The following is a 144179-nucleotide window of genomic DNA, read 5'->3' as shown; positions in this document are numbered from 1 at the left end:
TCATATATTTATGAAATATCAGAACTGGAAGTGAACCTAGAGATCACAAAGTCCAACCTTCTCATTCTAAAGAATTTTTGCAGGAAAATTAGGTCTCACTGGTGGATAAGAAAAGGTCTAGAATCTATGCCTTTATATTCTTACCCGTTTTCTCCTCCTTACTCTTACTGCTATTTCCCTAACCTCTCCTGTCATTATAAGCTTAAATTTTTTGGTCTGTTTTGCTCTTTACAAAACATTAATCAATTTGATTTCCAGGATAGTTTTTTAAACTATTTTGTTATGTTTCCTGAATATGAGCACAATTTTAAAATGTTAGCTAGTACAAAATAGATTATAAAGACTATGTGTGATACCATGATGATAACACAATCATTATGAGAAGTATTTGGAGGCTATAGTTCAGGCATTTATTATAATCCTATATTTTTCCTTCATAATTGGAATCACTTCACAACATGTTAACTTAGTTTTTCAATTTACTAAAATATTTAGGCTTTTAAAAAGCCAATATATGTAGATTGTTTTCATTATATTAGTAATTATAAAGTATTATTTGAAGGATTTTACAATTTGTATGACTAAAACTCCTTGCTTGGCACTGATTCTGTTAGTAAGTTATTGCTACTTTATTCACCATGACAATAAAATCTTTTTACAGTTACTTCCTTATTTTTTCAAGAAAGATGTTAAATGGCTAGTCAAAGGGCATATATATATATATATGTACAAATACATATGTACATATACACTACATATGTATATGTACATACATACACTAGCTTCTTGGCCTTTTGGCTAAGATCAGTTGAAACATATATAAATATATATATATATATAAAAATATATATAAATATATATATGAATGAACTGGTGATATATAATAATAATTACCATCAAGAATTATTGTAACAATCTACTTCTGCATCAATGCTGTATATCTTAGGGAGTTAGGTGATAAATATCAACCCCTAGAAATAAAAAGGAAAGTAGGACTGTTTAGGCATAAGCTTGTTCACATACGTCCCACACTCAATCTCACTGATTTGGAGGTTTTGAAATTTTATTAGTACAAGTCTGCAGGGCACATTTATATTCATCTAAGGGAGGCCACACATGTACAGAACACATCTGAATTCTGTTTACTTCCCTTCCTTGCCCCTCCTCCATCTCTTGCTCCCTTTCCCATTTGCAATAATTCTGTTTCCCTATTTCCTATTCTATCTTTGTTGAACATGCATTTTAAGACTATTATAAAGTTTAATTTTGTTCTTCTATAAGCACTGGATATATAACAACTTTCAAATATAATTATTGTAATTTCCTAATGACCATATTATACCTTACACATTTTCCTAGATTGTTTTAAATGCTTTTCATTATTTGTAAAAGTACTTTATATAACAAAGATATCCCCCTTTGTCAAATACATATAGATTACAATCAATACAAATTTTAATAAAGTGTCAATTTAAATTTCAATTATATTCTATTCACTTTTACGCTCTTTATTTATTGAAGATATTTGAGTTAAACTGCTTAATTTTTACCCTTTGTATGCAAATATTTGAATTAAGTAGAGTATACCAACACTGAAGTCAAAGTTGTTGGAGATAGCCATGATTTTCAAAAGCTTTACAGTAAACTCCTAATCTTGGGCAAATATCATGTTGAGGTCATTCCTGTGCTTCTTAGAAAGATGATTGTTACTCACTATAATGAAACCCATGATAGAATGAAACCCCATAGCTTAAGTTAGTTCCTTCAAATATGTCAGTAGCATGTGAGCTTACAAATAATGGTATTTTAAAAATGAATACCAATGAGGAAAAAGTTTCTAAGTTTATCAGGTTGTTAAAACTAGAAGAAAAATAAAAATGTATCTGAGGTTATCAAAAGCATATAATTTCTCTGGTCACATATTTACAAACAGCAAAGCTAACCACTTTGAATAATTACCAGAGCGAATTACAAAGTTTTCATCTCAATAGGACTTTGGATTGTGGGAAAAAAAGAAAGCTTTGTCCAAAATGAAATCTATATGTTGAAGTTTGTCTTTCTCTGCATTTAAGAAATATATATAGTTCTTATATTATGAACTATATATATATAAAGAAATTATATAAGGTATTATATATCTTTGATAATGAGGAATAGTTCTGTCATCTCCTAATAAGTATGCATAAATGTTATATACTGGCAAATCTGAATACATGTGCTATTAAAAGCACAAGTGTGCCCCCTTCTGAATAAATGAAATATTGAGTCCTATATTTGTACTTAAAATAGTAATTTCCTTCCTTTCTAGACCAAATTGAATAAATTTGAGCAAATAACTGCATAAAGTTACTCTTTTCTAGAAACATTATAACTAGAGACTTTTTAAAAAAATGAGATGATATCTGCTATGTCTTTCTATACTTGTCTTTCTCTGCAGTTAGAATTTTCTAAAATAAGGCAACCCAGATAAAACTTTGATCATATTTTGGACAAAGAATCAGAATCCAGGAGCTTTATAATATGAAATAAAGTAGAGAGAGTTGAGTAGAAAATTGTCAACTGCTTCAGAAACTGAGATAATATAAAAGATATAAGGAAGAATTGAAGTAACATTCCACTAAGACAGTTCACTTCTATTTTAAAAGACAGTGGCTAAGTATTTGTGTTGACTTCAACCTCTATTTTGTTTTTTCAGTTCTATTGGTGAGGAAATAGATGCCAGGATAAGTGGGTTTGGGGAAATTAGTAACAATCCACACATACTATCCATCAAGTGCTTTACCTATAGTAAAACATAATGGTACAAATTAACTCTTCTGATGGTTTAATGCATATATGATAAGTTCTCTTGTAAAAATCATTCATTTCAATCAAGATTGCATTTTTATGGCTCCTTCTACAAATTTAGAACCCAAATTAGCTTTGAACCAAAATATAGCATCACATCATGTGAGTTTTCCTGAGCAGTGTATGCTTGACTATTGTAAAGCGCCATGGAAATGAAATGTTGGTGGTGAAGGTGGCAATGACAACACCAAGATATTACAATGAGAACCGCAATGCACTTTAACTCGTAACATTATAGAAATTGACAGTCAAATGATAGCTTTAATCACCTAAATTACCTGAATGAATATGAATGAATTTAAGCTTAAATTCTTCAATTCATAGATAGGCTGTACAGTCCAGTCTTTTATCTCTTATCTACTGTTATGTAGACAGAAATTGCTTGACTACTTTCAGATACAGAGGTGGGTTGATTAAGCCTTCAGTTGTCTTGACAAACTTTAGTGGATGGATAGCCAAATCACGTGTATTTTCTTTCCCAAATCCCAAATTTCAATGAATTTAAAAAAACAAATACTGATGAAACCTGTATATTTAGTTTTCTATGTATAAATCTATACCTGCTATGTAAATCATTTTTTGTATATTTTTCCAGTAGATTTCCAGAAAACATTACCTACTATCATAACTTTGAATGAAACACAGATCATTGAATCAAATAAATGTAGTCTTTCACAATTTAAATTATTTTAATATTATTCTGGATTTTATAAAGATTCTAAATAGAATTATTCTATGTCATATTTACTAATGAATAGTCTTCTATAGAGTACTGTATCAAAAAAAACTATAGTGTTGAATCGTTAAATTGTCCTCAGTGGATAAAACTGACTGGTAAAGCATATTTATAAATGTCAGTTACCATATGGCTTAAACTTTTGCTAATGATTAATCCCAGATTAAATCAATCATTGGAGGAATAGCATATGAAATAGTGAAATGTATATATTAACTTTCTTCTTCACCCCCAAGTCACAAAATTGTGCCAAAATAGGTATGACTTGTAACCCATAGTTACTTCTCCCTATAGAAAGATTCAAATTCATCAATAGCATTTTAAGTGGCAATCTATTACTTGGCCAATGTACTCCTTTTCAAAGAACGTTTATTTAATTAATGTGTATAAAAAACACTTTGATTGAATTAACAGGCATTGTATATTCATTGCCAAAAATATGTTCTGTACTAAAACATACGCTATCAACTCAGAGTCATTGCTGATTATTCATAATTGTGCAATGAACCATCTTGTAGAATAAACAACCTCTATACTTCTTATTTAGAGAAACTTTAAAACATTCAGACTAGTAATTACATTGAATAATAGCTTACTTTAAATTGTAAAAGACCTCTAGTGGATTATTTATTTTATCTTCACTGTGTGATGTTTCACACAGATAGGAGCTATACATACTCATGAATCAATGTGAACAATAAATAATTAATATGGAAAATAAGTGTATTTTATTGTACATTTCTTCAAGTTGTATAAATTGAGACCTGTATTTCCATTGCTACTTATTCCAGTCTCCAGTAACACCTCGCTTCTCCTTGACCATTGATATTTATTACACGTTTTTCACCTGAGGGTACTTTTAAAATGATCATTCTAATATCATAATTTCTCAGGAGATACTTTAACATTTTGTGGCTACTTCATTTGTTTATCTCTATGGCTTCCAATTATTTTTCTTATATAAGGTCAAATGACTTTTCACTTGTGAATATGGTATCTGTAATTAACTAACATCATGGCTCCTGCTTGTTGGAAAGGTGAGGGATGAGATTGGATTGTTTGATAAATTCCTTCCCCTTGAGCAACAGTTTGGTTCGAGGATGGACACCAGTTAAAACTAGATGAATCTCTTTGGGATATGGAAAACTAAAAAAAAAAAAAAAAAAAAAAAAAATGAGGTACTACCATATATTTATGAGAATAGCTAAAATAGCTATAATTATAACAAAAATTATCATGAACATTGACAACAACAAATGATGGCCAAGTTGTGAAGCAACAGGAATTCATTAATCCTGGTGGGAATGAAATGGTGGGGCCATTTAGGGGAAACCTTAAACCTTTCAGTTGTAGCAAACAGAATGCATTCATGTCAGATTGAGTTGTATTTCTGCTACTTCTAAGCAAAAGACTAGGATAACAGTTCTATAGGTAAAACTCAACAATGCAGTACAAGCTTTAGAGTATGAACTAGAATCACAGATTACTTTTATAGTGGAGAAGGAAACATTTCAAAATAATACTGATAACAGACTTCCAGAAATCCAGTGAAAGACAATAAAATAGATTTTAACCTAAGTAGTGCTTTGACGTATGGGTATGGCAGAATACAAAATAGTCAATGAAATTCCCTCAGAGACTATGGTGGACCAATGCAGGGAGCTGGGTGTAGGCTGTGAATAGGCCAGGCTCCTGATCTCAACAAGTTTTTTGTGACATTTATTAGGCATCTTTGTATGGATTTTGTGAAACAAATGTTCAGTAAACACAAAATTTGAAAGGTACTATATTTAGAACACAAGTAACTCCCAAGCTCAGGCCAATCTCCATTATAGGGAAAGCCTCCAAATGAATGACTGAGTGGGATTTGAAACACAGAAAAATAGCCTGAATATGAATCTAGTGGGAGCTTATTGTTTCAACAGATAAACTAGCTGGGTGAGAATAACCTGCCAACTTTCTCAGAAGAAACAGCATCTGCAGGGGTAGGGGGAGATTGCCACCTTGGTAGATATAATATATAAAGGGAGAAAATATGTCTATGCAGAAATTTAAAAGAGCAAGGACCAAGTGACACTCATCTCAATATATTACTTGGATACCAGGGGTCTTGTTTTATGAAGAATTTCTCAAATTAGTGCTTTTGTCTAGCACCTTGTATTCTATAGCATCTTATGGAATAAATGCATGAAAGAATTGTGGTCTCTGGAGTTGTTCAGGGGCCCTGCTGCTGTCAAACTAAAGTGCCTCTGATTAAATGTTACCAGCTATGACAGGTGAGTCTTCTGGTTCTCTATCCTAATGTTAAAATCACCCCCTGCCAATGCCCTGCTCACTATCATCTTGGATCCACTCAGAATTCCAGATCATCCTTCCAAGGTAGCTCCAAGTCATCATTTCCTAACGCACATTTCCTGTAGGAAACATCTGAGAAGTTTAATTTAATTCAATGCTTTATACTAGGGTTCATTACTGTTTAAATAAACTCTGACTTTCTGTCAAACTTTATTTTGTCTGTTGAAAGAGATCTTTATGGCTACAATAATGTAAAAGTAATGGTGATGATAAATACAATAATAAGAACATTATTACCCCACAATATAAAAGCAAAGATGATAAACATAATAATAATTTAATGTTGTATCATTTTGTGCTTCTTAAAGACTTTGAAATATATCATCCCATTCTAAGAGCTTCTAATGTCTAAAGAAAACATTGACTGACTTCTCTTAAGTGTCATGAGGATTTTTTGCGCAAATAAACTGTCTACTTGACAGGTACAATCAGCAATTATGCCAAATGGAATCCCTGCTGCTAATGTGGTTTCCCATATTGTTGTGTGGGAAGCAATCGTGACATCAGCTTCGGAATCAACCATGGAAATAGCAAATCTCACATACACCTACTCTCCACAAATTATGGACAGTTTCCCTCTCTCATATTTGTAAAAAGGGGGAGCAGATGATTTGTGTTACTTGAGGGGGTGGAGATAAAAATTCTCCAGCTATTTCTTGCACATCACAGCCATGGAAAAGGTTTCAAGAAAGATTTGAAGCAGAAATGAATAATTTTGGACTCAGATAGTGCCTCTACTGCTCTTTCAGGAAGGGTGCATAATAAGAATACTTCTTCTTTTCATCTCACAGTTCTACCAATGTGTCAAGTAAATGAGGATTAATCTAATTTCTGAAAAACTGCTTTTAGTTATAAGAAACATGGAAAGCAATTTTTATGAGTATTCTGAGTGATTTTTATGTCAATAGTTTTGGAGATGGAAAAACAGCAAGTTAAAGCTCACTTTCATTTTAATTAGTTATATTCGAAGTCTGATATAGTTTTTATAGCATTATCTGTACTTTGATAAATGTACAACCTTCAACAGTTTCTGACAGACTGAATTGTGTAAGAATTTTCCTTCAGAATCTCTTCCTCACTGAGCACTTTAATGTGATTTTTCAGCATGCTCATTCTACATATGCCTAAAAAATAATCAAAATTAGAGTCTACTTTTAATCATTAAGATTTTGGCTTTTAACATGATCATTTTCAAGATAAATAAGATCTTACAGAAGCCTCAAAAAGAAATTGTAAGCATTCTGTTCTGGGTGTAAATACCTATACACACAAATTATATGTAAGTTCATATACATTTTTTTACAGATAGAAACTAACACTTTCATTGCTAGATGCAAAAAATATGACATTCATAAGAAAATACCTAGATTGGGACAAAGTTAAATGAGGTACAAGACTGCCACTTTATGGAAGAGGAATATGTTCATGTTGATGTAAAATAAATCGAGGATAATCATGAAGCAAGATACATATTTTAAAGAATTTTTTATACAGCAGTTTTAGCATTACAGCAAAATTGGATCTTGAAAAATGTATAATGGCATGTGTCCATCTTTATGGTATCACAGATTATTTTCACTACCTTAAAATTCTCTGTGTTGCATGTATTCATCTTCCCTTGCTTCCCTAGGTGTGTCAACCCCTGATGGTTTTACTTCTTCCCCAGTGTGCCAGTCATTTCTTCTCACCAGTGAAAGTAGCTCCCACACATGAAAGAGAAAGCCAGATTCCAGTGGACTTGACACACAAGTTTTTGAATGATAGGATTTTATTTTTCAGGTGAGAGATTTTTCCTTATTCAAATATTGTACATAAAATGAGGGTATTTTGATCTACAGTATTTAAACTACATACTATTTCAAGTTTGCTAGTTCAATCTATGAAAATGGGGCTACATCACAATTCAGATCAGGGTGTCCAGCATAGAGAATCCCTCTCACAAGATAAATCTGGTCTTTTGTGGTAGCTGCCCTCACTCATCTTCTGTAACACTAATTTCTTTGCATACTTTATGAAGGAGGATGAAAACAGTTTATAGTAGAATAAGGTCTATGAATTTACCTGGCACCTACTATGATATATTTAATTTATCCTTTGACATCAAGTAAACTATGTGAGACCCACAGCAGAGCAAACATATAGTTTTATTCTTGTTCTTCTAAAGCCCATCTACAAAAGCAGCTCTTTATACTTTGTGTTTCACATCATTGCATCAAGAATGACTGTCCTTCTGTGCATTAGAACCTATCTAGTCAGGAGAATGATTCAAAATGACTTTTTCCTTTGGAGCATTTCTGAACTAGCAAGAAAAGATGCAAAAGTTACAGAATCTAGTCCATTCAACTTTACAAGTGGAGACACTGAAGCCCAAAGAAATAGGCTTGATTTTCCCCAAATTGATAATTTTACAGACTGTATTCCCATGTACTGAATCCTTAATTCCACATAATTTTCATAGTATGTGTAGTTTTTCTGACATATTTATTGAAGTCACTGCCTGGGGCTCAATGAGGGATACAGTAGACAAAGGACAGGCTCATTTCCCATTGTTTCTAATTAAGATCTTCAGATCTGGAATCCCAATACCTAGGATTTGTAATTTACCATGTATCTATTTCCTTATTTATAAAATGAGAAATGTACTACCAACCTCTAGGACTCACTACAGATGAATTGCATAGTGTAGAGTGCTCAATAAACCTTACCCATCATGATTATCTTACCAGCACCACTTCAGTTCATATCTAAATAAATAGTCCATAGTACAAAATTCTTTAGAATATTTTCAACCCTTTGTTCAAAATACAGTACTGCATTTCTTTTTCTTTTATCTTCTAAATGAAAATATAGTCGAAAAAGAATTGTAACACATGTCTAAACTGCATGAGCCCAAACAGTACATTTCTCCAAGGAACATGTACAGGGACTTAATTATACAACATCCAATAAAAGCCATGTAAGGGAAATAAGTATTTAATGTAATCAGGGAAATGTAGCCAGAAAGAGATTAGCAAAAATTTTCCCTCACTACTTGATATTGACTTTTATCACCTAGACTCTGATTTACCTAGGAAATTTCTGTATTAATGACTCCAAATTTCCCTTTCTCATGAAATACTATACAAATTCTATAAAAAGAAAGGACAAAATCATTGTTTACCGTTCTGAAAAATCTGGTATTGGAACCCTCTAGGGAGACCATTTTCTGCTGAAAATGATGTTTTCTTGAAACTCTAAAGCAAAGATTCAGTTAATAAAATGCATATCTCTGTAAAAGTAGTCTATTAAATGTGAATTTGCTGTTAACCAACTGATATCTGCAAAGAGAAATGTGAATAATTGTCAAGCTGTATTCTCTGTGTGGTATAAAATCTCTCTGGGTCACAACAAAGAAAATTTAATGAGCATAATGTTACTTTTCCCACACTTAAGCCCCATATCTCAAATCATAGCATATGCAATATAGACAGTGAAACACATACATGTTAAAATAAGAAAGGTGCTGGATTTACTGTTTCTTATTTTTATTGTTACTATTGTTTGTTTTAATTAAAAGCCATGTCTATATTGAAGAACTGCCTTGCACAGTGTACAAAAATAGTGGAAGAAAATGAATCAAAGTAATGGATAGTTATCAGCTAGATAAATGTGCGTTATTAGCATCACCTCTCTTAAAATGTAGAGAGACTTCTAACCAAGTAACTTGGAGCATGCCTGTAATCCCAGCACTCAGAAGGCTGAGGCAGAAGGATCACCCAGAGTTCTAGGACAGCCTGGGCCACATAATGAGTTCAAGATCAGCCTAAACTACACAGTGAGACCTTGTCTCACAAAAGAAAAAAGAAAAAAATTTAAAAATACTCTAATTTCTCTTCAGGTTGCATAAATCTTTCACTTTTTACCAAGTAACTTATTTTCATCTCTCATACATATTTTAGAATGAAGATATAGAACATAGAGTTTCTGGTTTGGGCTCTAGATTATATTCTAGTTCAACTATTTTTTGTATTTAAGCCTCAATTTTTCCGAGTTTAAAGTGAGTTCAAAAATAAAAAGTTTAACATAAATTCCTAGGATAACATAAACATGCACATATATACACATATAATGTACACAGATGTGTGTGTGTATATATATATACATATATTAGCTAAAATTCTCATGCTTATAAGGTATCTCTATGTACATATATACATAAATACACACATATATATTTATACACACATACTTTTTTGAATTTTCTAGGTAGTACTGAAATGGCATTTGCTATCCAAAAAACAGTTACTATAAAATTAACTCCAAATAATAATTTTTTTCTGAGACCCAATGTCTTTGGCTTTGTAAATTTTGAGACAAGTGCAAGTTTAACAAATGTATATTCAAATTATTTTGACTACTTCCTTATTCCAACACTGAGAATAAGCTTATGTATCTCTTTCTACTTGTATGCTTGTTTCCTGTTACCCATTTAAATCTTGTACCTTGCCTCCTTTACTAGAGCTACTGTAATACAAGGTTTCTCCGTCCCTGCACCACTGATATTTGGTGCTGATAATTCTTTGTTGTTAGTGTTGTCCTGTGCATTGTAAGATGTTTAGCAGCATCTCCAGCCTCTATTTACTAGCTTCCAATAGCATCCTCTTGGGATAACAAATAATACCTCTCCACATTACTTAACATCCCCTGAGAAAGTCACTCAGGTTGAGAACTAGTGTTGGAACATATTGGTGGATACATGTACTCAGAGTTAGAAAGCCATAGATTTAAACCTTGACTTACTCCTTTTTCTGACCAGGCATTTGATTATATTTTATTAAATAAAAGCATAAGACTACAAAAATCACTTAACCTCTTCAATCCTTAATTTCCTAATCTAAAATATGGGAATAATAAAGAACCCATTTTAGTCATTTTAATCAGCTCCAATGGAAATTAAATGACATTACACATTTCATCTACTATGTTAATTTGCATACCTGAAGTAGACATAAAGATGGCATTGATTGTGTAAGGATTTCATTATGGAAATGCCTATACGAGAGATAACAGGAAAGGACTTAAGAAAGCAGGGGAGAGCATAGACATCAGAACATGAAGCAAGTCTGACTGTGTGGGATGACAGAGAGGAGGAAGTTTGGGTTGAAAAATTCTGAGCTGTGGTGCAAATTAAAGAGAAATTTCAGTGAGGCTGGTGGGGAATCCTGAAGCCACAATCAACCACTGAGTTCCAGAGGTCTGAGAATCCCTCCTGTGCCTACACCTCCCATGGTGATGGGGCTTTGGTGCAAACACAGCAATGGATTGTAGCACACAAAAGCTGGGCTCCTTAACAATGCTGCTTATTGAAGGGAAGGTTGGCTAGGAGGAGCACAGTCCTGGCTAAAAGCTGCTTTGCATTGCCCTTAAAATACAGAGACATTGTTATTTATGTTAGTTACTCTCTTTATTATGATTCCCAGTCTCATTCATATGCAAACCTTACCTTGCAGCAAACCATGACCCATACTCCCAGTCCTCTTCTGAAATCCCATGGTGCATGTTGTCTACATTGCTTTCTGGACATTAAGCATCTGTATTTGGACACCTATATGAATCCCCAAATGAATATGTCTAAACAACACATTCTTGATGTTCCTTATCCTGACCCATTTTACTTCCCAGTCATCACCACCTCAATGATAGTGCTCATCTTCCACCAATTAATCATAACAATACCCCTGGGGTCATATCTGACTACTCTTTCTCAGATCGAATCTGACCCACAAGCAAATCTTGAAACTTGGCCTTTAAAATACACCTTCAATCCAACTACTTCTGTTTTCCCCACGTTCTGTCATTCATTCCAACTGCAAAGACCATTTCTCTCCCTTTCCCCTCCAGAGTACAGTATTCATCAAGAAATAGTAATGATTAAATTGCTGGAACTTGAAGCCTAATATTATTGCCTGAGACACAAGCTGGCACACTTTTCCCTAAAGGTCTAGAAATAATAAATACGCTAAGTTTTGCCAGGCAAGGACCCACACGAAAAGTATTATTTGGGTACATATACAGCCATTTAAAAATGTAAAAACCACTTATATCTCTCAGGGAGGAAAACAGCAGGCAGCGATCTAGATTTGATCATAGGCTATAGTTTGCCTGGACTCCTACCTCTCAACAATCAGGTCAACGTTTTATTTCTTATTTTCCTACACCATTCTATAATGAGAGTCAGAATGATTCTTCTAAAATGTAAATACTATTATATCACAACATCTTACTCAAAATTTCTAGAGTTTTCCATAATATCTTTTGTAAAATTCAGTATCTTTAACTTGACCTATAAGGCTAAATATAATGTGTGTCCCACCTTGCTCTTTCTTATTCTTTTCATTTCCCACATTTTACCTATTGATTTTCATCTGAATTTTTAGAGACCCTTCAAATGCTTTTAACACCTCCTGCCACAGGACCTTAACACTAGCCTTTTCCTCTGTGCTTTCTGAGCACATCATCTGGATGCTCTCATTTCATAATTCTCTGCTAAAATCTCATCTACTTAGAAAAGCCTCAGGTTAAGGCCCTAAAACATTAATGTTCAGTCACCTGTGGGTTCTCACTCCTCTATAATACTTTTTAGTGTCAGATATAGAAACTGTCTCATTTGCTGAGAGTTTGTCTTCTCCTTAGACAAGGAGCTGCAAAATACACATGGATTTAATAATTTAGAAGACATCTCCATGCCAAGAAAAGTCCCTATTACTTATGACAGAGGATTCTCATATTTTTTAAATAAATAATGTTTATGTCATTTATTGCATTGTTTAGATTAATACAAACCACCTTAAATTTTGAATTCTAACTTTCATCTCTTTCTATTCTCTCTTATTCTTATACATATTTACAACCATTACGTATATTTGCAACATGTCTCAAAGTTATCTCCCTTCTCAATAAAACAGATTTCTCTTTTAGTCAACAGAAAAACAAATTCCTGTTGTTTTCTACTTATAATATGAACTAATATACATGACAAATAAAACCTACAGAAAAAATATATATATAAATTACAGATTTCCTAACACCTCAGGTCCAAGAGATGAATCAGTGAATGAATTGGTATATTCATTAGTTCTTTTCAATATACTATATTCTACCTTTTTAATAAAAATATGATCATATTCTTCTGATGCTTTAATTTTTGTTTCATTTAACACTAGGTCATTAGTATCTTTCTATGCCAATAATTTATAATTTGAAATTTTACTTTAAGAAAATCATGAAGAAATATTGAAGTGTCCCCAATTAGCACTTTTAATTGAAATCATTGCAGAAGAAAAAATACAGGATTTTTAATGAGGAAGGACAGACATTGTTTGGGAGCCTATATTGGTAGATGTTTATGTCTAGATGGAATTGAGAGAAATATGTCATTTCTAAGTTATTAGACTACCTGAGAGGCAGATTAACAATCTGAATTGCACAAGAGTAAGAATGAGATCAAGCAGTATAATGAAGGAAGAAGGAGCAAAAGTAAAACAGAGCAAGTAAATGGATATGCTTTTTGGCAATAGATGCAAAAGGTCTTGTCATGAGAAAATAGAAGCAGCTAGTGGCTGCCATACAAAGACAAAAATAAATGAAATTAAATTCCTCAAGTTATAGCATGATGATTTCTATAACCATCTGGAAAAAGAATTGAGGAAAATTTAAAGATAGATATTTTAAGTGCAAAATTAATGTTAGAAAACTTATTTTCTGGTTAACGGGAAGATAGATATTTCAATTGCAATGTTATTGCATTTTATAACCTAATTATTATTACAAGTATTATCTTTTATCCAAGATACTTGCTATAGTTATAGATGCCAAACATTTTTTCCTTGATAGGAGTGATATATTAAGGAAATAAAATAATATAAAAACATTTTTTTCTCTTTTAAAGGACAGGGTATTCATACAGAACTGTTTTCTGCTCATACTGGATTCTTAGGTTTTGTACTGACTAATCTTAAGAGTATTTATTAACTTTAAACTTTCTATTGTTTGATACTCAGATGTTGAGTTTCTACCTCGCTTCTATCTCTGTGCAATTATGTGCTGAATGACTTTAGTGTAATCCTTGGAACCAAATGCTACTGCAGCTAACATATATCAGAGAAGATGCCTATATTCCCTTTTTGGCGTGTGGGTATTTTGCTTTTTTCCCCTTGGCTGTTAGAGCTGTTCTGAAATATTCTGAGACAATGTGAATGTAAGGAATGCTTAGTGAGCTTGGAATTATATCTGAATCTTTAGCACAGATTATCAAAGGTGTTTTCATGCTTTTATATGAGACATCATAAAGAAGCTAGTCACTTACATGTGTTCAGTATGTCTACCTTGAAGTGAAAAAAAAAAAAAGATGTGTAATCTAAATGATTTGGAGGGTAAAATAAAGAAGAAATAGTAGCTTAACATTCATATATCCAAAGTATTTTTGTACTATATTCCTTATATTTCTCAGTGGTGATCATTACTTTTGTGGGTATGTATGTGTGTGTGTTATCCTCTGAATTTTGCCAATCTAATTTATATGGAATCTGACTTTTAGTAGGACTCTCATTTGTAGTCTTATATAACTATTGTTATTTACATTTATTCTGTGCTTGATGGCAGTGTTTTAAATACTTGCATGCACTTATTCAGTCCTCAGAACACACATACGTATGTATAATCTCCATTTTCAGGTGATGACAGTGAGGCTCAGAGAAATTAAGCAGCTCGCCCAAAGCCACCTAGGTGGTAAATGGCAGATCTGGGAAATGAATCAAACAATCTGACTCTACAGTACATTCTATTAATCATTATGCTCTATTAGCTTTTATTAAATTAATTGATCTAACTGGCTATTGAATCTCTGCAGCTGCTGCACAATTCTTCATGTAAGACTAACAAAAGATTAATATACAACAAAGGGAAAACAAAGATTGGTCTAACCCCCTGTTCAAGGTTCCAAATATTAGAATCTTAAAGTAATAGTCATATTTCAATGTTCTTATTGGTGATGGCCCATGAGAGGGACTTAATTGAAAAATTTGAATTTATTTATTCAAAAAAGATGTAGTACATCTTTTAGTGTATTATATTGAAGCATAAGGGGATAAGATGCTACCAATTTGAAAATAGGTAACCCAAGCACAGGATGCCCTTCCTTTGAGGATTTGCTATTCCAGTGAGACAAAATCAACAGGAAACACTTCACCAAGTAAAATCACATTGTGTTTAGCTATACAGATGAAATCAACATAGTGATATGTTTAATAGGTCTGGATGCGATTTAAAAGAGAGTTCTCAGAAATGCCTCTTTACAGGAGATGACATTTGAGCAAATGTGTAAAGAATTTAGAACCAGTTCTAGAAAAGTAGAGGAACAAGACTGCAGGCTTTCATGAGAGAAATGAATTAAAAACTTGATAAAAGGAATGAACAACTAATCTAAACATGAAGATCCACTCAACAATGGTAATATGCCCTTTTTAGAAGGACATCATATGAACAATTAATACTCCCTTTTTCACCTGGTCTTTATTTCTAAGCATCTATAGTTCATGTAAAAGTTTACTTTTTACCCTTCACCAAATATTCTATGCTTATTTTCTTTTATTCCAGCTAAACCATGAAGAAAACCATTCTTTTATCACCAAAGGATAACATGGGGTGTTACAGAAGATAATAAGTAGGAAAGTACTTTGCCTGCAAAATACATTGAATAAAATTTTAAAAGTAATAATTCTTCTCACTTTTTAGACTTCTCAAATTGTCCCTTGCCAGTTTTATTCCCAATATAAGTGAAAATATGGTTCAGAAGAACATGATTTATAAAGTTAATGTGATTCCTAAAAAGTTGGTGATCCTGATAATCAGCAATGATAAGAATAAATGCTTTCCTAGCATTGTGGAAAAGAAGTCACTTAGAGACTGATTTCATTTTATATTGTCACTTAGACTCTCATTAGTATGTCCCTTTATCCATCAACTTCCTTGATATGCCATGACAACAGAATAATTTACAGCAACCCTTTGTTTGAATCACAATGAATTCAAATGCACTAGAGGCATTTCATTCAATACTCTTGTCAAAATGATTCTGGAAACACAGCTATCTCCACTGAGTCCCCAAATTTGTAAATCCCATTATTTTAATGGCTTTTTATATCTGTAAATGCCTTAAAACTTTGCAGAGCACTTGCGGATTCATTGATTTATCTATTTGCCTCAATAGCAGCAGCCTATGTGCAAAACACAAAACCGGGGTGGGAGATACATTACAGTGTGTTCCTGCCCAACAGGCAGCTCACCAGTAGACCTGAGCCAGAACTTCAAAGGAGTAGTATTGACAATGATTTTCCAAGTGTGCTCATCAGACCAGAAACATCACTATCACATGAAACTTAGAAATGTGTTAGAAAGATAAAGTCTTGGATGCCAACCTTGACTGTCCCAATCAAAAACTTGTGAAAGTGTGGTGAAAGTTACAGGGATTTGTGTTTTAACATGCTCTGCAGCTATCTCTAATCCATATACAATTTGTAAAACATTGAGTTATAGTAAAAATATTTTTCTAAGTGAAGGCTGAAACAATTTGCTCAGATATAGGCTCACTTTGAAAATGCGGAATGTAATCATAATGGCTACAAGAGCAGTTGCATTCAGTGGAGGCAACTGTACTCTTAAGGACACTTTGACAACACCTGGGAGATGCTTTTAATTGTTAGGAATAGGGGATCAAGTGCTACTGAATTCAAGAAGGAGAGGTCAGAAACACTATTAAATTGCCCACAATGCACAGAATAGCCCCAAACACCAGAAATCCTCTGGCCCAAAATGTTAAGAATGCCAAAGCTAAGAAATCCTAAAACAGAAGAAAAAGGGACTGCGCGAGAAGCAAAGGAAGGGATAACTAATTCATAAAGGAGTGATACACGAACTTAAGAAGAAATCAGAGGGAAATAGTCTTTAGACTGAAGCACAAACGACCAGAAGATTTCTGAGCAGGATAGTGAATGTGGTAGAAGGTGAACAGCGAAGAGCAGATGAATGAGTAGCTGGGACTGGAATTGTAAGATGAAAAAAATCATCAAAGTAAAGCAAGGAAAATGGTTTGTGGATGTGAATTCAACTTGGTTAGCCAATCATACCTCATCACTTCACTCCTGAACACGTATCTTGAAGTACTTTTTCTCTTCTGCCCATGCGGAAAATCTAATTCCTGAATTTCTCTGGACTTCCCATGGCAACTCTTCTTTTATTTTTCTTAAAGACTCATTGCAGGCATCTAATTCTGCCTATCATTTTGTTATATTTCCAAGTATTTATATATTTTATCTTACTTGAGGGCAAACTATAAGATATTAGTTTAGGTATATGAGATCTGGGTTCAAAATCAGATTCATCTCTGGTTTGATTTACAGCTCTATTTAACTTGGGAATAATAAGATTTATGGTGAAGATCAAATAAGATCATCCCTACAAAGAAACAAGAAATTGACAAGCACCTAATTAAGAGCTTCATAACTGTTCATTGCTATTAATAAAATAAATTTCACATCAATGCTATTAGGGAAGTAATGGCTTTTCCTATTTTACTGAAGCCATGAGAGAGTAAGAGCTAATTCTGGATGCCAAAACAGATTTTTGTGGTACTGGAACCTAAGTTTCTTGTTAGCCTGTGACTTTGAATTCAAACATATAACTAGGCACAAACACTCATTCATTATGCAAGGAAGCCTGAGATTATATTATTTATCCTCAAGGAATTTATAGTCTAGTTTAATGTGATAAATCCCATTTACATAGCATCCTGTGGAAATCCATAAATGGGTCATCTAACTTGCCTGAAAATTATTGAGTTGCTCAGAATAGCATTCCCAGAGAGTTACTGTTCAGCTGGGAAAGGACTAATAACATGAAAAAGTGGTGTGGAGTCTAGGAAAATATTCTGTCTTTGATATTTGTCCATCTATTTCACAAAGATGCACCAATGGAGAATATAGGACAAATCCCCACACAGTCTGGATACTTCCTACAACATCCATAAGTTAAAAGGTAGACCAGCAACCCTAGTGGACAAATTTATTTGAACATTTAGAATGTGTCTGCATCAATACCAGCAGTTTTTGTTATATGCTCTGATTTTTTGTTCATTTGTACAAGTTTGTAAAGTGAAATACATTTATTTCATTTTATTAAGCAAATATTCACAGTGAATATCTTTTACTAATCACTAAATAACATAGGTAGCATGAGGTATTTTATGGTTGCATTCAATTTTGTTTTTCACATAGAAGCAACAAAATGCCCAGGACAATGTTATGAGGAAATTCTAGTTCAACATCTATAAAGAACTTTGTATCCATGTGTCAATAACTTCCTGTTTGGAGTCCCAGGGTCACCTTTCATAATAAGAATTTAAGACTTTTTCAGCAATATAGTACTTTATATGACAAAGTGTGTAGCAGTTAACAATCCCATAAACAAAGTTGATTCTTTTTTTCCTTTTCTTCTTTTTATCTCCATTCCTTCTGTCTTAGTTACTTTTCTCATTGCTGAGCCAAAATACTCAACACCCAAAGTTAAAAGAGGAAAGGTTTATTATGGCTCATATTTTACAGAGGTTTCCGTCCATAATTGCCTGGCCCCAGGGCAGAGTGGCATGCCAGGGGGCGTCACGGAATAGAAACAGTTCATGGCTGGAAGAAGGCAGCAAAGTAACGAAGAAGAAAAAGTGATAAGTGGCAAGCACAGACCTCTATCTGCCCCTCATATTCTGTCCAGGATGGTCAGGCAGCACTCATACTGGGGGGAGGGGATGTCCTTAATCCTACCCAGAACTATGCCAGACCAATCAGTGGATTAATTTAGTAATCACACACCCTTGATTTCAGCATCACACACTTAATCCCAGCATCATATGCTCTAGACCTAGCCATCTCTGAAAAACCTAACCTATGACCACATGAGGCTTTGGGGGGACATCTAAACACAAACCATGATAGCTCCTTTCCTAAATAAAATCCTCCAAGTTTATGCATTTTGTATAATGCTTTAGGAAAAAAATATTAAGTATATGGCAGTTATTACTAGGATTCTCAATATTTGAATTTTTTAAAAAGCTTTTATCATAAAATGTTTACTTTAAAATCTATTTTGTTCTTTTTAAAGTGCAAGGATGTAAGTTTCACCTCTTAGTAGGTGAAGAGTAGGAAAGCACATAGATGTTATGTTTCTGTAATGTACACATATGGGCACATATAAATATTATTTTTACACATGCATCACAGCTGGCTGTTGAACTAGATAAAAGGCAACAGACATTTTCTACACTATGGATAATTGTCACTATTATAGTGATTGTAAAAGACAATACAGCATCTTCTGAGTAGCAAATCAGCTCCTGTCAATGTAAATTTGTTTTTATATAAAAGGCAAATGGGAATCAAGATAAAATATTTGAACAAAACTTAATGTTTTCAAAAAACCTTTTAAACAATAGTTTAACCTTATCCTCTATTTCAGCTCTTACCCTCTATTTCTGTTTGGGGTTTGTTTAGCTTGTAAGGCTGAACATGGAAGAAAAAAGGCCCATGGAAAGGAAGAAAAACTAGTTCTTGATTCTTAAATGTTGAACAAATTTTAAAATTATATCCCACATCTTCTTCACCTTTATATCTTCCCAGAAGGGTACTGGATTTGAAGAGAATGACAGACACGAAAGGGGTTAAATGGTACTTTTTTTCATAATGTCAGTGTTCAGGTGAGCAAGGCGCTATATAGTGCAATATAAATCCGCTGTTGGTGTGAGTTATGGTAGGGAGCTAGTCTTGTTTATATTTCTTAAATATCAACAAACTTGTCAAAAGAAGGCAACCAAAGTCAACATTACAGTGATAATATACTTGCCATAATCTCCTATCTCCTCTCCAACCCCATACTATATGCTTACCTTTTCACAAAGCCAAATAAGAAAAATGAATCACAAATAAAAACTCTGAAGTGATAATTTTTCATATTTCTCCCCTCCCCAGCCATCAATTCTTCCCCTAATGCTTTGATGGGCACTGGAAAGACATCAGGGACCTAGCAAAGGGAGCAGGAAGAGTTTTTAACATTTAAGTAGACAATTATAGAATCATCACCAATGTTGAAACAGTTTTCATTTAAGACAGGCCAGCCTCAGGAAAAGAAAAATCCCTACTTTGGTTTTCACAGAAGCTTGCATCACAGTGAAGAGAGAGGAAAAATGAAAGACATGGGAAGAGAAAGCAAGTATATGTCTTGGAAACCTTGCCTGACTCCTCCAGGCTATTTTAACAGGGTAGAAATTGTGGCTGAGAACTAAGGACTACTCACCATACAGTAATAAATACTGGAAAACTGCCCAGAACTGTGTGCCCAATCTTAGATTTACTGGAGGCACTTTCTTGATTTTTGACTTATTTATGTACCATCTATTTTTTTATTTCTTTTAACTTTTTTTTTTTTTGGTACCGGGGATTGAACTCAGGACCTTGCACTTTTGAGGTAGGCAGCAGAACCACTGAGCAGCCCTATTTTTTTTATTTCTTAACTGAGCCCATCCTTTTTATTGAATTGATTTAAATAAATATATTCCTAAGAAAAACATTTCATATAATCATAGTAGAGCAAAACCAAAACACCTAACAAAAATTAAAGATAACGCTAAAAGTAAAATGAATGAAAGGAAAATAATGTTAAGAGGGAGTACCACATACAGAAAAATCAGAACCTTTAAAAAAGAGATTATTATAGATAACAGAAGTGTTGAAGACCCACATAATAGAAACAAATTGAAACCATCTCACTTCAGCAACAATATGAGGTCAATTAATCCCCCCACATACAGTGGAAAATGACTTGTAGCATTTATTCTAATTTCTGTGGTGTAAAACTTTCTCCCACAGCCAATTTCAAGCTACCAAGTTAACATCACTGAACATGAATGGGAGGAGATTCAGGTAGTGGCAGTGAACATCCAAGCAGTGGCCCTCAAAATACAATGGCCTTTATGTAATTAGCAGCACTTAAAGATAATAATTAACATGTAAAGCTTTCTTTACTATATGTTTCCATCGGACTTAATTCCATTTAGCATTATACACAAAATCATACTAACTTATTACTGGTGTTATTTATCTTCCACTTCAGAAAGTATAAGTCTTAGATAACTTTCTGCTATGGTTTGGATGTGGGTTTATGGCAAAGCTTCATGAACTGGAAGCCTGGATGCCAGTGTGGCAAGATTAACTAGTTGGGAGAGCTGGAATGTAGCTCAGAAGTACAGTGCAAGAACAAAGCCTCTGGGTTCAATCTCCAGAGTGAGAATAAAACAAAACAAAACAACAAAAAAAAATAAGAATGTCGTTTTAAATTGGGGCCTAGTGAGAAGTTGGTAGATCATTGATGCTGTGATTTCCAAAGGAATTAAATTAGTTTTCATGGATTCCTGAATTAATTCTAACGAACAAGACTGGCTTCTTCTGCCCTTTAGCTTCCTGTAATGCTCTGTGACCCTTCCCTTTTACACATGCTCCTGCATTATGATCCCACCTACCATGAGGTCTTCACCATTGTCATGTGGAAACTAGCACCCTGCCCTTACCTCCAAGACTGTGAGGTTCAAAAACCTCTTTTCTTTAAAATGTACCCAACCAGAGATATGTCATTATAGCAATGGGAAGACTAATATATCTTCCAAATTCTCTTCTACATTGAGGTAATTTAACACATGAGATCACAGTATGTGAATGATAACATTTTTTTGTTTTAAAAACTGATTTCTCTGCAGCAATTGTATATGATCCTTGGTAAACTTGATGTATCTGTAAAATATATATAAAGGATGAAAATACAAATGTTTTAAGAATAAACATTCATTTCAACTTTCTGAAATACAAAGTAAAAAAACTGAAAGAGAAAACTAGTGTGACATCTTTAATATAATCTCTTCTTGTATGGGAGGAAACTATGGGTTTGTTCTCTGAATTTCTTAGAAATTTTCAAAACATTAGCATAAAACAAAGTTTTTGGAAGAAAAAGTATGTACTTATTTATTTTCTTTCTATTCCCCCACTTACATTATGCATTCTCTTTAGATATCTTTGCAATCTTCCAGCTACTTTTTCTATTGTTCTCAAACAGAAAGTAAATTTTAAGCCAGTTTTGTTTATTTTGATAAATCCTGATGGCATTTTCAAGCAGCCAAGATACAGGCACCAAATGACACAGCTGAGAATAATGAAGCTCTTACATTAAATCAAAAAGCTCATGATTTCATCTCAGTAATGCAGATTCAGCAACTAAGACCTAGAAAAGATCTATATGGAATACAAATGTGTAAAACCAGAGATGGAAAATGTCTCAAATCTCTTTAGAATGCCAAAGCAAATCAAATAAGAAGAAAATTACTAGATTTTAAAGACTCTGATGTTCTTTAAATGGATAAAGATTCAATGGCATCAAGAAATGAGATGTGAGCATTCAGAATATAGTAGGGTGAAACTTGGTCCTGTCACTTCATTTTACGAATTTATGTAGAGATTAAATTATTATAGCCTGCTTCAGCTCCTAACCAGTACCTCAGGAATAGAGAAGAAATTTAAGGGTGATTTAAGGGAGCATTTACATCGACAGAAAGAAGGTATAATTTGTCAGGAGAGACTCTTATGCTTCCTTATGTTGTGTAATGCTCAACTGAGCTGACATTTTAGCAAGTTGAAAGGCTGAACTGATTAAAGAAAGGGCCTGGAGCTCAAAAAAGTAGGAGAGGGGTTGTGAATAATGTAACTTGGCATGCTCTCTCCTTTGCTGATAACAATAAAAATTCCATTTTAAACTGGAATGCGTGAGACCCATGGTTTCCCCTTATCCCTCTACAATATACAGTCAATTGCCCAGTTTGAATTGATAATATTTCCTATTAGATTAAACTTCCTGCTTCCTTCCTATTCTCAAATATCATTTCTCTAGTTCAGACCTGAATTTTTTCCTGGCTTAAATCAGTTCACTACTTTGCAGCTCCAATCGTATCCACTGCAGACTTCTAGAGTGATAGGTCTTAAAGGCAAGTATGGCCATGCTAATTTACTGCATAGAAAACTCCCACATTGGGAGAACTTCCAAGTGTCTAAAGGTGGCATGAAGGATGCCATGATCCAGGCCATGCCTGCCTCTCGGCTTCATCTCTGGACAGAGCTGTTTCTCCTGCCTCTCTGTTGTTCTTTATGTCACTCTCTTGTCAGTAAGGTCTTTCCCTCCTTTACCTTTCTGCTCTAATTAATAATAAAAATAATAATAGCTTATATTTGTACTATATTGCTAAACTCCAAGTACTATTCTAATTATTTAATTTAAGCACTTTACAGTTTACCCTGAGCATCAGTCAGGCAGCACATTTGTTTACATACTGACTATCCCGAGCATCACTCTGGCCGGTATCATTTCAAGCAGTTAGTTCTTGTTTGTATGAGATAGACTTGTACGTCTGTTTATTTGTTATATATCAACTTTTTTGCACCTTATTTTTTTGCTTACAATATCATATTGACCTTAGATGTTTGTTTCTAGTGAAATTGGAAAATAAGTTCTGGTTATTTTCTTTTACTAATTCCTGTTTATATTATTTGTGAAAAATAACCTATAATTTTGTGCTACAATCTATCAAAACTCTTATTGCAAGTACATTAGATATAATTTTTATACTTCTCCAGAACTCAGCCAAATTGACATGTACTGGGACACTGAGACTGAATAGGAAGGAAGTGCCAAAAGATCTGCAAAAGAAAAAAAATTAAAAAGGGAGAAACATTAGCATATCAGAGAGAAAAAGTCTTTGTTATGTGATGGAAAGACAAAAAAGATATCTCCTCATTGTCAACTATTCATGATACAGAAATGATAAAACTTGAAAGAAGAAATAAAACAAAAAATTCTAGTAGTGGTCAATGATTATAATAATTCTATGGGTGGTGTTAACAGAGTTGACCAACATCTAACAAGCTATCCTGTGATCAAAAAGTGAGGAAAAATATTATTATAAGGTACTTATATACCTTGTGGACCAAACAATGTCAAACTCATTTGTTATTTATTCAAAACAAGACGGTTCAAAAGGGTATTTACAATTTAGATTAGGTCTAATAGACCAAATAATTGAAAAATACAAGATAGGGAGATGCCAACCAGGACATTCATCATCAATGTCTTCACCATTACATTTAGTGGGTAGACATATTGAAATTATACCACCTACAGAGAAAAAGGAAAGGCCAACATAACAGTGCAAATTGTGTTGCTGAAAGAAAGACAATAATGCAAAAAAAGAATCTGGAAGAGACTAGATATTACTGTCCAGATTATAGTATTGTGTTGTGTATCAAATGTCTTAAGATATACATACCCAGAAAATTATTGAATACATTTGATGAAATTGTCATTTTTATATTTTCTTTTCTTTCTTTTTTTTTTTTTGGTATCAGGATCGAACTCAGGTCCTTACGCTTGCACAGCAGGCGACAAAACCACTGAGCTAAATCCCCAGCCCCCAGATATGATTCTTTTTTTTGGTTCCTGGGATCGAACTCCGGACCTTGTGCTTGTAAGGCAGGCGGTGGAACTCTTTGAGCTAAATCTCTGGCCCTATATTTTCTGTTTAATATATAAAAATGAAAAACACACAATTTTTGGTCACCCTGTATTTAGATAACTGGACTGGTAAATGGTTAACCTTAAATCTGTACTGACTAGTAAAGACTACTCTTAGTATTACCATTTTAAACAGAGAGACTTAATAACTAGCCCATGACTATTAAGTATTAACTTCTGAAATTCAAAATAGCACTCATGGGTGGCATTCTCTGTTTATGTCCTGGTTAAATTCAACTGATCAGTTCACACTCAAACTCACCATCAGCAGCCACCCTTTCCTACTCTCTGATTTGGTTTTGTGATTTTTATCTTTGGTCATGTAGTCTTTCTATAAATTCATTTGCTACATTCTATTATAATTAATCCTTCATATATATCTCTGTACCCTACTACATTGTTAAGGTGTATTTTTTTATACACCAATGTGGGCCATTCAATAAGTGCAATTTGAATGTGAATGTATACATATATCTGGCTTCATATCAAAATATCAGGGTCCTACAAGGCAATAAAGAATATAATATTTCACATTATCTATTATGAAAGATAATGTGAAATAGGAAGAAAGGGGGCAAAGGGAAAGTGGGAAGGGTAGGGGAAAGAAAAGAAGGGAATGGAATTAATATGAGAAAATGAAAAAATGGAAACAAAGTCGTAAATGGGGAGGGATGGAGGGGTTGAAGGGAGGGCGGGGGAATGGGGAAAAAATAAGAACCAGGAGAGATTATGTAAAGGTGCATATTTCCAATGATGAAAGTCATTATAGTGTATACCTAAAATGTACCAATAAAATTAATTTTTAAAAACAAATATAATTATAACTGGTGATTCCCTCTTCTATTATCTTCTATACAAATATCCCAGACTTACATACATCTGGGATTAAGTCAATATTTGTTCAATGAACAAAAAGTTCCAGGATAAAATTTTAAGAGAAATCACTGCCTTTGTAGTAAACATTCAGAATGTTCTAAAATAAAGAAATAGAGTATCAAATCAAATCAAGAATGATCATAGCTTTTGGGTTAAATGTGTTGTAAGTACAAATTAAATATTTGAAAGATTTATTAACTGACCTATGCAAATGGACAGAGTTCAACAGTTCTACTTCAAATATAAATATATAAGTCTGCAGGGAATTCTGATGTGATAACTGCAGTTAGGAAAAATTTATTTTGATTTAATATCTCATTAAGCATTGAATGCCCACCAAGTTAACTGATTACTTTCTGTCATAATCTAATATTTTGGAAGCTTGTATAAAGTTAAGAAATTCCATATATATATATATATATATATATATATATATATATAATTAGCATCTATTCAATTAAATGAAACTATTCCAATATACAAATTAATGGGAAATGAACTTTTGAACTGCAATTCCATACTAAGTGTAAGTTAGAATAATTTATGAAACACTACAATCCTTTCATCCTTTATTATTTGTTTTTAATGAGTAATACATGCATAAGCTATACTGTCCAAAATTATAAATGCTCATATAAATAAAGACTCTTATGTTTGTTTTTCTATTTCTTTTTTTGTAAGCAAGATCTATTATCCATTTTGTGCAAATTCTTCAGGATATAATCTAAACCAGTGCATAAATGGTAACATAATCAAGCTATATCATAATACTGAATTCAGGTTTCTACCATTGAATATTTGGAGTATTTCTAATTACTGAAAACAATGTTTTTACTTACCCCTCCCCACCCTGGGTCTCTTGGTACCTTTCCCATTTGTCAGAGATCTATCACCTTATCTCCTTCAATGCATCCTTTATTGTGCTCTTTTTTTGTACTTTGCTTTATTCAAATGAGAATTACTATATGGTATTTAAACTTGTGTGTCTGATTTATTTCATACAAAATTATATTTTTCAGGGAGGAATAAGTACAAGAAAGATATGCCATGTATAGGAACCTAATAACCTCTAAGAATGTAACTGTTATATGTCATAAACATGAGGTAAGATTAATAATATCAACAAGAATGAAAATGAGGAAAAAGGATTTAGAGAAGAGGAGGTAGGTGGGAGGGAAGGGGAAGGGGATTTTTTTTAAAAATTGTACTATGTACATGTACCCACTCCCCAAGATAACTGTAGACTGCATGTACTTCAAAACATGTACTAATAAAAATAAAGAAAACAAGGTTTCACTATTTGTCCTCAGCTTGATGTATATCTATTAACTTTTAGAATGCATGCAGAAAAGAATACATGGAAGTAAATTTGACAAAAAGGTAGCTACCATTTAAAATTTTGGTACACATTGGCAAATTTGTCAAGCTGATTTCTGCAGAAGTTTTCAAATTTAAAGTGTAACAACAGTGAAGGAAAATATTTATTTTTCTATGTCCCCATTAATAAATGCAAACTTGTATATAAATATATTTATATATATGCTACAGATAGAGCAAAGCATTTTTTTAATATTTGAGAGACATTGATTTTATTTTATAATTCTTTTTCATTTTTGTAAACTTTGTTTATCCTATGCCTATTTTCCCCACTGGTTTGATTCTGATACATGAAAAGATACTGATATAGTAAAAATGAATACAAGTCATATTTATGGTATTTCTTGGAAATAACTTTTTCTGGTTTGTTTTGTTTTGTTTTAACATTTTTGTGGTCTTTTATCATGCAAAATATTTATGCAGTTGAATTTATAAAGTTTTGCTATGGGTCTATTACCTTAGCCATACTAGGAAAGATCTATGACACTCCAAAATAATAAAAATGTTTCCTGTTCTTTCAAGTACATTTGAGCTTTTATTTCTTTATGCTTTACCTAGTTTCCCCATAGCATTTACCCAATAATCTATCTTCTCTACCTGATATAAGTTTCACTTTTGATATATAATAAATCCCTTATGCATGTGAGTCTGGTTTTGGACTCTCTTCTGTTCCAACTGTGCATTTGCTACTTAATGACAGTACTTTATTTTGATAATATCTATAGTATGATTTATAGGCCAGATTCTCATTTCATCTGATCCTTTTTTAGATGACTTCTGTTATCATCACAGGGCTAGCTTATCAGATGATCTTTATAATCATATTATCTAAATTGAGAGAGAAAACATTCCATTTGGCATTTTTATTGGAAATGAATTAAATTTATTGGCTAATTTAGGGGCACAGTAAGTCTTCATTGTATAGAAGCTACCTGTTCAGGTTAGAGGGTCTTTTTCTCTAAATGTACTTTTGAAGGGTCTTAACAACTCCTTCCAATTTCTTTAATAAATATATCTTCAGTATTTTTTAGTTAATTAAAAGATATTTTTTTCTATTAGCAATATAGTTTTTCATTTATAGTAAGGTTGATTTTTGTATATCAGCTTTGTCCCCACTTATCTCATTATATTATTTGGTATAATAAATTGCCAGCAAATTGTCTTGTTATGTTTTCAGTAATATCACATATTCTATCATTAATGATAGTGTTATCCTCTTCTTTCCCATTTTTATATCACATTTATATTTATGATGGTGGCCATCCTTGTTTTCTTCCTAATTTAAATGGAAGGTTATATTTTTCCATTAGGTCAATATTACCATTGAAAAAATGCCCTTTCGTATACACATGTTAGTTTTCTATATTTTAAATTAAATATTCAAATCAGGGACTTGCATCATTACTGCTTACAATGTAAATAAAGTTATACATAATTCTCTGAGGATTCCTCAGCCGAACATATTTCATTATGTATATGTATGTGTGTGTGTGTGTGTGTGTGTATATATATATATATATATATATATATATTCTGAATTTTAAAAATTTCTTTGCTGATCAAAAATTAAGAAAGTGCATTCATTGTACCTGGTTGTAAAGTATGATTTCTCTTTCTTTCTTCCCTCCCTTCCTTCCTTCTTCTCTCTCTCTCTCTCTTTCTTTCTTTCTTTCTTTCCTTCTCTTTCTTTGTACTGTGGATAGAACCTAGGAGAACATACATGCTAGGCAAGCTCTGTAACACTGATCTATATCCAGAGCTGTTTTATTTTTAATTTGAGACACAGTCTCACTAGGTTATCTCGGCTAACCTTGGCAATTCTCTTACCTCAGACTCCTGAGTAGCTGGAACTACAGTTTTGTGCCATCATGCACAGCAATTATATCTAATTTTTTATAATTAATTTCTAGTTTCATTGTATCTGGATTATTGTCCATAACAGCTCTCTATTCTAGAGTTTATTGTTAAATAAATGCTCCATTAGCACAGGAAAATTATGTACATTCTCTTTCCAGGCATAGTTGTTGATCTACTTAAATTACAATTTTGTCAATTTCCTTTGTTATCTGCTGTGAATTTATCACTTGTACACTTGATCTTCCAAACCCTAAGAAAGAATAAACATTTCCTATGGTCATTATTTTTTTGTCTAATTTTTACTGGTTTACTGTACTTTTAGTTTATAAACAATAATTCGTATCTAATTAATATCCATTTAATACATATGAACTAATATAAATCAAAACATAGCTTTTAAAATATAAATTTGCATTAACTTTTCATTTAAAATTAATGTCAAATGAAATATTAATTGGAATTTTGTTTCCTTTCTGTATTAGTTTCTTAGGGCTACCATAACAAAGTATCACAAACTTGACTATTTAACACAACAAAAATTTATTGTTTTTAAGTTCTAGAGACCAAATATATAACATTAAGATGGAGACAAGGATATTTCTGTCCAAGATCTCTGGTGAGGATGCTTTGGTTCTTTTCTTAACTGCTGTCACTTGCTGGCAAACCTTGGTGTTCCTCTGCTGTGGCATCATAACTTCAACCAGTATCTTTCACATATTTGTCTTCCTTCTGTGTTGTTTTGTCCAAATTTTTCTTTTGAGAACTCTAGTCTTTGTATTAGAGTCCTTCTTAATCAGTATGAACTCATTTTAACTGGATTAATTCAAGTAAACCTCTGTAAGACTTCATTTCATCTATTATCAAACAAGGTCACATCTACAAGTACTGAGTGTTAAGAATTAAAGATGTTTCCTTAAAGGACACAATTCAACTCACATCTTCTTTATCATATTCAGTGCTTTGGGGCCTGATTTACCTTTGTCTATATAAATAGCACAAAGCTTGATTTTTATGTGCATATTCTATATGCTGTTACAACCCTTTCATATTTAATCTTTTTATTTTAGATTTAACACATAAATCAGAAACACTGGGATTTTTCTTCATAATATAATCAGAAACACATTTATTTTAGTAAATGTTCAGGACTGCCATCTTTACTACAGTTTCATATTCTGTTGTTTTTGTTAACTGTAAACAATCACAGTTCAAAAATATTAAATGGAAAATCTCAGAAGCAAACAATGCGTAAGTCTTAAATTATATACTATATTGAAGAGCCTGGTAAGACCTCACATTGCAAACAGGACAATAAATCATCTCTCAGTATAGCATGTGTACACTGTATATGCTATCCACCTGTTACTACGTATGGTACAATAACTTGAGAGTGACCACACTCAACAATGTTAATTACAGTATATTGTTATGATGGTTATTTATTATTATTATTCTCTTACTGTGCCTAATGTATAATTTAAGCTTTACCACAGATATGCATGTGTAGAAAAAATCATAGAATATATGAAGTTTGGTATTACTGAGGTTGCAGGTATCCATCCATTTAAGGTCTAAGATTATATCCTATACCCATAAGTGGAGACAATTCCATTTATATTAAAATGATATGATTTATATTAATTCTGGCATATTTTGTGCTATGTTTCCTCTTTTATTTTTCTGTGTTCTTCTTGTGTGAGGAAGTTACCTTATGTCTCAGAAATTTATATCCTGTTTTGGCTTGTTTCAGTGCTTAATTTTATACACACAACATAATTTAGTGTATATAATCACTTTTATTTATCAACTCATTATTTGTAAATTTTATTCATGCACTTTTGTAGCACATAATGATTATATTCATTGTAGTATATCTTTTTATAGACACTAATCCAGTTAAAGATTGATATTCTGATATTGATCTAATTAGTTTTGCCCACATGTTTTATTAGATTTTATGCAACTGTTAATCCTTCTAATACTCCATACTTTAAAATACACCCAAATCTCAGTTATTTGATGTCAGCTATCAGTGACACTTATAGACTTATGATTATAAAAGGTGAAATAATATGTTTCCACAACTCTAACTTTTTTCTTAACTCTTAGGAGTTAATACTTTCTCTATCATCATTCCATTCATATTATGTCTGAAACTGTGATTCCAACTGTTGTTTCTTTCTCACTTCTAAAAACTAAATGGATTTTAGGTTCAACTCTCTTAAGTACAACATCTCTGTTCAACATGTGTCTAACAGAGTTTTATCTTTTAACATTTTCTTCAAAGTAGAAAACTATTTTTTTATAGGTAATACAGTCAACTAGTGCTCACATGATCAAAAATGCCTGCTGTTGCTCTTCTATTTCAACAATTTGTCCAGGTATAACATTTTGCTCACACATTATTTTCTGGAGGATTGTGCAGTTATTCCTCCAATATTTTCTAATGATGTATATTTCAGTGCAATCTAAGGCCAGTGTGATACTTCTCTCCTGGAAATTATTTGATCTTTTTGCCTGGATGTACAAAAATTACATACATATCTTTAACATTCATAAGCTTTTTGTAGTTTATTTTAGTTTTAACCATACCTAACTGGTTTTCCATGAGGCATGATGTAGTTTCATTTTCTTTAAATTTCTAGAATGAATACTTGAAGAACATTTTTGAATGTAATAATACTCAGTTTTGAAAGGACATTTCAATGTTCAAGGATAGCAAATGTATATTAACATTTATCAGTTTTTGTTTATCGATTTTCTCTAGCTCTCTTAATTCATTATTAATGTATATGGTCAATTTCTCCAATCTGCCCCAATCTTCATATATTTATGCAAAATAGTCCCTGGATGTTTTTTGTTATTTCTATGTTTGGGGGAGTTTTTCCTACTATAGTCTTTAAGTTATGGTTTTATTTTTTCTTTTCCAGTTCTTTCTTGACATCTTTCCATTTTAAAAATTTCTCCAAAAAATATTACTTTTAAAAAATTTAGGATTGCCTCATTAGATTATTTGAATCCCATGTATTTGTTCAACATTCACCCATTTTTTGACAACTTTATTCTGATGCATGATCTTTTTTCCTTTTCACTTTTCTGCTACATTCCTTCTACTGTCTCTTTCTCTCTCTTGATATAGATATAGACAGATATATAAATATTAATCTGGTTCCTTTTTTAATAAAGTTTGCTTTGAATTAGATAAGGCCTTCCTGGCCCCATTATATTCTGGACTTTAAAATGTACAAAGGTTGGAGCTACAAAATGCATGTTTCAGAGTACAGTTCTTCATTATACAGGAAAGAGAGAGAGGAGAGAGGGAGGGAGGGAGAGAGAGAGGAGAGAGAGAGAAATGCAGGGAGAGAGTGAGTTTAGACTTTACTTGTTTCTAACTTTCAGAGACTTACAATCAAACTTTCTAAATCTTTCCTCTGGGTCTTGCCTCACAGGCAGACTACTCTCAGGAAAAATGACTTATGGTATCTAATTCAAAACACTCTCCTGCCTGAAATTCTTATGGTTCTATGATGCCAGACAAGGGCACTCTTAACTATGTGTACTAATGTTTTGTTTCAAAAAAGATAAGGTCCTGCTGTGATATAAACATATCTGTCAAAAGTTTGTATTAGAGACTTAATCCCCGTATTCCAAATTTGTATGCTGGTCTTAGTTGGAGGTGTGATCTCTGAGATTTAATTAGGATTAGTGAATGTTAGAAGTGTGTGACCCCGGGTAGCACTGGTGGTTTTACAAAAAGAGGAAGAGAGACTGGAGCTAATGTGCTTGCTCTCTTGCCATGTGAAACCTCTGCCATGTCAGGATACAGTGTGATATACCAGATATCAGCGCTTTAATGTTGGATTTCACAGGCTTCATAACTGAGAATAAATCTCTGTTCATTATAAGTTTCCATGTCCATGGTATTCTCCTATGGCAGCAAAAAACAGACCTAAAATGACCCCTTCATTTGCTCCTGGACTTTGGAGCTTGGCCCTGCCAGCTTCCCCATCTTCTGCTGCCTTAGTAATTCTCTGCTGAGTTTTGTTTTCCTTTTTTGTCTAATTTAGTTACTGAGTGGTTTTATTTTCTCAGAAGTTTCAAACAGAAAAAGACAGAGGTATTTGCACTCTTCCATCATATATGTTTTACTATAGATGCTCACGAGCCAATGACTAAAATGTTTATTGATTAACTTTCTATAAGCCAAGGATGGCTTTAACTGCTAGTCATAGAGCAGTGTGGAAAAATAAAAACAAGAATAACCATGACAGCAGACTCACATCTCTGCCCTCAGAAACTGCAAATTAATAATCAACATAATTTGCTTAATGAACTCTCTTTGCATTTTTCACTTCAAAAGACACTAATGAGGATTTTTATTTGTTTCTGTTTTTTATTAATTTTATTGGTGCATTTTAGGCATACAATATAATGACATTCATCATTGGAAATTTGCACCTTTACATAATCTCTCTGGGTTCTTATATTTTCCCCATTCCCCTGCCTTCCCTGCAACCCCTCCATCCCTCCCCATTTATAAAGACTTTTTTTCCATTTTTTCACTTTCTCATATTAATTCTATTCCCTTCTTTCATTTCCCCCAACCCCTCCAACTTTCCCTTCCCCTTTGCCCCTTTTCTTCCTATTTCACATTATCTATTATACCTTTTAGTTCTTATTTTGTTTCTTTTCTTTTGTTTTTGAAAGCTCTATAGCAGGAGTAACTTGAAATGCAATGAATTTCAACTAAAATTTGAAAGAAACTAGAAGGGATTTTTGACAGAAAATGATGCTATTTGAAATATATTCTGGAGGGTAGAAGACGACAGAGAATCCCCCACTCCAAATCAATGAATGGTATGACCTTCAAAATTGTGTGTAAATTGACTTGGAGGTAATATAAATCTTTGTCTATGCATGTGTATTATCATCATGGAAGGGTAATAATAATGCTGAAGACAAGCATTGGTTATTATTTCTATTCTTTATTTTATATTTACCTTTACTTTTTTCTTTTAATTTTATTCATACATTTTAGATATACATAATTATAATATCCAACAGGGAATTTGTACCTGTATATGATATATCTTGCTTCTTTTTTTCCCATTCTCTTCCCCTCCCTTCAACCCCTCTTCCCCTCTTTATTTACAAAAGCTTTGTTTCCATTTTTTTTCCTATTCCATTTTAAAAATTTTAAATAATTTGTTATTTTAAAGTGCTTACACTATGCCTAGACATTGTGCTATATACCATAGAAGCACTATTTCCTCTACCCTCCTAGTTGAAATAATTAGCCTCCTTTAGTAGATATGAAACTCAAGTTTCAGACTAAATAAATAACTTCTTCAAAATTATACAGTGACTAAGGGCAGAACCAGAGCTCAAATCCAAGTCTGTTAAATTTCCTTCCCTCCTATCACAGAAATCACATTTCACCCCTTTGTTTCAGGTTCCAGAGAGTCCAGGGCTCCTGACACAGAAAGCATGAGCACTAGGCATCTGTCTCTTCCTGATAATTCTCCTTTGCACCAAGTAATTCTCCTTTCAACCTACTGTTTTAAGAAATCTCTTTGTTAAAATAAAAATTACAATTTAAAATGTTGTGTTTTTCCCACTAATATTTTCCAAGTAAGTTCCATATATTCTACATAATATAAAATAAGAAAGAAAATCAGAAAAAATTATAATATGCATTTTCTTCATGGCTACTAGCCCAATATGGAGATTTTTCAATATTTTAATAGGTTTAGTCCTTTTTATGTATGAGTATATACCTATTTGCTTTGTTTTATTTTCTTTATTAAGCCATCTATAATAATATTCTATATAGAAGGTTATATCACAGTTTTTGTATATTTCATGTTCTATTATAAGTAGTTGTAATATTATGCTATTAGTCCTTACAGGGTCCTTACAGTCAGGAATCCCACTGCAAGTAAATAGAATCCCAACTCAAATTGGCTTTTGCAAAAAAACAAAATATTTTGGATAATATAACACACTGGAGAACAACAGAATGAAGCTGCATTTAGTGCCAAAACACTATATGGCTTTTATATCTTTCTGTTTCTGTCTTACTTTGTTTCTGTTCCTCACTGGCTCTTTTCTCTCTTCTCAATGTCTTTTGATTCCCATGTAGCTAGAACTGTAACTTTTCATCTAAAGAGTGCATTGCACACAGCAGAAATAAACTATGCTTATTCCAGGAAGAAAAATCCTTTGGGTATTTGTCCCAAGCCATGGGCTCATCCCCTGGAACAACTGCTATACCACTGAGGATGAAGGCTTATGACTGGCATAACTTTGACCCACTCCAGAGAGCAAGATACAGCATGCTATAGTTGCAATCCTTCCCAACAACAAAATAATTTAATATAGGTTATTTCATAATTCAAAACATGTATTTTGCCAGAAGTGAAATTGTTAATTCAAAGAAATTATGAGTTTAAGGATCCAATATCTTCCCTAGTTTTAAAAAATATTTGACCAATTTACATTACTACAGATGCTGTTTAAATGCACTGTTGTTAACCATATACCTACCATCATTGACTTCTTTTTTTATAGCTTAAAGTAAAACATATATATATGTATATATATACTGTAAAAGTAAATCTTAATTATAGGGCAGATTTACTGTAATCATTTAAAGACTACATAGCTTAGTTGATAGATCATTCCATGTGTAGTCTACCAGTTGGTTTCCATATATGAATGTTTGTCTGAACTCTAAAATATGATGCTTATCTATTAATATCATTATTTCATGGGCATGGGCCAGGGATTTAGCTTAGTGGTTCTGCCACCTGCCTTGCAAGCACAAACTCCCGAGTTTGATCCCCGGTACCAAAAAAAAAAAAAAAAAAAAAAAATCATTATTTCATGTACCTTAAATAACATGCAGTTGTGTTGTAGAAAAATCACTGTCTCTAAATATTTAAGTAATAATGTAATTATAGTACACATTTTGGTAAAAGTATGATTTATGTTGCATAATATATGTGGAGCACAAACATATTACACAAAGGAAAGAGAATTCAATTGCTTAGAAAAAGAGAAAAAGGACAGCAGGACTTAGCAAAGTTTAAATAAATTAAAAATATTTACAGCTCTTCATGCTGTCAAAACACACAAGAAATGTATTTTTCAGTTCTGTCATTAAATTTGTTAGACCTCTGTGTTACAATACAATAATCATACTTAAAACTAAGATTGAAACTGTATTCTAGCTAATAGGAGGAACTAAAGCTCTGGGAAACATTGAGAATGCAGGAAAATTTACTAATCAAATTGTGATTGTCAAATAAAGGGATTTTAAAATATACTGAAATGTGAGTAAAAGGACTAAGGAGTAAAAGGACAACTTCTAAAAGGCTTTCACTCTCCAAGTGTTTGCAATACAAAATATAAGCAAATAATAATTGTAATCAACTGAAATACAGCACTGTTGGTAAAAGCTATCATGGCAATACACAAAGGAGAAAACAATCTTAAATAGAACTTATACATGAGGTTCTGATAATAACACATAAATTGCAACCAAATTAAATTACTTTTACACACAATTTTTGTCAAAATTTAAGTTGGCTATCATAAATGCTGAAAAGAAACTCTAAATGATGTAAAAAATGCTGTTGAAACATCATAACCTTGATCATTTTAAATGAAACATTTATATTTGTTATATATTCACAAATGGAGCTATCTTAAAGCTAAGATTAAAGATGGTGGATAATAATTAATATAAACAGAGATGTCAGAATGAGATTTCAAAATTCATAAGAAAGCATTGCTGATCACAAAAGCCTTTTAAAAACAGCAATTTCTACTTATTCATGAGCAATATGTTCCAAGACTCCTGGTAGATGCCTGAAACCACACAAATCATACGGAACCCTATATATACTGTTTTTTTTTCGTGTACACATATTTCTATGATACAATTTATAAATTAGGCACAGTAAGAGACTTAAAATGATAAGTAATGATAAAATAAAATATAAATAACAACATACCAAATAAAAGTTGAGTAAACATGTCTCACTAAATATTTCCTACTGTACTGTACTCATACTGCTTTGAGAAGATGTGATGCCTACACGATGAAAAGAATTAAAACTCATGATGTAGTCATTGTGTAACCACTGTCATATCATACCAATCAAACTGACAACCTAGAGGGGTACTAAGTGACTATATATGGGTAGATATTCTGGACAAAGGAATGATTCACATCCTACTCAAGATAGGATGGGAGAGTAGGAGGACATGCTCAGGATGCTTAGAATAGCATTTGTTTAGGAATTATGAACTGATTCTAGAATGTGCCTTTTAATTTTTGCACCACAGTTGACTGAGGCTAAGTGAAACCTCAGAGAGCAAGTTCTGGGTAAAGAGGGAATAGTTGTGTTAAAGTTGGATATAGGCCATAGTACACTACCATCCAGTAACAACACTCAACTAGAGAGAAAGGAGAATAGGACACATATTACTCTGGCTACAGCTTAAACTACCCAAGCTCTGCATACTCTAAGCCTGGCTGCCCCCAAAGAACTTAAAAAAAAAAAAGACAGAAAGAAGAGGAGGAGAAATAAGAGGCAGAGGAGAAAGGAGGTGGAAGAGGAAAGGAAGAAGACATCATGTTTCATGTTGCAATTCTTAAAGTATTGAATCACATATTAATGCTCATTAAAGTATTAAAATATATTTACAAAGGTTAGGAAGAATTAAAAAGATTAAAAGTCATAGTACTGATCCTGAAAACTATATGTAATCATTTCCTGATCAAAGAAACATCTATAAGTTTATAGAATCTTTTGATATGGATAAAACAAAACATCTTATTTGTAATATAGAACTTCTACAATATGAAATATTAATAACATTTAAAATGAATCAGTTTCAATAGTCCAGAATTACAATGCAGAAATTACAAAAGTAAATTAGATATTTCTACTTATAAATTGCCATTGTGGGAACAGTGAGCTTAACTATTATAATTTCATCTGGACATTAAGCACTTTTACAATATATTTTATCAACCATGGTCATTTTAGTAGTTGAATTGAATCCCTGCAGAATGTTAACAGACAACAGTTATACATTATATAGAAAAACTGAAGGTCAAGAGCCACACATAGTATTTTAGCATGACAATCATGATGACATCTTTGTAACACTTACATTTCCATCTTAATATGGAATAGTCTTTCAGTCAAACACCTCCATCTGATCCCAAGATATTAAATGACATAAAGAAAACTCTTATTTGTTATCCTCTAGTAGGATGCCATCTAAAGAGAACATACATATTGGCCTATAAATGCACCTTAGGAGTTCATAATGTTTAGCCTCTAATTTTAGTGTGGCAGTTCCTAGCTACACCAGTAGCTGACCACAGTTATGGATCATTAGGAAAAAACTATGGTAAAATCTATAAGAGCTCAACTAGAGTTTTAAATTTCTTAGGGAGGTTTGTTCTTCAAATTGTCTCTTATCTTCTTATAGCTGAAACTAGAGAGATTTATAACAAAGTATCAGACTTAAACATAAACTTTATCAATGAAAGAATCTTAAGAGCCAGCAGGTTACAATCACTATTTCAATTTCTAGGTGCAACTTTGTCCCCAACCTGCCCTTCCATTCTAGAGTACTCATGCTTAGATTATACATGCTCTAATTTCTTAACAGTTTCATTTATTCTTGCCTAGAGGCTGCCAAACTCCAAGTCATCATACAAATGGAACCAATGACAAATTTGCTAGACTTCTTTTACCGAGATTCACCAGATCAACCTTATAAACAGCTCATAACTGCTATACTATACAATATGACTTCTATGTTGGATTCTGAAGTCCCCTGGACCTTCTCCTTATCCTCTTTGTGGGAGACTATTACTAGTTCCTCCCAGTGCAAACCTTTGTTGGCTATATTTATAGCAGTCCTGCTGACCTTATTATTTAGCCCATATATTTTTTTTTCCCCATTAAGTTTATTGGTACACTTTAGGTATAAAATACAGATACATTCATCTTTGGGATCTTGTACCATTACAAGAGTATCTTGGTTCTTATTTTCCCCTTTCACTGCCCTCCCTTCACCCCCTCCACCCTTCCCTATTTGAAAAGACTTTGTTTCCATTCTTTTTCTTTTCTCATATTTTTTCTTTTCCCTTCTTTCCTTTCCCCTACACTTCCCACTTCCCCTGCTCCTTTAGACCTTTTCTTCCTATTATACAATATCAATTATACATTTTTAAAATTACAGTATCAAGATCTAGGAGACATTACCACAGATTTTACAGATTTAAAAAGGATATAGAAAGCATATTACAAAAATCTGCTTTGAAATAAATTTCATAACTTGTAAGAAGTACCTTGGAAGACAAATTAATGAAACTAATTCTGATTCTGGAGGAAATATAAAATTTGAATAGCCTATTAAAGAAAGCATATTCCTAGCTTGAAAACCTACTTATATGACAACAACAGGCTCATATACATTTTAACTGATAAATTATATCAAACATTTAAAGCAGAAAAAGAAGGAACACTTCTCCCCCCTCATTTTAGGAAATCAACATTATGCTAATCCTAAAACTGGATAAAGTTAATAGAAGAAAAAAGTATGAACATAAAAAGAAATTTATTTAATAAAGCAAACAATTAGAAGTCAGATCTGCCAGTATGAAGTAAGTGGTTTTATTATAGGGATGACAGTGTTGGTTCAGCATTGGAAGATCCACCCCCAAAAGTCATCATTTTAACAGAGGAAAGGAAAAAGCCATATGATCCTGTTAGTAGTTGGAGAAAAAGTATTGGATTAAATTCTACAGCTGTTCATGGTAAAAGCTATCAGGAGCCTAGAAGTAGAACAGAACCTTCTCAACAGATCAAAGACATGTACCCCATGCTTCCAGCAAAAATGCCTCATATGAACGAAGAAGATACAATGCTTTCTCCCTAAGGTGGGGAATAAGGGCAGATATGCCTACTCTTCATCTGTCCATTAAATTTTGAAACATAGGCCCAAACCAAAATAGTCTGGTAGTAAAATGACACAATAAGGATAAGATTGGCAAGGTAGAACTAAAATCTTTATATGTAGGTGAAATGATCATCTACAGAGAAAATACTAAGAGATCTCTAGGAGCCCCTAGAACTTGTATTTGAATTTAACAGGATTCGAAAACACAAGATACATATAAAAATTCAGGTCTACGTATACGTGCTATAAATGAAGAATTGGATATTGAAATTGAAAAGTTATGTAGGAGTACAAAAGATCTAGAAAAGTAAAAAGAAAAAGAAAAAAAAAACAGTATTGAAAGACATTTATTACCTCATTTTAAAACTTCCTCTAAAGCTATAGTAATCAAGGCAGTGTTGGTATAAGGAAAGACATATAGATCATTGGAATAAAACAGAGACTCTAGAAATAGAGCCACACATATATGGTCCACTGAGTTTTGAAAGATTATTTAATATTAACATTTTATAGAACATAAACTCAATTAGAGAGTAAAGGAAAAGACAGTGTTTTCAGCAAATTAGCCCATATATTCTTATCTGTTTCTTTGACTTTGGTCTCCTTCAGACTCAAAGCTATATGGCTACCAAGATGACAATGCCTGGCACCTATCAAAGGCCTTTAGATAGACCCTCTGTAGAGTAGCTCTGACTGCTGATCACAACTACGACCCTCTTCAGCTGGAAGTAGCAAGAATGATCTTCACCCTTTGACCCCTCACAGCAGTTAGGGGTACTTCTTCAGAGGGTGGAATGTTGCAGATAGGTAAGTTAATTAGATATCTTGTGTGCAGTTAGACAGGACCAGCCCTCCAGCAGCCAACACAGTAAGGAGCCAACATAGTAAGGAGCCAACGTGGAGGACAATCAAGACATTCTCTGAAGGCCAGAATTATAAAAGAAGAGAAACTACACACTCTTGTTCTTCCCCTGGAGATAAATAGCAGTGATTGATATTCTAAATAGTTATCAATCACCTGGGTGGGGGGTCAAGGTCTTAACCCAGCTTCTCTAGGAAATATCCCTGACCCCCATCCTCACTGAAAAATCCTTGTATGCTTGCTAAATGACTTGCTCCCCCATATGACCCCCATTTAATCAATATTACCTAGGTATCTGTACTTGTAATCTTATTGGTTGGTCATGATTTTGCCCCACCTCATGCCCACCTTGTAAATTTCCATTGGGTCTTATAGTTTTGTCCTACTTTGTACCCGCCTCACCACATGGCTTTGCTGTATAAAACATTTTTGAAGAGTGGGCTGGCCGGGCAACCCACTTTCCAGTTCCCCTTCTGTCTCTCTTAGGCAGAAACTTTCTCTCAATCAATTTTTCCTACTCTTAAAAATAAAAATAAAAAAATAAATTGCCATTGTGATGAAACATTGTACATTGAAGTTATTTAACATTGTGTACTCTGGTCCTCTCTGAATTGTGACTGTAAAACTCAAGGAGTAAAAAAAAAATAAGCACCAGCTATACATTATAATTGTGGTTTTAATAAGTCAAAGTATCTTGACTCTGTTCTCAATTATGGGAAAAGGAAAGGGCAGCGTTGTTCTAGTTACAGTGATGGTGAACCAATGGGAAGCATGCAGCAGCAGGCTGTTTTTAACACTGAAACCTCTAAAAGGTTCACCATTACTGTCCTAGGAGATCTTTGGACAGAATTCCCTTAACAGAAATTTCCATGTCATACTTTTTATTGTTTTTAAAATGTCTCATTTATTTATTTTTAGTACATGTTTGTAGTATATAATGAATACATTTATCATGGGTTGAGAGATATAATACATAAATAAAATATATAATAATATATAATATATATGTCACATTCTAGTTCTTTTAACTTCTTTATAGTTTTTCTAATTACCTCAAACAATTATCTCAAGAAATATTCACTGACTTTTCAAATGTAGTGTCAGTAAAGCAAAGGAGCCAAATCTTAACTAGAGAGGACTGAAAAACAAGGAAATGTAGGTGAGAAGTAGAAGTAAAAAAAAGCAAGTGCAAATGTTTTTAAGGATTTCACTACATTTCTTTGTTATTCTTTTCTTCTTTCTTAGCAAAAAATGGGAATAAATTGGAAGGGATCAGTGGCCCCAGGATTGGGTTTTCTTTCTCCACATAGGAGTTAATTTTTTCCTATTTGTAAGTTGATGGGATTAGAAAAGAAATCTTTGGTAGGATAAGTACCAGAGACCATAGATATCCATGAATGAAAAATGGAACAGGTGTAATGAATGCCTGATGCCTGTACCTAGGAAGAAGAAGAAATCCATCCATTATAACGGAAAGCAAACAGGTGCTCTGGTACATTTGGTAAAAGTATGATGAAGAAGAATTGGAAGAAGACAGGCAGAGGATAGAATGACTGTTTCTTTATTGGCACAAGTGAGAAGAGGAGAAAAGAAAAATCTTAAGTTTATTTCAAAAAGCAGGAACTCACCAGAAAGACATAGTGAGATAGGTAAGGCACCAGTTAAAATTTCTGTGTGTGAATGTAAAAAGCACCAGTCAAATTATGAAGCTACATGCCCTGGTCAGTTGTAGACGCAATCTGTATAGCAATTTAGATGTAATACAAGTTCAATTATGCTATCCAAACTGAATAGAGAAAGAGAGGAAGAAAATGGAAAGTATATGTAAAAACAATGAAGCAAACAAAATTTTTATCCTGAAAAGTCATGAAATCTACACTGGAAGATGAGGGAAGTAAAACATGAGGCCCACCTATAAAAACCTTCAATGAAATGCTGTGAAGAATATATTGCAGTCACCGAGAAGTGGAGAAAGTGCTGGGTAACATTTTCCTAACCAAAGGAAGGGATGATGTACAGTTTGGTGTTTTGAAAGAAGAAAACAGGTTAGTCTACCACTGATGGACAATACTTCAAGCAAGGGTGGTATAAGGGACAAAAGTGTTCCAAGAGTAATGGAAGAATGAATCTGAAAAATGATATTGATAGTATATAGTGTACTAACTTTACAACAGATGCCATATCAAGAATTATTGTTTCTTAGCAGCAATAATATCTAGCATGCTATGACAGAGGACAGAGAATGTACTTAGTAGTAATGTTATATATATGATAAAATAAGAAATGATGAGATTTAAACTGACATTATAATTACACCAAATTGATTACTACCTGCTTAATTCATGAATCAAAATATTACATTTCCCTCATTAATATGTATATTATGTATCAATCTAAAATGTTTAAAAAGAAGGGGCCCAGAACAGCCAAAGCAATACTGGGCAACAAGAGAGAAACTACAGACATCACAATCCCAGATCTCAAGTTATATTACCAAACTACAGTGATAAAAACAGCATGATACTAACACACACAAAAAAATCTTGATCAATGGAACAGAATCAACATTACAAAGATAGCCTCAGAGATGAATATGATCTAATGTATACCAAAAATGTACCAATAAACAATGAATTTTTTTAAAATGAAATTTTTACTATTTATGTTTCTTCTCTGTGTTTGAATCTAATCCTCCCTTAAAAGAGGCTTCACCATGGAATCTTCTTGACTATGTTTAACATTGGTAGGATTTTTGAAACCCCTATGTATGTATAAATACAGCTATTAGTTAAAAAAATAACCTTAGGAACTTTCAGCAACTTTACCTTTGATAAATGGGTCAAAAACATGCTGAAGAAAAGTAAATTATTTTACAAATGATGCAAGGGCAACTGGTTATTCACATGCAAAAGAATGAATCTAGACTATATCTCTCACTCTGTGCTAAAATCAAATCAAAATGGATAAGAGTCCTAGATATTAAAACAGAAACACTGAATCTACAGGAAGATAAAACAGGTAAAACTCTTGATTACATAAACAAAGACAAGGACTTTCGGAAGAGAATCCAATTGCATAAGAAATAATACCAAGAATCAACAAAGGGATTACATCAAATTTAAAACATTCTACACAACCAAAGAAACAACCAACAGAGTGAAAAGACAACCTGAGAAATGAGGAAAAAAAAAATGTTTTGCCAGCTACTCCTGGAACAGAGTGATATTATCTAAAATAAAATAAACAAAACTAATAGATCCCAAAGAATAAAACACCTGATTTTAAAAATGGACAATTCAAATGAATACACTTCTCAGAAGTGGCCAATAAGTACATAAAAAAAAATGATTGGCATCTTTGGCCATTGGAGAAATGCAAATCAAAACAACATTGAGGTTTCATCTTACTCTAGTAAGAAAGGCTATCATCAAGATCTCAAAAAACAACAAATGCTGGCAAGATTGTGGGGGAAAAGGACTGTTGCTGATAATATAAATTAATAAAACAATTATGGAAATCACTATGAAGATTTCTCAAAAAACTAAAACTAAAAATTCTGTTTGACACAGTTATTCCCATATTAGTCTCAAAAGAGTTAAAGACTGCATATTACAATAATATATGAATACCCATTTTTATAGTAACACATTTTACAATAGGCAAACCCTGAAAGGGTCCTGTATGCCCAACAATAGATGTGCAGATAAAGAAAATATGGTGTATATATATATATATATATATATATTCACAATGGAGTACTACTCTGCTATAAGGGATGTATTTTGGTCATTTGTAGGTAAATGAATGCACCAGGAGACCATAATGCTAAGTAAAATTAATCCGAAAGAGGAGGTTAAATATCCCATGGTTTCTCTTATATGAGAAACCCAGAGTAGAAATAATTAAGAGCCAAATAAATGATAGATGATAAGAGAATTGGGGGTAGAATTTTGGAAATTGGAAAGGGATAGGGAGAGATGGGAGGGAATGGAAAGTAAAAATAATAGTTCGGTTTGCATGTGTAAAATTCCCCATGAAAAATATGTTCTTTTTGTATTGCAAACATGTACTAATAAAAACTGTGCACAATTTTTAAACATTTTAATTTTACTTTGTACAAAACATGAAGGGAAAGAGGATGAGCAAAGGAACTAAGATGTGTGTTACGTACATGTACCAACTTCCCACAAGGAATGTAAATGTTATGTACTACAAACATATAGTAATAAAAATAAAAGAATTAATCCTTTCAAGATTTCTAAGAGAACTCTAAGTTCATAAATGAGGCACTTCACTATGTATTGCATGCTCATATAAAAAGGGACATGCTGCTAGTAGTTGGCTTAAATGAACTAAAGATTACACATCATCATTACCCATGTCAACCCACAGTGTGTTTAAAAGATTCACATCCCTCTGCTCCCTAACACCATCACTGGCTGACACACCTCATTCCTTTTGGGCATAGAGATATTTCCATGTTATTGGATTGTGGGGGAAGAACCCCAGAAATCTTCCAGAAGGATGAAACAGATATCAATTTCAGTAGAAGACAATTTATACCATAGGACCTTTTATTGGTATCTTAGCCTTTTGTTTTCTGCCTTTCTTGTTTGTGTTTGGGGTATTTTTGTTTATTTATTTTGTATTTTGGTTGTTAACCAAGAAACGAAGCCTATTTTGGTAAACACTTATCAATGAGATTTTTTTTAATAGCATCTTACACTTGAAAGGTGGTGTGACTATGACAGAATGTAAGAAGTCCATTACCAAGCAAGGTGGGTGGTATTTTTGTAGCTCTAGGTGCCACACTCTGTAGCAGTCATGCCATGTGGCTGGAATGTGACAGCTATGTAGAGCTCAATAGTTCTCTGTAGGGATATCTGTCACTCTTGATTTTTGGAAAGTGTATAGTATACTTCTAAAACAGGAAAGAAATTGTTCCAAAATATTATAAAAACTAACTAAAATTCTCCCCTAACTCAACTTACCATTATACATTTTGTGCAGTATTTCATGAATGAAAAAAAATCTTTGCATAAAACTGTTTTTCTTATTTATCCCTAAATATAAATTTTCATATAAAAATTTCAAATTTTATTATGCTATATATTTTATTTCTTGACTTTTGTGCACCTTGTCATATATCATTTTGTACCTTCAAACTCCTAATTTTTAAGAACAATAGTGCTTACTGTAGAAAATCTATATATTACTAGTTTCCTGTTCTGGATATTTTCTCTGTTTCTAATGTGTTTGATACTTAAGAATAAAATAAACATATTTCTCAATATACTTTAAGTGTGCCCATGATTATTCCTTTAAGTTAAATCCCTAGAAACATGATTTTGAGGTCAATTAGAAAAAGGTCTGTGATGAATAAGATAGTTGCTTCCCAAGGTTTATCTAGTTTTAAAGTTCAGCATTGTTTTTAAAGTAAATGACTCTTACAACTCCACATGCTAGCTAGAAGACATCACCTGCACTGGCAATTGTTTCCACCAGGGCCTTAAAATATAACTATGAATACATCTATTAAATCTAAAAATAGCCCCATTTTACCAGTTCCTGTGCCTTGGAGGAGCTCTTGTTATGGCTCAGAGGATTGCAGAGGCTTGGGAGGAATATTGCTGTACCAAAATTAATAACTAAATAAACAAAAGTAAACATTAATTCAAATAAAAATCTAATTTCTATGGCTTTGATGAAAATGACCCCAACTAACATCAAAAATCATTTCTATTGGTACCTGAAACTTATCTTTTCCTTTTACCACAAAATGTTCCTTTAAGGACACAAATAAGATATTCCAATTCACTATTAAAGCAACCATTTACCCAGTGTTAGATAAGCCAGCCCCCATTTCAAAAGAAAATTAATGGCAAACTTCAATTTGATGCAAGTCAAAGCTACAAATATATTATGGAACTTCTTTCAAAAAATGACACAAAATTAAAATGAAATAGGCCCTAAAATTTAGGAATCAAATTGGGTAAAGTAAATCTTAGTTATAGGAGAAAATGAAACATTCTATAATAAGATCACAAATGATAAGGTGTAATAAAAACATGAAGTATGATACGTAAGGTCAGAAGGACTGATATAAAATATGAAATGAACACAAAAACTGCCTATTCCTAGTGACTCAAAGTATTTGGCTGTTACAAAAGAATTAAATCTCACATAAAGCTGAATAGTAAATGAGTTGAACTTGCAATACATCATACTTAAATCTCTCTAGGTGTTCCTAAAAAGTGTGTTACATTTTTTCCTAGAAATACGTAAGATCTAGGACAGAGTTAAATTAAAAAAAAAATAAGAACATGACATCATGAAATTTCAACAGTAGTATTCTATATATATAAAATGTGAAGATAAAGAGAAGTTATGGTTTGGGTAACAGTAAAATACAGTTAAAAATCCAGCAGAAAACCATTCTTGTAAAACACAGTGTGACTTACTTTTACCCTGAACCTTGAAATTACTAAGGCAAAGCCCACAGGAGGAGAAACTGCCAAAAGCATACTGACATTGAACCAGAGAGCAGTGTGACATTTATTCTGCACATGGATCTGATTTATTCACATTACCCTTTAACAAGAAATAAAACATCTTTAATTGTTTTCTGAAATCTATTTTTATGGCAGTACAAAGTTCCCAAGAAAAAGAAATACTTTTTCATTTCATCATAGTAGGGTTTCAACTCTGGTTTTGTTACTTGCTAGTTCATGATTAGGAACAGTTTCTGCAAGTCCTCTGAGCCTCTGTTTCCTCATCTGAGAAATGTAGATGAGACTTGTTATAAAAATTAACCAAGATGAAATTGAGAAAGTGATAAACACAATATGAATTACCCATCAACTCTCAAAAAACTTGGTTTCTTTTTTCCCTGCCATTCCTTAATCTCTAGTGGTAGCAAAAAATATGAGTTGATCTTAAGTGGACAGCTACTGTCTTTATACATGGTTAAAATCTGCCTCTATGAGATTGAATGAAAAAGAAGACGGGAACTAGAAATAACAGTGTAAGGATTTTTTTAAAAGTTTAGTTTTTCTTTTATACATTTCATAGCACCTGGCTTTCATCTTACTATAGAAGAAATACAAAATGGAAGACACTCTCTCTGACACCAAAATTCAGTAAGATAATAGCCTTGATAACTAGGCTATTGTCCTTCTAGGACTTTTACTAAATCATTAGCTTTATTCTTTTAACTTTACAGTACTGACTTATTTGGACTCATTGTAAAATGTCTCTACTGTGTAGAGATCAAGGCTTTCAAGTTGTACAGTACCAGGAGGTCTAGTCAATAGAATTCCACGATTTATCTTGGGATCCAACTACATGGAGTATAACCCAAATAATATGCAAAGAGATATTTCTGCCCCCATTAAAGATGGTTGGAGTCAAGCCAGTACCTGGAACTAGCCAGGGACTTTGTTGGTTGCACTGGCATTTGTTGTCCTGGTACCCTGCTTTCTCTCTCCTAGTTCTGTCTTTTAGTTTTATTTCTCAGACCTGCATCATATACTGGGCAGGGTACTGAAACCTAACTGTAGGGGTCTCCAATTGCTGGCACCTTGTGTCAGTTTCTAAATACATTGGTGACTCACCCCTGTGGGTCATTAGAAAAATTCTATGGTAAAATGTATAGACCTCAACAAGAGTTTGTAAATTGTTTAGCTAAAATTGTTTATTTAATTATTAAATTTTCAATTTTTTTTACAGCTAAAATTAAAAGCGAAATCATCACAAAATATCAGATCAATGGCTGGTCCAAAGGTAGTGAGTTATTTCAATTGATTGTTCACAGTCAGTTATAGATTGGACTCCGTGTTCTACTCTTTCCCCCTTCTCACTACTACACTTGACTAGTTCTAGTCTTGTTATGTATCTCTCTTTATCCTTCTAGCAAGACAAACATACAAAATCCTTTCATATCAAAGGTATATCTCTTTTACTTATAGCCTTCTTAATATTTTTCTTCCATTTCACTTACTATAAACAAATTTGTTATTCTATAACAAATTGGAAACCAACAAGCAAACATACATATTTTCTTGATAAATCACTCCCACACATCTTCTTGATGTACCTAGGCCAGTTGTAGGCACTTATTTTTATTGGCAATCAATTGGAGTAAAGGCAAGCTACATGTAGTTTCTATGGAAATTATTGTAAACAAGGCTCATAAAGGACAAGACAAAGCATTCTCAAATTAGGAACAGAATAGACAAGATATATGATTGCAATTAGAACATTGTCCTTCTAGTCAGGAGGTTTTAGTTGTGGGAATGGAATTGGGGTGCGAGTTACTTTGTCACATAGGCTTTAGCCAGACTCAGTTCTATAAACAATCCAATTGTGGGGTAAACTCTTTACAGCCTGCTTTAGGCATAATCAATATTACAGTCCTTTGCAGAAGGATGTATAATGGAAAGGAATTAAAACAATTTCAGTTGCCCACTAGAGTAGTGTAAAGGAGGAAAAAGTCAGAGAAAAGAAGCACGTAAAAGGAATACTTATGGGTATCCCAGTTGGGGAAGCATATTTTGGTAGTGGAATTCTTGTCTTCCAATTACATCTTAATCTGGGAGGATGCTGTCTTGGAGGTGAGGATGGAGGGGAGTTACATGAAAGCAGAGATTACATGTGCAGAAGCTGTTTTCTGGTTTTCCCCTGTGTCTGAAAAGGCAAAAGTATATCTCCAGCAAATGAACCATGGCTTGACTTGGATGTTCAGGTACAAAGGCTGTAGGATAAATGGGAATAAAAATCAGAGTGTAAGATGGCATTAACAAGATTTGGAATGATGCTGAGGTAACCAGAGAATGGGACACAGTTCTGCCCACACCAACACAAAAGATGTTAGTCCTAACTCTGGATGTCAGCAGGACTAAAAGCTCTGAACAAATGAGATTGCTCTGGGGTACAGAGTGAGAAGAGGCATAAATACTCCTTCCATTTTTAACCAGGCACGATCTTCATAAGAGGAGTAGCAATATTAGAGTACAGCAGTCATGGACAAAGTTTAGGGAATTGTATTCAAACAATCTGAACAATTTGACTATGTCCTTGATAAGATCTTAAGTTTTTATTGAAAACCTGCAGATAAGGTTGTAGGAAGGAAGTAGATAAAACCAATGCATGAAAGTATAATTTCTCTCTCCTTTATATCTAAGATGAGTAGGCATTCTATGAAAGACCCTGCAACTGACATCTGTATGACTAACAGCTTACAAAACATCTCCAAAAGAATTCTGGTTTTAAAACAAGGTTCTCAATCTGGAAGACACATGGACTTTTCCAGGAGGACTGGAACATCATAAAGTAAGAGAATCACAAAAAAAGATAAATATCCAAGGTGAGTTTTAACAATCTTGAAAGGCTAGAAAAATGACCAAGATCTTGCCTTCCTATATATGAAAACATATGACAAATCTACAAGAATCATAACAGTATAGTACTGAAGTAGAAAAGACAGATCTGTGAAACAGAACACCCTTCAAATAGACTTAGATAGATACAGATGGATATTTATATATTCATCAAATCTTTCCATCTCTATCTATATATCTATATACAATATGAATTTCTGATGTGAAAAATATACAGTTCAAAATAAAAAGTGGAGAATGAATAATTCAATAGAGTGGAAATCTGCAGATTACCATTTTGTAGGGGAAAATGTTAGATTCCTGTTTTGCATTCACTTGACATGCATGTATTTCCAAATGAACACATGATCAGAAGGTAGAAAATAAAACAAAATATTTATAAGATATGTATTTAGAGAATTTTACCTCTTCAGAAATAAAATAAAAATAAGTGATAGAAGAGTTACCATAATTATTTAATGAAAAGAACTTAAACTTATATATGTTAATAAACAATGCCAAGGTTCCACTGCTCCCAGCCCAGAGGGAGGGGCTTCAAGGCCAGCTTTCCACTGCTCCCAGCCCAGAGGAAGGGGCTTCTGAGCCACCATTCCACCACTTCCAGCACAGAGGAGGTGAGACACATGGGTGTTAACAGCACACACACACCCCAATCAAAATGAGAAGACACATAAACAAGTCTCAAAATCAGACTTCCAGACCACCTACACCAACCCCAAAGGGAAAGGAGATGGAACAATCTGATACTCAACCACCTGAATGCTTTCTACAGTGGTAATATTGGGAGTGTGAAAATGGACAAGAGAAATTTGTACTTTAATCTTGACTTCTTCATTAGTTTATTTTTCTTCCTCTTTTTTTAAAAAATGATATAAACTATAGAAAGGATTACTATTTATTTTAAAAGGTATTTAACAAAACTAGGATGTGAAATTATTTGTTGATTAGAATCACAACTTTAATTAGGAAATATTGGTTTATATGCCTAAAGATTTAATCTTGTTTGGGAGTAGGGATGGGGATAGTTTAACCAAGATGTGAAGAGTGGCTATAGGTAATTTACTAGGTAATTGATGTTATCTTATTTGTGCATTCTTTAAGCCCAACAATTATTATATGCTACCTTTTTTAAATCTAGAAAATCTCCATAAAATGGAAAAAAACTAAAAAAAACACTAACTAAATATGTATTTTAAAATATCTCTATTAGTCAGTCCTTACTAGAGAAACAGATATAATACAAGATATACAAATATATAAGAATTTATAAGATTGGCTTACAATGGTCATCTACAGAATCAGGTTTGGAAGGGTGCAAAAGGTCTGTCTGGCACTGGGGTTCCAAAGAATCAGGTCCAAGGGCTGCAGCTCTGCATAGTATCCTGTGGCGTTCCATACCAGGAGTACAAAGGGTCTGTGCTGGGAGCCAGGTGGTGGTGTCCAAAATGAAAGTGAAGACAGGAGTTTCTCTGAGGAAAACAAAAGCAATCCTTCCTTCTTCATTTCCCTTTATATTATTCTGGCAATAATCGTCCCTATGGTAGGTCTTTCACACCCAGAACTATGCTGAGACAATTCTGTTGGGTGTTACTTACTCAGGTTGACATAATCAATCAACTCTCACACTGTCTTTGAACTTACTACTTTCATAACTCTGAAATGAAGATCATTTATGTTTCATCAGGCAGGAAACAAGACTGTCTTTGGTTGTTCTCCTTGAAGTAGAACTTGAGATTTAGATTTTCATGGAGCAATTCATAACCAAAATTCTGTCAGGAGGGACCAGTAAAGGCATAGGGAATGCGAGGGGGGAGGAAATGTGAGAAACCAGTAAGGCTGTGATTTCAGGTATTGTCTCTCCAGGTCTCACTTGTCTCATTCCCACAGATGGCCTCTGGGCAGAGATTAATCCCAGCATTAGCCAATTTTAGGCAAAGCTGACTGAACTTCAATTTTTCATTGACTAAGGGTCTTCTGGAGGAAGGGGCTGGGCATGGCAGGAAGTGTGGTACTTTAGGTGGGTACACAGATTCCAGGAGCCAAGGGAAGCTCAGGTGTCAGCAAATAGCCAAAGCCAACACAAGTCAGGAGATGGAAGTGCCCACCAAGAAAAAGGAGTTGGAGGAGATCTGGACAAAGAACCAACAGTACCCACAGAAAGAGGAGTTAGATTTTATTTAATTTACATTTTTTTCTTTATTTAAAATATTGAGTTGAACAAATATCTTTTTCTTTTCTGGGACTATAGGAAAGAAAATCAACAATGACATATGAATGAAGTTGCCATAGTATCAGTTCTAGTGCAGAGTTTCTAAGAACTCTCAATAAAGTAAAATTTAAGAGCTTCAAATTTATACAGAAAAAATTCAAAGTTCCAATTATTTTACAGACTTAGACTTTTCTAAGATTAAAAGAGGGTTTCAGTTTCTGTTTCTATATTTCTTCAGGATCCATTTTCTTTTTCCAACTTGTGTTTTCTGGCATACATAGCAGAGATGCAATATTAATACTATTTTTTGTAGAACATTCTATATATTTCACAGAGATAATCCCATTATTTACTTCTAAATGATTTTAATGCATCCCTGGATACTAGAAAAATGAATGCTTTCAGAATTATTTTATACAAAATTTAAACTATAGTGCAAAGGAAATAACTCAAAATAAGACGTACCCAAAGACACAGATTAAGTAGTCATATACCCTACGGGCTGAGGTGTCACATACCACTGGCTGTATTTTCCCCACAGAATTCCCATACATTTACATACTTCTCCCCTGCAACTTTGGACAAATTCCTAAAACTGTCTTTGTCAGTCCTTATCAGTTTCCTAGTCAGGCTCAAGCACACAGTAGGTGCTGAGGAAATAGTTAGAATATATGAATCAATGAAGAACATGTCAGCCTTATTCTGACCTCTGTACTATAACTCATGTGGTTCTGTAGATCTAGGTTGTCTAGAATAGACTCATCTTTCTCTCCAGGTACAAATGCTTTTATATATTATTTTTTGTATTTTTTATATTGTTACCTGGCAAATAATCACAAATGAAGTGGTTTTAAACAATGCACATTTATCATCTCACCTTCTATGGGTCAGAGGTTCAGGCATAGCTTAGCCCATTCCTCTGCTTAGAGTCTCCACAGGGTTGTAATTAAGGAGTCATCTTGACAGCATTCCATTCTAGAGCTCAGGTTCCTCACACAAGCTCTTGCAGCTGTTGGAAGAATTCAGTTCTTTGTACCACAAAACCAAGTTTTCCATTTTTCTTATTGGCTGTTAGCTGGAGGCTCCTCTCAGCTCCTCCAGGCCCTGGCAGTCCTCTAACACAGGCCACCTAATAATATACCAGCTCACTTTAAATCCAGCAAGGAAGGGCCTCTCATCTTTCTAAACAGTGGTCAGAGTCATAAAGCAATAGCTATGGTCACTATGTTTACACCTGTATCTATGCTAGACCCCTCCTTATTTGAAGTTTTGCTAACAGTGGTTTGTTATTCACAGTCAACTGTAATCAAATAGAGTAAATGGAAAATCCAAGAAGTAAACAATTGAAAAATTATTTGTTTTATTTTCAATTTTTTTATTAGTACATGTTTACAATACATGCATTTTACAATCATCTTGAGAAGCTGGTGCATAATACAGGTCTCCAATCCCTCTCCCTCCTCTTCTAATTCCTTTTTCCCCCTTTTCAATCTGGTTGATATTATTAAACTTAGTTCATCTTTATGGTATATAATATTTATATTCATTCAGGTTATTAGGATCCTGTACATGACTTATCTTTGTTTTACTTATTTTCCCAACACCTCTCCCTCTCAAAAGTTTTAAACTGAGCACTGTTCTGAGTAATGTGATGAATTCTCATGTTATTCCTCTGTTCTGCCCAGGATGTGAATCAAGGTTTTGCCTCGCTTATCTACACTGCATATACTATATACCAATTAGTCACTTAGTAACTGTCTCAGTTGTCAGATCAATTGTGCAGGATCTTAGTGTTTGTGTTCAAATAACCTGTGTTTTACCTAATAATGGACCAAAAAATAAACAGATGCTGGCAATTTGGATATGCTAAAAAAAAGCCTGAAGTGTTTTCTTTAAATGAAAAGGTGAATCTACCAATGTAGAAAGTGTTGTCATATTTCTATCAAAGTTGAAGAAGCTAAATAATGATAAAAGATACCATTCAAAGCAAGTCTTTAGGGGCCAGGGATTTAGCTCAGTGGTTCTTCCACCTGCCTCGCAAGTACAAGGTCCCAAGTTCAATTCCTGGTACCAAATTAAAAAAAACAAACAAAAAAAGCAAGTCTTCCCTTGTGATGAAATTGGGATCTTCAGGAGGGCACCCAAGAAAATTTATATTTGTGAAATGGCAATGGAGAGAGAGAGAGAGAGAGAGAGAGAACATTCATGTAACTTGTATTACAATATATTGTTAAACTTTTCTATTTTATTAATGGTTATCTTAACTTCTTATTGTGCCTACTTTAGAAATTAAACTTTTATCACAGATATTTCTGTATATATAGGAAAAAACCCTGTAGTATATATAGGGCTCAGTATCATCTGCAGGATAGTTTCTGGCATTCACTAGAAATTTCAGACATTCACTGGAAGGCTTAGAACATGGAAAAGAGGATACAGAGTGACAGCCTATCCTTTTTGTCATATTCTGTGATTTGGAAGCAATGCACAGGCTCTGCTGATACTATAGAGAAAGGGATCACACAAATGTGACTCATTTTTTTTATGGTGACTTTGACACATTATACATATCCTATTGCTTTCAAAGTCAAGCTCAACTCACTGCCTAATCATTTGGTCTCCTAACAACAGATTCTAGAGACAATAGAAATAAGCATTTGCTTAGGTTGGTACTTTTCATCATTTCACATATCCTGTCACATATATATGCACACATGTAGGTTATGTGCTTAATAGGTACAGCTTGAGAGCCCCCAAAGCTATAATCTTAGAAATATCTATAGTCTTAATCTGTCTTTTGGCACATTATCCAAAAAATCAAAAAGTTATGATATATTTTCTGATGGTCACTCAGAATTCTCACTTCTTTGTCATTTATGGGCCTTCATTTTGGACCACAAAGATATCATATCTTTTTAAAAATTAATTTTGTTGGTATATTTTAGGTATACATTATGATCACATTCATCATTGAGAATTTGTACTTGTACATAATATATCTTAGTTCTTGTTTTTTCCTATTCCCCTTCATTCCCTTCGACCCCTCCCTATTTACAAAAGCTTTGTTTATGCTTTTTCTTTCTTTTCTCATATTTTTTCTTTCTGTTTTTTTCCTTTCCCCCACCCTACATACTTCCTTTTACCCTTTAACTTTTCCTTCCTATTTCATATGATCTATTTTGCATTTTGGTCCTCATTTATACTGTCTCTCTAGTGTAAGAAAGATACCGCATCTTAAGAAAGCCTCTGGGCTATGCTCCATGGTCCCTGACTTTGCAAACCCCACATCACCTGCACACTCTACTCCCCAGTCCTCTCACCTCACAGTTTTCTCCTACAATCCTCAGGGCACAAGCCAGGTATTTTCTTTACTTTAAATATTTTGAAAGTAATTAAATATTTCATATTTCTGAGTATATTTCTGGTAAATATGTCAGGCTAAAAATAATTTATCATTTTTGTTTAGGTAAGAAATGATTAAAATAACATTTCCAAAAATTCAAATAAAGCAAAATACAAAATGGGAAGCATGTATTAAATAAGGCAAACTATATTGATGATGAAGTAAAACAAGCATATACATTTTGTTTTAATATATATAAATAGTTCTGGTTTAAAATTATTTTTATATTAGTGTTAATTTTTCCCAACATGAATTTAAAAATAACTATAATTTTGTAGATAAATCTGTGGACCCCCAATGCTAAACATATTTGTTATCTACATTTAGCTTTCATTTCATAAACAGGTAAATGGTTCTACATGCTGTGTTAGTTTCTAAGGTACATAAAGTCTGACAAAATTCACATCATCCTTGATGCTAAAGAAGCTCACTCTAAACTCTGATGTTATGAAATACAAGAAATTTTATAATTGAAATATATGAGAGGGCAAAATCTCACGACAATAGGACCAGTGATGGTCAAGACCTATACAATTAGACGCAGTTAAAGGGACACCTCTTTTTGATTTACTGTTGTCTTTGAGAGCATCAAGATTTAATTATAAGTTTTTTAAACATGCACAAAATCTATGTGTTTATAGTTTCACAGATTTTTAAAATATGGGGTTATTCATTTATTAACTTCCCAGCATGAGGCTGTCTTGGTGTGTCGATGAATTTCAGAAAATCAAATAGTGATGTTTAGTATTCTGATGATTCCCAAACACTCGCTTTTACTGACTAGAGTTTATTTAAAGCTAAGAAAGATAAAGAGGTGAATTATGAACAAATTAGGATGCTTTGCCCAAGGAACTACATGGGATGAAATAATTGATTTTCTACCCTTCTATGGTTTATACAGTATTTCTTTTGTTAGAATCATTATTCAGTATTTCAAATTCTAACATTGTTCATGCTGTTTTAGAATGACTATATCAGTATTTTTTCCTCTATGAAAAAGAAAAAAATCTTCTAAATATGTTACAAAACTGCAGCTAAATATACCTGTATATTTGAGATGTTCTTTGATGATCAGGATTTAAATACATGTAGGTCAAAATGGTGGCATCAAATTGTGTATCTAAATAATTCCTTGTTTGTGTGTTTAGTCTGTTTTATTTAACACACTATGAGCAGTACTGATTCTGTACCACTGTAATTTAAAAGGCACACTCCCAATCAATGATTCATTTTAATGAAATATAATAAGGTTTTAAATGAAGCAGCCCAAATAGATACTTCTTTTGAATGGACCATTTATACAATGCCTAACAAATATATTGCCTGTGTTTCAATATCCAAGCCTCAACAAAAATCACCAATCATTTTTTCTAGTGTAATTGATTCAATAATTAAATTACTGAAATATCAAAAACACGAATGAGTCATGGTGTTCTCGGACATTATCACTTACCTACAGATGTCACCATTCTCATCTCAGTCACACAGATTTTAAGGAAAACTACATCCTCCTCATGACATAAGGGTAAGGGCATATTTTATACCTTGTGGCACAGTCAATCCTCAACTTCAGCTCAGAACAGAAGTGACAGTTAAAAAAAGATGAGCTGGATATAGACCAGCACCACCTACAAAAGTGAGACCGGCTGATCTGATCAGTATTGCAAGAATTCAAACTCAGAAATACAAAGAAATCAGGAAAATTAATAGTAAGAAAAGAGCATAAAGGAGAAGAGAGAATAGAAAATATTCATGGTCAAAGAAGGCAAAAAAAAAAAAAAAACCCAAATTAAAAATTCTGGAATAGGCAAAAGAAATAGGTAGTATGTCAAGATGGGGGGTTGTGAAAAACAACTTATTTTTCTGAAATTTCTACAGATTTTTATTATTCCCATCTATGTGAACTACACAATTTTTTGTTCTTTCTTTGAAATGTCTTCAATATTTCAGTTTCTAACTATAGATAAACAACAGTAGCAAAAATTATTTTGTTACAAAGAGCCTTGTGTGATACAGAAACTATTAAATAACTTGTACAATATAAACAGTGACCAAGCTGATTGTATAGTGAATGTAAAATCCAATAGTTGGATCCCAGTGGCCTACCTACAATAATCAGTTTTTATATTAGCTTTTCATTGATGGGACACAACATCTAACACCCACAATTTAAAAGAGATGTTTAATTTGACTCACAGTTTCAGAAGATTCAGTCCATGGCTAGCTAACTCCAAGGTGGGAAAATAACAGCAGAAGAGTGAGGCCAAACAAAGATGTTAGTTGATGGCAGCTGGGAAACAGAATAAGGAAATAGGGTCAGAAAAATATGGTCCAGGTACCAGATAGAGATCCCAAGGTAAATGCCTTCAAGAACAAGCCAGACAAACCCAGAACTATGCTTTACTAATTCCCCAGACAGCCCTTGAGCTAATCAAGTTGAAAATTTTATGATTAATTACCACAATCTGCTAGCACTGAGTAATGCATATACCTCTAATTCAGAGTAGGTGAAAATATGCCAATCAATCTGCATTGAACTTTGCCTTTGCTGACCAGCACAAGAAATGTGATCACAAAGTTCCAAAGTTGCAGGAGAATTCAAATATAGGTATTTTTAACTTGGTTAGAATTGGATGATAAAAATACGAGTTGATGGTATTTATTTATTATTTTTTTGGTACCGGGGATCAAACTTGGAACCTTACGCTTGTGAGACAGGTGCCGGAACCACTGAGTTAAATCCCTGGTGATATTTAATTTTTGATAGTATTTGTTGAGTGGTTTTACAGTACCTACCTCATCTTTTGTTAATTGTTACTTCAGATCTATAGCTGAAGCCAAGGAGCAGCTGTGTCACTAGGTATAAAACATGCCTCATGTCATTTTATTATACTATCCCCCACCATAAGATCAGTCATCCTTCTACATCCACAGATATTGCATCCATGGGTTCCACAGACAAAAGATAGAAGATAATTAGGAAACCAGTTGTCTCCACTGAATTTAGAGACAGAGAATGTCCAGAGATCATATCCAAATACTATGCCATCTCATATAAGATTTTTGTCTCCACAATGAGTCCTAGAGTCAATACTCTGCTGATCCCCAAGGATAACTGGGCTTCAGAAAGTCTTAGAGAAAGTAGCAATTTGTGATATCATCACTACTGTATGTACACAGAGCTTCCAAGAAAAGCTTTGTTTGTGTTATTTGTATGCTTTTCTTAGATCAGAAGCCAATATTAACAGCCAAGTGCATAGTGACTCTAGCTTGCACTGTGGCTTACTGTAGGCTAGGGCTAATGGACTGTGGGACATACTGTTAAGACATAATGTGATGAGAAATCACAGCTGCCACTGAGCAGTCTCATAAATGTGCATCTTTAGTAACCTTAAATCATCTAGAACACTTGAATCGTGAGTCCAGAGAGGGCAATAAGAAACATATGGCACAGAGTGAAGAGGCTGCAAGGGAACAGCCAACTATAAACAAAAGGCTGAACCTCTTTGTATTTACCATTATAAACATTTCATTTTCCAATATACTGTCCTTATGTTTTGATCAATTAATGTAGAAATTCTTCAACAATTAAGACAAATATTTGTAGAAGACAAGTATCTTTGATAATTTCTTCATTACTGACCAAATAATAGAAATTTACTCCAATGAATATGTAATGATGTTCCAGTGAATAATGTTACGTTTAAAGATTATTAAGGAAAAGGCCATAATTCTATTTTCCTTCCATTTTAATATTCCATAGTCACTGAACATGTTCAACCACATAAGATGAACTCTTACTATCTATACCAGAGTATATTAACTGCCTGCCACAAAACAGAAACAGCCATTTATACCATTTTTGGATCTAGAAACCTATATTTGACCCACTGTGACTATTCATTGCTGCCCTTATGTAGGCATAACAAATAGAACTTGCTCATTTATTAATTCTTTCAACAGTCAAGTGAGTCTTTGTACCACAAGTAACAATAGGTACCAATTTTTGAAGCAGTAAGAATTGACAGGTGAGTGAAATATATGGAAATCACACTGAAATATTTTGAGTCTACAATAAGATCTCTGCTTTCCTAAGCTATCCAACATGAGCATTCTACTAAATTAGAGGGATTTTATCAGGTTTTTAAGAAATAAATGTATTTGCTCTTTCATGTTAGGCAGCATGGTCCTCTGTAGATGTTGGTTTGACCAGACTACAGATGTCATGTACCAGTTATCTTTAGAGTCAATCACTGTAACAAAATCCCCAGGGTAATTAACTTATAAAGAGAAAAGGTTTATTTTACTACACAGTTTTGGAAGTTTCAGCCCATGATTAGTTGGTACTGTTGCTTTTGGCTCAAGGCAGCACATCATGGCAGGAAGAGAAAGAAGTTAAGAAGGGGTCAGGGTTTCATAATCACCTTCAAGGTCATACTGCTAGTGACCTAAGCTCACCTCTTAAAGTTTCCAGTACCTCCCAATAGTGCCATTCTTGGAATAGATCAAGCCTTGAACACACGGAGCTATGAGGAACAACCCAGGCCCCCAATACAGTAATGTATCTGGACTAATGAAGTTTGATAAGGGTGGTACAAGCAACAGCACCATTTCCCACAGTTAATGCCTAGAGTATCAGTAAAGCGGGGGTGTGTCAGAGGCAGAGGAACACTATCTGTCTGCAATGACTGCATTAATTTGACTTAGAGTCCTTTAGGTCAGGTTACATTTCCTTATGGAGTGATCTATTTCTTCATGCTGGGATAGATACAGTCCCATAATCTTGTTATTACTGCTCATATGATTTATTTCTACTTATATTATTCTAATCAAGTAGATCTCCCTATTGTGTCACTGAATATTCAGCAGGGACAGGCCAAACTTTTGCATGCACTTTGGCCTTTTCCCGGAAAGGACTCTGAATCTCATTCCCCAGTTAGAATTATTCTTTATGCTGCAGGCTTAAATACTACTTTTTGTTTGTTTGTTTGCTTTTTTGGTACCAGGGATCGAACTCTGGACATTGTGCTTGCAAGGCAGGCACCAGAATCATTGAGCTAACTCTCCGGCCCTTAAATACCACTTTTTAAAAAACTTCTCAAGTCACACTATGTTTAATCAATCCTGTATTTACTGAAATTTTACTGCATTACTTGTTCCTATAAACCATTTTAGACTTTCCATACATAAAGCTGCTTGTAGCATGCTATCATTTTTTTCCTATGCTTATGTTTTCATTAGATAACTGACTTACAAGTTACCAGAGAGCAAGGATTAAGTCTATTTCATCTATCCTTTTTTGTGTATAAGAATATACTTCTGTACCCACAGACACATGTCCATGCACAGGAGAAAACTGGGTCCACTATGCTAGTGTATAAATTCTTCATAATCTGGGAGAACATTGTAAAACTTTTCCATCACTTTAATAATCTACCTTTCTTCAGGTGGAAAATAAAAATTGTGATGATATTTCTATTTAGTTCTTCTTGCTAAGACTAATGTAATTTGTAGCTTTTTATCAATTAGTAGGAAATAGATCATGAGGCTCTTAAATATACTGTTAGGAGAAAATATCTTAGCAATTGGCTATGCAAGCAGAATAGTAATAATAATACCTGGATAAGAATGGGAAAAAATTTTAAGTTACATCAATTTTCCAAAATTAAATCCATCTTATTTTGGTTTAGTTTAGAAGACATTCTATAATCATTACATTACTGAGACAAAATACCCAACACCCAAAATTAAAGGGGAAAATGTTTATTTGGCTTGCAATTCATTGAAGTTTCAGTCCATAATCAGCTGGCTCCGAGACAAGGTGGCAAGGGGTAACAGTTCATGGTGGCCAAAGGTAGCAAAGAAACAAGAGACCTTAACAGCATCTTTCTGTCCCTTTTATCTTATTCAAACACTTAAAGGGAGTACCACTATGGCCCTTAATTCTAGTGCCCTCGGGCCTAGCCCCACCAAGAATCACACACTCCAGATTCAGCCACCTTTGAAAATGCAGGAGGGTTTGGAGGAACAGACAATCACAAGCTATAACAATGACTATTTTGACACTATGTTCCATGGGACCAGTTTAAATACAACTCTGTGCTCCTAACATAGACTCCATGCTTGCTTCTTACCACTTTCCAGATGATCGTGATGCCAGTTTTGCATCCAATTATTTCCCTGTGAATTCTACCCTGTGTTCTGCATACTGACCTGGAGCCTAAGACATAATAAACTAAGTCCAACAATGACTCCTAACAGTGGTTTCACTTGTTCTTTGAGTTGAAGTTGTCCTTTAGAATCAATGAATGATTTTCTGTCCTATCATAAATAAAACCATATTACAATAAATGATTGTAAATCAGTCTTGTCATGAATAAAGTAGTGATGTGGTAGACAAAGAACTTACAGAAAACATACAAAAATGATTAGAGGATAGAAACAAAATAAAATGCAATAGGGCTTGTATTGTAAAGACACTAGGAGAGCAATCAAAAATGAGACAGCTGGGCTCATATCACTACTGCCGACCAATAAAATATGAAGGAAAGAAGATTGTTGTGGTTTGATTTAATAATCCCCAAGTAGAGACTGGAGATGAAAAGATCCAGAGTGACCTGTAAGAAAAAGTCAATGCAACCTCCATAAGTGCCAAGCCAAAAATGATGCTAAGTGGAGTCTATTTTGAAGACTCACCCCCAAAACAAATGCTATCAAATATTGAATGTTTCCTTTGGAAATTATACAGCAGTTGTCAATTCCAATATGAAAAGGTGGAAGACAAGGAGCTGTGCAAAGCAGCTGTTTTATATTTGTGGATGGTTTGGGAATCTGAACAATTCAGGCCTAATGATGCTTTCATCATGGGCTCACTTTATCAGAAACTTATAATCTGAAATATGCCTACTTAATGGATTTATCGTGGTGAACTAGAGAGTCATTTTCAACTGGGCCAGAGAATCATTGTTATAAGCTTCAGGAATACAAGTGGATTTTACGGCATAGATTTATGACCAATTTAAAGAATAAATTTTCGAGAGGGAAGGGTGATAGTATTTCTTTCTGAGCAGTAATGACCGGGTGACTTAGTAACAAGGTCAAACCATGAAGCCACAGAGAGAAGCCTGTGCAAGTATAATAAAGGTCAAGATGATTTCCCCAGGCTAGAGTCAAAAGACAGAAGTCAAGAGAGGAGGAGGGGAAGCAGAGACAAAAAGAAGATGCCTCCCAGACCACTAGCACAGAAACAAGCATGTCTCAATCCCAACACATTCATGGTCACTGAGGGACAGACCAGAGAGCTGGTCTGCCTGAATCTTGAACTTTAATGATAAAGACATTCGTAGTTTCTCAGATTACAGATCATATTGATGATTTGTATTAACCACCCAAATAAAGACTTCTAAATGTACTATCATGTACCTAAGTGAGATCTCAAATATAGATGGTATTATTTCCAAATACCTTTAGAGTTTCATTTCTAGACATGGCTGATTACAATATGATATACGCTCTGTCAAAATCTCTCCTAAATTATGTTTACTTTTTCATATAAAGAGACTTTAAGCCTTTTTCATTTAATTATTATTACTTAAGAAAAATCTTAGGATTTGAAGAGAAATTAGTGTTTTACCATTCCTATTGTTATGAATTTATCCCAAGACTAATATGCCTCATTCTCTTCCTATAGTACACAGGTATGAGAGTTTCTAGTTCAGGTGCTCGTCAGTTTCAAATAGTATTTCGGCAAGATCATTATTGAACACAATTACTTGAGACTATTTTCCAATTCAGTGAAAATAAAGCATTATAAATAAACAGACAACGCTATTATAAATTCTTATTATAAATTATTATAAATAAATTCTTCTGTAGACCATGAGAAATCCTGTATGAAAAACTCCTGCCAAGATTTAAATTTCTGGTGTTCAAATCTGTCTATATATGCTGATTATAATCATTTTCCAAAATCTTAATGTACTACACTGTTTGGTTCAACAGTGTGTGATCCTGATAACTTTCATGGAAAATTATTTTCTGATCTCTTATTATACAGTAAGTGTCAGTATCTGGTTAAAATATGCATAAGAAGGGAGAAGAATAATTTGGGTGGAAAAGTTTTGAACTGGCTTTCATTGAAACATTTATCATTACCATCTGTAAATTAATACGTCTTTCTTGCTCTTTTTTCTTCATCTGAAACTGAGTAATAAGTCTCTGAAAAGAGAACATCTTTTGTTTTCTTGTTGACTGAGTATTGAGTTCATGGTTGAGAAAAATCCATTATTTTCAGAGGCATAATATCCAGGTTAAAGTTTTTCATACTCCTGGTGAGAAATTTCTAGCCTTTAGAAATTTATGCTCTATGATCAAAATGATTTAATTGTGTGTTCATGAATATGTATTAGAAGGGAGTACACAAAACTAGAAATAAATCATGTTAGAATGCTAAAATTAGTAAGAAGTATTTTTTCACTTTTCTCCAATAACTTGAAAAGTTTTGGGGATATTGACTTAAAAAGTAACTCAATTTGTAATATTCAATAATATTAATGAACAAAATAATAAAAATGATTCTATCTATAGCAATTTTCTTATAATGAATTATCATATATTAAAAGGAAATGAATTAAGTTTTATATTCCCAAATAAAATCAATTATTTTACTCTAATTCTCATAACAAAGTCATGAGCAAATAGTATAATTATTTGGATTTTATATATGAAGACTCCAAGGCTCAGAAATGTTAAACATCTTACACAAATCACGAACTTAGCAAGTTACAGAGTAGAATTTGAACCCAGACATTGTGACAAGGGAGGTTGCCCTCAAAAACACATTATTTCTCATATTAGCAATAGAATTGTGGAAAGTGCCTTCTATTCAGGAAAATGTGCATATGTCTTTCTAAAATTATTTGCGTTAAAAATAACGGCATAATGGCACAAGCTTTGATTATCTAGAAAACCCACATATGTGTTTACTCATTTCCTAATCAATGAACCACTGTTGTTAATCTCCACTTAGAGGTAATTTTTACTTCTAAGTTAAAATTCTACTAATGTTGAATAACATTAAATGATATCTTCAACAAAATGTAATTATAGTAGCCAGTATTTTTCTTTCTAGGCATACAAATTTCTTTAAAACTTTATCCACAAACACAATTACAGTTCTCTCAAGGGTTTTTAATGAAATCTAAATAGAGGTTCTTGTATTAGTTTGTAGTATGCTGAGTCAGAGACCAAGAGCAATTTAGACTTGGGAACTTTTCAAAGAGTAGTACAGTGGATTCACCTCAGGGTCATATCCTATCTGCTCGTTCTATATTATTGAACCATTTTAAAAGAAAATACAGGGAAATTTTTTCTTCTCAGCCATATTCAGGAACTAGTGATCATAAAAGCATGACTGTTTGGGGCTGTTGAGGATTTCTCAAGGATTAAAGCTTGTCAAAGCATATCTACGTGAGAAGCCAAAGCTGTTTGTGCGGCGGTATTTTGTTACAAGAGAGTGCCAAGGGGACCCATTAGTATAACTTTACTTATCTTGTTGAAGTTAATTTGCTTCAAACTTTACTGTACTGAATAGGTTATTCTATTTGCAAAAAATATTCTGCAAAATATTCTGACAAAACCAATTGGCTTATGACTGATCTGAGTACTGTATCTGCAATCAGTCAGCTTTCTTGACTTTGAAACACAACACCCAACACCCAAAATATAAAGGAGGAGAGATTTAATTTGGCTCATGGTTTCAGGGGATTCAGTTTATGGTAAGGATCCAAGGCAGAAACTTCATGGCGAAAGAGTGTGGTGGAGGACAGATGCTCAGTTCATGGCACTAAGAAGCAAAGCAAAGGAACATTGCCAGAGAGGAAGGAGAGAGGGGCTATATATAGTACTCAAGATCACTTTTCCCTGCCCCACTCAGATATAACCATAAGTATGCTTTACTTATTCCCTTGGCAGCTCCCACACCAATCAAGTTGACACATTTAAACTTAACCACCATTGTATATTAAAATAGAGTACTGGCAAAAAGGCTTTCCCTAACAAAGAAGAAAATAATTCACTCTCAGCAAAATCTACCAATCTTAGCATAGTAGAGAAGGCTGTGCAGCATCCTTTACTGCTGGAATGAAAACATCCATATCTATAGGATTCATAATTACATATGTCTTATTTCAGGGATTCAATATTCAATTGATTCAGTTACCCAAAACCAAAGAAAAAACAACAGAACTTGCCCTTTAAAAAGAATTCCACTAGAAAAAAGACAGCCTGTTCAAATAGAACTAGGAAAAGTGCGTATCTACATGAGAAGATTGAGACTTGATCCTTATCTCTCATTTTTAACAATATCAAATCAAAATGTAGCAAAGACCTCAATAGAAGACTGGAAACCTTGCAACTGCTGAAGAAGACGTAAGGAAACGCTGAAGCTATAGGCACAGGCAAAGACTTCTTAAATAGGACAACAATAACATAGAAAATAATATAAACAATAAAAGTGACTGCATCAAATTTAAAAGCTTCTGCACAGCAAAGGAAACAACAGAGTAAAGAGACAAACTGCATAATGGGAGAAAATATTTGCTAGGCTCTTCTGATAAAAGATAAATATCTAGAAATATAAGGAACTCAAAAAATTAACACCAAAATATAGTTCAATTACTAAATGGGAAGTAAATTGAACAGAAAATTAGGTGAAGAAAAAATACAAATTGCCAAGAAGTATACAAAAATGTTTAACATTATTAACTATCAGAGAAATTCAAATCAACATGACACTGAGATTCCATTTCACTCCAGGTAGAAAGGCCATTGTGAGGAATGTCAAAGAGAGGGAGTGAGAAAATGAGAGAGGGTGAGAAAGAGTGAGAGGGAGAATGAGAATACTGGTGAGGAAATAGGGAAAAGGACCCTTTCTACAATGTTGGTGAGAATGTAAATTAGTACAACCACTGTGAAAGTGGTATGGAATTTACTAAAAAAACCTGAAAATTGAAATTTTATTTGACCCAGTTATACCTCTACTGATTATATTACAGGAACTATTAAAGACATCCTACTATAATTATACATATATATCCATGCTATAGCAGCACAATTCACAATAACTAAGCTATCTGACTACCCTAGATGCCCATAAAAAGAGGAATTGATAAAGCAATTGTGGCATACATACACAATGAAGTACTATTCAGCCATAAAGAAGAATGAAATCACGTCATTGCAGGAAAATGTATGAAATTGTAGACCATGTTGAGTAAAATAAGCCAGTCTAGGAAAGTTAAAAATCACATGCTTTCTCTTATATAAGAAATCTTAAAATGAATAAAGATAAATACAAAAAGATATGAAAGATAACAGGCAACTAGTAAGTATTGTTTTAGTGAGGGAGAAGGGGATTAGAGAATGGGGGAGGGAAGACAGGGGGGATAGTGGGGGTGAAAATAATCAAGTTATTCTCTATGCATATGTACCAACATACCATCACAAATCTCATTATTCTGTACTACAAGTGTGCATGAATTTAAAATTCCCATCTACATGATGTGATAAAGGAGGAGGAACATTGAAGGGTATATATATAGTTAATAGATGTAAGTGTTAACATTTAAATAATTTTGAGCTCATAAACTGAGCTCACCTGTTTATTAGAAAGAGTTGCAAGTCTGAAATGTTTAGACTTGCTGCCATCACTGAAACTCATGTTGAGTTCCAGACATGATATCACTACCTGAATAGAAGATGCAGAACTCAGAAGAGTAAGTCTCTGATTTTTGGGGCCTCAGATACTTCCGATGCAAATTGAGGACCTTAAACTAGTTTGGTGGCTTAAATACTTTAACATCAGAAGTCTTTGTTTAAATGTGATCCTATAAACACACACACACACACACACACACACACACACACACTTGAATAAGCTAGAACTGCTTTGAATGAAGCAGAGTGAAGTTGGAAGCTCATTATTCTCCATTTTCTGCTAAATATCAAGGGAAGTTCCCAAGAAATATGTGACAGAGAAGAGAATCACTAGACTAGGTAATCTCAAAGGGTTATTATTCTGTTCCTTTGATTGCTGTCTGTAACATGGATCTGCTATAAAATCAGAGCAAAACTTGTACACACAATAACAACAAAACCAAACAGTTTATATATGTAACTTGTATAAGAAGTCACTTATTTCAATTGTCACTTTTGAAGGATCACAAATTTGAAGAGCTCTCTCTTTCCAAGGTATGTGATGCACTAATAAAGAGCTACATGAATTTTTAGTTGTTAATTGATATCAGACCATTTTAATAAATTTCAAATTTTTTACAAGAGTTTTCTCAAAGCATGTAAGTTTGGATTCAATGAAACTTTCATTCAAAATTACAAAGTCTTTCCTGACTACTTGTAAAAGAATCTATAAGGAGGGCTACCGATCTCTGGCCTGAAAAGCGGTATTTTGGATCTGTTGCAAAGAAAAAGTCATGCCATAGATTCTCTTCACTGATTAGCTTCAATCTGCATTAGATAATCATTACAACCACCTGGCTTCTTTTAGAACATACCAACACACACAGTCTCACACCAGACAAATTAAATCTGTTTCTGTATGTGTTACAGGGAATGGATGTTCTGTTTTTTATTTGCAAAAGTTTTAATTTTAGAATAATTATACTTGTACACATTGTTTCAAAGATAATTCAGAGAGATATCCAGTTTTCATTATTACTATATCTAATAATTTTGATTCCTATGTTATAACTACTGATCAAAACTGATCAATAATTACTAACTGAAGCCTATTTTTCATTCACATTACTTCAGTCTTTACACACACACACACACACACACACACACACACACACACACACATATTTATTTTTTTCTGTTCCAGGTTCTTATCCAGGATGCCAGATTGCATTTTATTGTCGTATTTTAGACTTTTGATTGAGGCAATTTTTCAGTTTGATTTTTTTAAATTACCTGGGCAGTTCTGACTGGACTGAGGGTTATAGGAAAAAGAACACACAGGTAAGCACTGTCCTATTCAATCACTTAATAACATGCTATTGCCATGGCATTATTGCTGATGTTGACCTCGATCACCTGGCTGAGGTAGCATATGTCAGGTTTCTCCACTGCTAAATAATCTTTCTTCTCCCTTTATACACATCTAATACCACATGAATCATTCTTTTGCTTTTCTGAACTTCCTGTTCCTGGCTCCTACCATACAGCATCTATTTACAAAATGATGCAAGCCCAGTATACGTGTAGAGTGGGTTCAGAATTGATGAATTATGATCTTTTAAGAAAGAAATACAGTGAAGAACTCACATATATTTACTATGGCCTTTAGTGTTTAGTCTTATCTCAATGCCTATGGGTTACTTAGGTCAGCTCCTTTTTCTTCTATCTTCTTTGGTGAGCCTATGAATACATGTGTAATACAGATAAATTATTTGGGCACAGTCTGTATTTCATTTCAGGACTTTCTAAACTTATGTTTTTGAAAATTTATATATATTAAAGTTCAATAATTAAGTTGTAAACTTATGTGGGTTTTTCCAAGTGCAGAATATCAAATGTCCACTAAAATGTTTCCTACAAAATATTTTCGTGACTCTAAAATGTAGAAAGGGTTCTTCTTTAAAACTCGCCATAAGATTCTAGCATGCACCCAGCTTTAGGACCAGTAGATTGTTCTGTAAAAACCAGGTTCTATTGTGTCTGAGCTCAGTACCTAGAGAAGTGGTTCCTCTTACTGAGTGAATTTGCCAAGTTAAAGAAGCTGATTTATTCAGGTAGCCTACTCCCAATTGGTATTCTAGTAACCTGCTTCAGATCCACTGGATGAACTAAATGGATCAATGAATCTAAAGGACAAAATGTTGTTAAAGAGTACTTAGTACTTAGGAAATGTTAGCCATGCTTACAGTGTTTGATGTTGCTTAGCTTCTTTTTTGTTTTTTTTTTTTGTGAGAGAGTAGACAGAGAGAAAGAAGAAGCAAGCTCTCTCATGTCACTTCTGATGAGAACGCTAATCCCATTTACAGGGGCTTCAGCCTTCTGACCTAATTATATTACAAAGGACCAACCTCTGTCTATTATCACATTGGGGATTAGAGTCCAACATATGAAATTTAAGGGAACATAAACACATAGTCCACAGAATATGTGCAGCTAAGTTTGAGAACCGCCAAACAGCAAAACAATTATATTCCACCTCCTCAAATTTCTCTAACTCAAGAGTTTGAGAAAGATTACAGAATATGAGTAAAAGGAGCAGCTTGGCTGAATGTGAACATGAGTCACCCCAAAATAATTTCATAGTCATGTTGAGCAATTTCCGCTGTGTTTCCCATCCAATTCTCAATGCTGTGTTCACTTGATTAGCTCAATACAGACAAGGTGAGGGCAGCTTAGAGTGCCTGTCTCCTTCAGTATTTCTAGATCAAATTTCTGACCTCTCTTCCTTGTCACTGTTTCCTATTCCAGGTAGTGGAGCTCCCTGTTCTGGATGACATCTGTTAATGACTTGACAATTACTGTGACAGTATTTCATTTGCTCCTTATTATTTTATCTGCCTGGTGATAATGCAAATACATTTTTGCTTCTTTTCCTTCCTTCCTTTTTTACTTTGTTCACTTTGGCATATCATGTATAATGTTCAAATAACATTTTAACTTGAGATTTAAAGAGTTTTTGAAAAAGGGTTACCTTATTCAAATAGCTTTTAGAAAATAGTTTATCTAATTTGTTGTGAAGGTGCATGCCTATAATTCCAGCATTCTGGGAAGATGAGGCAGGAGGACTGCAATTTTGAGTCCTGGGCAAATCAGTGAGAACCTGTCTCACAATTAAAAAATAAATTTAAAAAAGATGAGAATGTAGCTCATTCTGAAGACCTTGAAATCAATCCTCCATACTGCCAAAAAAATAAGACAAAGAAAGAAAAGAGAAATGGAAATAACTTATTCTCATTTCAACATATACAAAATATTAGTCTGAAAAGAATGACACACTATGATGATACAAATTGATTAGATTAAATGATCCATACACCCTGAGAAACATTATGAGGAGGTGGGAAAGATACAGATACTTTCAATAAATGCTCTGGTCTGGCTGTGGGAAGTGGCAAAAGCCTGTAGTCCTAGTGCTCAGTAGGCTGAAGCAGGAGGATTACCACTTTGAGGCCAGACTGAGCTGCATAGTGAGTTCAAGGCTAGCCTGAACTATGGAGCAAGATCAGAAAAGAAAAGTATAAAACCTTTCATTTGTGTTACAGTATAGGAAACAGTTATATAATTATGTGTATAAAATAAGTATACTCTTCTTCCCACTATGTCATACATTTCATTACCATATATGACATGAAACATATTTTTATACTCAAACCCTATTCCAACCTACTCTATAAGTTTTAGAATCATTTTATAATTTGGCAAATATAGTTTTCAATACACAGAGTATAGAGGCACTTTTGTATACATCAACTCATTGGCTAGTTATATCATTTATGTGGGAAATTACCTTCATATAAGGAGATGTTTAAAAAAGACTCAGAAAAATAAAAATATTTCTCTAAACCAGATTTTTCAACCTTGACACTATTGATATTTTGACCCAGATAATTCTTCATTGTGGAGGGCATTCTTGTACACGGTAGGATTTTTTAGCAGCATCCCTAGACTCTAGCTACCACATGTCAATAACCTACTCTTAACCTTTACCAACATTATGCTACCCACAATATCTCTGTATCTTGCCAAATGTTCTCTGTAGGGAAAAATACACCATCAGTTGAAAACCACTAGTCTAAACATCTACAGCAAATAAAATGTCAAATTTTCTATTTCTAGTTTTCTTTCTACACATTTACTTGACTCTCAAAGACAATGCCTTTAGGATTCAAACTATACCAAGTATGATTATTTTTTAAGGTCTTCCTAAAAAATGCCATTATCTTTATTGTATGATGCATTACAGTATATCTTACTAGTAAGCTGAACTAGTACAAATGATCTAAGTCTGTTCTGTATTCACATATAACTTGGCTTGGGCCATGCAAACAGAGTCTATGTGGTATTGGTATAAAGTGGAGTATCCAAATGAATTCCCACTGCTGATAAAACAGATGGCAGATCTGTAATAACATCTCTGGACATACACGGCAATGTTATTATTGGAGCACACAGTTCAATAATCTCCCAGTGTGTGCCATTTTCCAAATTGGCATCTACTTTCTTTAACACTGTTAAATCCTTTGCACAAAATGATAATGATTAGGTTTTTCTTTGCCTCTCTGGCATTTTATTTTCTAAATGTGAGCCAGATTTCTCATTCATAGATTCTGCTTTTTATCAATTCTGGGTCTTCTTTTGTTATTCTAACCTTATTTCAGGCCAATTTCCCTAATTTCCTTATCACTATCTTCAACTGTCTTTTAAAACTCTTGCATCTTCTTGGGAACTTAATGCCCATCTGTGGTACTAATTCCCATTCTTTTTCATGCACAGAGAATCCCAAGATTTATTTATTTATGCTTACAACTATTTGTTTTGTCAATAAATTACCTCTTTCTTGTCCATCTATCTGAATGCTTACCAATCATTCTCCCTCATCAGGTAATAACCCATATGTGTAAGCAGATGGAAGGAAGGAAAGAAGCAATAAAGAAGGAAGGAGGGAAAGAAAGGAAAAGAGAGAAAGAAAAAAAGAAAGAAAGAAAGAGAGAGAGAGAGGAAGGAAGGAAGGAAGGAAGGAAGGAAGGAAGGAAGGAAAGAAGGAAGATGTTTTAAAAAGAAACAAAAGATGGCTAGTCTTCCTGAATAAAGGTTGTAACTGAGTAAAGGACACTGAATTTCAGAAGACTCCAAAGATAAGGCCAGAGTCTTTGAGTTGACTATGATGTGTTTTGCCTCAAGGCTGAGTTGTGCCAAGGTCAGGAAATGAAAAGTAAAAACAACAGCCTCTCAGTTTTCCTCACAGAAGCTTTCCAGGAGGGCCAGAGGTGTTCTGCAGCCCTGGAGTCAAATTGCCTAAGGGTAAAAGAACTCTACTTGGCATACCAGCATACCAGAGGGCTTGGTTTTTTTTAACTTTCTTGCACACTTCACAGAGACTAGATATTCTTTCCTTTTATTTTAGCAGGGGATAAAAATTCTCAAAACTCCAAAAGTATCAACATAACTCTCATCCAGTCAGAAGAAGGTGATCTTTCATTATGTTTTTGAGAAGTTTTAAAAATCCACTACATCCTGTTTCTCCCTACTTTATACACAGCTTACAGAAGTCACCCTACTATCCATACTTGTTTTCTTAAAGACTAATTTCTTGTTTTAATGAGCACTCTATCTAAAAACCTCACAAGTAAGTGAAATATGTCTCATGGGACCATCTTTAAGCAGTCATTATTTAGTGCTTTAAAGTAATATTTCCTAAAACTTTACCTTAAAAACGTAGTTACTTTAGGGGAAGAAGTTCTTTCTTAAACCACTGAAAATAAACGTTTAACCTTCTCCATTCCAGACTTGTGCTGAAAGAATTTCTAGTAGGCTTTCTCCATTCCCAAGGATCTGTGTATTGAGAAAAACAATCCTCTAATAGTTTGAAATATATAACCATATGTGAGATTTAATGTGTTAGAAGAGTCCATGGCTGGAGTCAAAACTCTGGACCACAGAACAGAGCTCAGGGACTATTAGTCCACAGGAGATACTGCATTTTGCAGATCTATGCACTTGCTAATACTGTGCAGCTGCATAATTGGCCATCAAATGAATATCTGTGGAATAAAAGAACAATTATACTGGCATAATACTATCACCAGCAACAGAAGCATATATAATTTAGATTAAGATATAAGAGTTTGAACATTATTTTATGATGTTCTATACTTTCATCTTATACTATAAACAAACTGAGGATCTAAGAGGTTTTATCACTCAAAAGTATTGTTTAATCAAGATTGTCTCTGAAATGTATGCCCTTAATGACTATATTATTTCTCTGTTTCCAATCTTGTCTTCCTTCCACCAGTATCTATTGATTGTCTATGTATCAGAAAGTGTTCTATGTGGTGAAGATAAAGAAAAAACCAGACAAATAGTGAGTGTCTTGTAGAAATTAAAACTATGTGAAGAGATAGAAAATTCCTGTTAAATATAAATATTATCATGTGCTACGTTAGAAGATAGTAATTATTAGTAAGTTCTATAAGTAAAAGGAGTGCAGGGAAGAATAATAAGGAATGTGTGAACAGAGTCCACCATTGCAAATGAATTGCTCACTGTAGGTTTATATATTTTATTTAGAGTGGACCCTTGGCTTACAAACCTAATTCATTTTAGAGAGCAGGTTGTAACTCAGATTGGTCTATTGAAGGCTCAGTCTCCTCTACACAGCCTTCAAAGTCTCTCTCCTGTACACAGGCAGATTTCAGTGTCCTTAGAGCGACACTGGCCCAAGATTTCTCAATTAACCCCACACAGGAAAGGATGATGAAATGTTCATTACGGAAATCTTTAAGGGTTGAATCTGTATCTGAGACCATCTGGAAACACAAGCAGCCAGCATTTGCGTCAAGCCTCAAGACTTTGTTCATAAGTTAAAACTAAAATTCTGGTCATAACCCAAGTTGTTCGTATGTCAGGCCAGTCATAACTCAAGGGTTCACTGTATTTTTTAATTGTTGTTTGATGCCCTTGTAACATTAGTGTAATGATAGCAGAAGTTTCTGTCCATTCCATTCAACCTTATCTACAAAACAGAAAATTGTCTAACATGTATTAAATTCTCAACAAATACTGTTGAATAAGTAAATCTCAAACAAAATAGATGACAATTTCAAATATAACTTGAACATTTACTTTGGGAATGAGTTCATTGTCTCAAAAGGTATGCCATTCCAATGTTGCCCCATTACAAAAAGAGCCAAACTTACACCACCTCAAAAAAGTAGGTAAGAAGTGATTTGCTCAAGTCAGTACAAAATACAGCTATAATCCTCTGCACATGCTATCTAATTTATTAGTGCAATAGTGTCTTTTGTTATTGAGTACATTCCTCACTGTCCCCATTTTGCTGAGCAGAACCCTCAGGCAGTTACCAGGAAACTAGAAGCCAAAGAGATGAACAATCAGGGTATGAGCTCACTAAGAGCCAGATTTGGAGAGTATGTTCTAGCTGAACAAAAAAGCTCAAGAAAAACATGGGAAAAATGAGATCAACAAACTCTCCATTTGCCTACTGTTAGGGACACATTTGACATCCCCTAGCTTTACAAAATTAACATTCATTTCTAGTTACATAAACATAGTTGTGGAATAGATGTTATTGTTTCACCCCGAAAATGTTTTTCTAACACCTCCTTCTCATCTGTAAAATAACAGAATAGATGACTCTTTCTCAACATCCATCGCCCCAATTCTTTCAGAACTATGAATTTCCATTGTAGGGAATCCAAGTAGTTTGGGTATTAGTGGTTTGGTGTCAAATAAAGAAGTAGACTCTGAGTAAAACAAATCCATGCATACCTTCTCTTTGGTGGGAAGCATAAAGAGGCTGAGAATGAAGTACATGTTGTAAACAAAAGAGTAAAGTAATGGTAAGCGACACTATCCTTAAGGAGATTTTGAACCACTGCTCAATCCTCACTTGAAGCTTCACACACACAGACACACACACACACACACACACACACACACACAGAAAATTAATTTATCCTTTACTTAAGTATGTTCTAGCAATGTTTTCTCTCTCTTGTAGCAGAACGAATTGTGATACAGATAATATAACTGATATAACCTCTAAAGTCACTTTCAGCTTTAAACTCTGAGCTTCTATTTCTGTCTCGATTGAGGATTATTTAGAATTAAAAACAAAATAAATTCAGAAGACTTGCCAAAGACAGAGCAGGAGCACTCCAGAGAGATATGGCTGAGGTGAGGAAACCTTGGCTGAAAGCCTGTCTCCAAGCACATTCATCTGAGGGGAACTGATTTATGTCAGGCTCATGCCTGCAATATTTTACAACTGTAATGGCCAGTAAATAAAAAGAAATTGTTTCTGCCAGGTTACCACCTCTCTTATCATGAATGGAAGAAGTTGAAGTGCTCGATCTTCTAAAATTTCCATAAAGGTCAACAGAAACTCCCTTTCTGCCTTCTTCATGTGTGAAAGTGATTTTGCACTTTCACAGAGCAAAAAGATTTCTATAAAAAATTCTTAAAAGATTCAGTAATACCTGCAGCTTTCAATGAATTTAAAAACACATATTAACTATAGTTACAGTGATGTTTACATTTTAAATACAAATGTATTATATATTTAATTAAATTGTATCATGAAAGTGAAGAGTACTAGGGTTTGTTTTTCTGTTTGGGTGATGGTTGATCCTAATGCCACCACTGCACAAAACTTCACAAAACACTATACACTGCCAAAGACATACATACACACACACACACACACACACACACACACACACACACACACACTGGGGTGCATATATATTCATTTCATTTTAGATGTATTAATGTTAAGGTTTTTATTGAGTTAATTTCTCTTCAAAGGTGAACGTTAGATAACTGCTTCCATATAGCATATTTTGGAACTTAATAACACTAAACTAGCCTGCTAAATTATTTCTTTTAGTTCACATAGATATATCTAAGAATCCTGAAAGAGGCACATGGAATAAGATGATCATTGCATGTAATTATTTTTTATAATTAATTTTATTGGTACATTTTAGGTATACAATACAATGACATTCATCTTTGGATGTCATTTGTACCTTTACATATATATTTTATTCTTATTTTTCCCCATTCCTCTGCCTTCCCTTCAACCCATTTACCCCTCTATTACAAAGATTTTGTTTCCATTTTTTCATTGTCTCATATTAATTTCATTCCCTTCTTTCCTTTCCCCTACCCTTCCTACTTCCCCTTCCCCTTTGCACATTTTCTTCCTATTTCATATTATCTATTATGCATTTTGATCTTTGTTTACACTTTCAATTTCTAACACCAGAGAAAATATTCAGTATTTACACATGTGCGTCCTATATATTTCACTTAAGAGTATCGTGTCAATGTGAATCCATTTAGCAATTAATGTTTCTAATTTCTGATTCTTTATGGCTGAATAGTACTCCATTTTATAAAAAAGAATACACACATTTTCTTCATCCAGTCTCCAGTTGATGGGCAACTGGGCTGTTTCCATGTTTTAGCTATCATAAACTGTGCCGCTACGAACATGGGTGCACATATATCACTGTGGTATGATTCTTTTAATTCTTTTGGGAAGATACCAAGCAGGAGAACAGCTGGTTCAAAAAGGACCTCTAATCCTAGTTTTTTGAGCTATCTTCATACTGATTTCCACAATGGGTGCAACACTCTACACTCTCACCAACAGTGGAGAAGGGTTCCTCTTTCCCCACAGCCCTGCCAGCACTTGTTATTGGTTGATTTCATGCTATTGGCCATCCTTTCTGGGGTGAGGTGGAATTTCATTTGCATCTCTTGAATGACCAGTGATGGTGAACACTTTTCCATATGTTTATTTGCTATTTCTACTTCTTTGAGAAATGTCTGTTCATTACAGATGGCCATTTTTGGATTGGATCTTTAAATTTGGGAGGTCTGATTTTTTAAGTTATTTAAATATTCTAGATAGTAGATCTTTACCTGAGGAACAGCTGGTAAAAAATATTTTCCCACATTGTGGGTTGTCTCTTCACACTGCTGGTGGGCCCTCTTGCTGTGCAGAAGCTTTTTTTCAAAAAGAGATGCCACTTACTGATTCTTTGTGCTCTTTCACATGCAACTGAGATTTTGTTCATGAAATCTTTTCCTACACCAATGTCTTCAAGAGTCCTACCTAAACTCTCTTCCAGCCAGTTTAGTATTTCTGTTTTAAAATTTAGATCTTTAATCTATTTCAATTTTAGTTTAGTGCATGGTGAGAGATATAAGTCTAGGTTTTACCTTTGGCAAGTTGAAACCCAATTTTTCCAGCACCATTTATTAAAGAGGCTGTCTTTTCTCCAATGAAGGTGGCTTAGTATGTCTGGAGTTGTTTCTGCATCTTCTAATCTGTTCCACTGATCCTCAGGTCTGTTTTTTTGCCAGTACCATGCTGTTTTTTTCACAGTAGCTTTGTAGTATAGTTTCAAGTTGGGGATTGTGATACCCCCTGTTATTTTTGTTGCCTAGAATTGCTTTTGATAGTCTAGGTCTCTTCTTGTTCCAAATGAATTTTTGGATTTTTTTTTCAAGGTCTGTGAAGTATGCTGCTGGAATTTCAATTGGGACTGGACTGAATCTATACAGCAGTTTTGGAAGTATGGCCATTTTCACTATACTGGTTCTTTCTACCCAAAACCAAGGGATGTCTTTCCATTTTCTGATATCCTCTTTGATCTCTGTTTTCAGAGTGCTATAGTTTTCAGAGTAGAGGTCTTTGATTTCTTTTGTTAGATTGATTCCCAGGTATTTCAAATTTTTGGATGCTACTGTGAAAGGAGTTGATTGCCCTATTTCTCTCTCGGTGAGTCTGTTGTTCATGTAGAGGAAGGCTATTGATTGTTGTGTGTTGACCTTGTATCCAGCTACTTTACTGAATTTGGTTATTAAGTCTAGAAGACTTTTGGTGGAGTTCTTGGGGTCCTCTATATACAGTAGCATGTCATCTGCAAATAATGACAATTTGACTTCTTCCTTTCCTGTCTTTATTCTTTTTATTTCTTTCTCTTGTCTAATTGCTGTGGCTAATGTTTCCAAAACTATATTGAACAGGAGTGGTGACAGGGAATATCTTGCCTTTTTCTTGATTTTAGTGTGAAGGATTCCATTTTTTTGTCCATCTAACATGATATTAGCTGTTGGCTTTTCATAGATGGCTTTTATCAGGTTGAGGTAGAGACCATCTATTCCAATTTTTTTGTAGTTTTTATCATGAATGTGTGTTGGATTGTGTTAAATGTTTTTTCTGCATCTATTGAAATGATCATATGGTTTTTGTCCTTGGCTCTACTAATATAGTGTATTACATTTATTGGTTTGTGTATGTTGAACCATCCCTACATCCCTGGGATGAATCCCACTTGGTAATGGTTTTGATCTTGATGACCTTCTGCTTTCTATTTCATTGATTGATTTTGGATTGTTTAGAATTTTTAGGTCTTCATTCAACTTTGGTAATTCATACATATCTAGGAATCTGTCCATTTCTTCTGTGTTTTCCATATTTTTGGCAAATAGGTTCTCAAAGTAGATATTAATCCTCTGGACTTCTGCTGGGTCCATTGTAATTTCACACTTTTCATTCTTAATTGGATGGATTTGGGCCTTTTCTTTCCTTTTTTTGATAAAGTTGTCTATGGGTTTGTCAATTTTGTTCCCTTTGTCAATTTCTTTGCACTTAAACCTGTTCTATGAACGAGTACAGGGTCCTATTTTGGAGAACAACCCATGTGCAGCTGAAAAGAATGTGTATTCTGATTTTGTGGGGAGGAACACTCTGTAAACATCTGTTAAATTCTTTTGTTCAAGAGTTTGATTGAGTTCTAGCATTTCATTGCTTTTTTTCCATCTAGTTGATCTATTTGTGACAGTGGGGTTTTGAAGTCCCCCACTACTATTGTATTAGTGCCTATTTGCTTTTTCATGTCCATTAGTATTTGTTTTATATAGCTGGGCACACTAGTATTTGGTGCATATACGTTTATGATTATCATCTCTTCCTCTTGGATTGTTCCCTTTACAAGGATGTAGTGTCCTTCTTTGTCTCTCTTAGTAAATGTTGGTTTGAAATCCACTTGATCTGCAAAGAGAATAACTACTCCTGCTTTATTTCAGGTTCCTGTCCCATGGATATTGTTTTCCACCCTTTCACTTTCAGTCTATGAGTTTCTTTTTGAATTAAGTGTGTTTCTTGTATGCAGCCCATACTTGGATCTTGCTTCTTGACCCATTCTGCCAGTCTATTTCTTTTTTTTTTTTTGGTACCGGGGATCGAACTCAGATCCTTCCACTTGCGCAGAAGGCGGCGAAACCACTGAGCCAAATCCCCGGCCAAGTCTATTTCTTTTGATTGGTGAATTGAGCCTGTTAATATTGATGGTTATAACTGATATGTGTTGAGTTATCATTGTCATGACTTTTTCTTTTTGTTGGATTCTCCCCCTTTTTGTTTAATTTCTTTTCGTGCCCAATGGATTCATTCTGCTGGGTTTCCTGGCATTGTGATCCTCATTGTCTTTTCCTAGGATATTATTTATTTTTTTGGAGGGCTGGTTTGGTATTCATGAAGTTCCTCAGGTGCTCTTTTTCATGAAAGTATCTTATTTCTCCATCAATTTTGAAGGTTATGTCAATCTGGGTTGAAGGGTGTTTTCCTTTAGGGCTCGAAATGTCACTTCAGGCTCTTCTTTCCTTGAGGGTTTGTGTTGAGAAGTCTGCTGTGATTCTGATGAGCTTTCCTTTGTATGTGCTTTGCTTCTTTTCTTTAACTGCTTGTAGAATTTTTTTCTTCTGTTGGGTTTCTAGAACCTTAGCCATTATATGCCTAATTATAGATTTCTTTTTATCATGGCTAGTTGAAGCCTCACTTTTCTGTATGTCAATTTCTTTCTTCCTGCTTGTAAAATTTTCTGCTCTTACTTCTGTGAACAGATTTTTTTATGTCATTTACTGTTTTTCCTGTTTCTTATTGACTCCATTCAGTCTTATGTAATTATTTTTTGCATAATATAGCAGCTGCTGTATTGATTTCTCATGGTCCCTTACTATTTTCTGGAAAATTTTTTTTTTCTGGTCACTAATTTCAATCCTGTCTTCCATATCTGAAATTCTGTCCTCACATTGGCTCATTCTGCTGCACAAATTTTCAATACAGTTTTTTTTTTTTTTTTGCTTAAATTCTTTTATTGGTACATTTTAAGCATGCATGCAATACATTCACATTTATCATTGGGTGCTTGTACCTGCACATGATGCATCTTGGTTCTTATTTTTTCCCCATTCCCTGTGCTCCCTTCACCTCCTCCCCCCTTCCCTATTTACAAACTTTGTTTCCATTTTCCAATGCAGGTTTTAATCTCCTGGAAATCTGTTTGCATCTGTTTTATGGATTCCATTTGTTTCCTATGTTGGGATTCCATCATGTTCCTGAGATCCACTATTTTTTTTATCTGTGTCTGCTCTAGATTTATTAATCTTGTCATGCACTATGGAAACAATCTTTGTTATTATCTGAGAAATTATTTCTGATTTTATTTTTTTAGATCCTTTTTTGTTGCCAGTTCAGGGAGTCCAGGTGGTTGAGTATCAGATTGTTCCATCTGCTTTCCCTTTGGAGTTGCCTTAGGTAATCTGGAAGTCATGATTTGAGACTTGTTTACGTGTTTACTCATTTCAACAGATACAGTCAGCTGTGCCTTTGTTGAGGCAGCTTTTTGCTCACCCAGTGGTCTTCAATTCTCAGCAAGCTACTGAGAGGTCTTTTCTCTACTGCTCACCCCTGCACCAATTCCTGGGTTCAGAATGGTGGCCTTCTGGATCCTTTCACCGCCCTGTTGTCCAGGTGGGGTTCTGACTGGGTCCTGTGCACACTTGGGATGGTATCTGGGTGTGCCTCTGGCTAGGGCCTGCGCCCCTACATAGCTGTTGTTTGAGAGGGCTTCTGGCTGGGGTCTGCATGCACTCTGACGGAATCTGGGCAGGCCTCTGGTTGTTGCTTGTGTGCCTCTTTTCCAGGTGTGCCTTTGGCTGGGCATGTGGGTCCCAGCTACTGGGGTAGTGTAAGGGCCCTGGCTAGGACCTACATGCAAGGGCGTCACTTGGGTCCCTGTGGGCTTCTCACTAGGATCTGTGTGCACTTCCTTTGCATGTAATTGTTAAGAACAATTAGTTCTGCAACCTCATTTCAGTTTCTTTTTCTATCACTTATTAGCTGTATAACAAAAGATAAGCAATTTCTTCACTCTGTGCATTATTTTCTTTATGTGTACAACAGAAACAATAATAATTGTGGTACTATTGGTACTGTTGTGAGGACAAAATACGTTAATATATGTAAATCCTCTGGTCAATACCTGTTACAGTTACTACTATTTAGACTCCTGATACCACTTTCTCATCTTATAGGGTTTTATACCTTTACTTCAGTTAAATAAAATATAATTACGAGAAAAATGTTAAGTGGATATTCATATACATATGAATACATATCTGGTACATAAAAATACATGAAATATATATCCAGTGCTACATTGTTCCCCAAAATATTAGAATTAAAGGCAAACAGGATTTGAAAAGTAAATGTTGAGGATAACTATATAATTGGTGAAAGATATTTATTCTATGATTCAGTATACACAACAGATTCCAAGCATGAAAAATGAAACCTAGTTTGAATTTTGGTACATTATACAGAAATTTTAGAATACTCTATGAGTCTTAAAAGAACTAACAGCACAAATACAGATGAATTTCAAATGTGAGAAAGTTAAATGCATCTCAGTCTCTATCACATTTCTACTCTATAAACTTTATAAATCTGCAACAGCCATTTGATGATACCAGCCATTGCCTTCAATAAAAATAGACATATTAAGAAAACAATTCACAAGTAAAACATCAGAAGAAGAGAGAAAATAAAAACAATGAAAGATGATTGCAAACTTGTAAGATAATGACTCAGAAGGATGTTCTCTCAGATGAGAGTAAACCCTGTGGGATTGGCAAGACTATGAGATATGCATGAACCTGTGAGTTTGAGGAAATCCATAAAAAACCCCAAATAAAAGTACCTTATATGGTTGAGGATGTGTTCCAGTGGTAGAGCTCTTGCCTATAATGTACAAGGCCCCAGGATCCATCTGATGCACAGCAAAGAAAAAAGAGTCTTACAAAACAATAGAAATTTGAAACTGCACCTAAGGAGAGAAGTCAAAAGCTTAGAAAAACTTAGAGGTTATCAAAATAGAACTGGTAAACAGACCTGTAAGATGAATAAAATCACCAGGAAAACAAGAAAAGAAGAAGAGGATCAAGAAGAAAACCACCATGACAACTATAAACAAACCATCAAATGGCATCAAATGAACAGAGGGATGCTAGATCATAGAGGTAGAAGAACCAGGCCACCCCCTTGTTGCATAAGCCTGAGGGAAAAACAGGTTAGAGGGGTGGGTGGGGTTTTTATTTATCAGCTAGTCTACAATAAAGAGGAAATTCAACATTAAATAGATTATCCCACAAAGTTTTGTAGCAATTGTAGAGTAGATCAGCTCTGTGACTACTTAAATAGCCTAAAATATGATAAAAGATTAAAGTTCTACAAAATTTCTCACCTGCTTTACATATGAGACAGTGTTCATCTGATCCAGTACCAGCAAGTAACATACAAATATAACAATGTCTAGTAGAAAATGAAATGTGTTACCTTCAGGTTTTATTTTGTAGCTGTTGTTTGCAGATACATAGATATTATCTTTCCACTGTCCCTATTGTTTCATAGCTCATTGGCCAAGGCATAGTGAAATATCTTTTCCCAAACCATTTCATACTAAGTAGCATAGATTTTACCTACAATTTAATAGAAATCTACCATCTTTCCTAGACGCATAAACTGGAAAAAATGAACCAAATACAGCCTCTCCCAAAAAAGGAAAATAGAAGCAAGGGAAGGTTTTAGGTACTCAACAAGAACTTCTGTCAAATTATCAGCAGGATTAAATGCTATACAGCAGTCAAATAAGTTTAAAAAATAACAAGATATCTTGGAACATACATTTTAGACAAAAGTTATTTTGGTTCCTTTATATGGAAGGCACTGTTGAATGTCTGAAATATAAAAACAAGCAAAACTTACATCCTGCCATTGAGATGACCATGGTTTAGAAAGAGGAGCAATGCAATAAAATCAAGGGATTGAGAACCAAACAGTAAACTTTCATCTGTTTATTATATCATTTCCACAGAAATGAATTTCCTCAAAGATAGTACAAAACTCTATTTGAGAAATTTGGGGAAGATTCCATAATAGTGAGAAGCACAGAAACAGCCTCTCTGATATTTAGAATCTGGATCCTGGAATATAATAAGAGGGAAATAGATCCATTGGACACAGCTAGAATCTGAAGCAAGCATTAGAACTCATGGGGAGAATGAAAAGAAGCACCAAAGAGAAGCAATATATTTGGTTATATTTGGAGGAGGAAAGTGGCAAGCAGGGCTTTCTCCCTGAGTTCTGGCTCATGACATGGGAGGGACAGCTTGGACCTGTAGAGGCACAGTAACTGCAGATGACCTCAGAGGCTTCCACAGAGAAACAGACCAGTGAAATAGAGCAATGTATGCTGTGGATTGCAGAGGTTGATGAATTATTCAGGTTCAGATACTCCAATACTAGACTTTCAGCTCGCCAAAGGCAAATTTAGGGGAAAATGAGATGGAACAGTTCAAAAGCTACCCACTTGGACTCTCTGAATTGGTAACAGCAGAAGTAAGAAAACAAATGAATGAGGATCTAAAACAAAAGTCAAATCCAAAATAATTTTTCATGTAACATCAGAGATCACAATTATGGTTTGTAAATTTAGAGAAAAGAGAGATTAAAAAAAATAGAGCTTAGGAAAATGGTGGAAACCATGAATGCTCCACATAGGAAAGAAATGGAATCCATGAAACAGCTTCAATCAGATATCTAGGAGATTAAAATTCTATTGAAAGTATAGGCAGCAGAATTCTATTGAAAGTATAGGTAGCAGAATTCTATTGAAAATATAGGCAGCAGAATTCCTCACCTCCAAGGTGAGGAAAGAATATCATCTCTAGAGGTCAGGATTGCATTTAACAAAGAGGAAAGGAAAAATTTCTTAAAAATAGCAAGGGACCACAAAAAAAATCGAACAGCTGCTTGATGATGGAAAAAAAGAATAACACATGATTGATCTCAGTGAATGAAAATGCAGGAGATAGTGCAAATGACATTAAAAAAAAGTTCAGTAGTAATGGCAAAAAATTTCCCAATCATGGAAAAAGAATTTGACATATAGATAAGTGAGGCATAAAGAACTCAAATTAGCTGTGAAAAAAAAAAGCTACCCTGAGGCATATAGCAGTTGAGATTACAGAAAGTCTCTTATTTCCTTTCCCCTAGAAGGGAATGGAATTAATATTAGAAAATGAAAAGGAAACAAAGTCTTTGTAAATAGGGAGGGGTGGAGGGGTTGAAGGGAGGCAGGGTAATGGGGAAAAAATAAGAACCAAGATATATTATGTAAAGGTACAAATTTCCAATGATGAATGTCATTATATTGTATACCTAAAATGTACCAATAAAATTAATTAAATTTTAAAAGATTACATAAATTCAACACAAGAACAAAATATTAAAAGCTATTAGAGAAAAGAAACAAATCATCTATAAAGGAAAGCCCATCAGAATTACAGCAGACTTCTCAACACACCCTTATGTCAAGGAGTGCTTCTAGTGAAGTATTTCAACTCCTAAAAGAAAACAACCTCCAACCCAGACTGATGTGATCAATAAAACTATCTTTCAAAATTGATTGAGAAATAAGATACCTACATGACAGAGAATACCTGAAGAAATTCATGGCCACAAAACCAGCACTCAGAAATATTCTGAAGGACATTCTAGAAAAAGATACCAAAGACTACAAGTCCACAAACTCCAATAGAATGAATACATAGGGAAAAGCTAGTAATTAAACAGAGGGGAAAGGAAGGGAATAAACAACAGGAAAACAATATGACCAGGATAAGTCAATTCATATCTGTTATAACTATCAATGTAAATGGTCTCAATCTGCCAATCAAAAGAAATAGATTGGCAAAATGGATCAAGAAACAAGATCCAACAATATACTGCATACAAGAAACACATTTAACTCAAAAAGAAATTCATAGACTGAAAGTTAAAGAATGGAAAACAATTCTCCATCTGACATTAATGAGAAAAAACAGGGGTAGCTACTGTATTTGTAGACAAATTGGATTGTAAGCCAAGATTGATCAAGAGAGACAAAAAGTAATCACTACATTTTTGTTAAAGGAATGATCCAAGAGGAGGAGTTAACAATTACAAATATGTATGCACCAAATACCAGCACACTAGCTCTATAAAACAAATATTAACAGACATGAAAAATGAAATAGACACCAATAAAATTGTAGTGAGGAACCTCAATATACCACTGTCATAAATAAATAGATCAACTAGACAAAAAAAATCAATAAATATAAGAACTGAACCAAATTTTTGAACAAATGGACTCATTAGATGTCTACAGAGTGTTCCAACCCACAACATCAGAATACACATGCTCAGTTGCACCCAGATAATTCTTCAAAACAGACCACATACTAGCTCATAGAACATGGTTAACTAAATGCAAAGGAATTGAAATTATCCCATATATATTATCACATCATAGTGCAATGAAATTGGAAATCAACTGCAAAAGAAACCACAAAAGCTTTATAAACACATGAAAATTAATTATCACCCTCCTAACCAACCAATGGGTCACAGATGAAATTAAAGAAAAAATAAAACATTTTCTGCAATTAAATGATAATGCCAATACAACATACTGCAAATTATGGAACAAAAAGAAAGCAGTCCTGTGAAGGAATGCTATAGCCACAAATTCTAGTATCAGAAAAAGCACCAGCTGAAATAAGTAATCTAGTGTTGAATCTCAAGCTTCTAGATAAAGAAGACCAAGTAAAGCCTGAAGCTCCTGTAAGGGAAGAAATTATAAAGATTAGAGCAGAAATTAATGCAATTGGATACTAAGAAAACAACATAAAGGATCAATGAATCAAAGAGTTGGTTCAATGAAAGATTAAATAAAATTGACAAACCCTTAGCCAACCTTATCAAAAAAAGGAAAGAAAAGTCTCAAATTCATGCAATTAGGAATGAAAAGGGTGAAATCACAATATATTCTGCAGAAATCTAAAAAATCATTAATGCCTACTTCAAGAACCTTTATTCTAATAAGATGAAAAACAGAGAAGAAATGGACAGATATCTAGATACATATTAATTACCAAAACTGAATCAACAAGATATAAATATTCTAAGTAACCTAAGTCAATAAAATTGAAGATCTAATTAAAAATCGACCAACAAAGAAAAACCCAAGTCCAGACAGATTCAGTGCTCTACAAGAAAAAAAGAGAAAATCTAATGCCACTATTCCTCAAAGTCTTTAATGAAATTGAAAGAGAAGCAATACTCCCAAAGTCATTCCTGGAAGCAAGCATTTATCTGATACCAAAACCAGAGAAGAATCCAATCAAAAGACAGCTACAGGCCAATATCCCTAATGAACATTGATACAAAAATCCTCATAAGATCCTGGCAAACATAATCCAGCAAATCATCAAGAAAATTATACAACATGATCAAGTAGGATTCACCCCAGGGATGCAGAGATGGTTTACCATAGGTAAATCAATAAATGTAATACATCATATTAACAGAGCCAAGGATAAAAACCACATTGTCATATCAATAGGTGTAGAAAAAGCATTTGAGAAAGTCCAACACCCATTCATGATAAAAACCCTAAAGAAAATGAGAATAGATGGCCTTTATCTCAATGTGATAAAAGACAAACTGCCAACATCCTACTAAATGGTCAAAATCTGAAAGCTTCCACTCTATAATCAGGACCAAGACAAGGATATCCACTATCACCAGTCTTATTTAATGTAGTTTGGAAAACATTAGCCAGACAAATTAAACAAGAGAAAGAAATAAAAGGAATAAAGATGGGAAAGGAAGAAGTTAAATTATTATTTTTTTATGACATACTCTACATAGAAGACCCCAAAATCTCCTCCAAAATACTTCTACCTTTAACAACCAAATTTAGTAACATATCTGGATGCAAAGTCAACACTCAAAAATCAATAGCATTTCTGTACACAAATAACAAATTTACTGAGACAGAAATTAGAGAAACCACAACTTTCACAATAGCATCCAGAAGAATGAAATATTTAGGAATCAACCTAATGAAGGAAGTAAAAGACCTATATTTTGAAAACTACAATACTCTGAAAAAGATTGAAGAGGATATCAGAAAAAAAAATTCCTTGTTCTTCGGTAGGAGAAACCAATACAGTGAAAATGGCCATACTTCAAAAATTGTTATACAGATTTAATGCAATACTGATCAAAATATCAATATTGGAACTCATAGAATTAGAGAAAATAATCCTAAAATTCTTTTGGATCCAGAAGAGACCTAGAATAGCAAAAGCAATTCTGGACAATAAAGGCAAGGCAGGAGGCATCACAATCACTGGCTTAAAATTATGTTACAAAACTACAGTGATAAAAACAAGATTGTACTGGCAAAAAACAAAACAAAACAAAAAAAAAAACCTAGATTGGAGGATCAATGGAACAGACTAGAAGATGCAGAAACAGCTCCCAAAACACTCAGCCACCTTATCTTTGACAAAAAGCCCAAACACCTTCACAGGAAGAAAGCCTATTAAATAAATGGGGGTAGAAAAGCTGGCTTTCCACATGACAAAGACTAAAACTAGACCCCTATCTCTCACCATGCACTGAAGTAAAATCAGAATGGATCAAAGATCTAAATGTTAAAATAGAAAAAATAAATCTGCTACCATATATATAGTATATTTAGAACTCTTGAAGACATATGTGTAGACAAAGATTTTATGAACAAAATCCCAATTTCACAGGAAATATCACAAAGAATAAACAACTGGGATCTCATTTTATTAAAAAGCTTTTGCACAGCAAAAGAAACCACCAACAGGGTGAAGAGACGACCCACAGAGTGTGAAAAATTTTTTGCCAGCTGTTACTCAGACAAAGGACTACTATCTAGAACATATAAAGAACTAAGATATCCGAGCCCCTAAATTTAAAGACTCAATCCAAAACTGAGCATCTGAAATAAATAGGCACTTCTCAGGTAAAGAAGTTCAAATGGAAAATAAATATATGAAAAAAATTCAACATCACTAGTCATTTGAGAGATGCCAATTAAAACAATGCTAAGATGCCATCTCACTCCAGAAAAAATGGCTATTATCAAGAAATCAACCAATATCAAATGCTGGAGGACTATGAGGAAAATGGAACCATTCTCCACTGTCAGTGAAGTGTAGACCGGTGCAACCACTATGGAAATCAGTGTGGAGATGTCTCAAAAGTCTAAAATTAGAAGTTGCATTTAACTCAGCTATTCCCCTTCTTGGTATGTTCCTGAAAGAATTAAAACATCATACCATAGTAATATATGTACACCCATGTTTAAAGCAGTACAGTTTGTAATAGCTAAAGCTTGGAAACAGCCCAAGTGTCTATCCACGGGTGAATGGATAAAGATTTTTTTTTATACAATGAAGTACTACTCTGTCATAAAGAAGGATAAACTTGAGACATTTCTAGGTAAGTGGATGAACCTTGAGACCATTCTCTTAAGTGAAATAAATCAGATACGCATGCTCAAATATTGCATAGTTTCTCTTGTCTGAGAAACTCTAAGTCTAAATAATGATTAAAATATATATTAGATGTTGTGAAATAGGAAGAAAATATTCAAATGGGAAGGGGAAATAGGGAGGGGGGATAGCGAAAGGAAGGGAGGGGAAAGAAAAAAGAGAATAGAAAGAAAAATGGAAACACAGCTTTGTAAATGAGGAGGAGAAGAGGGGTTGAAGGGAGGGGAGGGAAAAGGGGAAAAAGAATTAGGATATATTATGTACAGGTACAAATTTCATATGATGAATGTTATCATTATGTATATTTAAAATGTACCAATAAAATTAATTTTTAAAAACTCTATTTGAGAACATTATTCTTTAGAGCAAACTAAATATGCATACGTATATATATACATATACATATACATATATATGTATATATATACATATACATATACATATATATGTATATATATACATATACATGTATTTTCTTCTACCCCTAAAGTATTTTTTCTTTTACCCCTAAAGTATTTAGGATATATGTCTTGGTGCTTTTTAATTTTTTTCAAAAGTAAAGCCAGGAGTGAATTTCACACTGATCCTATCACTTACTAGGTATAGATTTGTGGACTTGGATCCTGAATTCAAAGAACTATGCCTGCAATTTTACAAAGTTTATTTCAGTTCAACAAACAGCCTGTCTTAATGATACTGAGTCTAATATTACAGAGAGATATGAAAGAGTGATATGTTTTCTGAAATTAAGATTACATTAGAGAAATAGGAAAGAATTTAAGCAACTATGCAATCCAAAAACTTTCTCAAGAACATTAACATATATCTGAATTGATAAGTACAGACTCTGACTCTAACCTTGTAAAAATAATCAAAATGAAAAACTAGGGATATTCTATGTTGTTGATGTTTTATTTAGCCATATAAATTCTTCATTTTCTGGTCTTTAAATTAACAAGCACTTTATTGGAAAAAGTTAATTTTTAATATCATCCTATATTTAAAAAATTATAATTATCCTAATTCATCCAGTACAGAGATGGAATTGTCTATTTTCTCCTGAAAACATAATATTCTATATAATATTGAGTTTATTATAAAGTTTTCCAATAAGTTAGCATAGTCACCCATATTTGTGAATATATTTGTTTCAGAGAGAAAGTATTAGGCAAGTCAAATATAATGGAAAGTTCTTTAGGAAAAAAAAAAAAAAGAAAAAGTCTGGCCCTATCCATACATATTTCTTTCCTCTTTTGTTGGATGAGTACTTATACTACTAGTTAAAGTCTCTGTAAGTGGATATTTCACCCAGGTACTATTCTACTGTTTCATTTAACAAATTGGAAATTAGTGTGGACATGAAACCACAACTAGCCTATCAAGGAAGAAAGAGAACTAAAAGTCAGGTGTGTGTAAATAGAACTACCCACATAAGTAAGTTGCTTAGTGTCAATGGAAATAAAGATGGAGCATTTAAAAGAACTGGGCCTGAGCCAGGATTCCAAGGTGGCAGCTGTCCCGTCACTATGCATCACCAAAACTCACAAACATACAAGAATTGGTCTAAGCCAGGCACACACTACAGATGGACATTGATCACAACTAAATAAAAATTTTTTAAAAACCCAGAAAGTTAGAAGCTCAGCAGTTTATAAACCCGCTAATTCACACAATATGTATTTACATGGACTTTATTTTAATTCTGTTGGATCCTATCCAGTGATTCCCAGCAGTGAAGCAAGGTAGAAGAGCAACATACACACAAAACTTGGCCCCTCCACAATTGTCTTTGTTGAAAGAACAGGGCATTTGAGCTTAGGTCTAATTAACAATGCATAGAGGGGTTAAAATCAGTCTGCTTGCACATTTCTCCAATATTGAGTATCTGCTGCATTTAAGGCAATGTACAAGTAGAATAGTCAATGCAAATGGGTATTAAGACAGCAGAGAAAAACAGAAATCCAGACAACAATCATATAAAAGAAACAACTATTTTCCTTAAAAGAGGCAATGGCAAACTGTCATATTGGCTCCTAACTACCCTACTCTAAGTCAACAGGCTTGTCCTATCTTGGCGCTCTGCAACTGTGGAACAGTGATTTAACCCTTGGCTTGTGATCCAGTTTTGTGAGACATCTACGGACATAAACTGCCAGTATGATAGTTACGAGAACAAGCTTTTGGAGGTATTTTATGTTACTACTTTCTCTTTTTGCCTTAGTCAATCTAATGAGAAGTACATACAATTAATCCACTAATCTTAGAAAGAGGGGAGGAAAAGCTACATTTGTATAGCTGATCTATACAGGTAAAGTAGATGTTGTCTCTACTAGACAAAGCCCAGCTAACCTATAGATACGTAAGCAACAACAAATTTTTGCTATAATTGTCAGGGAAGTTAATTATGCAGCATTATTTTCACAAAGTTTTTTTATTCATTATGGTTATTGATACATTTTAGGTATACAATATGATATTCATTATTGGGAATTTGTACCTTTACATGATGTATCTTGGTTCATATTTTTCCCCATTCCCCTGCCTTCCCTTCAACCCCTCTACCCCTCCCTATTTACAAGGACTTTGTTTCCATTTTTTCCTTTTCTCATATTTTTTTCTTTCCCTTCTTCCCTTTCTCCTACCCCTCCTACTTTCCCTTCCCCTTCCCCTGCTTTCTCTGGTGTGAGAAACTGGAAGTGTAAATGAGGATCAAAATATAAAATAGATATTTTCATAAATTTTAACCAATAGAAAGCACAAAAATGCACAGAAACTTAAGCAGTTATATCCATCTAGGGAAGTGCTTGCAAGTGGCTTTGTTTTTAAAATTGGAGAGGTGGAACTCAGGCACTTGAAAATGCTGATGATAGGTGCTTCATATTTGAAGAGAATGAGAATAGTGTTAGAAAATGTATGGAATAAAGAAGATCTATATGCTTACTAACACAGGAAGTGATTTGAGAATAACAAACTTTAATATAATTCTCTTGTCCAAAGATACTTTGATGATTATTATATTAAAGTTTATGAAATGAGGCTGGATGTAGAAGATAATTAAGAGATATATGAAACAAAAAGAGATATATGGATAAGATTTTACTTTCTTTCATCCTGTCAGGAAAATCTGGAAAAATGGTTTTTCTCTTCCAGTGTTATTTCAAAAGGACGTGTTTTATATAATTTCTAACTGAAGATGGAGAAATGGATAGTTCTAAGACTAAGTTGTAGCATTGTATTAGTAAGAGAATTTCCTCAATGTAGTATGTATTAATACTATACAATTATATAGTATTACTATGGTGATAAAGATATGACAAAAATCAATTTATAAAATATTTCGTAACGCTATGAGTTGGATATGATTCATCCAACCATTGATCTTAATATTTTTAATGTCTCATAATACACATTGCTAAGACTTCTCAGGATTCTGCAAATAATTCATATAACAATTTCATTAAGATGACTATGATGAAAATGATATCACAAAGTACAGGAAAGTAATATTAACTAATATTAGTTTTAAAAAATAATTTTCAATCAACCTGGAATATACCTTGTTCCATGTTCATTAGTTTAATTTTATTGAGAAAATGCTTAGACAAATTTAACTGGTTTTAAAATACAGTGAATTTCATAACACCATTAAAACATTAGTTTTATTTATGCAAGGTAATACCTAAATGCTTAAATGTTGTTTAAAGAAAGTCTCATATTCTCCTCAGTAAAGAATATGCACTGAAAGTACAATAGGGAACTTAGAAAATGTTCACCCTTTTAGGTTGCTAACCAGATTTGAGAGTTTGAGAAAATACTGTACTTTTATTTGTGTCAAGGTATAAATAAAATTGGTAGATATTTGAAATATCATTTTAGTTCTATTACTAACAATTTTCTTTTTCTTTTCCTATGGTCCCTAAGGAAGTGAATAGTTGATGCAATTGTGTAAATATTTCAGAGTGCTGTAAAACCAAACATCAAGCATGGGGAAAATGTAGGTTCCAGCTTATGGTCTCCAGATCCATTGTTCAGATTATCCTTCACTCGTGATCTGCTTTGGCCAATGGTACATTGGCAGAACTCAGCATAACAATTTCAAACTCCAGCCATGGAGATCTTTCATGGAAGTCTTTTATCACTAAATCCACTTAGCAACTGCTCAATTTTTTGTTTCACACTGTGTATTTCTCCTTTAGAAACTCCAACAAATGCTAGAGCTGTATGCCTGTCTTTTTAGAGATTCTTCTTTCAGTCACAAAATTTCATGATGGCAACCTATGAGTGAGCCAATATGTGCACTGCACAAACATGAGATATGTGACAGGCGGGGCATTTGCTTAGGTTGTAGATGGGGAATGGGACCAACCAATGGCTCCTTTGGTTACTCGCACACTTGCCCTCAGCATAGATCCACATTTTGATTGAAATTGACATTTGTTATTGACATTTAAATCCTCTTCAAATCTCTCTCTGAATTTGCACTCAGGATTTCTCTTGTACTTGTAGGTATCATTATTTTCAAAAGAGACCCCTTTGAGTAGCAGCAGTGCTACAGAAACAACAACAGAGAAGAAAGAAAGACTTTGAGGGGAATAAACTTCTTTTCTTTTCTTTTTAAAAATTATTTTTTAAGGACAGAAGTGTAAACTAATATGAATTCCACTGACCAGAATGAGTCCTTATTGATCTCAGATTGAATTTTCTGGTTTCCCAGGGAGGAAAGAATGACCCAAGGGACTCAAAAGCTTAGAAATGTAGACTTCTAGAAATGTAACCTTATATTTTACTATAAAATGATGAAGGGAAACTTATCTATAGTACAAATAGGTATTTCATTGGTAAAACATATTAAATATATACAGAGGTAAAAGAATGCAAATTTTTATCTCACTAAGAAAATATAATTGTCTCTTGGTATCTACAGGGGATTGATACCAGGAGCCACCACTAATAATACACCTATGAATGCTCAAGTCCCTTATATAAAAGGGTGCAGTATTTGCATAGAATCTACCTATAGCCCTCCACATAATTTAATTCACCTCTATACAACTCAAAATACCTGACACAATCTAGATGCTATATAAACATTTGTTATACTGTATTGCTTAAAGAATAATAACAAGAAAAAGTCTATATATGTCAGTATAGATAATTTTAAAAATATATTTTAGTTTGAAGTTTGTTCAATCCTTTATATCTATGGAATCCATAGATATAAAAGGATGGCTGCATGTAACTTCAGCTTGCATTTTACAAATATTGTAGCTATTGTTCTTGCTTCAAGACTTTCTCACACTCATATTCCAATGCAGAAAACACACACACACACACACACACACATAACTAGAACAATCCTAGTTTTTATAACCTTAGTAGCTACATAGCAGAAATAATTTACAAACTTGAAGAATATGCAGGTTCAGAATTAAAAACTGAAGTTACCAAAACAAACAAAAAAGAAGGGACATGAAGAAAGCATTCTTAAATGTTCCTAGTTAGATGTGCTAGTGCTATAGCATCTTCAATAATATGGAGGAATAATGCAGAAGTATATTCATATATAAATATATATGTTATTTTACCATTGTACATGTTTCTTATCAATGTTGTAATAAATGAACAGATATTTACTGGCTTAATGCAGCAGAAATCTATTAATTGAAAATTCTGTAGGAGCCAAGTCCAAGTGACTTTCATTCAGCTGAAAGCAAAGTGAAGACATGACTGCTTTTCTTTTGGAGCCTGTAGGGGAAAACATTTTTCCATGCTTTTTCTAGCTTGTGGAATATACCTATATTCATGGCTTGTGAACTCCAGAGAGTAAATGCATTACTCCAGTCTCACCTTCTATCCTCACATCTCTTTTTCTTTCTCCTCTGCCTCTTTCCCTTATAAAGGGCCTATGATTACATGAAGGCCACCTGAAGGAGGTAAAGTAGAAACATATCTTTAAATTTAAAAAGTATTATATGTCTAAAGAAACATTGACATCAATACTCTTCAAAATACCCTCCCTTGGTTTGAACACATTTATATCATCATTCTTGCTATCTTTTGAGCCAGTTCTAGAAATCCTCTCTCATGAGTGTCTTTAGTTATACTGTAATGGCTACCTTGATGTCCTGAATTGACTCAAAATATTTACCTTTCATTGTTGTTTTCACTTTAGGGAAGAGCCAAAAGTCACATTGGGTCAGATCAAGTAATTAAGATGATTTTGGACCACGGTGTATAGAAGCCTGCCTTTCCATTGGATTGTGCTCAGTAGCAACATTCACTGCATTTTTTATCACACCTTCTACAGACACTCACAAAAGAGGACTTCCAGAGCTGCTTCAAAAAGTGACAAGAATGACAGGATAAATGAGTTGGATATGAGTGAGATTTTGATGAGGATTAATAACAATGTGTCTTTTACTGTCATACATTTATAAAAATTAAACATTTACATATATTTTGTTCACACTTCATATAATGCAGAATACACCCCCATCTAAAGATCCTTCCCTCAATCATATATGAAAATCCCTTCTGTCAAGAAAGGGAACATAGTCACAGATTCCAGGGATTACACAGAGACACTCTGGGATTCTTTTTTCTGCCTACCACACCTGAGATCACCAGTGACAACACATGGTAAAACTCTTGAATACAACCAGGTTATTGATTTGGATAGAATCCACTAGTCTACATATTTCCTCAGTTTACCTTGTCCTCATACATTAAATTCTATATGATTTTATCAGTTTTGTAGGCACATGTATTGCCCACAAAAGTCAAAATATTTAACAAATTCACTACCAAACTAATCCCTTATGACAGTCATTTATAACCTATCACCCTTCTGAAATTCCTCCATTTCTAATCCCTGAGAACCAGTGATTAAAGCCCTTATCATTTCAAAAATGTCACATAAACACAATGATATAGTATAAAAAGCTTGTAACCTTTTAAAATTGGCTTTTTCTATTCAGTATAATTTCCTGGTGAATGAGTCAATTTTTTATTTATATCAACATTTCTTTACTTCTCACTACTGTGTAGTAGTGTATGTAGCATGTATATCACAGACTTTTTAACCACTCACAAATTGAAAGCCATTTGAGTGGTTTTCAGTTTGGGATTATTACAAATTAAACTGCTATAAATATTTGTGTGCAAATTTTTGTGTTAATGTATTTGTTTCTCTAGTATAAAACAAAGTATAATTACAGTAGTAACTTGAACTTAATTCGTTCCACAATTCTGGGGAAGATAGCCATGTTCGTATTATTGCTGAGAAGATGACTGTGGTCATGTTCCTTACCTGAGGTGGAGTTTGTGACTGGAAGCAAAATATTCAGTATGCTTTTTTCTATGAATCGAATTTTTCAAAATCAGAAGCATTTAAGAACTGAGGTATTACTTTATTGGATTTAATAGTTAAGTGTTCAGTTTACAAGAAATTGACAAACTGTTTAGTACAACAAATGCATAATTTTGCATTCACACTAGCAATAACTGAGTCATTCAGTTTCTCTGCATTGTTTTTCATGTTTTTGTGTTGTCATTTATTTTGGCTATGCTGATTGTTGTAACACCTCATTATGATGTAATTAACATTTCTCTGATGGCTAAGAATATTGACCATCTTTTCATGTCTTTATTTTTAATTTGTATATCTGCTTCCATGACATGTCTTCATTTTCACTTGTTCTATTTTGGATTTGGTGCTGGGGATTGAACCCAGGGCCTTGAAAATGCTGAAAAGAAGCTCTCCTACTTAAATCTTATTGTTCTGCTTCAATGTAAATTTTGAGAACTTTTTACATATCTAGTTATAGTTAAATATGTAATGTATATTTTGTATAACATTATATTATACTATTGTATAATATATTCCCTGTATTATATGTTAGGGACATGAGTCACTATTCAACACAATGATAGCTGTGTTTTATATTTTCTGTTTATCAAGTTGAGGTAGTTCTTCTCTATTTCTAATTTGCTGGCTGTCTTGAACACGAATGGTATGGTAAGTTGTCAAATCCACTTCTTTATCACCTGAAAGGATTATAATTTTTCTTCTTTAATGCACTATATAATAGATTATATTAATTTTTTTATTTTCTTCTAGGGTATAATTGTTATTAGGGACGTTCTAAGCTCAAGAGGGAACAAATGAAGAGGGAATAATGAAATTCCCTATTGTCACAAATATATTTGACCTCCATAACCAATTAGGTAGTAAGCATTTTTATTATATGGTCCTTAGTCCAAAAGTATCAAATATTTTTGCATACAATGTAATATTTTTTGAATACATACAAAGAGGAATGTATTAAGAGCATGAAAATGTTTTACTGAAAGTTCTGAGGAAGAATAAGAGAATGTAGAAACTAGGAACTTATGCTGAACACTAATTATAGTTAAGTATACTTTCATATCTTCACAGTAAAATAAAACACACTTATTTGCAGAGTTGACTCAGATGACTTAAATAACAGATAAGTTAATGTACTATACATAAATGTTTGGAAATTACTCATATGAAGTGAAGCTATGAATACTTTCTTGTAGCAGTTATTGCACAACAAAACAAATGGAAACAAAACAGTGAAGCTTTTCAAAGCTACAGCATGAAAAGTCTATAAGCATTTGATTCTATATGGAATGCAAAATCTAAATAATAAAGAATAAATGTTTGTAAGGTGGTTTCTTTAGGGGAAGAAATATGACATCCTACACACATTTAGGACCTTTTGCCATATTACATTCTTCTCTGTATTGATGTCTATAATATTGTTTTTTGTCTCTAAGCAACTGTGTGCTAAAGGTGTTGTCTTTGTATGAGTCTTCTTTCATTGTATTAAATTCTGTGATGGTTTCATCAAAAGCCATTTTAGCCTATATGCAGGCAATCTCTGGGTTATTATAGATCTTATAATAAAACACAAAAAAGCTAAGAGCCAGGTCCAAGCAGATTTAGTATGAGGGCTTTGTCTCTTTCCTGTTTACACCAAATGTCTTTTGGTGAACTACTTGGGAATTATCTGTCATTTGTTTTTGGACAGCACAACAGACAACTTTGGAAAGGTACCAGAAGTAATTTGCTTTCAATTTCAGAGATAAAAATCTTAACTCTGTGGAGTTGCAGTGGCCATTAATAATCAAAAATTTAGATGACAATATTGAAATTTTGTGAAGTTACTGTGGACTGCTTCCATCCTAGAGTTTCAACTAGGGATCATAGTTCTCTGTCAGATGCCACTACTGCTAAACACAAAATTTAATTTAAATGCTGAGCCAGTCTTGCCTACCTGTAGTAAATCCCATTTGGTCATGGCATATAAATTCTTGCACACGTCAATGGATTCAGATTGCTAATATTTCATGTGAATTTTTGCCTATAAATTTATAATAAAGTGAGTTTGGCATGGTCTCTCTTCTATTTGGATGATTATGTAGAATGGATTTTTTTCCTTCTTGCACCCTTGGTAGATTTCTCTAGTTTAACCATCTCGAGCTAGAGATTTTATTTTAAACAGCAATGTAGGCTTCTCTGAGTTTAGAGAGAATGTTTTCAGTTTTTCCCCATTTAAAATGATGTTGGCCAACAGTTTGTCATTAACAGCTATTACTGAATTCAGGTATGTTCCTTCTATAACCATTTTCTTCACAGTTCTTATAATGGACAGTATTGGATTTTGTTGAAAGCCTTTTCTGCACCTATGGATATGTTTATATGGGTTTTTCCTTGCTTCTTTTTATGTGGTGTATTACATTTACTGATTTGTGTATGCTGAATCATCCTTGCAATTCTGGGGTGAAACCTACTTGCTCATGATATATATGATCTTACTGAAGATGTATTGCATTCTATTTATTAATATCATGTTGAGGATATTTACATCTATATTCAGTAAGGAGATTAGCCTGTATTTTTCTTTTTCAGTTGAGTATCTAGTCTTGGGATCTAGTGATGGCTGGGTTTCATAAATGGATTTGGAAGCACTCTGTCCCTTTCAATTTAACTGAAGAGTTTGAAAAGTATTGGTGATATAATGTACTTAAAAATTTTGTAGCATTCCACATTGAATCCATCAGGTCTTGGGCTTTGTTGGTAGGATTTTTATTACTGTCTTAATTTCACTGCTTATTATTGGCTTTTTTAGCATTTTTCTGCCTTATTAAGGCGAATGTTGGTAATTTGTGTGAGTCTAGGAATCTCTCCATTTTGTCAAGGTTTTCCCAATTTGTTGAATATATATTTTTTATAGTATTTACTATCTTCTGGGATTTCACTGGTGTCTTGTAATTTTCCCTTTTTCATTTCTAATTGCACAGATGTCTTTTCTCTTAGTCTAAGGGTTTATCAAATTTGTTGTTCTTTCAAAGAACTACTTGACTTGTTTTTTTTTTTATTGATTGTGTAGTCTCAAGTTCACTGATTTCTCCTCTGATCTTTAAGATTCCCCACTAATCTTTATGATTTCCTTCTTTTATTTTGGTTTGGACCTGGACTGCTATTTTTTCTCAAGTACCTTAAGGTTCTTCATTAGGTCATTTACTTTAGCTTACTCTGTTTTCCTAATGTGATCACTGATTACAATAAAATTCCCTCTTATAACTGCTTTCATTGTGTCCAAGAGGCTCTAGAGTGTTGTACAGGCATTGTCATTAACTTCCAGAAACTGTTTAATTTCTTCCTTGATTTTTTTTTCTCTGTGACCCATTGGGTGTTCAGGAATGTGCTATCAAGATTTCTGGAGCTTTAAAATTTTCTGTGGTTTCTTCTGTGGTTGATTTCTGTTTTCATTGCACAGTGGTTTGATAGTAATGGGGTAATTTTGATTCTTTTATATATATTTAAGCAGGCTTTGGGGACTAGCTTGTAATCTATTTTGGAGAAAGTATGTGCTGCAGAAAAGAAGGTATACTCTGTTGTATTAGGGTGGGATACTTCATAATGTCTATTAAATTCATATGGTCATGTGGTTCAGCTCCAATTTCTTTATTGATTTTTTGTTTACTTTTTCTTTCTCTTTACAAAGCTGAGGCATTAAGATCCCCCACGGTGATCATGTTATCATTGATATAATCTTTTTTGTTTTTCATTCAGTTTATTGCTACATTTTAGGTATAAAATATGATGACATTCATCATTGGGAATTTGTACCTTTATATATCTTAATTCTTATTTTTCCCCATTTCCCTGTTCTCCCTTCAACCCCTCCATTCCTCCCTATTTACAAAGACTTTGTTTCCATTTTTCCATTTTCTCATATTTATTCCTTTCCCTTTTTTCCTTTCCCCTCCACCTCTCCCTTTCCCTTCCCCTTTGGACCTTTTGAGGCCATACTCTTAAGTGAAATAAATAGGACACACATATGTAAATACCAAATAGTTTCTCTGGTATGAGAAATTGAAAGTGTAAATAAAGATCAACATTTATAATAAATAATGTGAAATAGAAAGAATTGTTCAGCAATTTTTGCTTTGTGAAGATAGGTTCTCCAGTATTTAGTGTATAAATATGCGTGTTATTTTTTTCTTGTTAGGCTGTTCCCTTAACTAGTATGTAATGACCTTCCTTGTCTTTTTAAATCAGTTTTAGCTTGAAGATTATATTTTCTGAAATTAAAGTTGTTACCCCTGCTTGCTTTCAGGTCCTGGTACATGTAATATTATTTTCCATGCTTTGATGTTTAGTCTATGAATATCTTTTTGGATTAGATGAGCTTCTTGAATGTAACAGATCACTGGAATCTGTTATTCTGATCCAGTCTGCCAATTTGTCTTTTAATTGGAGAGTTGAGACCATTAATATTGTGAGATTCTACTGAATGGTGCTGATTAATTACCATCATGCACTCTTTCTCTGTTGGTGACTCCTTTGTTTTTCTTTTCCTGTCATTTTTTAAGTTTATCCATTGAATTTTTCAGCATTTTCATTCCATCTGGGTTTTTGGCCATATTGGTTTTATAATTTCTGTCAAGAATATTCTTTAGTATTTTCTGGTGTGTTACTTTAGTATTCATAAATCCCTCGACATATTCTTTTTTCATGAAATATCCTTATTTCTCCATTTATTTTGAAGGACAATTTTTCTGTGTATGCTAATCTGGGTCAGAAGTTGTGCGCTCTTAGGATTTGAAGTACTTCACTCAAAGATCTTCTAGCCTTGAAGATTTATGTGTAGAAGTCTGCCATAATTCTTATGGGTATACTTTATATGTGATTTTTAAAAAAATTCTGTTGTTTTGTTGGACATTTGGCAATTTAATTAAGATATGCCTTGGTGAGCTAATTTTTTTCATCATAGATGTTTGGTGTCCAGGAAGCCTTAATTACTTTTATTTTGAGCACTTTTTTATGTGTGGCAAATTTTCTATTATAATTTCTGCAAACATAATGATAAATTATGACAGAGTACTCAGAGAAGTCACAAAAAATGTTGAGGAAAAAAAAAAAAATTACCAGCTACTAGAGGACACCAATGAGACCAACCTAAGGCTAACTGAAGTTAGAGAAAAACTAGAAGATAATACAGACAGAATTACTAATTTTCTTAAAGAAATCTACTTTTTGAATGTGAATTATACTGACTTATTCTTGAGTCCCTTATACTATCCTGTGTCATTACCATGCCATTATTGAGACTATAGAGTGGGATTTTTCTTTTAATTTCTGATATTATATTGTTACTTTTTATAATTTTCATTTGTTGTCTCATAATATCTATATTTTGAGTGATAATTCTGTTTTTTTTCCAGAAAATTGTTGAGAATTTTCATGACAGCTGCTTGAAAATCTTCATCAGAAAGCTTCAAAAATAATTTATTTCTTCTTGGTGTTGATGACTGTAAATAGATAGTCTTTTCTCAGTTAAGTTTTAATTTTTTTCATTCTTCTTCTGATTTTCATCTATACCCTGGAACTACTGTCTGTTGTGTTAAGAGACCTTGGATCCTATTTAAATATTTCATTTCAGCAGGCAGTTATCCTATTTAGATGAAATGCTGAGTCTTATCTACTTTGCAGGCTAGAGTTCCATGATAGGTTAAATTTTTATCACCTTTGTGGTCTTATTTTGGCCTGTTTTTTATTTTGGTCTTGTGATCCTGTGGTCCTAATGCTTCTCACTGGTGCTCCCTAAGAAAGAACCTAAAAGTTCACTTAGGTAGGACCTCGAGCTGTCTACCAGTGAGGGAAAGGACTCCTTCCTTAGATGCTCTTTTTTGTTTGGTTCTCCTTTTTGATGCTCTTTTGCCCAACTGACCCAGTATCTCTAGACTGGACGAAGGAGGGCATGCTCAGTTCCAGAAGAAATGGGAGTCCTTCGGGGTCACAAAACCTGCATGTCTGAGTTTTGTTGGCAATTCCAGCAGACACACAGTTCTTAATTCAGGTAGGCAGTCTCAATCCCCCAAGTTTCATCCCCATCAAGAGTATCTTGTGGGAGAATCCTTTTTCTGGGGATGACATAGGAAGCACTTCTGAGACCAGTGAACTATGTTGGTGGGATTCCTGTACTTGTGTCCCTTCTGTTCCCTGGTATCTCTGGGTCAGGGAGTCTTAGACCCATGCAATTAAGAAGGCTTCTCAATCCATTCTGCTCACGGTGCTCTCTTGCAAGTACTTCACCAGCTTTAGTGGCACCTTGTGGATGATGATTTCTGATGGGGGAAGGAGCATATTGCCCTGGTTGCCCACTGTTTGGAGCCCTCCAGATTCATTTTTTATCAGCTGTTACCGGTACTCCCATGATGGGTTCTAATCTCCTTGTCAGTGCTATGACACAAGGTGAGAAGAAAGACACAGAGACAGAGTTAAAGAGACAGATAGGGGGAGCTAGGATGGCCAGTGCTAAGCAGCAAAGACCCTGGCCATCCAAAGTTGTTGATATTTATTGGTGACATCATAGTTAGGTCAGAGTAAAGGGGCTATGTGAAGTTGCTATGGATACATTGCTGATGCAGCCAATGTTTGTAAAGAAAGAGACAAAGCATTTTTGAATTAGGAACAGAATAGACAAAATATAGGTTGTAGTTAGCAAATAACCTTGTCCTCCTAATTAAGGTTTTACTTTTGGGAACAGAATTTGGATGTGAGTGATTCTGACCTCAACTGTGTGTTATCTCATATTAAACCCCATAGCTTCACAGGTCATTTCTCTGGTCTCTTCCATGACCATTGGCTTGTTGGGGGGATATTAGCTTGCAAACCATCTGGAATCCCTGCCCCTGTGAGTCTTATAAGGTTCAATCACACTCCTTAAAACACGCCAGTTGTGGGTTAACACTTTACAGCCTGCTCTGCTTACAGCCTGCTTTAGCCATAATCAACAGGGTGGTCATAAGCTATGCCAGTTCTGTATTCCCTATGGTGGTCTAGTTCTGCCTGAGAGAGGAATGGTCCTATTTAGGTTGCCTGTCATTGCTAGATTGAATGTCCGTTGGATGAGGTCCATAAGACACACTCAGCTGTGGTGTTCTTCCAGACCTGGGGTCTCTAATCAGTACTCTGTGTTAGTGCCCTAGAAATTATGATATCTGTGTCCCCCCAAGATATATTGAAAACTGATCCCCAAAATGATGGCATTAGGAGATAATCTCTTTTGGGTGGCAGATCTCTCGTGAATTAGTGATGTTAAAAAGAGGCCCTGGGAGTTTTCTATCTCTTCTTTCATGTGGGTCATAGAGAGAAGACTGTGAGTATGAATGTGAATTCCAGCAGGCAAAATCGGCCAGGGCCTTGATTTTAGACTTCCTAGATTCTAAAACAATTATAAATAAACATTTTTTTGTTTATAAGCTACCCTAGTCTTTGCTTTTTATTATAACAGTCTGAATAGAGTAAGATATACCTCGGGGACTATTTCTCAGGCTTATTTATGTCCTTACCTGTACTTAAAATCTTCAATATAAAAGAGAAGAAACAAATGGATCTGCTTTATTGTGTCATAAACTTAAGCCTATAAAATGGCTTTTAAAAATACATTCTTCAGTCTGAAAATTCTTCTGCATAGTTAAAATTGAATGCCAATAAACATGACATGTAAATTGGGCAGGAAAAGCCACAGAGCATCACCTTTTCCTACTTACTTCCATCATATTTGGGGCATGTCAAGACAGAAAGGCACTCATATAATTAAATCAACAATGAAGAACCTTAAAATTCTGTACAAAAAGGAGTTTAACTTTGTCACTATGTAACTTGGTATGTATTTTATTCTGATGACTGAGGCAATGATTTCAGACAAAAGAAAAATGCACATGAACCTGTGTGACAAGTTAATGCGATAAAAAATATGCTACAGTTAATTCCATTTTCCTGGAAATTTTGATTGATCTTTAAAAGATGGCCACTTCTAAGCAAACTAACAAAATTCATCTCAGAGCATAACCTGAAAAGACTATATAAGAAAACATTTTAAGAAAAAAATATATGTATGTGTCTATATATGTGTACATATGGTGCATTTATAAGAGGAGATAAGATAGATACAAATCTAAGATAAATACAATGGCAAATGTAGAAAAGATTCTATTAACTGTTGAATATCATGACCTTCCTGCTCAGGACGAAATAATAAAGTCTTTTCCAGATCCCAATCTCAGCTACAACAGTGCAGGCAATGGGCAACTTGAAGGGGCTCTTTAGGGAGCCTAAGATGCTCAAAGTAACATCCATGACCTTTACAAATCCACCATGCAAACAATCAAATAAGTAATGAAATCTTGAATATATCATAGAAAATATCATGCTGTGCTAGGATGCATAATGGATCCCCAAGGTACCCATGTCCTAATCCTGAAAATCTATGATTGTTACTTTTGCATAACAGAGGGCACTTTGCACATGTAATTAAGATAAAGATCTTGAAATGCAGACATTTTTCTGTATTATCTGGGTGGGTCCAATATATAATAACAGGGTCCAATAATAACAGGGTGCTTATAGCAGGGATGTGAGAGGGTCAGAGTCAGAGATGTGACCATAAGAGCAGAGATTGCTGTGAGGTGAGGAAGAAGCCAAACACTAAGGAATGCAAGAGGCCTCTAGAAGCTGGGAAGGCACGGAGGTAGATTCTCCCCTACAGCCTCCAGGAGAGCACAGCCCTGCCCACAACTTAATTTTATAAGTTCTGAATCCCAGAAGTGTAAAACAATAAGGTTACCATACTAGATTTCTGGTGATTTGGTAAGTGAAAGGAATGAGACACAAGCTTAGATATCACATGGTTTCTCTTATATGAGAAACCCAAAAGATAAATAAAGAGCAAAATAAAAGATAGATAATAGGAGAAAAGGAGATAAATCTTTACCAAAAGGGTAAGAGACCAAGAGGTGGAGGGTGAGGCAAAATGAAAAAAGAATTAAGATGTTAGGTACATGTACTAGCTCCCCGTGAGGAATCTAATCACTGTGTACTGCAAACGTGTACTAATAAAATACAAAAACCAAGGGAAAAAAGAAAGTAGTAAAGCATTCAAGTTAGTTTTCTTTGATTTATGTTCACTCGTACCACTTCATTAAATCTTTTCCATCCTTTCCCATAAACACTCTACTCTTCTGTCTGCCTGATAAATGAGAGAATAGTATTTTCTAAAGCTAATATTAGAAACCGTATTTACTAACTGTGCTTTACCAACTGTGCTTTACATAACTTCACTTAGTTATGTGCTTTTCATAACTTACAAAAATTCTTTGAAGGCATCATTAAAAGAAAAACTTTAGATAAATTAAACAGAATTTAATTGGGTGAAGAATGATGTGAAAATCAGGCAGCCCTCAGAACCAGAATAGGTTCAGAGAGACTTCAGTCCACCATGTGGTTGGAAAATTCTTATGGACATAAAGAGGAAATGAGGTATAGAGATAATGCTGTTGGTTAAAATATGGTTTTGCCTTTTTGGGACACTCAACAGTCATCTGCTGTGATGGACTGAAGCTCAGCTGCTATATTTGGCTGACACTAAAGTATTGTTACAACAGCATACAACTAAGTTAGGCTTTCAGTTAATTTTTAACTCTGTTAAGCTGCACTTCTTTATGACAAATTCCAGTATGGAGGCTTCCTCGGGTGAAAGTTATTTTAATGGCACAAAGGAAATTTTTAGAATAAAAGAATTTGTGCACTCATAAGTCAGCATTCTTTCATGTACATTGGTCACACATACACAAAGCACATAAAACATGAAACAGACATATATCTATAACATACAAAACATATGTTTATAAATCCTTATACAATGTATGTTATATTAACATGATTCAATGTGGACAGGATGATTTTTCCTATTTACTGTTAGATACCCAGCATCTAGCTAGGAAATATTGGTCAAACAATAAAATATTAATTTGAATAGAAATATAGACTACTACTTTCTGTTTGTCTCGAGTTAATCAGGACTTGGTATATTCTCAACTTGTACTCATCACCTGAATCTACTTCATTTTTTATATAGAATGATCTCATGTTAATATTGTATGTTGCTTACAAGTGAAAAACAGAATTGCAGTTTAATGTATGTGATGTGGGGAATTTTTAAAAAGCTAACTTTTATTTCAGCTTTATGGGTATTGGTGACATTTTGATCTGGTGGTATTTAAAGGAGAATATAAATTCATCATAATGAAAACATGATGAGTAATTTATTTCATAACTGCATCAAAACAGTAGCTCAGAAGAGAGCTAGATAAGGTAAAGTACCTTAAGGTAGAGTACATGCCAATGTTTTTTGAGAGGAATGGATTAAACACTCAATATGGAATGCATCATGAAAAATTGATATAGATCAAGTCTCATTACATTTAAATCTTTAGGGTATCTAAAGTTTGCTGTGATGAAAGTTTGTCATGAAAATGCAGCTGGAAATGACATTTCCAGATGGAAGATGCTAAGCTAACATTACTGTTCCTGATGAATTAACAAATATAAAAAAATACATTTTAATGGCCTAAAATGACTTTCACATGTAAGAGTTCCTTCTTTGTCCCCTTTCCCCTCTCCTAGATCCTGAATCATTTTGGAAAAGGCCACTGAACTTCACTTTGGGTAGCTGTCAGTCTAAAACTTTTTCCCAAATAGGTACTCAGAATTGCAGAATTGAGGAGGGTGAAGAGGAAGGTGATAGTTTTAACAATAAAATATAATATATATTTTTAAATACCATACTTACAGTATTTCTTTAGTATCTTTTACATTAATACTAGAAGTATTTGAGAGAATGAAAAAGAAAGAGATTTTAAAAGGAACAAACTAAAATGATTTGTTGGCTGAAATATTAGTTGTTGTAGAAAAGTATGATAAAGTGATACTTCAATTACTATGTCATATAAAATAAATATATTAAAATATGAGAAAAGAAAAAATGGAAACAAAGTCTTTGTAAATAGGGAGGGATGGAAGGGTTGAAGGGATGGCAGGGGAATGGGGGAAAAAAGATAAGAACCAAATATATTCCGTAAAGGTACAAACTCCCAATGATGAATGTCATAATATTGTATTCCTAAAATGTACCAATAAACTTAATGAGTAAAAAATAATAATTTGTAATAATTGCATTTTTTAGAAAAGGACCTCAACTATTGTTTTGTATGTATGTCTGGTACTGGGGGTAAACCCAAGGCTTTCACAATGAGCCATATCCCCAGTGCTTTTTATGTTTTATTTTGAGCCAGTGTCATCAAAGTGCCCAGGCCAGGCTCAAACTTGTGATGTTCCTGCCTAAGCCTCTTAGAATGCTATGATTACAAGTGTGTGCCACTATATCTGGACTATTTTTAAATGAATTAGTCAAAATCACTTGGTATTATATATTTTGTATACATATAAATGCATGTGTATATATAATTTAATATTATTCATGAAACATTCTAAAATGGTTTCACAATGAAGGTAACATATTCCAAGTAAATATGTTACAGTATTTTATCTTCCAATAAATCTAATATTCAAGAATTTCTTTCCAAAATATTGGTAGATTGTCATTTTGCACAAGTATTGTCCTCGCGTTGTCATCTTTCTGCCCTTTGTGCAGAGTGCAGAAGTTACTTGAGATGTTCAGATCAAATGTAACAGTTTAACATGCCATTCAAGGCTTCAAATTATTCCCTCATTTCTTCCCTTTTGGTCTTTCCTTATCTCTTTATCTTTCAAGCAATGTGAGCCTTAGGCTGAAGAAGCCCAACACAGGGGCTAAGAGCACATGCTTTAGAGGTGAGGTTCCAATTGAGAGTAGTAATTAATGAATAGATGATATTTGAGAAGCTAGGTAATCTTAAGGTTACATTTTTTTAAAACTTAGACAAAGAGGGCTGGGGATTTAGCTCAGTGTTTTTGCCGCCCGCTGTGCAAGTTCAAGGACCCAAATTAGATCACTGGTACAAAAAAAAAAAAACTTAGACAAAGAATTAGAGGAATAATAATTGATTTACAATTTCACTAAGAAAACTGAGAAAACATTACTACTCAACTGGATATTATAAAAATCTCATAAATATTGGGTGCTATTATTACTGTTGTTGTTAGGGTTTGGGCTAAATAACATACTTAAGCTTATAGTGTTCATCTGTATTTGAGAACTACCTACTAATTACCTTCCTGGGACTTTTTCTTTCTGGAGATAGAACCTAGGGTTTTGCACCTGCTAATCATCCACTTTACTATTGAGGTACATTCCCAGTCCTGAAAATGGCTTTTAATGATCAAAAAATTACTCCCTTGGAATTAAGATGACTTGTAATAGGCAATCAAAATACCTGAAAGTGGCCAACAGAATAATTTATCCCCTAGTGCTATTCCAAGTCAGAAGATTGAAGATGATTTTGACATTTTCAATACATAACCTAATATACTTGTGCAATCTATAGAGAGGAGAGAAAGAAATGGCCAAGTTCAGTGCCCACAGCTGCTTCAGGGCCCAGGAGCATCCACATAACATGTGCTTCCCAGCTCCTGATTGGCTGCCTGTCTTACCTGCTTTTCAATCTGACAGAGGTCGATAAAGCATTGTGGAGAAGAAAGAGTATGTGCGGAATAAAAATGGCAGTGAAGAAACTTAGATTCTGGAGACATCTTTTGGTGTGGTAATTAAAGGGCAGATCATTCACCCTAAGACATGCACTTATTTGCACCTCTTATTATTATTAAATTCCATGCAAGAGAAAACATATGAAGCAAGCATTATAACTTTGTTCATCAGTGACCTAGATAATATGAACAAGGAAATAGAAGATGACTTGTAAAATGTGTCATTGCTAGATTTTAGGTTTGTATTTCTACACATATTTCATTCATACAGATCTTTTTATGCTCATTGCTGAAATTATAGTAAAAAAATAAATGATGTCTACAAAAAGAGCTTCAGGATCTCAGTAGTTACCTAAAGGGAAATGATTTGGACTTCTTTGCAGAGATGTGATTATATTTATACAAAAAAACAAAATATGAAAAAAAGATATGTGTCAAAAAGGAAGTTCTTATTTGAGGAATTTCACTGTCAGTCTTGGACCAGGAATTAAAGCTCTGAAAGTTTCAACATATCTTTAACTGGCAGTAGAACCCTCGGAGACTTGAGAGATAAATCCTCTGAATCCCAATGGTTTCATCTGTCATGTGCAAGAAACTTTTAAAATCTACCTCTTATTTCTCAAAGGAAAGTCTTGTCAGTCAAATTTCTAAGAAGCACCAGTAGTGCTTTTCTTCATAAAGCTATAACAGCTGCTATGAAGGTATTCATAATTCATTTAACTAAACTCCATAGATGCTTTTGTTTGGATTTATATTTTTATTAAAGGAAGTCTTGTTTTGTTTTTTAGACTATAGGTCCCAATTCTTATTTGATTTTAAATGTCTTAATTTTTAAGTGAGAGTCACCACTTCTCCAATGTCAGTTCCACATTATCTGTTCTATTCTCTAGATGGACTATGCTGGAAACATATACTGGCCGATTGTCACTGCATGCTATGTGCCAAAAACACTGAACAAATGCTATTTGACTTCTCCTTAGGCTGTGAATCATTTATTGCACATCCCACTGTCCAAGGTGGTAGTAGAGAACAGAGGCTCTCAAATCTTGAGAGTCTATCTGGTGGCCCAGACCAGATCCTGAACCTTAAACTGAGGGTATAATATGCCCAAGGTCACATTCTTACTCAGACTTGAGCAGAACTCAACCTGCTGGCTTGACTTGAGTACTGTATATCTATCAATTTGTTTATTTATTTACAGTTTTTAAGACAGGGTCTCACTATGTAGCCCAAGCTGGCCTTGAAGTTTTGATGATCATCCTGCCTCAGTCTTCCAAGCGCTGAGACTACAGGGATGCACCACCATGCCAGATGCGGGTGCTTTTTGATAAAACTACGTCAGCAAAAAATTTTGCTGCTGAACTTCTGTATTTTTGTTCTCTAGCCCAGAAAAACATTAATCACAGGTTCCTTGGATCACCCTTATTGATCTCTGGACTCTCAGGCTCCTACGTGTATGTGTAATTATATATGGTAGAAAAAACTATAAACTGCTCTTTTGAGACCGAGGCCATTAGGGGATTGCTCAAGTGGTAGCTTAGCTAATTCACTACCTTTTGTCTCTGGCTCCTCTACTATGGAGCAAGAGATGATTCATCTTCACGGAGACCTTTGAGATTCTCAGTTGAAAAGCCTGAGAAATGTAACTCATTACTATCGCTCCCTGTACATGAAAAGACACCACTCTTTGAACTCTCTGTATTGGCAACTGAAGCTACAGTAGGAGCCGTCCTTGTCAGGGTCATAAATTTCTCACCAGTTTAGTCCAAAGGCCAAGCAAGACTCAGTTTGCAGATTGTGAGTTCTAAGCACTTGTTTATGTGGAACCAAAAGTACATAGCACAAAAACCAAACAAACAATAAATTTATGGTTAAAAGTTCTGTGTGTGAATCCCACTTCCTCTACCTCCTGGTTGTGTGCACATTTAGGCTGCTCTTTTACCTCTCTAGGCTTGTTTCTTCCTTTTGAATGGTCTTTGTACCACTTATGTCACAGGTGCTTTTCCCTTCACCCTTGTTATTGACACTATATTTTCCATCAACTCTGGGCCGCAATGTAGTGGTTACCTTCCCACCTTCATCATGTTCATGGTCTTTTTTCTCCTCCAGTTGTTTTCCATTTTGGTGTCCATGTTGCCCCAGGAAAGGTCATTCTAATTCCAGCCCTTGCAAAAGTATGTAAATGGGACAAAGCCCATGAATATGGTCAGTGAACCATATACAGAGGTTTGGGTACAGTATCGGACATGGGGACATGAGCTTTAATGTACTACCACAGAGTACAGTAGGGCGACTCTCAGGGAATGCTGCCATCAAGGTCTCTTCCTCCTCATGGTACTGGGACAAGATGTGTTGAAGTCTATTGCCATTTGCTTCTGCAGGAGATATCAACATTTTTCCAGCATATCTTTTTTGCACCTTTGTCAAAAATGAGATGGCTGAAAGTACATGAATTTTTCATCTTCAATTGTATTTGTTTGTTCAATGTATCTATTTTAAAGTCAATATCATGCTACTTTTTTCATTGTACCTTTGCGGTATAGCTTGAAGTGCAGGATTACTCCAACGCCTCATGCTTAGTTCTTTTCAGTCTGGATTTCTTTGGCTACTGTGGTTAAATATAGATTTTAGAGGGTTTTTTTCTAATTCTGTGAAGAATACTGTGGCATTTGATTAGAACTGCACTAAACCTGTATATCATTTTTGGTAATATGCACATTCTGATAGCACTGATTCTGCCTATCCAGGAACAGGGGACGTCTATTTCCTAATGCCCCCCTTAATCTCTTTCAGAATACTATAGTTTTCATTATAAATGTCTTTTACTTCCTTGGTTAGGTTAACTTCAAGGAATTTACATTTTTTAAGCTACCATGAATGGAATTGTTTTCCTGATATCTTTCTCAGTGGGTTCATTGCTCGTGTATAGGAACACTATTGATTTTTGTATGTTGATTTTTTTATCCATCCACATGCAGAAGAGTCTTGATCAGTATTTCTCACCCTGTCCTAAAATCAAATCAAAATGAATCAAAGGCACAGATAGAAAAACAGAAACATTGAATTTTTTGGAAGATAAAATAGGCAAACCTCTTGAAGTCATGGGGAAAGGCAACTACTTACTGAAAGAATCCTGCATGCACAAGAAATGACACCAAGAATCAACAATGGGATTACATCACATTAAAAAGCTTCTGTACAGCAAACAACCAACAATGTGAAGAGATGACCTACAAAATTGGAACAATTTTTGCCAGCTTCTCTTCTGACAGAGGACAAGTATCTAAAATATATAAAAATCTGAAAAATATAAGATCCAAAATAAAATACCTACTCAAAAAATGAGTAAAACATTTGTACTACAGTACTTCAGAACAAGTAGTACAAGTGGTCAATAAGTACATTGAAAAATGATCAGCATCTTTGGCCATTGAAGAAAATGCAAATCAAAATAACACAGATTTCAAATTACTCTAGCAAGAATGGTTTTCATGAAATATTTGAAGAATAACGAATGCTCGCAAGGTTTGGGGGAAAAAGAACCCTTCTACACTGCAAGTAGGAATGTAAATTAATAAAACCATTATGCAAATCACTATTAATATAAATAGAGCTTTTGCAAATGGCAAGGTGACAATGAGTGGGAAGGTGCAGGGAGGGAAGGAAGGGGTAGGTTATTAAAAAACAATTTATCATGTATCATCTACACATACCATGATAAATGTAATCATCATGTATCCAAAACATGTACTAATAAAAACAAGTCCATTTGACCCAGTTCTTCCCATATAAGACCTTAAAGAGTTAAAAATATCATATCACAGTGATACATGAATACCCAGATTTATAGCAGCAAATTTATAAAAGCTAATTTGTGGAAGCAGCCTGCATATGCTCCTCACCAGAGGAATGGATAAAGAAAATGTGGTATATATGCACAATGAGGTACTACTACATCATAAAGAAGGACAAATTTCAGTAATTTGTAGGAAAATGGATGGACCTTGAGACTATAATGCTGAGTGACCTAAATCAGATGCAGAAGGTTAAATATCACATGGTTTATATTATATGAAAACTTCCAAATATAAATAATTTAAAGAATAAAATAAAAGAGCATTGATAGAAAATAGAGAATGGGACATTGTGGAGATGGGAAAAGGATATGGGGAATGACAAGGTGAGGGGATGGAGAGAGTAAAAATAATCAAGATGCAATATGTATATGTAAACATTATGTACTGCAAATATTTAAGAATAATTATAACACAGACATACAAACTTGAGGACACAGTTGACATTTAAAATAGCAAAGTTGAATGAATTTGTAAGCAGGACCCTTAATGACACAATAAAATTCTGGATTAAACCAGAATTTTAAAGCTCATCTCTAAACTTAAGTAACTTAATGCTCATCTCTAAACTTCTCTTTATATTTTTCAATTCCTTTAATCAGCTTTCTTTGTTGTTTTAGCTAGTTTGAATCTGACTTTTCAGTTTTGGAAAAGCCAATAATGTGAATTCATATAAAATCTGTGGCCTCAACAAAACATTTGTTAGCCAAGTTTTTATATGGTTTCTAAAATTATTTATAATTTTCCTTACTCCAAATGATTTAGCCTGAGATTTCTAAACAGTTCTTTGAGTACAGCCAAAAATATACATATCAATGTTTTACAATGTTTGAAGTACTACAGAAATCTAAAGTAGTACTTTTCAAAGAGCAGTGAGTCATAAGGAGATAGATTGATTCATGGTTCTTAACCTATTTGGGATCAAGAAGCTAAGAGAATACGTGAGCCTTATTTCTCAAATATTGAATATGAACATACACACAATTTTCAACGTATTTTCAGTGTTCATGGACAAGACAGGCTACCTATTATTTTTCAGAATTGTTATGATTGCTTCTCAGTTTGTGGTCTACAGACCCATAACTTTGCTAAAAAATTAAAAACTATGTATTTTCTTAACCACCAATGAGTTCCAATAACTGTTTTATTGAACAGAACCTATTAGGAAACTTATACATCTAAGCCATGTTAGAATTCAGCCAAATTTCCATGATAATTATGACCATAATTAGCAATGTTTAGTTCAAGTCAACAGTCCCTTCCATTCTTTCTACATGTCCTCATATTACTCTTCACATTATATCATAATACTAAGTGTAACAATAAGGGGAAAGACCCTGGTTCCAGCAGGATTTTCTTCCAGTGCAATTCACTCCACAAAATTAACTGCATTAATATAAACTCCAATAGTTGAATGTAAAAATGTAATTAAATAGAACAAGGTGGGGAAAATTTTGATGAGTGTCTAAAACACAGGTTAAGATGGAAAAGATAACAGTAATTAAACTGAAGATCTTATTTGTGGAATAATTTTATATCCATTTAGAAGCAACTCCAGAGATTTTTATGGCCTCATCTTACTTTCAAACTAGAGGAAAAAAGGAGAAGCAGAAAGGTAAAGGGAAATGGAATGGTGTGGTAGGTTCAATTTGATAGACAAATATTTTTATTTGCCCTCTGTCATCCATTAGAAACTGCATCAGAAAAACCTTTGGCACAAAAGAGCAGCAGTAAATTTATGATTCAGCCTTGTGAAAAGAGCTAGAGTTTTGGCAGAAGGAAAAACTTGAGTTTCAAGTCTGCCCGCTTTCTGTATCATGGAATATTTATTAATTGATTTCTAACCACTATCCCTGTCTTTATTTTTGCTTCCCTATTCCAGTCTATCCTCAAAATCTCCCTCTTTGTCTGTGTTTCCCAACTCATGGTAAAATCATCCTGTAAACTCTTTCCTAATGGGCCCTGCCTGGTGCACACTTTCCCAGATAGTCAGTGGACTATCTCCCCTTTCAAGTATTTACCTCAATCCCACAGCATATGGAGGATACCACTGACTGCCAAATGTACTATTGAAACTTGGTTTCATGCTAGTAACTCAGGCTGCTCTGAATTTTCTCTTTTCCTTTAGTTCACATCACAATTACCACTCCACATAATATTAATATACTGGTGCCCCTCCACCTATGATGGATTCAGAAGAAGCCATTATGAATATAAAATATCAGCAACTGTGGACACATTGGATAAAGCTAGCCTACTAAACATCTCAGCTTAGTGCCATAGTTAGTTCCCTGGAGAGTATGGAGACATAGTTCCTTGGAGAATTTCCTCTCTTGCTCTTGTGGTTGACTGGGGGCTGCTGCTCATTGACTTGCCCAGGCCACCATAGCATCATGACAGAGTATTGTATCAGATATTGGTACCAGAAAAAGTTTAAATTTCAAAATTGAAGTATGATTTCTACTGAAAGCATACAGCGCCACAACTTCATGCAATAGAAAATCCTAAGACAAATCACTGTAAATCAGAGACAAGGACATTTTTACACGTGAAGATTGTATTTATTGTACCATTCACTGGCTGATTACAAACTCCAGAGAGATAAGACAGATTTCTTTCATTGATTCTCTAATGGCTTGCCATTAGTGAAAAGAATGTCTTGGCACATAGTAGAAACCCAGTGAAAATTTTATTTAAATAATTTTCATGAATTTTTTAAATCCAGAAATTGGGCACAATATATAGTCTCATAAAGTTTTCCACATATTAAGATAATATGCCTAATGATGACTACCAGATAGTTAAATTGTTCTTTTCTTCTATCTATACTCTTCTAACTTCATTCTTAGAGATATTACAGGCCAATAGCAATTGTGTTTTAGAAGTCAGATTCTTCACTCTCTGCCATATTTATTGTTCGGGAACCAATAATGTTACTCACATACCAAGTATGAGGTCTTGGAGACAAATTCAGTATATGTTTTGTTCAAGGGACAGGAATGTTGGAAAATGAAGACAAACACAGATCTTAAGTGGAAAAGTCAACAGAAAAAAAATGAAATGTTAAAATAAAATAGGTAAAAGTACTATTTAACTAATTCTATTTAAATTAACCTCCCCAAATCCTGTTACTCTTAAAGTGGGAACACAGATAAGCAACTGAGATCAAGGAAATAGAATTCAATGTGAGCTAATTTGTCTCAAGGGATTTATCTGAGGAAATTTCATTTCTGGAAGAATAGGATTCTTACAATTTCTAGAATAAGTGTTAAATGTCTGTTTATTTCTACACAAGCTTGAGTCAGGATCAGAAGGACACTCAGTCTCTGATATTAAGAGTTCTTACATAGATTAGTCATGTTACTGAGCCAAAGGTAAAGAGTGTACTATTTTCAAAATACCTCTCACTTTAGGGTTACATTTGGGGAGCTAAGTTCTGGTGATGCTTAGAAAGACAGAGAAAGGGGTGAATACAAGTCACTCCAAGAAAAAAAAAGGCAATTCATACAATCAATCAGATGGAAAGGAAAGGGAAAAGAATGTGGATGGGAGGATAAATTAGCATACGGTTGGAGAATTTCCTTCACTAGAATTATTTTCCTGGTTTTTCAGTATTTTAATTTTTATATTAATTTGATCATGCTTTTTCTATCAAGCAAATAGCTCTTTATTGTGTTCATGTAACGTATGTGTTCATGTAATTTTGTTACATTTTGTATTTTGTTCAAAATAATATGAGTTCATATAATAGTCTTTTCTCTTATTGGTTTGTAGTTTTGAATCATAATTTTTACCTGTACAATATTTATAGCAGAAACAACCCATCTTTTCCTAATACTAGTGTGGTTTTATGTTTTTCTATTAATGTTATATTAGTAATTATTTCAGTTCAGGATAATAACTGTTTACTCTGTATGAAGAACTAGCCAAAAACCAACTGACTTGGTCTTCACTACATTACCTAGTTACAGATGTAATATATATATATATATATATATATATATATATATATATATATATATACACATATATACACACACACACACACACACATATGGTTGTATAAAAATAGCTATCTAATGTTAGATAAGTGACTTCCACCAAATCAAACAGCTAATATATGCAATGTGGCAGAGCCCTTTCAGCCCATCTTTAGTTCTGAAGTCCTTGCCTATAATGGGATCCCAGTTTCCTAAAACCACAGAGGTAACAGAATAGATTTTTGAGGAGGACTGGGTTGAATAAGAATGATCATAAATTGTACCATCTTATGGAGAAGAGACACACAATAAGACAAATCTATTAAGTCCTAAAGAACATTGCATTATGTTGTTTAGTTTTGGAATATTTCCTTCTACTATCATACTAAAATATGAAATTATGTTTCCCAATAAATAATTCTCCCCAAATAAAGATTTACCAGTTCTACCATTTTCTTCTACTAATAACATTTCCCTGTGTACCTTCTGAATAAGTACTACCTATGTTTATTTTCAAGAGCCAAGAGGGATGATACACAGTGAAAACTTGTAACTAATTAAAGTTACTAATTAAATTTGCCTATAAAGGCAAATCCCAAAGCACATTCTTGTCCATTTTACTCTGAATTTTAGTTTTGATAAATCATACATAATACAAGAACAAAAGTTAGGGAAAGTTTGGCAAAAATCATTTGAACTTCTGTTAAGAAACTGTAAGAGCTCTCCCATCACTCCATTAAGCATCTCATTATCATCAGCTCTCTTTGTCAGTTTTAACAATTTTCTTCTCATCTAAACACTACTTCACTCTCTGAACCAACAAATGCAATTCTGACCTCATTAACCTCCTCATTGGTGTTAACTTTGGAATAATAAAAAATTGAAAGTGATCTCCACATACATTGTGAGCTTTTCTCTGATATAAGTCAGATAGTTAAGATTCCTGGTCATAGCAAGAACCTTAGTGATGATACAGTGTTAACCAAGTGGAAATATATAGGAAGAGGTAGATTTGAAGGAACTTATAAATTTTTACTCTGATAGAAGTTTAAAAAAGTAGTCATGTGAATTTCATTGTTATGGGGCTGATATAGCAAATTGAACATAGAAGATTCCCAATTATATCAGAATTTTTCAGAAGAAAATAATATTATTTAGTATAAGACCCATGTGATATTTGGAAAATATTTACACTGCAAAATATTTTGTGTGTTAGCCTGTAATTCAAATTTAACTGGATATACTGAATTTTTAAAAAATTCTTTTATTGGTACATTTTAGGTATACATTATGTTTACATTTATCATTGAGTGTTTGTACCTGTACATGATGTATCTTAGTTATTTTTTTCCCCATTACCTGTGTGCCCTTCAACCCCTCCACCCTTCCCTATTTACATAGATTTCATTTCCATTTTTTTTCTTTTCTCATAATTTTTCCTTTCCTTTCTTCCCTTTACCCTTCCCCCCACAACACCTTTGGACCTTTTCTTCCTATTTGAAATTATCATTCATTTTAATCATTTTAATCCTTATTTACACTTTCAGTTTCTCACACTAGAGAAACTATTTGTTATTTACACTAGTGTCCTACTTATTACACTTGAGAGTATGGCCTCAATATGCATCCATTTAGCTATAAATGTCCCTAGTTTCTTATGGTTTATGGCTGAGCAGTACTCCATCTTATTAAAAAAACCCCACATCTTCTTTATTCAGTTTCCAGTTGATGGGCACTTGGGCTGTTTCCAAGCTTTAGCTATTACAAACTGTGCTGCTATAAACATAGGGGCACATATATCACTGTGGTATGATTCTTTTAATTTTGGGGGGAAAATACCCATCATGGGAATAGCTGGGCCAAATGGGACCTCTAGCCCTACTTCTTTGAGGTTTCTCCATACTGATTTCCACAGTGGTTGCACCAGTCTGCACTCCCACCAACAACGGAGAAGGGTTCCTTTCTCTCCACACACCTGAAAACATTTGTTATTGGCTGATTTCTTGTTAGCAGCCATTGTATGTGGGGTGAGGTGGAATCTCAGTGTTGTTTTAATCTGCATCTCTCGAATGACCAGTGATGTTGAACACGTTTTCATGTATTTATTTGATGCTTTTACTTCTTTTTCTGAGAAATGTCTGTTCATTTCAGATGACTATTTTTGAATTGGGTCTTTGAATTTGGGGGTTCTGATTTTTTCCAGTTCTTTATACATTCTAGATAGTAGACCTTTGTCTGAGGTACAGCTGCTAAAATTTTTTTCCCAGGTTGTAGGTTATCTCTTAGCTCTGTTGGTAGTTTCTCTTGCAGTGCAGAAGCTTTTTAATAGGATAAGATCCTAGTTGTTGATTCTCTGTGCTAGCTTCCATGCTACTGAGCTTTTCTTCATAAAGTCTTTTCCTATGCCAATACCTTCAAGAGTCCTACCTAACTTATCTTCCAGCAAATTTAGTGTTTCTGTCTTAATATTTAGATCTTTAATCCACTTTGATCTTAGTTTAGTGCATGGTGATAAGTACAGGTCTAGTTTTAATATTTGCAGGTTGAAATCCAGTTTTTCCAACACCATTTATTAAACAGGCTATCTTTCCTCCAGTGAGGGTGGTTGGCTCCTTTATCAAAGATGAAGTGGCTGAGTATGTCTGGAGTTGTTTCTGCATCTTCTAATCTATTCCACTGATCCTCAGGCCTGTTTCTTGCCAGTACAATGCTGTTTTTATCACAGTAGCTTTGTAGTATAGTATCAGGTTGGGGATTGTGATACCCCCAGCCATGTCTGTGCTGCCTAGAATTGCTTTTGCTATTCTAGGTCTCCTCTAGTTCCAAATGAATTTTTAGATATTTTTTCTAGTTCTGTGAAGGATAGTGTTGGAATTTCAATTGGCATTGCATTAAATCTATATGGTAGTTTTGGAAGTATGGCCATTTTCACTATATTGGTTCTTCCTACCCAAGAACAAGGGATGTCTTTTCATTTTCTTGTATCCTCCAGGATCTCCATTTTCAAAGTGCTGTAGATATCAGTGTAGAGATCTTTTGCTTCCTTTGTTACATTGACTCTTAGATACTTCATTTTTTTGGATGCTATTGAAAAAGGAATTGTTTCCCTAATTTCTCTCTCAATGAGTCTGCTATTTGTGTATAAGAAGGCTATTGCTTTTTGCGTGTTGACCTTATATCCAGCTACTCTACTTAATCTGTCAATTAGGTCTAGAAGACTTTTGACCAAGATTTTTGGGTCTTCTATGTAAAGTATCATATCGTCAGCAAATAATGACAGTTTAAATTCTTCTTTTCCTATCTTTATTCCTTTTATTTCTTTCTCTTTTCTAATTGCTGTGGCTAATGTTTCCAGAACAAAATTGAACAGGAGTGGTGATAGTCGGCATCCTTGTCTTGTTCCTGATTTTAGCGTGAAAGTTTTCAGTGTTTGACCATTTCATATGATGTTGGCTGTTGGTTTTTCATAAATAGCCATAATCAGGTTGAGATAAAGACCTTCTATTCCAATTTTGGTAGGTTTTTTTTTTTTTTATCATGAATGGGTGTTCAATTTTGTCAAATGACTTTTCTGCATCTATTGAGATGATCATATGGTTTTTGTCCTTGACTCTGTTAATATAGTGTACTACATTTATTGATTTATGAATGTTGAACCATCCTTGCATCCCTGGGATAAATCTGACTTAGTCTAGGTGTATTGTCTTCTTGATGAACCTCTGTATTCTGTTTGCCAGTATCCTGTTGAGGATTTTTGCATCTATGTTCATTAGGGAGATTGGTCTGTAGTTCTCTTTTTGGGTTGGGTCTTTCCCTTGTTTTGGAATCAAAGGAACACTTGCTTCCAGGAATGATTTTGGAAGCCTTGCTTCTCTTTCAATTTCCTTGATGAATTTCAAGAGGGATGGTGATAGTTCTTCTTTAAATGTCTTATAGACTTCAGCATGGAAGCCATCAGGACCTGGGATTTTCTTTGTTGATAAATTTTTATTACATTTTTAATTTCACTCATTGTTATTGGGGTATTTAGAATTTCTATATCTTCTTCATTTAACTTTGGCAATTCATATGTATCTAGGAATGTGTCCCTTACTTCTGTGTTTTCCATTTTATTTATTATAGAGTATAGGTTCTCAAAGTAGGTATTGATGATCCTCTGGATTTCTGCTGGGTCTATAGTGACTTCACCTTTTTCGTTCTTAATTGCATGGATTTGAGCCTTTTCTTTCCCTTTTTTGATAAGGTTGGCTAAAGGCTTATCGATTTTATTTATTCTTTCCAAAAAATCAACTCTTTTGTATTGTTCTCTTAGTCTCCATTGCATTGATTTCTGCTCTGATCTTTAAAATTTCCTTTCTTGTATGAGCTTTGGCTTTGTTATGCTCATCTTTTTCTAGGAGCTTGAGGTTCTACATTAGGTTATTTAACTGAGTTCTCTCTGTTGTCCTAATATGGGCATTCACTACTATGAATTTCCCACAAAGAACTGCTTTCAGTGCATCCCATAGATTCCTGTATGTTGTACTGGAATTATCATTTACTTGTAGAAACTGTCTTTCTTCTTTAATTTCCTCTGTCACCCACTGGTTGTTTAGGAGGGTGTTATTCAATTTCCATGTGTTTGTGGGAATTTTGTGGTTTCTTATGTTACTGACCTCCAATTTTATTGCACTATGGTCTCATAATATACCGGGGATAACTTCAGTTCTTTTACATTTACTTAGACATGTCCTATGAGCTAGCATGTGGTCTATTTTGGACAATGACCCGTGTGCAGCTGAAAAGAATGTGTATTGTGATTTTTGTGGGGTGGGACACTCTGTAAACATCTATTAAGTCCATTTGTTCAATAGTTTGGTCCAATTCTAGAATTTCGTTAACTTTTTTGTCTAGATGATCTGTCTATTTGTGATAGTGGGGTATTGAGGTCCCCCAGTACAATTGCATTAGTGCTTACTTGGTTTTTCATGTCCATTAATATTTCTTTTGTATAGTTGGGTGCATTCATATTTGGTGCATATATATTTAGGACAGTCATCTCTTCCTCTTGATTGTTCCCTTTACAAGGATATAGTGACCATCTTTGTCCCCCTTAATTAGTTTTGGTTTGAAATTTACTTTGTCTGCAAATAAGATTACTATGCCTGCTTTTTTGGGGGGTTTCTGTCGAGTGAAGAACTGTTTTCCATCCTCTTACTTTCAGTCTATGAATTTCCTTTTGAGTTTGGTGTGTTTCTTGTATACAGGATATTGCTGGATTTTGCATCTTAATCCATTCTGCCAGTCTATTTCTTTTGATTGGTGAGTTGAGGACATTAACATTGATAGTTATTATTGATAGATATTGACTCATCCTTGTCATTATGTTTTACTCTTGTTGGCTCTTTTATTATTTTTTCCCCCTTTCCCTTTAGTTTCTTACCCTGCCTGGTGGCTTCCCTCTGTTGGGCCTCATGGACTTGTGACCTTCATTGTCTTTTTCTAAGATATTGTTATAATTGTTTGGAGTGCTGGTTTGGTGTTCATGAAATTTCCCAGGTGTTCTTTGTTATGGAAGTATCTAATTTCCCCATCGATTTTGAAAGATAATTTTGCAGGATACAACAGTCTAGGTTGGAAGTTATTTTCTTGTAGGGCTTGAAATACTTCACTCTGGGGTCTACTTGATTTGTGGGTTTGTGTTGAGAAGTCTGCTGTGATTCTGACGGTCTTTCCTTTGTAAATGATTTGTTTCTTTTCTCTAACTGCCTATAGGACTTTGTTCTTCTGTTGGGTTTCTGGGATCTTGACTATTGTATGTCTAGGTGTAGATTTTTTTTCATTGTGACTAGTTGGAGTTCTATATGCATCACTTATCTGTATGTCCAGGTCTCCACCTCTGTCTGGGAAGTTTTCTGCTATTACTTCTGTGAACAGTTTTTCTATGTCAATTGTACTCTCTCCTGCTTTTTTCCTGGACTATCAGTCTTATGTTACTCTTCCTTGAATCATGTAGCAGCTGCTGGATTGATTTCTTATGGTCCCTATTTTTAAGAAATCTCTGTTTTCATGGTCCTTAACTGCAACCTTGTCTTCTATATATGATAGTCTATCTTCAGATTCTCTTAATCTGCTCTGCATGATTTCAACAGAGTTTTTAATCTCCTGAATATCTGTTTGAATCTGTTTAATGGATTCCATTTCTTTCTCATGCTGGGTATTCATGGGTTGTAGCATGCTTCTGAGCTCATCTATTTTTTTAATCTGTTTCTGTTCTAGACCCTCTATTCATATCTTTCCCTCTGTTCACCATCTCGGTAGTTATCTGGGAGATTATTTCTGCTTTGAGTTTTTCTAGAGCCTCATTCATCTGTTCTGTTACTTCCTGTGCTATCAGTTCAGGGTGTCCAGGTGGTTGATTATCAGATTTTTCCACCTCATTTCCCCCAGAATTTGCCTTCTGTGGGGTGGAAGTCTGAGTTTGTGCCTTGCTTAAATGTCTTCTCATTTTTCTTTTGTACTGTCCGTGGTTTAGTTCCTGGGTTGATACTTTGAACTTGCTTATTGTAAGTATCTTTGTTGATGTATTTAGAACCCTTATGGAATGATTGCTTCTCACAGGTGTATTTCAGATATAGCTAGTCTTTAGGTTTTTAGTCTCTAATGGCTCTGAGCCTTTCTCATTTTCATTATACCAGGAAGGAAAACTGATTAGATCAATCACAACACCTTAGCACAAGTGATACAATCAGCAACACAATAGTATCAAGTACCTCTTAGAAAATGACAATTTGTGGTAGTTATTAATCTATGACCTTTAACTGTGTGAATTAAATCAAAGTCAAGGACCAACCCATCATATGTTTATAGTGAATAAACTCTTCAATAACAACTTTACCCTTTGGAATGGGGAGTTAGAAGGTGTTGGGGAGGGAGGGATAGATAGGTAGAAGAATAGAGGAAGGTTAGCAGTGACCCAGAGGACACAGATTAGAGAAGGAAAGAGAAGAAAAGGAAAATGAAAAAGAAATATGAATTAGGGCCAGAACAGGAACACAAAGGGAAATGAAGAACAATGTGGGACAGCAAGGGAGTGCGGGAGAGAGAGAGAGAAAGAGAAAAGAAAGAAAAAAGAGAAAAATAAAAATTTTAAAAGAGTAGAAAATAAGGAAAAAATTAAAAATAAGTGCAAAAAATAGTGGTAATTTTTAAAATAACAAATAAAAGGCATGCCATGGCTCCTAGCACAGAGGAGATTTCCAGGTCAGTGTGGCACAGCTCTCAGCCAGGAAGAGGCTTCCAGGTGGGCGTGCCAGGGCTTCCAGCATGGAGGAGGCTTCTGGGTAGGTGTTCCCTGGCTCCCAGTCTGGAGGAGGCTTCCAGATAAGGATGCCATGGCTCCCAGCAAGGAGGAGGCTTCTGGGTAGGTGTGCTGTGGCTCCCAGTGTGGACAAGGCTTTCCGGTAGGTGTGCCACAGCTCCCAGCATGAAGGAGGTGAGCTGTGAGTGTGCCAGAAAACCTCCCCTACATCTGTCAAACTGACAAGTCAGGTAAACAAGCCTCAGAACCAGACTTCCAGATCACATAGAGCAACCTCAAAGGGAAACACGATGGAACAGTCTGATACTCAAACACCTGGACTCCCTGAAGTAGCAATGAAAGAGGATCTGGAAAAAATGATATCAGAAATAATTTTTAACATAACAGCAAAGATTGTGCCCATAGTGCAAGACATGATTAATAAATGTAGAGAGGATACAGATAAAAAAAATAGAGGAGCTGAGGAACATGATGGAATGCCACCATGGGAAACAAACTGAATACATAAAACAGATGCAAACAGATTTCCAGGAGATTAAAAACTCCATTGAAAGTCTACGCAGCAGAATGGGCCAATGTGAAAACAGAATTTCTGATATAGAAGATAACATTGCAATTAGTAACCAGGAAAAGAAAAAAATTCTTTAAAATTGTAAGGGACCACGAGAAATCAATCCAGCAGCTGCTAGATGATGCAAAGAAAAATAACATAAGACTGATTGGAGGCAGTGAAGAAACAGGAGAGAGTGCAAAAGACACAAAAAACACTGTTCACAGAAGTGATGGCAGAAAACTTCCCAAGGAGGGGAAAAGAATTTGACATACATATAAGCAGGGCATAGAGGACTCCAACTAGTCTTTATCAAAAAAACTACACATAGGCATATAATTATTAAGATTTCAGAAACTCAACAGAAGAACAAAATTCTACAAGTAGAGAAGAGAAACAAATCACATACAAAGGAAAGCCCATTAGAATCACAGCAGACTTCTCAGTGCAAACCGTCAAAGCAAGAAGAGCTTGGAGTGATGTGTTTCAAGCAGTAAAGGAAAACAACCTCCAACCCAGATTGAAGTACCCTGCAAAACTGTCTTTCAAAATTGATGGTGAAATAAGATACTTTAATGACAAACAGCATGTTAAGAACTTCATGAATACCAAACCAGCACTCCAAAACATTTTAGACAAAATCCTAGGAAAAGAAAATGAGGATCACAACTCCAGGAAGCCCAGAAGAATGAATCCACCAGGCAAGACAAGAAATTAAAAGCAAAGGGGGAAGATCAAACAAAAAGAAAACCTCACGACAATGACAACTCAAAACGTATCAGTTATAACCATCAATGTTAATGGTCTCAATTCACCAATCAAAAGAAATAGACTGGCAGAATGGGTCAAGAAGCAAGATCCAACAATATGCTGCATACAAGAAACACAATTCAAAAAGAAACACATAGACTGAAAGTTAAAGGGTGGATAATAATACTCTGTGCAATGGGAACCCCAAAAAAATCAGGAGTAGCTATCCTCTTTGCAGACCAAGTGGATTTCAAACCCACACTGATTGAGACAAAGAAGGACATTATATCCTTGTAAAAGGAACAATCCAAAAGGAAGAGATGATAATCATAAATATCTATGCACCAAACACTACCACACCCAACTATATAAAACAAATACTAACTGACATGAAAAGCCATATAAACACTAATACGATAGTAGTCGGGGACCTCAATACCCCATTGTCAAAAATAGGTAGATCAACTAGACAAAAAACAAGCAACAAATTACTAGAACTCAATCAAACTCTTGAACATATGAATTTAACAGATGTTTACAGAGCGTTTCACCCCACAAAATCAGAATACACATTCTTCTCAGCTGTACATGGGTCATTCTCCAAAATAGACCACATATTCACTCATAAAACATATTTAGGTAAGTGTAAAGGAATTGAAGTTATCCCCTGTATATTATCAGACCATAGTGCAATGAAATTTGAGATCCATAGCAAAAGAAACAGGAAAAATTTCATAAACACGTGGAAATTGAACAACACACTTCTAAATAACCAATGGATCACAGAGGGTATTAAAGAAGAAATCAGACAGTTCCTTCAATTAAATGATAATGACAATACAACATATCAGAATCTATGGGACACAATGAAAGCAGTCTTAGGAAGGAAATTCATAGCAGTGAATACTCATATAAGGAAAACAGAGGAGCCCAATTAAACAATCTGATGCTGAACCTCAAGCTTCTAGAAAGAGAAGAGCAGGACAAAACCAAAGCTCATACAAGGGAGGAAATTATAAAGATCAGGGCAGAAATCAATGCGATGGAGACTAAGAGAACAACACAAAAAAATCAATGAAGCCAAGAGTTGGTTCTTTGAAAGAGTAAACAAAATTGACAAATCCTCAGCCAACCTTGTCAGAAAAAGGAAAGAAAAGTCCCAAATCCATGCAGTTAGAAATGAAAAGGGTGAAATTACAACAGACCCAGCAGAAATCTAGAGAATCATCAATACCTACTTCCAGAACCTATACACCAATAATATGGAAAACACAGAAAAATGGACAGATTTCTAGACATGTATGAATTACCAAAGTTGAATGAAGACTAAAAATTCTAAACAACCCACTATCAACCAATGAAATTGAAAACATAATTAAAAACTTACCAACCAAGAAAAGTCCTGGTCCTTATGGCTTCACTGCTGAATTCTACAAGACATTTAGAGAGGAACTACTCCCACTACTGTTTAAACTCTTCAGTGAAATTGAAAGGGAAGCAATACTCCCAAAATCAATCCTAGAAGTAAGTATCATCTTGATCTCCAAAGCAAAGAAAGACCCAATGGAAAAAGAGAGCTATAGGCCAATCTCACTAATGAACATAGATGCAAAAATCCTTAAAGGATACTGGCAAACAGAATGCAGAAGATCATACACTCTGAACAAGTGGGATTCATCCCAGGGATGTAGAGATGGTTCAACATATGCAAATCAATCAATGTAATACACTATATCAATAGAGGCAAGGACAAAAACCATATGATTATCTCCATAGATGCAGGAAAAGCATTTGACAAAATCCAATACGCATTTATGATAAAAAGTGTGCAAAAAGTCAGAATAGACAGTCTCTACCTCAATCTGATAAAAGCCATCTATGAAAAACCAACAGCTAATATCATATTAAATGGTCAAAAACTGAAATCCTTCACATTAAAATCAGGAACAAGACAAGGATGTCCACTATCACCACTCCTGTTCAATATAGTTTTGGAAACATTAGCAACCACAATTACACAAGAGAAAGAAATAAAATGAATAAAGATAGGAAATGAAGAAGTCAAATTGTCATTATTTGCAGATGACATGATACTCTGTATCAAAGACCCCAAGAACTCCACCAAAAGTCTTCTAGACTTCATAACCAAATTCAGTCAAGTAGCTGGTTACAAGGTCAACACACAAAAATCAATAGCTTTCCTCTACACCAATAACAGACTCACTGAGAGAGAAATAGAGCAAACAATTCCTTTCACAATAGCATCCAAAAAACTGAAATATCTAGGAATCAACCGAACAAAAGAAATCTAAAACCTCTTCTCTGAAAACTATAGCACTTTGAAAAAAGATATTGAAGGGGATATCAAAAAATGGAAAGACATTTCTTGCTTCTGTGTAGGAAGGATCAACATAGTGAAAATGGCCATACTTCCAAAATTGCTATATAGATTCAATGCAATCCCAATTGAAATCCCAGCAGCATACTTCATAGGCCTTGAGAACACAATCCAAAAATTCATTTGGAAGAAGAGGCCCAGAATAGCAAAAGCAATTCTAGGTAACAGAGACATGGCAGGGAGTATTACAACCCCCAAATTGAAACTATACTACAAAGCTACAGTGATAAAGACGGCATAGTACTGGCCAAGAAACAGACCGGAGGACCAGTGGAACAGATTAGACGATTCAGAAACAACTCCAGACATATTCAGCCACCTCATCTTTGGAAAAGGAGCCAAATACCCTCACTGGAGGAAAGATAGCCTCTTTAATAAATGGTGCTGGAGAAATTGGGTTTCAACTTGCCAAAGACTAAAACTAGACCTATATCTCTTACCAAGCACTAAACTAAAGTCAAAATGGATTGAAGATCTAAATATAAAAACAGAAATGCTGAACTGACTGGAACAGAAGTTAGGTAGAACTCTTGAAGATATTGGGGTAGGAAAAGTCTTTATGAACAAAACCTCAGTTGCCAGTGAAGTAGCACAAACAAACAACAAGTGGGATCTCTTCTTACTAAAAAGCTTCTGCACAGCAAGAGAAACCACCAACAGTGTGAAGAGACAACCCACAATGTGGAAAAAAATTTTCACCAGTGGTCCCTCAGACAAAGGTCTACTATCTAGAATCTATAAAGAACTTTAAAAAATCAGACCTCTCAAATTTAAAGACCTAATCCGAAAATGGGCATCTGAAAGGAACAGACATTTCTCACATAAAGAAGTAGAAATAGCAAACATATGAAAAATCGTTCAACATCACTGGGCATTTGAGTGATGCAAATGAAAACAACACTCAGATTCCACCTCACTTCAGAAAGAATGGCTTCTATCATGAAATCAATCAACAACAAATGATGGCGGGGCTCTGGGGAAGGAAGAACACTGCTCCACTGCTGGTGGGAGTGTAGACTGGTGCAACCATTGTGGAAATCAGTATGGAGATACCTCAAAGAACCAGGACTGGAAGTCTCATTTGACCCACTTATTCCCCTGCTGGGTATCTTCCCCCAAAGAATTAAAACAATCATACCACAGTGATATATGTGCACTCATGTTCATAGCAGCACAGTTTGTAATAGCTAAAACTTGGAAACAGCCCAAATGCCCATCAACTGGAGCCTAGATCAAGAAAATGTGTTTTTTAAATAAAATGGAATACTACTCAGCCATCAAAAATGAGAAATTAGAGACATTTTTTGCTAAATGGATGTACATTGAGGCGATAATCTTAAGTGAAATAAATAGTACACACATGTGTAAATCCTGTAGTTTCTCTAGTGTGAGAAACTGAAAGTGTAAATAAGGACTAAAAGGTATAATAGATAATGTAAAATAGGAAGAAAAGGGACAAAGAGGAAGGGGAAGTGGGAAGTTTAGGGGAAAGGAAAGAAGGGCATGGAATTAATATGAGAAAATGAAAACCTGGAAACAAAGTCTTTGTAAATAGAGAGGGATGGAGGGTTTGAAGGGAGGGTAGGAGAAGGGGGAAAAATAAGAACCAAGAGAGTATGTAAAAGTGCATATCTTCAATGATGAATGTCATTATAATGTACAGCTAAAATGTATCAATAAAAGGATATACAAAAAAAGAGAAAAGAACAAATAAAAGATAATAATGAAGGGACTCCTTCAGGGTATGTCTCTGCTGTCACAAGAGACAACGTGGACAGAAGTGTGCAGTTATAAGTCAATGAGTCTCGGTAAGCCAGACACAGACCCATGAGATTCAGGCAGATTTCTGGCTGCAAGTCCCAAGTTGAGATCCCTGTCCTCCTGCTGGATTGAACTCTGCAAGGTTCAATGTAGGTTCAAGTGCCTTTCCCCTGAAGATAGTCCAGGTTCCAATGGGAGGTGATGATCCCTCTAACTTATCAAGCACGGTGGTCTGGTGTGCCTTTACTGCAGAGATTCTCTTCACTTTTCCAGTGCGCTTTGGCTATCATCAGGAAGCCTGAGAGAGGCCCTCCCTCTCTTGTTCACATCTGCAGCTCAGGACAATGACCTTTATGTCCCCCTGTGCCTCTGTAGTGTGGAACCAGGTAGCTGTATAGCCAAGAGTCTGGCGGGGGTGGGGAGGGGGCTCTGTTGTTATAGACTCCCACGTGGCTCTATGGGCAGCTGGTCGGCATGCCAGGGGGGTCCTTACCAGCTCTTGGTCGCAAGTACTGGGTATACTGAATATTATCTGGCATAGTTCTGGGCTAGGTATGGTTTTAGGATTTGCAGTTAGGTACACCTTCACAATTATCTAGATAAGAGTAGAGTAAGCACTCCCTGTATGACCATACATGAAATGTAATGGACAGAGTCATCTGGATGCTCCCAGTATTCCAACATGTGCCAGATTCTGAGAGGGATGATGAAAACTTACCTGTAAAATAATGGATTTTTATTTTGCTAGCACAACAGATTATTTAGTCCTATAGCTCACCAAATGACACTAATAAGAAAACAGGTAAATATGTTGTTTCCTTATGATCCATTTAACATTGAAAAGAATTATAATATTTTGTAGGTGGGAGGGAACACACCTCAATTTTGTGCAAGTATGTCCTTTTCAGATGAAGAACTAAAGACCTGAGGCACTTAAGGGATATGTCAAAGGTCACACTAAATGACACTGATTCTGTGATATCTACATGCTAAATCTAAGTATCTTATCAATTAATCCTACCCTCAAATCTGAGAAGTAGTGATATTATTACAATTTATACATAAGAAAATAATCTGGGTAAAGTAACTTTTCTTAAGAAAGCAGCACAGAAAGTAGCAAGCTTGAGAGTTGAAATTAAAATTGTCTGAATCTTGAGCCCATCCCATCTTAATCTTTACAAATATCTCAACTCTCTCTTTCTTCTCCTCCATCTCTCTGACACATATATGAACACACACTCATACATACAGTGTTGACCTGTTAATGGGCATAATTATGTCTACTGGACCATGTGTCTGTGAGGAGTCTAAAACAAAAATTATGAATTTCTTAACAGAAATCTAATACAAAGAAAGACATAAATTGGAGATGGGACAGATGTATCATTCCCACACAGGTATATCAGGGCTTCAAAACCAGAGGGCAATGCCTGGATTAGCAGGAGACATCTTTATTCTTGGTATCACCCCCTACTTTGATATGCTTTTTCTAGTCCTGACTTCCACTTCATGAACAAAATTTTCAATAAAGAATTATTAAATTACCTGCATTTTAACACACTGTAGTCTTAGAGTAGTTTTACATTCATAGTTTAATTGAATAGAGGATAAAACATGCTCATATTATCTGCAACCTCATGCATACACAGCTACCCCGCTATCAAGGCCTGGCACACAGAGCTATCTTTGATGCAATTGCTGAATCTCCAGTGACATAACAATATCACACAGAGTCCATAGTTTATATTGGAGTTCCCTCTTGGTGGTATTTATTCTTGCGTGTCGACGAATGTATAATCCCAAATATCCACTATTATACTTATTACCTGTATCTAAAGTTAATTTTTCATTTAGTAATTACAAAAAAACCTAGAGTTTGCCCTTGAAGATAGCTGGTGACATGCCTTCAGAAATCAGGGGCCATAAAGATTTAATGAGGTGTTTGAGTACAGATTGATAAAGTAGGTTAAAACCAATCACTATTAGCCAATAGCTGGAGCTCTGACAACCTTTGCTAGATTTCCAAAAAGTATCTTTAAAAAATTTCCTTCACAAAAAGATTATTTCTCAGCATTAAGTATGTTTAAACATATAAATAATAAATGTCCATGGGAGTCCAGAGTGAGTCTAAATTGTTTCTGTGCTAAATATAAATTTGTTCTCTAGCAAATATTTGCTCATTGTAGACTTATGAACATTTAATATATTGGGAGAAAATAGCAAATTTTATATTTACAACAACTAAAAGGAAAATTTTTTCATTGTGACTTCTCAAAAATAAAACTTTAACAAAAAAAGTTCATTTGTACAAAAATAACCTTTATTAACCTAAAATCTCTTGTTCTTGTACTTGGAAAGCTCAATTGGGAAGTTTACTCTAAATATACTGTAAGTTCTAAGAATAAATGGAGGTGACCAGAGGAGTGGGTGGAAGTGGAAGAGGAGGGAATCAGAAGAGAATATTCAACAGAAATAATGCTATCACTAGCTAAGAAGAATGAGTTCTGTTTTAAATGAGTTTATGTTTTAAAATGACTAAAGTTAACAATAAAGTATATTTCAAAACATCCAGAAAAGAGAATTTTGAATTATGAGGAACTGATAAATGATTAAAGTAATGGGTATACTGTTATGCAGATTTAATTATTGCACAGTAAATATGTAGACTGAAACACCAAACTTTACCCCAAAAATGTATATAATTATGTTTCAATTAAAAACAAAATTTACAAGAAGAAATATATAATCTTACTTTGAAAGGTAGGAAAAGGACAACTCTCTATACTTAAAATAGTTTTGAATTTTTATTAGAACATTGATAAAAAGTTTTAACTTCCCAAAATTCTTTTTCTTTTCTAATATATTTTTACCAGTTTAATAAATGAGTCCCTGGACTATCTGGGGCAGTCAAGAACTTTAAATGAAACTACATCAGGCTTTACTGTGTATGACTAACATGCTGGCTCAGGATTTCTGAGCAAAATAAAGCAATATAAAGAATGAAAGGGCTAGCAGAAATACCAGTGGTGGCCCTATCAGTTCAATTATTAACTGATGACCATTTCTAACTCACTGATTAATCCTAAAGATGACTTTACCAAAGACAATCTCAAATCTTTCAGTTGATCTCCATCATCACTTCTGCTCCCATCCAAACCTCTCATTTCCCACTTGTCCAGCAGTGGCTTCTTATACAAGCTCCTCACAGGACCTCAGGTCCATCTCTCCTTTCCCACATCCCTCTCTACTGCAGTTGGCTGCAAGAGTGAGCATTCTAAGGTACATTCTGGCTCAAGATTTTACTGTCCCCTATTACCCTTTAGGATTAAAAAAACCCAAAAACCTCCCTTCCCTGTAGGCCCCTGATTTAGCCACTACTTTTTAAAACCATGATTATTATACTATAACCAATTCCTAAGTTACTGAACTCCACCCAGATTAGTCTTCTGATCCTTTAACTCATCGAGATCTTCTACTTCCATGACAGATGTTCAACTTTCTTCTTCTTTTCTTTTATTATTTGGGTAAATTTTTTAGCATCTTCCAGGCCTCACACTGAGTGCCTCTCTCCCAGAGCATCCTCCTCTGACTTCCTAAGAAGCAGGTTTGGTAACCCCCTGAAAGATCTCACAGAACCCTGAAATTTTCTTTTATAACACTCACCACAATTTTAATCAAACAGTTGTTGTTGTACTTGTAAAAATGTATCTTCTTTTACTAAACTCCCTGAAATCCCGTGTGACTTGTTCATAGCTGATTTCTCAAAAACATTAGCTGAAAATTATAACCTGAAGACACTGAAAAAAACCCCTGCTGCACAGGGGACATCCTCAATCAATTGACTCAGAAAATTTAGGGGCTGATCTGAGTATCAATATTTTTAAAGGCTCCCTAATATTTTAAGTTAAAGCTCTAAGAATAGTTCAAATGGAATTCCATGTCAGGAACATCTGATTTGACTCAATACTTGTCATAAACAAGATGCTGAAGAAACATTTTAACATTAAAAGACAATCCAACTAGAAATATGAAGACAACATCAATACATGAGGCTCACAGAGAAGCAAAATAAGTAATCAAATTTAAATGCACCAGAAAATTTCAAGGAACCTTTTATGCACTAGGTTATCTTTGGTTTAAAAAAAGAAAAATTAGTTATCATCCCTGTTCTGTAAAAAAACATCTAAATGAAACTGTACCATAAAAGTAATTAGAGTATGTTTAGCCACCAAAAAGAAGATTTAAAAAACTTGTAGCAAAGAAAGAGTCAGCTCCCCAAAGAAAAGGAGGAAATAATTGTTTGGACTGAGGAGCAGCAAAGATTACAGAGAAAAGACAGAGGTATGAGAAGCAGGGCCACCTGTGTCTGCTTGGCTTCTCTAACAGGACTAAGTGGAGCCACCTCTGTCAATATGAGTTAATATTCTTTTGAGAAAGATCTTACCCAGAAAGATACACTTGTAGACCAACAGATAGCTTTCTTGTTTGCTTCAGTAAATTTTTCAAAATTTGTTTGGTCTTACAAATTAATATATCTGAAGTTCGCACATCTTGGCAAATAGTTCTATCAGGAATGATTGCTCATGGGGGCAAACAGCTCATTTGTCAAACTTCAAGAGTTTCACCTGCCATGATGGCCAATGTTAAGCTATTATACAACACACTTCACCCTCTCTTAATTAGCTCCCAGCCAGGAAACATGTGTCTCAAGATACTTATGCCCAGGCTTCAAAACTGTCTAATTCTCTGTTAATCTTCCCATTTTAAACCCCTATTAAGAATAAGAAACCATTTACACTTTCAGTTTCTCACACCAGAGAAACTATTCAGTATTTATACATGTGTGTCCTATTTATTTCACTTAAGAGTATCGCCTCAATGTGCATCCAGTTAGCTATAAATGCCTCTAATTTCTCATTTTTGATGGCTGAGTAGTTCTCCATTTTTTTATTAAATTCTTTTATTGGTACATTTTAGGTACATAACACAATTACAATCCTCATTGGGAATTGTACCTCTACATAATGCATCTTGGTTCTTATTTTTTCCCCATTCCTAGCCCACCCTTCACACCCTCCACCCTTCCCTATTTACAAAGACTTTATTTCCATTTTTTCCATTTCTCATCATTTTTCCTTTCCCTTCTTTCCTTTCCCCTGCCTCTCCCACTACCCCTACCCCTTTGGACCTTTTCTTCTTATTTTGCATTATCGATTATTCATTCTAATCATTGGTACATTTTAGGTATGCAATATGATGACATTCATCATTGGAAATTTGCACCTTTACATAACCTCTCTTGGTTCTTATTTTTCACCCTTGCCCAGCCCTCCCTTCAACCCCTCCAGTCCTCCCTATTTACAAAGATTTTGTTCCTATTTTTCCATTTTCTCATATTAATCCCATTCCCTTCTATCCTTTCCCCTAGCCCTCCCACTTCCTTCCCCTTTGCCCTTTTCTTCCTATTTCACATTACCTATTATAGATTTTAGGTAAAATGTATAATTTTATGTAAAACGTATAATTTTAGGTAAAATGTATAATTTTACGTAAAACGTATAATTTTAGGTAAAATGTATAATTTTACGTAAAACGTATAATTTTAGGTAAAATGTATAATACGTAAGGTGAAATAGGAAGAAAAGGGGCAAAGGGGAAGGAAGTGGGAGGGCTAGGGGAAAGGATAGAAGGGAATGGGATTAATATGAGAAAATGGAAAAATAGGAACAAAATCTTTGTAAATAGGGAGGACTGGAGGGGTTGAAGGGAGGGCTGGGCAAGGGTGAAAAATAAGAACCAAGAGAGGCTATGTAAAGGTGCAAATTTCCAAGGATGAATGTCATTATATTGCATACCTAAAATGTACCAATGATTAGAATGAATAATCGATAATGCAAAATAGAAAGAAAAGGTCCAAAGGGGTAGGGGTAGTGGGAGGGGCAGGGGAAAGGAAAGAAGGGAAAGGAAAAATTATGAGAAAAGAAAAAAATGGAAACAAAGTCTATGTAAATAGGGAAGGGCGCACAGGTAATGGGGAAAAAATAAGAACCAAGATACATCATGTATAGGTACAAGCACCTGATGGTAAATGTAAAAGTATTGTATACTTAAAATGTACCAATAAAAGAATTTAAGCAAAAAAAGAATAAGAAACTTTTATTCAAAGTTTTTTGTCATTAATCAGATTTTTTTCTAAATCACACCAATGTGATTTTTTATTTTTAAATTTTTATTATGTTTGCAGCTCATGAATATTACATTTATCATGATATTTATACACAATGAAGTACTACTCTGCCATAAAGATAAACTTCAGGCATTCCTAAGTAAATGGACACTCCTTGAGAGCACCATACTAAGCGAAGTTAGATATGCAAGCTTCAATATCACATGGTTTCATGGTTTCTCTTATATGAGAATCTCTCTCTCTCTCTCTCTCTCTCTAAAAGATAAACAGGAAGTAGGGAAATCTTTGTCAAATGGATGGAGGAACAAGAGATTGAGGGAGGGGGAGGAAAGGGAGGGAACTAGAATGGAAAAATAATTGAAGATAAGAGGAAAATAGAGCTTTTACAAATGGGAAAGGGACCAAGAGTTGGAAGGAGCAAGGAGGGAGAGGAGAGGGAGGGAGCAAAAACAAATAATTAAGATGAGTTGTGTACATTTACTAACTCAGTAACCAATTTAAAAACCTGTAACCTGGATGGAAACTCATCTTGCTAATATGGACACTATGTTTTCTCTCATCTGCAGTAGAGACAAATAATAAGAAAATAATAATTATCAGGGTTTATATTTCACTTTTAAGCCAAGACTGTTATTTCATGTGCATAGGAATTCAACAAATGGCATGTCATGGCACAGGGAATGTAACTGCAAGAATCCAAGAGAATAAATTTTGTCCACACCTGGAAAATCCCTCTGCCCCACATAAAGTAGGATAGCACACTAGAGAGACTGTCTTTCTATAAAGTCTAACCTCTCTCCCTGTGAATATGATATAGCTTAGTATTGAGAACTGTTTTCTGAGGCCCTGCTCATCTTTCACTAAGAAGCAGGGTAGAGATGCTTTGCTCTAGCCATAGGCACCAGTTACTTTTCATTTGCAAGATACCTATGTTAATATCACAATCGCTTAGGACTCAAAGGGAAGGCACAGTAAATGATTAGCATCCTTTATCCTCAGACAACATGCTATGCAACAAATCAGTACCTGTCTCTTAAGCTATAAGTAGAACAACAAAACAAGTTTTCATTTAGGCAAAATAGAGTAAAAACAAGACAAAAATGTTAGGTTGTGGCTTAAATTGTATGACTCTCATCACACATCTTAACAAGGACATTCAAAACAAATTCAAACAAATTACTCCTCTGAGTGATCCCTCAGAAATTACCTAAGAGCCATGCCACATCACCTTTACCAATATCCTAGCCTCCCGATACAAGCTTTGCATTTCATGCATTGAGGAGAAAGTTCTTGAATTGTGATTACTGTTTTTAGTCTAATTTATTTGTATGTGTCAGTTTAAGAATAAATCATTTTTCTCCTTCTCTTCCTCCTTTTCTGCTCCTTCCCTCCAACAAAACTACAAAAAGTTTTAACCAATGATTAGCCCAACTGTGTTTTCTTTCACCATTTTGAAACATGTCTTTGAAATCACACACACACACACACACACACACACACACACATTTACCAAATTGATTTAGTTTAGGCTATTATTAAGAGGAAAATAGTGTTTAAAAGTTTCTCATACATAGAAATAACAAAATTATGAAACTATTCATTAAATTAAAACTTCCCTTTCAAAGCATTTGTGTTCCTTCAGCAAGTTTATTGAATTATTTTATTTCAGTAGAGAATGTAGTAAGGGCTAAGCACTTGATATTGCTGAATTAATTCATCATAGTAAATGTACATCTACCCCGGAATAACAAAGGTGATCATACTGCTACTCCACACTAATTTTACACCTATCGTTAATTATTATTTTACCACTCTATATTTATTATCTTGCTTCTCTTTAATAGTCTTAAGATTACACTATCCAAAATCAATAAAAATGAAGTTCCTTCCAGAAAAAAACAAAAAAACAGAATTCTTTGACTTTTATCTCCTAATTTTGTTTGTTTTAGCTAAATAATTTGCTTTTCTTTATTTCTTGGCTATTTATTATGAAGGCAGTAGTCACAAGCACAATGTTTCAACCAAAGAGTTATGATTCATGAGGGTAAGGTAAAAATGTTGGAGAAGTTAAAACAAAAAATGTTCATTTATGAACTAAATATCAGAAACATTTTGCTTTTGGTACACGTGGCTGATCTAAGAATCAGGGGTACAGAACTAAATGTGAGTTCAGTAGAAAAGTATTTTCATAATTAAAGCAATATAACACAGGAAATGTGACTTTTTGAAGTTTTTGTCTCAAAATACTGGGAGCAGATAGGTAGCCACTTAGTGAGCATGTCCAACTGGAAAAGCACAGAACCATATTAATTTTTTTTTTACTAAAACATGAGATTTTATTATTGTTACTCTTTATTACTTATGTTTATTTTATTATTATTTTCAGTGGTACAATTTGAGCAAGTGGCATCTGGTACCTGTTTTCAGAAGTACAAGTTTGAGTATTTCTGTCTACTGCATGCTAGTACTGAAGTCACCAAAAATCACACAACACAATCAAGCACTGCATGGAATAAGGCTGTACTCACAGAGAAGATGCAACAAGATCAGCTGCAATGGGAGATTTCTGTCCAGTTGCAGTGGATTCATTCCTGCAACTGATATGAGCTGACTGGCCTGCCCTCTCACGCTCCTACAAGTGAAGGACCTAATTCCCTCTCTACAGGAAACAGCTGTACTAATGGAATTGGTCACATGCCGTATTTGCATTTTGTAAGCAGAACGAAGGAGTGCAGATTGACACTGAAATAGGGAAACCTGTTCTCACAGGTGATGTGTCCAGCAGGCCTACAAGGCCCCCACATCTCTCAGTAGGAAGTATTCCAGAACCAAGGCCTGTGCTTATGGGGCCAAGAGAGAGCATGAAGCTGCTTTCCCTAGGAGCTGCATTAAATAACATTAAATAAATAGCACAGTTCTCTTTCCAAGTTCATTTCAGAGAAAGACTGGATTTATTTAACACTCAGAATATTTAATGGGTAAAAGTAATTACAGCAGACCCCTGACTTATGAACTTAATCAGTTCCCTAGGGCTGGTTGTAGCTCAAATTTAGTTGTAAGTCAATGCAGCTGAGATGTGGATGTTTACCTGGGTACACGCTATAGATAACAAGAGGCAGATGAATCTTCTGTTAACCTAATTAGCCAAAGTTGTTCATATGTCAGGCCAGTCATAACTTGAGGGTCCACTGTACTAGAATTCATTAGATTGTTTTGCTATTCTGAATTCATTTTTCAGTCCTCCCTTTTGTTGATAGTAGATGATTCTGAGTCTTTCATTTACAATACTGATATCAAGTTTAGTCTTTAAATAAATTTATTTATATAAAATATAAAATAATATTTAAATATTAAGTGAGAGTGTAAGTGGGAGAGGTTATGTCCAAAAAATGTAAAACAGTGTTCAAACAGTAAAGTCTGGGAAATGCTGAACTAGATTACAAATGAAGTACTTTAATTTTGAAGTTATATAAATCAAAGTTCAGGGGCTGGGGATTTAGCTCAGTGGTTTTGCCGCCTGCTGCGCAAGTGCAAGGACTCAAGTTCGATCCCTGGTACCAAAAAAAAAAAAAAATCAAAGTTCAGTGCATAATGTTGTTCTCTACAGAGGTTTGTGAAAGATATCTCTATTGGTCTCAGCATTTAAAAATTTACAACTTACCAGGTATGGTAGCACTCACTCGTGATCCCAGCACTTCGGAGGCTGAGGCAAGAGGATTGTCCCAAATTCAAGGCCAGCCTGGGCTATATTGTGAGTTCAACACCAGTCTGAACTCCATAGTGAGACCTTATCTAAAAAAACAAACAAACAAAAAACTTATTACATATGCAATTAGCAATTCAATTACAATTCAACTAGCAGTAAAACTGTTGTGAAAAGTTGCTCAAATTAACTTCAGATAAATAATAGAAATGCGCAAGTTTGTATTTTGAATGGGAGGGGAGCTATTTTTTTATACCACGTCTCATTTGTAACCATTTATTTAAAGTTACCATATGTGCTTATTCCAGAAATAGACTTAAAATTTAGTACAATATACTCTTCATACCTAAAAATAATATTAATTACATTTAATCAGTCAGTAAAATGGTACCTTGAGGAAGACAAAATAAACTAGGTAAATAAAAAGCATACTGTGTAGCTGCTGTACCAATCAGGCTCTCCTGAGAAACACAATAAGGGAAGCATGAGTTTGTACATACTAGGAGATCTACTTTAAGGAATTGGCTAATGCAATTGTCAAAGCCACCTTGTCAAACACAGACTGAAGTTACTACTAAAAATTTAAGTGAAGTCTGTACCACAGATCATCAGACTAGAAAATTAAGAGAAAATTTCTACTTTCCAATCTTGATGCAGAATTATTTCTTCTTTGGGAAACATCAGTTTTTGTTCTTAAGACTTTTGAATTGATTAGATGAGGCCCAGCCTCATTATCAAGGGTAATTGTAGGGATTATTTAGAACAAATATATAGACGTTCCTTTCAACTTGACAAAAGTTATTTTGACATTAATGCAATCAGTATTACTCTGGCTTGTGGAAAAAAGTGTTCTGAAATTTTTCAGGATTTCTCCCTTAAGCAAAGCCTTCTCATTAATATAATATGAGCAGAATTTGTACTTTGGTAAAAAGCTCATTTTATTCCAACACTGGAACATATTTGCTCATTACAACCACAACCTCTACACAACTGAGAAATTTTAAAAGGTCGTACTACTTGAGATGGATTATATTATACATTTTCTAATTTATCTTTATTTCTAATTTATAATCCAAGTTTTGAGAGGTTTTTGTATTATATTTGAAAATATATACAATGCATTTATAAATTTCATAATCATTTTGAAATAATTTTTCAAAATTAAAATATTTTATGCATGCAATGTGTACCTATTTCATTTTAGAAAATACTAGGTTTTTTGGTAAAAATACTAAAATTTAAATTATACTCATGTAAAATCCAGACACCAAGTAAAAATATCAAAAATACCCTCTTTTAAAAGTTTGTTGTCATTTGTTTACATGATTTCAGATATTTCTGATGAAAATATGCAAATAAATCTTACACATTGCATTTATTTATGGCTAGATGGGTAAATGAATGAACAGGTAGTGAAGAAACAGAAAAAGAAAACCCCAAGAAGATAGTCAAATAGACAAAGATGTGATTATAAACAGGAAGAGATACAGTATACTTAATTTTACTAACATTACATTATTCATTGTTGGACTATATCTGGTAAATGAGACCTGTAACTGATTTAGGCAAGAAAGGCAAGTCCTGAGAATCACACAGCTGCTTACATATGTCTCAGATGCATAACTTGTCTCCCTGGCAAACAAAAAATATTAAAAGAATTTATCAGTGGAGAAAGGGGGAGAATACTGTAAGTGTTCTGCAATTTTGTTGAATTGAAGTTTTCACACTTCAGATGACCTCTAGAACTGACTTACCCAGGATCACTGCTGTAAGTACATTCAATAGTATACAATTGTCAGAAAAGCCTTGGAATTCAGGATTGTTACTGTATTTCTGAGCATATATGTTTGATCTTTGAACAATCAACTCATCAGGTGAGAATTTCCTCAGCTTCAAGATGAGGATTACTAGAAGGCTAAATTACATAACACACCCAATGTCTGGAAGATTAAAAAAAATACCTATCACTTAAAAGAGTTCTAGGGATGACCTGAGCCAATATATCTTTATTACTTAATCTGAGAAATACCTTCAGATAAAGTTCAATTATATACTTAAAATTGTAGGCTCCATTCTCAATGCAGTTTGAATTATGAATCAAGTAAGCATCATGAATAATTCCTACTAAAATAGATTCATTTCTCTTCCACATTGGAAATCAAGAAGTATTTGTAAAAACAGGCAAAACCTTGGGATCCTATAATTAGAAAGTAACTATGTTTTAAATTGCTTTATACAAGTTCATTATTTAACATCATATGGAACATTTGTAAGAAAATTCCTTTGGCTGTACTGGCATTTTGCAAATATATTAGCAAATGTCAGCAATTTGTATGTTAGAACTATCCTCTTTTAGTTAGAATTTCAAATAGTTTGGTTACAACATTACACTCTGTGTATTCTGCAAAGACTTGGTATAAATGGTTTAAATATTATTTACATTTTGCAAAGTATTTTAACAATCTGTGCTAAGCTTGAGTTAATACTGAGACCTGAGAAGTTGTAGACATTAGAACATTATCCACAAATGAACAAAAAGAGAAAATACAAGATTCTTTTCACTCTGGATCATAACATTATTCCCCTTCCCATCCCAATTGACAATTCACGTAAAGACACTGAAAAACCCTTCTAAGTATCACATCTCTACTCTCTATTCTGCCTTCTGGAAATCCAGAGGAAGGAGCTCACTACCTGTGATGACTCTAACAGAAAGGACTAAACCATTGTAATGTGCCAAAGGAAAGAAAGGGAACTGGCATTTACTAAAAAGCTAAGGTGTACTCCAGCCAAGTTCTTTATCTTCACAATTTTGGATAATCTTTATCAACATATTATGAATCTCTCCAAAGTACAAATGAATAAAGAAAGCATTGCAAAAATTGAGATTTTCACAGAGATCAAACACAAGTAATTTCTGGCCTTGGATCAGCACTCAAGTTTAATTATATCTAAATGAACATTATGTATGTTTCATTATATCAGAATAGATTTCATAATCACTTTGAATTGATTTTATCTATACAGTGTGAACCCAGTGTATTTGTCAAAAAATAATTGCTGTATTGTTTTTAAAAATGTTAAAATAAAAAAATCATAATCATGCAAAATTGAAACAATACATCAAACTGCCTTTCTGACTATATTGCTCTGACTCTGTAATAGGAAATAATACCCACAAAATTTCTATGGCTATCTTTCACAATAAATAATTAAGAAAATAATTAACCAAATGTTTTTATCGCAGTTAATTATTCATGTAGTCAAAATTTAATTTCAGATTGTATATGCCTGTCTTAGTTACTTTTTTCCCATTGCTGAGACAAAATACCCAACACCCAAAGTTAAGGGGGGAAAGGTTTATTTAGTTCACAGTTTGTAGAGGTTTTAGTCCATAATTAGCTGGCTCCAAAGCAGGCTGGCACATGGCAGACAGGTCCTGCAGGAGAGAAACAATTCATGGTGGCCAGAAGGTAGCAAAAATAAGGGCCCTTAACAGCATCTTTCTGCTCCTTTTATCTTATCCAGGCTACTCAGAGTGGGTAGCACTCCTCTCACCCTTAATCCTAGTGCCCTGGAGCCCTGCATTGCACCATGAATCAATTTCAGCATCACACACTGTAGATCCAGCCACCTCTGAAGGAGCCATGCCTATGACCACATCAGGCTTTGGGGGGACACCTAAACCACACAAGCCATAACACTACTCTTCCTTTCAGACTCTAAACAGACAATCCTCATGAAATTAGGGAATGTCTTTCTGTATGTGTTATATCACCTGTTCTGAGTAGTCCTTGGAATGGAGTTTTGTTAAGACAAATACACAGTAAATAGATACAAAGCATTGAGGACATGGCAGCCATGTGTCCCATCTGGACATGAGTTAAAATCTCTTGTGAAATGTTTCACATAGGGATGTTCACCTTGATTGGTTGCTCCCCCTTCCTCCTACTGTTGCCCTCACTCTCTTGCTCTCTGATTCTAGCTCAACCTTTATCCTCTTGCCTACCTTCCCACAGACACCAATTTCCCAAATGTGGAGGGGAGAAGTGAAATTTAATTTGTTTCCAAAATTGAAACCCAAATGAAACAATGAATAATATTCAGAGAGTATACCATTGTCATATTAGAAACACACTCCTGATACAACTGGATTAGAGGATGCACCTAAAAGCAATGGTCAAAATTGGATCTGCTACTTTTTCTTTAGTCTCAAATCAAAAATGCTGGAATTCCCTTCTGGGAGCACTAAAGGCTTCTGCAAGACTTCAGCTGCCTCTGTTAGCAGGAAAGATTAGATTTTGGATGTAGTGCACTTGAAAAGTCAAATAAAGCAATCCCCTTAATTTAAACTAAGTATAGTGAACAGATTTTCAAGTGCAGAATTTTTGTCCTAGGGGAGAGATAAAGCAATAGTAGCTAGAAAAGGCACTCTAGACAAATATTTATGCCAAAATAGCCTGAAACCAGGGAAATAATAGTCTCAGGGGAGAAAAAACCTAAGACACAATTGAAGATGAACCAGAAT

The 144179-nt window shown here is 34.2% G+C and overlaps 1 long non-coding RNA gene across 2 annotated transcripts; it reads right to left on the bottom strand.

The window, feature by feature from the left end:
- Positions 1 to 51312: 51312 nt before the first annotated feature.
- On the bottom strand, positions 51313 to 138566 carry LOC110351058 (uncharacterized). Of its 2 annotated transcripts, none has more exons than XR_002398064.2 (4): positions 138477 to 138566; positions 57790 to 57883; positions 53068 to 53199; positions 51313 to 51450 (listed from the first exon to the last, which is right to left on the bottom strand). It is a non-coding gene; the product is annotated as an uncharacterized LOC110351058 (long non-coding RNA). The 2 variants fall into 2 exon arrangements; XR_015439255.1 differs by lacking the exon at positions 51313 to 51450 and adding an exon at positions 52219 to 52458.
- Positions 138567 to 144179: the final 5613 nt, after the last annotated feature.

The sequence above is a fragment of the Heterocephalus glaber genome, unplaced genomic scaffold, assembly GCF_053883595.1.
Source record: "Heterocephalus glaber isolate CG9 unplaced genomic scaffold, H.glaber_assembly_v1.0 deba00001472, whole genome shotgun sequence".
NCBI classification, from domain to species: domain Eukaryota; kingdom Metazoa; phylum Chordata; class Mammalia; order Rodentia; family Bathyergidae; genus Heterocephalus; species Heterocephalus glaber.
The sequence above is the reverse complement of the archived record's forward strand: the minus strand, read 5'-3'. Positions and strand labels throughout refer to the sequence as shown.